General features: G+C 42.6%; 2 protein-coding genes and 1 pseudogene across 2 annotated transcripts; 2 read left to right on the forward strand and 1 right to left on the reverse strand.

The window, feature by feature from the left end:
* The first annotated feature begins 35,690 nt into the window (after positions 1-35,690).
* Arglu1 (arginine and glutamate rich 1) lies at positions 35,691-60,111 on the forward strand. The gene is made up of 4 exons (XM_046454776.2): positions 35,691-36,292; positions 43,696-43,921; positions 46,207-46,290; positions 59,268-60,111. The coding sequence occupies exons 1-4, from the start codon at positions 35,946-35,948 to the stop codon at positions 59,430-59,432; spliced, it is 822 nt and encodes a 273-aa protein (XP_046310732.1). The 5' UTR covers positions 35,691-35,945; the 3' UTR covers positions 59,433-60,111.
* Positions 60,112-67,606: 7,495 nt separating this feature from the next.
* On the forward strand, positions 67,607-110,435 carry Efnb2 (ephrin B2). The gene is made up of 5 exons (XM_046454775.2): positions 67,607-67,895; positions 88,849-89,132; positions 104,566-104,658; positions 105,370-105,483; positions 106,928-110,435. The coding sequence occupies exons 1-5, from the start codon at positions 67,774-67,776 to the stop codon at positions 107,311-107,313; spliced, it is 999 nt and encodes a 332-aa protein (XP_046310731.1). The 5' UTR covers positions 67,607-67,773; the 3' UTR covers positions 107,314-110,435.
* Positions 110,436-120,177: 9,742 nt separating this feature from the next.
* Positions 120,178-120,578, reverse strand: LOC124099745 (DNA-directed RNA polymerases I, II, and III subunit RPABC2-like; annotated as a pseudogene).
* Positions 120,579-144,179: the final 23,601 nt, after the last annotated feature.

Below are 144,179 nucleotides of genomic sequence, written 5' to 3' on the forward strand. Positions count from 1 at the left end.
AAAGGTTTAAAATCTTACTTAACATGTTTACTTCAATTGTTCTAAGGACATAGGCACTGGAAACACTTTTTTAAGATACCACCGCCCCTGAGAATCAGCCCCACATTTACTTTTTACTATGTGAAAGTTGAGTACTTTTTCAAAAATACAATAGGAAAGACTGTCTAAGAAGCACTGCAGGATATGTTCAGCTGTTGCAAACACTGGTGGTTTAAACTACCATACTGTTGCTGGTCAATGTGCGGTTAGATCTTCTACCTCTTGGTAACAGCTCCGACCATAGAGGTTTGTGTTAATACAAGATATAATCACAGATGGGAAAATAAGGGCATAAAAAAATCACTATATAAAGAGTGAGTTTGAGGTCTCTTTAATTGTTCTACTCAACTTGTTGTCTGCCTACTAAGTAAGTCTGGGTCCATCCTGGTGCTGTTCCTCCTCACCGTCTCTTTTGGTCCCCACCAAAAGCAATATGCTCTCTAGTGACTGGTAGAGCCCAAGCCTCTTAGCCTGAGTACTCCCGACTCTTGTTGCTGTGAAAATTTTATTTTTAAAACACTTTAACCACATAAAAAGAATTTCTTGAAAAAAAAATCTCCTTGTCTTTGTGTTACTGAAATTAATGAAACGGGCATCCATCAGGGGAGTAAAAATGTTCTCATCTCTAACACATACACAAATCGAGGCCACCTCGATGCCAACTCACTGGTGCAGAAGTAAGCTTAGAATTCTGAAGGATGAGATGTGATTCTGCAGCTACCTGAAGCTTCAGAGTGAGAATGTCCTCTTTCAAACCCAACTGCACTGATAGCCAACCCGTGTTGCGCACATGGCCATGGCAGATCCAAAGCAGTGCAGCATGCTCAGTTGTAGAGCTCAAGGTCCTATCCCCAGAGAAGAGGATGCTTCTGAACTTCAGCACACAGTCTTCTTGCTGGGAGAGCAACTTGGAGCATGTACAGAGGCATGGCTTACCAGAGCTCATGTTTGCAGGCCCATTTCCAGGTGGACCTACTTACTTGTTGAAGGAGTCTGGGCAAGTTGCTTAACCTGTCTGTGCCTCAGTCTGTCTGTACAGTGAATATGCTAATACAACTGCCTCCTGATGTTATTGGGAGGTCTTGAGTTAACATTTATTATGTAAAATAAAGAAGAAAAGTCTTTCAGCCCCAGATCTGTTCTACTGCTGTTCTTGCAAAGAAATTTTCCTAAGTTCTCACAAAATAGAAATTTTAAAAACTGTGCCTGAGAACAGCCAGAGCTAATACCGTGAGCTCTGCATTCACACCCTTTCCCTCCTCCTAAGACGTTCCCTCTTCTCTCTGCCCACTTGTTCTTTCACTTGCCACCGTCCTGAAAATTGACCCAGCTCTGTGTGGCACTCTTTCCACCCTCTCTTCAAGGGCTGGGAGTTAAGAGGTTTGGTGTGGGAAGGACAAAGAGCTAGTAATTGCCCTAATGGCAACTGCCTCTCAGTGTCAGCGCTGACTACACCCAAGGCCACGAGACAGGGGAGACAGGGTACAACCTTCAACCACAGAAAGGTCTTCCCTCCTCTCTTCATACCATAATGGCTGCCTTACCCTTCTTGAGACTATTTCAGTCTCAGAAAAATACAGGCATAATCCTAATACTGCACCCTTTTTTGGTGAAGCATGTTGATTTCACTCAAAAGGGCAATCAGTGTGGCTGATATCAACCTTAGAGTAGCCACTTCATTGACGATGCAATTCAGAATCAGCAAGAATCCTTTCCATTTTTCATCAATTCTATCTCTATGCATGACAAGGGGGGAAATAACCTCGAAGGCTCTACTGTACAAGTTATGAAATCCAATTTAGATAGTTGTAATTTTTCCTCTGTATGTTGCAATTGAAAGGACAAATATCTCACCATTTCTGACTGGGTTGTTGGGGTTAAAACAAACGCTGCGCCTCCTCTGAGTCTTGGTCTGGTCTTCTGGGTCCAGTTTGGACAGCAGCTGTTGACACTCTGGCGCCAACGGGTGGTTTGCGGGACCCGCCGCTAGGGGGAGCAGAGGCCAACGTCAGGGGTCCACGCCGCAGGAGACGGGCCGGACCGCGGGGATGAGCGGCGGGCGGGAGGGCTAGAGGGGGCGAGGAACTGGGAGGGGGAGGAGGAGGGCCATCACGCTGGGCGTGAGGGACACCTCCAGAGTTGGCCGACGGCTTCCTTAGGTTGATGTTTCGGGGTCTCATAGCGAGGTGAGAGATGGCAGGAACCTGCCATTGCAAAACGGCGGGAGTTTCCCTTTCCGACAGGGACTTTTCTGCTCCCTGTTTTTACTAGTGATGAGTGCATTGGGGTGTCGTCAAGGCCCTGATAAGTTTCTTCTGCGCGGCGGGGCGGGAGGACATGCTGGGAACTGCCTCACGCGTACTGAGCACCACGGAGCTGCAACCCCAGCCGAGAATGGGGATTTGCCAGGTGACCTATTGAAAGCATTTTATGTTTTGTTTTCCTTATTAATAAAATCTCCTTCCATGAGGTCACTGAGCCAGAGCTGTGGGGCAGGGGGGCTTCTGGGCTGGAAAGGGACAATGCTATGCATGGCTGCTGCTGTCAGGCCCCAGTGACGGGCCTTGGCAGAAACCAGCATTGTACCTGCACCTGCCGCAGATCTCTTCTCCTGAATGTCACCTCACATCCACATTTCCCCCAAACAGTGGCAAAAGTCACTGCCAAGATGGAGTGTTGATTGCACCAATAAGGGGAGCAAGCTGAGGCCAGCTGGGCTTTGTCACTCTGGCTGGTGATCAGCAGCAGGGAATGCCCTGAGGAGGAGGAGGGAAGGGGAGCAGAAAGAAGGTAATGGCATAAGGCCTGGCCTTCCAGGACAAGCCAGACCCCCAAGGTACTAAACCCCAGGGGCCAGAAAACTCTCGCACCTCACCCACACTCATGGCCGGGAACCTTGTCTGCCAGTCTGGCCCGTACTTTACCCTGAGAACAATGAGGATCCTCTGATAGCTGTCAGTCAGGCAAGTGGCATTATAAAATAGCCATGCCATCGCTCGTCTCATTCTTACCCTTGGTATACCGCTTACCACTATCCAATATTTATCCATGTGCTCATCCGCTTATTCATTTGGTTCTGCTTATTTTTGTCTCAGGGCTGGCGATTGAACCCAGATTCTCCCTTGTGCTAGGCAAGCACTCCACTACTGACCTTTGTCCCCAGCCCTGTTTGTTTTAATTGCCTAAGTTTTCCCACTAAAATATAAGTTCCGTAAGAGCCGGAATGTAATCTGTGTTGTTCACCTCTGTGTGCCTAGAAGACAATCCAGGGAGGACTTTGCAAATACTCCCTAAGGCTGTCTGCACGTTAAAGGTCTATGTTTTAGGAAACTTCCTTGGAATGAGGGTGGATGATGAAGTTAGGAAATGGGGAAGCATGGAAAACCATCAAAACTGGAGAGGAGGCCAAACAGCATGAAATATACTGTCATTGACCACAAGTCTGCTTCGAGACAGGTTGTGATACTAGGGCTGGGAATGAGGGGCAGGGACCTGGGTCTAAAACAGGTGAGGCCTGCAGGTTATAAGCAACGGTGGAGAGTCCAAAAAGGGTGGGAGTAAACAGAAGTACAAACCAGTATATGTGTTTGTGTGTGTGTGTGTGTGTGTGTGTTGCATGTATGCGTTGCAGGGTGGGGGTCAGAGATCATCAAATCCGAGGTCAAGGTGTAATTAAATTCCTGGAGTGAGATGCAGTTCCCTCTCTCCTGCCCCAGGAACCCAAAGAAATGTGCATTAAACAAAAAGCTGAGAATGTAAACCTGGGGATAATCAGTGCTTCATAAGATAAAAACAGGACGGGGAAGGCTATGGCTGCTATGGTGTCCTGTCAAGCCTCTGTCACCATCCCGCAGCTGCTGTGAGTGTCTTAGGCTCAGGCTGTCTGCTAAGTCCCTCTCTGGGGACTGCCCTCAGCTGAAGATAGACACACTGGCCACATTAATGGCATCTCCCTCCGGCAGCCCACATCCGTTATCTGGTGGGTGGTGAAGGTGAGGAAGAAACCTGGCCCCTTGCTTCATGGGTGGACGACTCCAGAAAGTCAGCCCGACTCAGGCTCCTGGTGAGACTGGCTACCACAAAGAGCAACTCCTCCTGTCTGGCTCTACCTCGGGCACTCCTCTGTGAGCACAGTCACCAGGCCACTCCCCAGAAACTTCCTCTTGTGAATTTTCACCTCCAGTCTGTTTCTCCAAGAACCAAGACAGGAGTGTTCAGAGGAAGTGGACTGGTGGGGCTGGAGCATCCCCTGACAGCGAGAAATGAAGACCCCTCCTACAGGCCTGTGAGCACCGATCACTCTTGCTGCTGAAGCACAACTGTCACAACTTTCCCTGGTGATGAACTCCAAGAGGATGTAAGTGGGAGAGAATGCAATATCCCAGGCTTTTGAGAGATTCAGAAAAGGTACCAATTATGAGAACAATGGCATTTGATGGCTCTTGCTGAGTCATTGATGCATTAGAGAAAGACAATGTGCAGCTCAGGGCTATGAATCATCCATTGAAAGCAAAGTGTAAAAGTTAGGAAGCCTCTCCTGAGGCATCTAAAGAGACTCTTATCTCTTACAGCAGGAGGATAGAAAAGCAGAGGATAAGGTCCAAGACTTAATTATAAGAATAGCAGCCCTCCAAAGAAATTTGAATTCCCAGCCCTGGCAAAACTGCTATGACAATATCAGGGACTAGTGTGAATGAGTGGGACTCTACCACTTGGGTGCACACAGAACATCAGGATTAATGCTCTCAAAATTTTAAGACTCCACTTGGAGACTTCTGGGTCTCCAGAAATGGCCCTGTCCTCCCAGTGAGACACTTGGCTCTTCTATTACTTGAACACATTTAAATCTCTGAATTGCAAGATAACTCAAGGCCCCCAAGGATCCATGTCACCTCCCACTCCTACAACACTGATAACTAGAGTCAGGTGAGAACAGCACATGGCAGGAAAGCACTGGGTGTGTTCTGGGAAGAAAGGGACCATGTTCTTGGGGGCTGCAGGACCAGCCATCATGTGCCAGCAGAACAGAGGTTGTTTATGTGACTGAATCCCGAGGGTGAAGGAGCAATGGGCCAAAACATAAAGTTGGATAGGGGTGAGCTTATTTATATGGGGGCAGCCTGCTGCGCTAGATGATTTGCCACATGGCGAGGACTCTGGAGGATGGTTTTATTATGCTGCTAAGATGGCTCTAGGAACTTTGAAAAAAATTATGGCCCATACTAAATAAAGTTGAAATGCCAGCACTGTGTGATAGATGATGAAAGAACTGATAAATAAATCTTATTGCCTGAGCCAGTTTTCTGACCTAGAACCCACTAATTAAAGGAGAGGTCACGTCCTCAGTAAGTGAATACAGAAACAATGTATTAACACCACAGGGATTTACAGTCATTTATTTAGACAACCATACATTGAAAAGCAGAATATTCAAACATTTTGAGAAATGTTGGACATGTATTCATACCCAAAGAACCCAAAACTCACCAGAGTCTCCCCCATTGGAGTGGGGTGTATGTGCCAAATGTAAGTGGAGCTCTGGCCAAGGCCTGGGTCCCAGTGGTCACCTGAGTCCCTGGACCCACCCAGTGATCATTTCCCAGTCTCCCAAATGTTCAGCTGGAACAGATGCACTTGGAAGTTGACAGAGTACCCACATGGGTTGGCTGGTCTCTGGGCTAAGAGCTATCATATATACTTAAGTAAAATTTCAGCAACTGCTTTCTTGGTTGACTCACTAAGTAAAAAAAAAAGTCACAACCCTGGGGAATTGACAGAGATCAGTGCCAGCCTTAAGCCCTTAGGGGATATGTGGCAGGTGGTGCCATCATAGCCCATTTAACAGACCATGATGGACACTACAAAAGGTGGAGAGATGCTGGAGGACAATAGTGGGCTAGGCCAATCTCAACCAAATAGTAACTCTAATGGTGGTCATGGAAACAGTTGTGTCATCTTCATCAGAGCTTTAGAGAGGATTCTCTTTCCTTTTTATTTTTTTAGTACTGGGGATGGAACCTAGGGACGCCCTGCTGAGTACTGAGTCACATCCCCAGTCCTTATTTTATTTTAATTTTTTTTTTTTTTTTTTGGAGACAGGGTCTCACTTAAATGGCTAAGACTGGCCTGGAACTTGCCATCCTTCTGCCTCAACCTTCTAAATAAGCTGGCATTACGGGTGCGTGTCACTGTGCCCAGCTCACTAGAGCAGATTAAGGAGGATCAGAATCATTGCACATTTACATGGTACAGAAAGCTGCTGCCTGAAGTCACAATGTGTTAAGGAGGGACCTTCACCATTTGGATGCTCTACAAAGCATCACATTGGTCCACCATATCAGTGGTATCATGTTAATCAGGCAGAGGGAACTAGAAGGGGCAAGTACATTAGAGGCTGGGCAAAGGCCAGACACTTCAGAGCATTGGCAGTAGACTCTAAACCAGAGATCTGCCTTATGAGCAAAGACTTTTGAGACTCCGTAGCCTGGATAAGCAGAAGAACTTTTTTTTTTCCCCAAAATAAAGACAAATTTGTGCTTCCTGTACTACCACTAACGAAGAAGCACTGATAGCCAGTACTTCCACACTAGGGAAGTACTGTTCCAACCCACTTCTCCAATGGCTGCTATCTCGAGTAGAGCTCAGATCAGGAAACGGCTCTAGACCAGCTCTGAGCTGTGATACCACAATAGGCTCTATGGTTCTGACCATATGACTTGGCGGGCCCTTCGCTCTTTGAAGTCTCTTTGGTGGGAAAAGCTGCAGTGTGGCATTTATGGTAAGCTTTAGTAGAACCCAAAGTATGCCCTGAGTGTTCTGGAAAAAAGACTATGCTAGCTACAATGAGAATTAGGTCCAATTTGACTCTAGCTCTTGGTGTGCTACAGGTTCTGCTAAAACTGGAGCACTTGATCATGATACCTCAAGTACCCTGAGCAGAATTGTTCCTGTGAACTGTATGACATTCACCAGGTCATAGGAACAAATAGCCCCAACCATACCCCAAAAAAGATGGAAGAGGAACATTTAAATCAGTCATGAGCAGGGCTGCAGTACACAAGCAAGCCACAGTTCCAGTGGTCCAGACCAGCATGCAGCTATTCTCATGGAACCATGAGGGGTGAGGGCCCCTAATAACCATCTGTCAGTGGTTGGAATTTTGATAGAAATTGCATTGAATCTGTTAATCAGTCTTGGCAGTATGAACGTTTAATAATATTAACTATTCTAAATCATGAACATGGGATATCTTTCCATTTATTTGTATCTTCTTCAATTGCTTTCACTTCCTTGTTTATATCTATTTTTTTCTATCTAGGGTAAATGGGATTGTTTTCTTGATTTTTCTTTCGGCTAATTCATTGTTAGTGTGTGGAAATGATACAGATTTTGGGGTATTGTTTTTTTTAAATCCCACAACTTAACAGAATTCAGGTATTCTAACAATTTTTGTGTGGAATCTTTAGAGTTTTCTATATATAAAACTCTCTCTCTCTCTCTCTCTCTCTCTCTCTCTCTCTCTCTCACACACACACACACACACACAGCAGGCCACCTTTAGTGTTAGGCTTTGAGAGGATTTCTCAGTAGAAGTAAGGGAGGCAGCAGACAGAACAACAGACACCCTGACACTGTTGACCAGTGAAACTATTTTCTAAGAACAAAGGCAAAAAGAAAATACTTTCAGACCAAGATGGACAATTTGCCACTGGCAAATTACTAGAGGAGAAGCTAAAATCATGAGAAGGTGATTAGGATCTAGAACTTCTGAAACAAGGGACAACAGGCAGTGCCACACTGAAGAAGGGAATGGGATCCAACCATGCAAGGGACAGTGCCGAGGCAGAGAAGCAAGACTTTCAGAATGACCAGTCTTCTATGTCCTTCTGTCCAGCTGCGTGACCACACTGTACATTAACTTTAGACCCTGATGACTTGAGCACATATGCTTGAACTTCTAAAATTCTGATCTTTGTACTTTAACTGGAGCATTTCCCCATTTGTATTTGATTGATACATTGAAGTAAAAGGCAGAATTTTGAAACACTGAGAGAAATATGGAAGATGTTTATGACTTTGAGGTAAGAAAGCATCTACTCAACTAAAACTAAGACCCTCTATCACAAAAGACAAGATTGATAAGTAGATTATATTAAAACTAATGACATTCATTCATCAGGAAATGTATTCATCAGGAAGGACTATTTGAGGCATAAAGTCAATGAAGCTATTTACAATAAGTACATGTAACATCATTAGTACCACAGAATATAAAGAACTTCCATTACTTGATAAGAACTTGCAACCAACCAAAAAGATATAAACTGAAATTTACAAAAAAAAAAAAGCCCAAGAATCAATAAACATATAAAGGATATTTAATCTTAATATATAAGACTATAGTGGCACAGGAAAAGCTAATTAGAATCCCAGTGAACAAGCATGTCCTACTCAATAGTTGTAAGAGTCAAACAGCTGATAATACTAGGTTTCAAATATATGGAGAATGGAAAATGTACATAGAATACTTCTAGACAGTATAAATTTGCATCTCTGCTTTCTAGCAAAAATTTGCAATATCTATTTAGGTCAAAAATGTACAATCTAATCCCAACAGACTTGCTTGTATTTAAAACATGTTCGATTTTCACAGAAGTGTTATTTATATTAAGTAAAAAAAAAAATCTAGAAACAACTAGAATATCTTTCATCTGAAAAAAGGCATAATATATATATATATATATATATTTTTTTTTTAATATATATTCAAATATGTCTTCCTGTACCTTGAACATAATTCAGCCACATACATTAATGCCATAGAATTTCAATCATATACTACTGAGCAAAAGCAAAGCTAGTCTTACAATGAATACAGAGCATGTTTTATTAAATGAACTAAAATATGTAGTTTGGGGAGATGGACAAATATGGATAAAGTATTTTAAAAAGTATGGAGATGATTTTGCAGAGTTTAGAAAAGTATCCATATCTGTGGAGGTAGGCAAAGAAAACGATTTAGAAATGCTTCCCTGAGGACTTGCAAGCTACTAAGAACACTCTATTTTTGGCATTAGTTTCTAAATACATCTTTATACATACAGTGATATATGGAAATACATATTATTACATGTTTTATATACTCTTTAAAGGCATATCTTTCACAATATATCTCACATTTTAAAAAATGAAAATTAAATAGTATGGAGAGATGGGAAACATGTTGGTAACACCCTCCAGACAATGAGAGTGAAACAGTGGAGAGAGAGTAGTTTGTCGAGAGGAGAGTACAGGTCAATAAAGGTTCCCATTCAAGTGGGGACAGCACTGCCTACGGCAGTGTCCATTGGAATGAACCAGCAAAAGAGAAATTGACAATGTAAACCAGAGAAATGGACATCTGCAGAAGTAAGCCCTGGAGCAAGTGAGAAGGAAAGTTGGTGCAGCTCATAAGGAAAGGAACTTCCTTTCAAAAGATCAGCTTTATCTCCCTCTGTACGGAGAGAGAAGGCAGAGTCAGGAGTGGTGGAGATAGGCGTGGAGATCTGGTCAACACAAGATGTGGTCTTTCCCATCTGATTGTTTCCAAGTGAAGAAGAGCCACTAGTGGAGGAGAAGCATCATAAGAATTTCAGGAAGAGTTGAAAAGTAACAAATGTCTCAGAACCACGAGGAAGGGCCACCCTGGAGAGAGAATCCTTAGGGATTAAGTGCATGACCGCCTCAGGGAGGACAAAGAGGCTTGTCAGAAGAGGTGGACCTAGGGGACTACAGATGGATCCACAGGGGAGGTGTCCAGAGCTTTGAGAATCAGGGGGAGTAGGGACTAAACAGAAGCCCTATTGGGGTCACCCCCAGGAGTGCCCAGCATGGGGAATGGAAAGAGGAGGTACAGCCAAAGGAGCAGGAGCTGAATGACCAAGGAATGAGGTACACACTCGGAGGCAAGAGATCCAGAACCTTCTTCATGAAAGCCACCGGACCTCTCATTACAAGCATTGGCCGGCATTGGGGCACAGGGTCAGTGTGAGAGCTCATTCCCACGAAGCAACCTGTACTGATTTCACGATCCTGACATGGATAAGTCAGGTTCACCTACAACGGATAATAGAGCTTCCACTCACACCCGGGCGCTAGAGAAGCATCCAACGAGAGGTCAGTGGGAATTTCTGACAAAAAGCGAACAAGTCTGCAATGACCCTGAAACCCTTCTGGATCAGGAGACTGCTCCTGACAAGTCAACAATCCAGCGCTCAGGAAAAGATCGTACTTCCATTCCAAGCCGTCAAATAAAATAAAATAATTTGCATTGGTAATTTGAAATCTAGAAGCAATTGAAGGATTGCAGCTGTCTTATATGTCTTAATTCTTTGTCACATCTAGGCAGAGATTTTAGGAGCACAGCTTCACTTCCGTTAAGCAGGGGTCAGGAGCTCTCCACAGTGCTGGTATATGGGGATGTAACTGAGCAGATGTCTCTTCTCCCACGGGGTCAGCATAGGGTTCTCGGGGCTAAGTTCAACGGCACAGGAACTTGCATGTTACTGATGTTCTTCATTGTAGGCAATATATAGATGCCTCCCTGTTACAAGATCACCCAGAATTTGGAAAATAAAAATATGAGCCTTTTCATTATAAAGTAAAGTCTTGCATGTGGGTGGGAGGAGAGAGAAAATAGAGAAAAGGCTTGAAAAGGCTGAGGCAGGAGGATGGCAAGGTCAAAGCCAGCCTCAGCAGCATGGCGAGGCTCTAGGCAACTTAGCCAGACCCTGTCTCAAAATAAAAAATAAAATAAAATTTATTTTCTAGAAGGCCATCTTAAAAAATAACCACCATTAATAGTTTGAGGAACATTTTTCCAGATATCTTTTCCTGTTTAGTCACATACATGCATATATATTTTTTAGCTAAGATGAAGCTATGCTATGGTTTGGATGCGAAGTGTTCCCCCAAAACCTTCTGTTATTGCAGGAATATTCAGAGGCAAAATGATTGGGCTCTGGAAGCTATAACTAGACTGGGTAGTAACTTCAGGCAGGTGGGCTCTGGCTAGAAAAGGTGGGTCACTGGGGGCATGTCCCAGAAGGGTGCATCTTCTCATCCTCTGTATGGCCCCTTCTGCCCTCTCTCTCTGCTTCCTGACACTGGCATGAGCCGAGCAGCTGTCGTCTGCTGGGCTCTTCCTCTATGATGTGCTGCCTTACCTTGGGCCCAGAGCAATGGAATCGGCCATCTGTGGATGGAGAACTGTGATAACATGTGCCCCAAACAAACTTTTCCTCCTCTAAGCTGTTCTTGGTTATTTTGGTCACAGCAATGAAAAAAACTAAAACACTCAGAAAAATATATATTTGTCTTATAATATAAATTGTTTTGCCACCTTCCTTTGTATCTAACCACACAGGTGGGTGTCATTTGGTTGATAAATATGTACCTATGTGATCCTTCTTAATGACTGCCAAGAAATTGCAAATGTAAGATAAATATGGGGAACAAATCCTTTCTTTAAGCTATTTGATATTTAAATATTTTTTACTATTTACAAAGGTGAAGTGAAGCTAAAATATAAATACCTACGTATGTGTCAGTTTATTGCCTTGGGGTGAATTTCTGGAAGTGAGATTATTGAGTTAAAGGCAAGGAATGTTCAAAAGCTTCTAGTGACTTAGCCAGAAGGCCCGACATTTGTGTACAGAAATGTGCATTTCCTCTGACTCTGGACCACATTGGGTATTATATTTTTTGCTATTTTCCAATTTTTTTTCTTTTTCTGTTGATCTCTATGTTTTTGATTGCTAGTGAGAATGAGCACATTATTAATGTTCGGTAGCTTACTATCATATATTAAGTAAGTAATTTTATGAGCCTTGATGAGTGACAGGATGCTGAATGTGGGAAGAAGCGCAGGAAGACTCTCTGCTGTCCGATGGCCATGAGTTGGGGTCCACCCTTACATCATAACAGCCAGCCTCACCTCAGGCCCGGAGCAATGGAGTCAGCCAACCATGGATCTCTGAAACCGTGAGCCCCAAAGAAGTTCTTCCTCCTCTAAGTTGTTCTTGAGAAGTATTTTGGTCAAAGTGACAGAAACTTGACTAACACACCCCTATGACCTTATTTGACCTTTTCTCTTTAATGGCCTTTTCTCTAAATGCAGTCACATTCTTGGTCATGGGAGACTTCAACATATGAATTTGTGGTACATGCAGTTCAGTTCCAAAACATACGCTATGGTTTCTAAGAAGAAATCTCAAAAAATGGGGACCTATGAATGCCTCAGTGTGGCCAATTGGAGAGCCTTGTTGTACCCTTTCAGTTGGAGTGACATTGCAGTGGTCAGAGCCCTGAGCCGGAAAGGAGGGCACAAATAAGAGATAAGAAGTCAGGTGTGGCGGTGCGTGCCTGTAATCCCAGCAGCTGGGAAAGGTTGAGGCAGGAGGATGGCAAGGTCAAAGCCAGCCTCAGCAGCATAGCGAGGCTCTAAGCAACTTAGCCAGACCCTGTCTCAAAATAAAAAATAGAAATTGGGCCGGGATGTGTCTCAGTGGTTGAATGTCACTGGGTTCAATCACTAGTGCAACAAAGAGAGAGAGAGAGACAGAGAGACAGACAGACAAGAGTCTCCCACAGGGAACATTCTAAGGTGAGGTCAGAAACCGGAGTAAGGTGAGAAAGAGGCAGGAGGAAGGCCACTGCTGCACTTGGTGTGAGGGAGGGAGAGGAGGTGGACAGCAGGAGCCAGCAATGCTGTGTCTGTGGGAGAGGCTTCCGGGCACCAGCTGTGGCCTTGGGGAGGGGCATGGGCAGGCACACCAGTTGCTCTCCTCCCTCAGGCCTCCCATCACGCGGCTAGTGCACAGGCAGCCATAGGATGTGCCCACACTGGTCAGCCTGTGTGGTCAGTGGGATCAGGGGCAGAATCCCAGGAGGGGGACAACAGCTGATGCTGGGCTCCTGTGACCCAGCTGTCCAGCTGTGGCGGTGCTAGGGAGGAGACTTCACGCAGGGGTGGGCCACCCCAGGCTCAGTCAGCCAGGTAGAGGGTCACTGCAGGCTGGAGGTAGGTCACCTTGGAGGGGCGCCCCTCTCGTCTTAGGCCAGAAGGTGTGAGTTAGAATTGGCAAGCTCCGCCTTCTCATAGAGAACCAAAACAAATAAACAGGACTAAAGAGGACACAAGTCCCACCATGCTTCAGGCCAGAGAAGTCCAAGCTCCCAGCCCGGGAGACAGAGTGCAAAGGTGAAAGAGGGCCCGCAGTCGGGCTGGAGCCTGGCGTGGCCTGGGGAACAAAGAAGAAAGAAGGGAAGTGCATTTCAATCCCAGGAAGAAATGGACTCGTGGATGGTGTGGTAGGCAACTAGAAGTCAGGCCAGTCGTAAGGAGAGCAGCATTCCTACAGAAGAGCCATGAGGGAGGAAGGGTGGCAAAGGTTAGGTACCGGGGCCCACCCAACGCATGACACAATACACTTGCAACAAGCAAACACAATGCACATACCTGCACAGCACACACAACAAATTCAACATGCACACATAACACACACACACACACACACACACACCATATGCAACATATACACTATACACACACCACACATACCCCCACACAGCACAACACACACACAACACACATCACAAACATCACCCATCATATGCAGAAAATGAGAGGAAGGGGCCAATGCCTTGATCCAAAGAAAAGCCATATATTGAAAAAATATTTTTGGTTGTAATACAAAACTTCACTCATTTCTATCTCAAAATAATTATTCCATCTTTCATATTTCTGCCCTGCCTCCTTCCATGGTGCCTGGCACCCTGGATCCCAGATTCTCCCCATTGAGAGGAGGGTCTGACCCCGGTGGACGTCTGGAGGAGGGGACAATGGACCGCCTGGACCTGGACTTCCAGCCCTTCTCCTCCTCTCACACCAGGCCTGTGCCCTGCCTCTCCCTGCCCTGAGGCTTTAATTGGCTCTCTTTGTGCTTCTCCTTCTAAGAATATTTGGATTCCAGATTCAACTCGCCTCCTAATTCAACTAGTTTCCATTTTGCTTCTAGCCTCCAACTTCTAAAGCTTCTCTCAACTCCTCCAACGCTGTGCCTTCTATTCTTTTTAGTTTTGTGTTTATTGTTTACACCTTTTTGTTAAAATTACTTTTCCATCTTCCTACAGGGCTTGGGGAGGGCATGGAAATTGTTAATTACATGTTTGAATCCTCTATGTTTAAACGAAGGTCTCTATAATAAGTTTTAATTGTGGAAAAGTGGGAAAGGGATCTGAATGACATAATGACTCAATCTTATTCCCTCTCATCTGAGAAAAAGCTTTGCTTTTAATCCAACCCCTCAGTTTTCAGAATGAATTCATAGAAGAGCATGCAGAACCACATTCAAATCCATACCACACCCTACATGCACACCACAGAGATTCAGAGACCAACACAGGAACACAGCATGAAATAAAACCATCTCAGGTTTTGGCAGCAGGAGTGCCAGCATGACATAAGGCCTGTTTAGACCAGTATAACACTAGCTTCCCCACAGATACACAGTGACTCTCGTAGGCATGACTTCACATCTCCATTCTGTCACCGCATGTGGACCACCCTTTAAGAAACAAACCTAAGCAATGGAAAAGTCAGTGGTTCCAAATGAGCTGTGCCTCTACTCATCTAAACAAGTAGGAAGCTCGTAGACCCACATTTCCTAGAGCACCGGGTTGTGCTTCAGATGTCACACAGGTGCAGGTTTAAAAGCAACTCCCGAACCTGGGCCAGGCTCTCAACAGACAAGAGGATGGTTAGCGCCAAAGGCTGCTGGTGCATGCTCTGTGTACATGTGCTCTGTGCCTTTGTCCCCAACCACCAGTCCCTGAACTTCTCTCCCACTGCAGAGCTACCTTCCTCCTCCAATAACAGAAAGGGGGACAAGTCCCTGCCTGCTGCTGGTGTGTTGCTGCATGGAACTACCTTAGACATTAGAAAAAATCTTGTTTTAATGTATCAGTGTTTAAGTATAAGTTGAAATTTGTTCATAGTTGTCTTGGGTTCTTAGTGAAACACCTTTTGCCTCCTCGGGTATTCACTCTCTCACTGAGTTTAAGTTCTCTTTATTCCAAATCTGACAAGGAAAAAAGCCTCTGTGAAGAAAAGCCACCAAAGGGAAACACAGGAACTCAAGGAAGTAATGGCTAGACACAGCAAAATCACACAAAAATAAAGATGAATTAGAAGGTGAACAAGGGCTAAGCAGTGCCATTGAGAAGAAAGTAAAAGCAATAAAAGACGTGAGAAGAGCAGATGCTTGAAATGGAAATCAAAGGTCTCCGAGGATTGGATAAGACGTAAAGGAAACAACGTACCCACACTCAGACCCCCATCGTAACATTAATAGTAATAACAATAATGGAATAGCACGTGCACTTATACAAGAGCACCAGCAATTCCAAAGAACTTTCCTGAAAGCTATGATTTGACTGTCCCCTGAAGTTCATGTGCTGGAGACCTAATCCTCAATGCAACAGTGTTGAGAGGTAGGACCTTCAAGAGGAGATGAGGTCATGAGGGTGGAGCCCTCAAGAATGGATTAATGCCTTATCTGAGGACTGATTTGTTGTTGAAGGGGTAGGTTTGTGATAAAAAAGGGATCTGTATGCTCTCTCTCTCTTTCTTCCTGTCTCTCTATCTCTCTATCTCCTCCTCCCTTTCCCTCCCTTTCTCTCTGCTGACTGGCTCCCATGAGCTAAGCAGCTTTTCTTGCCACATCTTCTACCATGATGTTCTGCCCCACTCAGGCCCAGAGCAATGGAATTGGCCGCCTATGCACTGAGACCTCCCAAACTATGAACCCTTCCTCCTCTAAGCTGTTCTTATCAGGTATTTTAGTCACAGCTATGAAAACTGACTAACACAGACATTGGCATGAATATAATACCTGATTTAAATGGAAAAAAATTAAAGCATCCATTATGCCAGCCCAGCTGATTCAAACCAGCATTGCTAACACACTTCGTAGTCAAGTTGTCTGAACATGAAGTAAAGAAAGACTCATCAGGTAGGTAAAAATTCAATCTGGCTTCTGTTTTCATCGCAGCCATTTAAAACCAGAAGACAGTGGGGCAGCTCCAAGATGAAAAATAATAATAATAATAAAACTGCAACAACAAAGTCCCCCCCAAATGTCCCCAAGACCCAAGGATTTTAGAGCCAACCAAACTGTCAACACAAAGTTCTCCGAGTTTGATGTTACAGGAGCTCTGTAACCAGATTCCCATGGCATATTCCTGAGCACTCTCACAGCGTGAGTCCCACCACACCACAAGTCCTGGCTCCAAGGTCAGTGCAGTGACTGGGGTCAGACTTGCTGAAGTGGAGGTGACACAGCTGACCAACTTGGGAAGAGGACAGGGAGGCAGAGCTGACCACCGCTGTGGGGAGCGGATGTTGTGTCATGGGCTGGCACATGGCAAATAGGGCAGCTGATGGCCCTGCCCAGGTGCAAATGCTGAGAAATAGAGCATTATTGATTAAAGTAAGAGGAAAGAGGGAGAGGGGATATTCTAATGTCATCATTGCCATCTACAAAATAATGGAGTGAAGTGTACAATGTTCATTTGTAAAAATAGCTAATAAAACAGAAATATATGCCTCGAATATGACATCTCTACACAAAAAGCAAAGAAAACCGGCCTATGATGACTTTTAAAAAAACACCCTGAGAACTAAAGTAAGACATAACATGACAGCATATATTTCAATCATTAAAAAAAAAGTAGGATTCAGACATCTAAATGTAAAGCAAAATCCAAGTCCAGAGTGTGAGCAAGAGACACGCCCCACAAAAGTGATTTGGTTGGTGGAAAATTAAAGACAGACAAAGTATAGAGAAGAAAGCACAAACAGAAGGAAGCTGTGGTCCTGACATTAAAATGGGACCAAGTCTGATTCTGGCCCCAAATAGTAACTGTGACAGGAAGGACACTCTAGCATAGGAGCTACCCCAGCAGCATCACTCAGAGAGACCGGAGACAGGAAGACAGACACCAGGAGGAAGAGGTTTGAGTTCACCTCTGAGCATGTGAAATCCACTAGGTGAAACCAGGGAAGAGCCAGAGTGAGAAGACACGGAGGGGGCATTAAACCAGGAAATGCCTCCACTCACAGCCGCGGCCAGGACTGATCTAGGAAGCGCTCCCAGCAAATGAGGAAAGCAAAACTCAAACAGGAAATGGGCAAAGGAGAGAGGTTGTTCAGAGAAACCAAAATGAGGATTACCCTTAAACAGAGAAAAAGCAAACAACCTCATCCTCACTCAGAATAGAAGAAATAGGTACTAACACTGCTCAGCCCTGCAGGATGGTCACTTACTAGCTGAGCAAGTCCCTGACTGGACTGCGCAGGCAGCTGCAGGGAGGAGGCATTGTCCCTCCTCTAGCTGGTGGGAGGCCAGACAGTGCTCCAAATGGAAGAGGCCAACTGACACATGCACACACTTTTCAGAGGTGTCTGGAAAGTATAATCAGCAGGTCCCAGCAGTTTGCAGGCCCCGCAGGGAAATAGGGATGTACAGATATGTGTTTGAATTTCAGATAAACAGCATTATTTTATATATATATATATATATATATATATATATATATATATATATATATGAATGTCCCGTGCACTATTTTTATCCTTCATTTTATCTGCAACCTTATAAACAAATGTCTAGAACAGCCAAGAAGTCAAGAAGCAAAAGTCATTCTTAATACTTGGAGCTGGGTTTTGAGAACCCCATCCTTGAGAAACTGCATTTAAAAAAAAAAATGTCACTGTGCAAAGTATCTAAAAAGTCCAGCAGTTTGCTGAAAACAACTCACAAACAGTGTCTCTGGGCTTTCCTTGTGCTAGCAGTGTGTCCATACACGTGCTTGCTTCTTCCTTCAGGAAACACCGTGGTCAGGGTGGCTGCCCTGTCTTGCACACAGTGCAGTGGAACCTGGAAGAGCAATGGTTGCCCTTGTGGCCGGTGAGCACCTCACTCCCAACCACATCACCCTGGGAGTGCAGAGCTGCTGGGGGCCATCGACCATGTCTCTGTGTCAAGACATGCATTTCTTCCCTCACCGTTTCCACAAAACTGGGCAGAGCTCATTGGTTTTTGTTTCGTTTCATTTTTAAATCCTGATCTGATCTGTGGTCAGCAGTGGTGGTTTCTAAAAGTTCTCCCCACATATCTATTGGGGTATAATGTGTGACAAACTCAGCCCTGACTGGCTCACTTTTGGGAGTGGCAGTGAACAGAAGCCATCTTCTCTGTGTGGTCTTTTTAAAAATGGCAGGTACTTTCTTAAGGAAAAAGTCATCCTTTTACTTGTTAAAGCACTGTAAGGCAGGAATTGCAGTGGGGTTTTGCACTGGGGGAGAGAGGTTGAGTTCCACCCACAGTAAAATGGAAATTTATAGCCAAGGATCAGGGAGGAGATCAGTAGGTAGAAAATGACTAAGCAGAGACAGAGGAGTGAGGAGGACTGTGGCTAAACCCACACAACAAGATTCTTACTAAGGCAGCCAGGGTGATCAGACATCAGCTGACCATTGGTTGAGGATAAGGAACCTGATCAGATATCCCGGGGCAATGAAGGGTGGGGGTTTGCTGGCTAAACTGGCTTATCAGGTTTCTTGCTGAAGTTGGGCAATGCAGAAAAGAACACAAAAGCCCCAAAGCCAAGGATATTTGAGATATGAGCTCAAGGAACCTCAGGGGAGCGTGTCTGGTGGAGGAACAACTCAGGTGCACATGCACCCTTTACAAAAGCAGGCTCTTTTTGTTCCCACACCAATCAAATGACTTTTTTCAGTTCCAGAATGTTAATAAATGCATCCTGTTTCTACATGAACCTCTAATTTCTCCAACATTTATCTGGGCATGTATCTAACTTCCCAGTGAAGTTTTAAAGTCTGTGAAATGTGGCATGACTGTCAAGAAAGGCTTGGAAATTTTCCTGATATCTGTTTTTTGAATACCCCTGGATCTGTTGTAGCCAACCTTCTGCCCCAATTCCCACCATCCTAGCACTATTCACTTAATATGAGTGGCCATTGCTTTGGGGACACTGACGGATATTTCCAGAAGAACACGAGGGTGCACCTCTGTGAAATGGGGCACACAAAATGGTGCCTACCCTTTTCAGGGGTACACACTGAGTCCGCCTTCTCCACTAGTATGTTCTGTGGCTTTGCGTTAATGTTGCATGTCCTTGAGGTCATGCTTTCTCCTTGGGACAGGATCAATGCCTTTAGCAAACACATGGAGAATTAGCCAGGTTAACAATGCATAGTGCTCCTCCTGTCTCAAGCTTCTTTTATGTGTTTCTCCATAAAATTTTTCCTCAAGAAGAACACTGCCCTTTTGCACAGCACTAACATCATGAAAGTATATTAATTCTTATCAGATGTGCCATCCCAAAATTTTCTTTTCTTTTTATTTATGTGACATTTCGGAAATAGAGTCATTGAGGAGAGTGGCATTGAAACTGAGAAAACCTGAATAAACCCTCCAGCCCTGCCGCAGTCTGGCTGGGCACAAATCACAAGCCACTCAAGCAGGAGCAAACTTTATTTCCGAACTCCCACAGCAGTCCACGCACACTCCCCGGGAACTCTCCCAAACGCCACCCACGCGGCTCCTCCAGGAACACCCCACACACCAACCGGAACTCCCTCCCCTGGGCTGGGCGCGCATTCACTCTCGGAACCCCAGGAGAACTCAACGGGAACTCCAAAGTAGCGGGCGATGGAGGCAGCAAGAGCCGCCCTATTACTGGTGTAAAGGTCTAATATACAATTGAATCAATCCAGCATCATCTTAATGGCTCATCTCAACCATTACTTCTGGCAAAATGCCAGGGGCCATTCCGACTGGCTGTGGCTCTCAACACAGCCCAGCTTGGATTTTGTTATTGCTTACTGTTGGCTTTAAAACTCGGGGACTGTTGGCAGTCACACAACTCTGACGTGGAGGTCATGGTGACAACCACTTCCCTAAGTTGCTCTTCAGGGACTTGAAGGCCACTTGTGTAAACCACTGCCTCTTCACCTAGGCCTGCACAAGTGCCCGTGAGAGAACTTTAGATGTTCTGAGGCTGAAAAGCTCAGCTTTCAGATCATGCTAATGCTATTTTATGACTTGTGACTGACAAGGAGTCATGAAGATTGATTACGCATGTGCAGACACTGGTTCCTCACTTCCATTCACCTTCCCTTGTGCCTGCTTCTTCATCCCATAAACACCGCTAACATCTGTCTTCAGGGAGGCAGATTTCAGACTTAGGCCTCCGGTCTCATCGTGCCAGACTGTCTTGTGAGTAGATGCCTTCTTACTGCAAAACTTGCTTCAGAGATTGTCATACCACACAGTGGACAAAACAGCCTGGTTCAGTTCCAGCAAAATGAGCCCCACATATCCATTGCTCAGAGGCCATTACTGTTAACCTTTCATAATATATGATGCTCATATTTTTATCATTTTGCCTATGATTATACATACCATGAAATTTTACTCTGAGCATTTCAAAATCCACTACTATGATCTTAAAGTATTTTCTTATACAGTGATAATTATCATGGACACATAGAAAATTAGCAAACATTCTCAACTTCATTCAACACCCAGTCTATATTCAAGTGTCCCCTTTGGTTCTCAGAGTGTCCTTTACAGTTGGTTTGTTCAAACTTTGACTCAGCAGGGATTCACACTGCATTCAACTGCTGCATCTAGTAAAGTCAGCCTCCTCCATGAAGCGTCTCACCTCCTTTTGTCCTTCACATTGATTGCTGAATGGGTCAAGTGCAGAAGATTTGGGCTGCAAGTAACCAGAGGGCCAAATCCAAATGCATCGCATGATACACACGTGTGTGAAATTTGTCATCCTACACCATGAGTGATCAGGAAATCAGGCTATTCCACAATTGGCCATAAAGTTGCTAAGTCAGTCTTTTCTGGAGTGAAGCTAACTTTCTTAGAAGCCTCCCAGCAGAACTTCCCTCACATCTCATTGGCCACAATTGTGTCTCAAACTCACCCCTAAGCCAGTCACCAACAAAGACAGTAAAGCAACAACAGTTGTCTTCAGTCCACCAAAATCTACTCCGCTGGGGCTAAGGTGAGCCGAAAACAACATGGCCTCATGTAACCTGAATGACACAGGTAACCTATGGCCAGCAGTGCGGAGGGAGGTCTTGTCCTAACAGACCTTATAAATTCTCAGTCCCACCTGATAGCTCAGGCATTCTGTTTCTCCTGGAGTTGTGCATCACTGATGCTGGAGACATTCACAGGGAAAAGCTAAAATGGGGCACGGAATGCCCATATTTCAATGGTGACAATGGCCAGGTGTTGCTCACCCATGGACTAATTGTGAAGCGTGCCTATGCTGAGGCTGTCCAACTCATGCCTCCTTTGCAGAGCAGGAGTACATCTGAACTCAGTGACATCTGAACTCAGTCCCGGGCTGGTCCATTGGATGATGCCATTGGATCGCATGTATATATACAGTAAAATAAAGCCCTAAGCCAACTGTAAATAGTTTAGGAGTCAAAAGTAGAGGAACAGAGCAGGAAAAAGAGAAATATAAAGCAGCCAATAATGGTAAATTATCAAGTCACCAACTCTGTGTCAGGCTGTTCCCTCATATTGTAGAGGATGCTGGAAATAGTAGAACCCCATCTGAAGAGCCAGGGGTTGGGGCCAAGGGAAATGAGTAAGTTAGTCAAGAGCATAGTTCTGCGTGTGATCCATAGAATGGCTGTTCACCCTGAGCAGAGGCAGGTAGTGCATGTTAAGAAACATTGGAGAGTTGTTCTGGGCAGGGTGGGTATTAAGGGTTAAATATCCCAAATTTTCATGGGAGAACAATGTCAGAATGTTTGGGAATGATGAGATTGTGGGAGCTGTGACCTAGTCAGTGGATTGATCCATTTGATGGGTTAATGATCTAAATGGAGTAATAGGTGGTAACTGTAGGCAGGTAGGGCACGGCTGCAGGAAGTAGGCCACTGGGGACATGTTTTAGGGTTTATTTGTTGTCACTGATTGGTGAAATTTTTTCTCTGCTTCCTTTCTGTCATGAACTGAACTGCTTTTCTCTGCCAAGCCCTTCCACCATGATGCTCTGCCTTACCTTGACCCCAGAGTAATGGAGTCAGCCAGCCATGGACTGAACCTCTGAAACCATGTGCCAAATAAACTTTCTCCTCTAAGTTATTATTGTTAGGTCTTTTGCTCACAGCAAACAAACAAACAAACAACAACAACAACAAAAACCTAACAGAAATAGGTATTGAGAAGCAAGGTCTTTGCTCACTAATCTGACCTTGGTGTTTGGAAGCATTTGGAAATGGTTTGTGAGAGGAGTTTGGAAAAGTTTAGAGATTCCGACTGGAGAAATCTTAGAATGTTGTAAGCAGAATTTAGTGGACAATTCTGGTGGGAACTCAGAAGACAGTTAAGACTGGACTCATAAGGTCTCAGAGGAAGTAAACTCTTGGAAATTGGATTAGAAACCATTCATGTTACATTCTGTCAAAGAGTTGTCTATAATTTTCCTATGACCATGTTCTGTGAGGCTGAATTTAAAGGTGATGTGATGGACTAATTAATCTGGCAGAAGAAATTTCAAGACAACACAGCATTCATGCAGTGCCATGGATACTGCTGGTGACTTTTAGTCAAGTTTACTGTGATAATCAGGAGAAAGATTTGACAAATTTGCAGTTCCACCAGAAAAGTGCCTATAAAACTGGAGCCAAGGAAATTCTGGTTGTTGAAGAGATTACAGCCACTAAAGGGATGCTAAGAACTTTACACAGATGCAACAGGAAAGATGGTTTGAAGTCATCTTAGGAACTGGCAAGATCACATTCATTGCAAGCTCAAGGATTTGGCTGACCATGGACTGAATCTCTGAAACTGCGAGCCAAAATAAACTCTTTTCTCCTCTAAGTTATTCTTGTCATGTCTTTGATCACAGCAATGAAAAGCTTACTAAAAAAAAATAAATAAAAATGGGGGAGTCTGGACAGTCTGGTATGGAGAGTGAGAGCTCCTCAGAGTCAGGGGGAGAAGCTTGAATTCAAAGTGATGAATGGCTGGGTGCAACTGGGGGTTTCAGAACTGAGGAAGAATCCTGGGCTTCGATGAAGACTTTTACTCAGCCTTTTTGCTGCTGTGACCAAAAGACCTGCCAAGAAAAATTATAAGAAGAAAAATTTATTTTGGAACATACAGTTTTGAGAGATCTCAGTCCATGGAAGGCCGACTCCATTCCTTGGGGCTTGAGATGAGGCAGAACATCATGGCAGAGAGTGTGGCAGAGGAAACCGCTGGGAACATGGGAGGAACATGCACCAGGAAGCCAGAACTCTGCTCAACAAGGAAAAAACATAAACCCCAATGGCATGGCCCCCGGGACCCACCTCCTCCAGCCACACCCTACCTACAGACACCACCAAGTTCATCCCTATCAGGGGATTAACATGCACTTTCTTGCATTTTTCCCACTTGAGCTTTTGGGGACTCCTCATATCAAAACCATAACAGAGACCTAGGGCATGAACAGAAAAGTCAATGAGAAGAAGTGGTTTGCAGAAAGAATGATGAGCACCAGGGCCACATGAACAGCGGTGTGAGCAGATAGTCTCAGGAATCCCTGTGTGGGCTGAACGCTCTGCTGTTCCCCTCTTGAAGTCATCATCTTTGAATGCCTTGTGAGGGAAGTTTGATGAGATAGGACATGCTACAGAACTGCAGGCTTGGGACCTCAGGTCACATGTAGCCACACCTTTACCATTTCCCTTGTCCCACATGAGCTGGCAGTACTACATCTAAGGGTGGTCACAGAATGTGTCTCCTCCAGGTACCTGGCTCAACCCACGGTGTAGACCATGCATTGGCCATGAGCCTGGTTCTGCTCTCCAAACTCAGCTAGGGGACAAGTCCTGGGGCAAGGGGACTCTAGATACCTCTGTGGGTCTGCACTTGCTTTTGAGAATCCTCCTGAAGCAGGAAGCAGATCGTTCAACAGGAAATAAATTACCATGGCAGGTCAAGAAAGAGGCCATTGAAGAAATAAAAGCTTTATATTTCAGTGTCTTTAAAAGCACTTTTTACCTTGTTTTAACACGAGACCCACCTTTCCATTTTGCACTGGACTCTACATGTTGTGTGGCTAGTCCTGGACATCAATGGCACTGAATGGAGAAGAAAACTGACAAGGCAAGACTGTGCTAAGGCTTCTGGGGCGAATGACTGGTGGGAACAGCCAACAGAAGCCAATATGTCTGTGGAGAAAAGATGGGCATGGGCTCAGAGGTCAGATGACCTGGGCTCTACAGCCTTTCTGTAACTTAGCAATTAACCTTCTCAGACCAGCCACCTAAATCTATCAGTTACATTTTATTCCTCTGTACAATGGAGGAAAACTAATGAGTCAGCATTATGTGTCTCCTATTTTCTGTGGGGAACCACAGAAAATGGTGAGCTTTGCATTTGTCATGTGGCAAATTGGTATCATTACTGGTCACTCTACATGTGCCATTTCAATGGTGACAGGTGGCTCTGCGTTCTTGGTCATTCTGGTGTCCCAATGTGCCTGGTTGGAGTTCTCTGACACGGATCCCCTATCCTCCCACACCCCTTCACCACTTTCTGTTGGGTTACCACAACAACTTTGCTTCTGATACAAAATAATCTCATATTCAAAGCTATTCTGAAGGAGTCTGAGATGGGGGTCATCCCAGTGAAGAGGTGAACTTGAACAGACCCCTTAAAACCTATCCTGAAAGCAATATCCAGGCTAGCCTTGAGTATGGAGAGTAAATGAAGTCCAGGAACGGCATCCATCACTCAGCAGTAAATGGTACCTACATCTAATATTAATAACAGTGGGGTGAACTGGAAGGATGGAGATATATGTGTGTGTCTGTTCCATTCTTCTCTGGACAGCTATATGTGGCACAAAAAACTTCCTTTCAAATAAAGCTTATTGTAAAATACAGTCTGGAATTTCTAGTGTTTCGATTGGTACAATTTCAGGGAGAAACAAAATCATAGCTCTGCAAAGGACCTGTGGATCCCGCCCAGTGCAACCCTTCATCTTGCTGTTGAGGAGATTAAGGGTTACCGAGGTGTAACATCTTACTCAAGACCAAGCAGAAACTCATCCGTATGTTCCAACTAGAAGTCAGTGCCATTTTCATTGTGTGCTATGTGAAACATGTTTTTGTAAAAAAATATTCTTATAATTTGGATCTTGACAGTCACCCAGATGCCCCTGTGTTAGAAGCTTGGTCCCCATTCTGTGGTTCTCTGCCGAGGTGTTGGAACACTTTGGTGGTGGGGCCTAGTGGAAGAAAGTTAAGTAATTGAGTTATAGCCTGGAAAGGGATGTCTGCTCCCTCTCCTTCTTATCCCAATTATGAGGTGAGCAGCTTCTTCCATAGTGATTATGCCACAAAGTACTGTCTTACCATGGACTTAAAAGAAAAAAAAAATGGACTAGTCAACCGTGGCCTGAGATCTCCAAAACTATGAGACAAAGTAAACTTTCCTCCCATTTAAAAGTTGACTATCTCAGGTATTTTGTTACAGTGACAGAGAGCTGACTTACACAGGTGTCATGAGATTTTTAAACACAACTTCACATTTTTTTTTAATTCCTCCCATTGTGAGGTGTAGTTTAAGTCACCTCACCTTAACTCTGGGTCACTGTAGTTGCATCACTGGTAAGCAATAAAACGTAGCATGGCTTCCAAAGCTCAGTGAGGAAGACTTTCCAATGTCCACCACATTCTCTCAGGTCACTCATTGGAACGCGGTGCTACTGCAAGGCCATCATGTGGTGCAGAGGCTGAAGCCTCAGGAAGAGGACACTTGTAGGTAACACCACTGACAGCTGAGGGGTCAGGCAGCAACCAGCATCGACTGCCTGACATGTGGGAAGAGTCTTCCGGAAAACATGCTCAGCTGGTCATTGAACCACATTTCCTTTTCTTTCTTCCCGTCTTCTCAGCTGAGTCCCCAAGGCACAGTAGACCAGAGACCAATCTTTCCCACATGACCTGCCCATGTCCCTGGCCCACAGTGTTCTCAGGCATCATAAAATGGAGGTTTGCTGCCACTGAGTTTCAGGGTAATTTGTTATGCAGCAGTGGGAATAGAAACAGCACCTTTCCCTTCCAGTGGAGACTTCTGCACAGAGACCAAGGAAGAAATACTCATCCTAGTCTATTTTATCTACACTTAAGCCCAATGAAAGCCAAAATACTATATTTGACTTGAAAAGAGAAGTGAAATAAAACTTGGTTTTGAATTTTAAATTTCAGCAGCACAGATTCTTTGAGGAACAAATATAGGGCAAGCCCAAGAGGGGTTTTTTAGTAAATGTTGTAAGACTTTCAGAAGATGATAAACACTTGTTTAGCAGTGCCTTTCCCAGGCAAATATACAGGCAATTAATCACACATACACAACATTCTTTTCTGTGGGGAATTTTTTGTGTATGTGAAAAAAATGCAAATATGAAAAATATTTTACTAACACAGAGGACAAATACTTTAAGAAGTATGTGAAAATGAAAGTAAACACAGTGATTCACTGCTCAGAAGTACAATACAGCTGATTTACTTTCATAGTGTAAATGCCCTAGTTTACATCTTGAGTATCCCCAGAAGGCTCATGTGCTAAAGGCTGGGTTCCCTCTTGGTGCTAGAGGGAGGTGGTGGAGGAGCTGGAACTCGTGGGAGGGTTTCAGGTCACTGGGGCATGCTGTGGAGGAGACGGAGGAACCCCAACCCCTTCCTTTCCCTCTCCTTGCTTCCTGACCATGTGGTTAGAAGTTTTTGCTCTGCCGCGTGCTCCGCACCGTCATGTACTGTCTAATTCAAAGCAATAGGGCCCACCAATCATGGACTGTAACCTCTAAAACTGCAAATCAAAATACACCTTTTCTCTTCAGAAGTTGATTATCTCAGGTATTTTGATATAGTAGCAGAAAGCTGAGAATACAGTACACATTACCATCTTTTGTCTAATCACTAATAAGCCAAATGGACAGCCAAGTGTGATGAAGGCTGGTGTTGGTCCGAAATACTCTCAGCTGCCACTGAACTTGCCTGATGACAATCTGGCAGGGCACACAGACACACTCAGAAACAGGATCACTAGAGCAATGTGTTAATTGGTTTTATTTGCTTCCTAGTGTTACTGTCACATATCACTTCAAACATGGAGGCTGAAATCACCAGAAATACATTGCTCATTAATGGAGGCTACAAATCCCCAGTTGAAATGTTGGCAGGGTCAAGCTGCCTCTGAAGGTTCCACAAGGCTCATTCCCTGCTTTGCCAGCTTCTGATGGCTCCAGACATCTTTGGGATCCTTTGGCTTGCAGCTTCCCCACTTGCGTTTCTGCCTCAGTCTCCTCCATGTGTGTCTGTGTCTCCTTTCCTCTTCTGGTAAGGATGCCTGTCATGCTGGGAAAGGGTTCCCCTACTTGGGCACGAACTCATCCTCTCTGAGTTATATGTGGAAACACCCTGTTTCCATAGAAGGTCACGTTCACAGTTCCATTTAAGTTCAACATATGTGTTTTTCAGACAAAATTGAAACTACAGCAATGTCCTATAAAAAGACCTAAATTAAAGCTTGTGGTTGTGAGGAGGAGACCATAATTATTTGCAGGGCATTCCTTCTGCCACCTCTTGTGTAGTCAGAAAAAAACTGGATTTAAATACTGACTAGCTGCGACACTGTGAAAAAGTCACTGCCATCTCCAGGCCAGAGAACAGTGGGGACTGAGTCAGACAAGAGGCCCTAGGCAGGCAGCATGAGCACTGCCTGGTGAAAACCATTGAAACTGGACCCCAGATGGACCCCTGAGCCAGAATTTGCATTTTACCATCTCTCTAGATAATTTGGTACACATTAAAGTTTGAGCAGCTCTTAGCATGATCCTAGGGGCATGATAATTTTCCAATAAATACTAATCCCCTCTACTCATAAACACTATGAAAGCACTTAGATAAAATAGCTAAGCTCACATTTAATTTAATAACTATAGGCTGAAATGAATAAGGAGGAAAGTAGGCCATTCTTAAACTAACTTCCTCCTACAAAAAGAAATTGGCTAACAAACAACAGCTGGGTGAAAGACACAAACTCTCAGTACTTACTCTTCAGGAAATCTCAGCCTTCATTTTTATTTAAGGAAAGGTCACTCAGATCTAATAGAGAAAAACAAATCCAAAGAGAAGGGATAGCTTGGATACATTTTTTTTTTTAGAAGATTGTGTTATCTGAAAGTAGCAGGTGAGTTCAGTGGTTACCAGTGTGTAATTCTTGTGGAAATGTAAATGTGCATATACAGTTTTTTAATGTGGAAAAAAAAAAAAGAACCTTGACATTGTCTCTCCTGCTCTTAAAATTACAACAAAAACAGCTGAATGTACAAAATCACTGCCTTGTCCTGTATCTATCACAGGATTAAGGTCACTGGAAAAAATATCACCCTGAAAACTGAAGAGACAGGTGAGTGTAGTAGCCCCTCCATTTGCACAAAGTATACATTCCAAGGTCCTCACAGGAGACCTGAAACCATAGGGAATAAGCAATCCTATATATATGTTTTACTTTTTCCTATTCGTGCATAAGGTTTAATTTATAAATGAGGCACAGTAGTAGGTTAACAATAATAACTAATGATGAAATACAAAACAGTTACAGCAATATATTATCACAAAATTGACAAGTATCAGTACTTTTGTGTTTTGGGGGCTTTATTAAGTAAAATTGTATTACTTGGTCACAGGCATGGCAATAGTGTTATATTAGCATATATCACAGTATATAGGACAGTCAATCTGGGACCCAAATGGCTGCTAAGCACATAAGAAGCAGGTAGCTTTACAGTGTGGATATGCTGGACAAACAGATGAGTCACATCCCAGGTCAGATGGAGCTCAATTGCAGTGTGCAACTTAAAACTGATGAATTATTCATTTTTGAAATTTTCCATTTAATATTTTTGGATTATGGTTAACCATGTGTAATGGAAACTGCAGAATGTGAAACTAAGTGGAGGACCACTGTATTGAGATTACAGATCAGCTTACCTGAGGCAGAAGCCACTGGAGCAAGTAATAGGTAAGAACACTTCAATGGTACTTTTGGCAAATTGCTGGGGGATGAAGGTAGATTAATTTGCTGGAGGCCCAGTTTAGGGGAGGCCACATTTTCATGACTTTCACTTCCAGGACCACCCATGATTCTTATGACGAAGATAAGAGAAAACTCCTCTCATGTTCGGCCTGGGAAAAGGTGACCATTTTGAAATCTATGCAGAGCGTTTTCGCTCCTTTACCCAGTAAGAGAAAAGACTACCAGTAAGCTACCTAATTTAAGAAGGAGTTCCCAGGGAAACCCGCAGTCAACAAGGAAGACAAAAACAGGGATAAAGAAGATAGAAACTCTGAGCTGTAGCTACAGCAAATAATAAACACAGCTTAACTTCAGCCTGATCAACGTGAAAATGCACACCAGGGGCCTAACTACCTCAGATCCTGTTGCTCACTACATCATTTGAACAAGAAACTGCAAGGCATGTCATAAGTCAAAAAGAAAAGAAAAAAAAATCAGAAAAAAGACACAGCAAAAATAAGAAACAGAGGTTTTAGAAACACCACATCAGGAATTTCAAATAACTATGAAATAAGTTAAGTTCATAATTATAAACATATAAATATATAATAAAATGCTGAGTGCTCTATGAAAATGGAGATTCTAAGGAAAATAAAAAGTAAAATACAAAGAAAACCCTAGAAGTAAAAAAAAAATGCTCTGTAACAGAAATTAAGAATATCTTTCATGGGCTCATCCATACACTGAAGATAGGTCAATAGAAACTTCCCAAACTGAAATGAAAAGAGGAAAAGAATTTAAAAAGAAAAAGAGAATATCCCGGCACTGTAGGATAATTAGAAAAGGAATATCATATGCTAGTAGAATTCTGGAAGAAGAAGAAAAAAAGAAAAGGACCAAAAATATTTAATAATTGCTGAGAATTTTCTAAAATCATTAATAAAAATCAAACCACAGATTAAAGACACTAGGGAACACCAAGTTGAAAAAATATCAAAACATTGCCAAGAAGCAAAGACAAAGAAAATATTTTATAAGCTTTAGAAGAACAAGGGAAAGAATCACACCTGCAAGTAAGCAACCAGCAAGCAGGAGGCGTGGAGGGAAAGTTTTGAGATGAAATAACCCTGGACCTAGAATTCTGTATCCAGCAAAATGATCCTTCATAAGTGGTGGAGAAAAAAAGACGTTCTCAGGAAAAAGCAAAACTAAGGTGGTTTGTTTCCAAGAGTCCTGGCTGGCGAGAAAGGTTGAAAGAAGTTCTTCCGAGGAAAGAAAGAGAATACAGGTCGGGTGCTCAGATCTACACAAAGAGAGAGCCAGGTAAAGAATAAATGAAGACTCTTAGGCTGTCCTTAGAAGCCCTTGCTGTTGACAGAGTGGAGTTTTACCTGAGCCAGGTACCCCTGGAAAACAGGGAAGGTTAAGAAATCTACCATTTCATTCAGAGAAATGATTCACTTTGAAGAAATTCTTTCCTCATATGACTTATATAAGGCTCACTGAAGCCCCTCTGTTACCTTGACAAGGCCAGACACAGACCCTCCAAATTTGTATTCTTTACCTCATAAGGTTACCTGAATTAGTTTGTCCCCACTGACTAATGAGAACAAATTTTTTTTTTTTTTTTTATCAGAATTTGGTCAAGTGTCTCTCCCCTTCTCTTCCCACCAGAATCCGGCCCCACCCTCCGGCCCAGCCAGTAGGACTTCAAGCCCTCCTGCCAACAGTCTTCATCCAGCTTCCCCACACCCAGTGTTTCCTGGATTTGTTCAGCCCTCTCTGAAAAATGAAGCCAGACTGCTGTAGTCTCCAACCACCTGCAGGTTTTGCAGTCAGAGCTCCTCCCTACAGCACTAGGCTCTCTCTGCACCCCACCCCCAACCAATCCTGCAATGATCCTTTGGGGGGGAAAAAAAAAGTCTCTTGCTAAGTCCTGGTCTGTTTTTACTTGATACTGTAAATGTGGCCTCCTGTTTCTTGGCTCCTGGTCAGAGCCTGCCCAGCTCATACTCCCATCTGCCTGAGATCAGCCCTGCTCACATCCCGTCCAGTCCAGTCTGAGCACATTTCTGGGAAGGACATCCTTTGTCTTTTGATGCTCAGCAACAAGAGTTTTGCAGCCTTGCTCTTCAGACATTGGAACAGAAGTAACATATCTCTGCACTCATTGCTGCTGCAACAATCTCTGGGTACCTTTTCCAGTCAGAAGATATTTTTTCTGCATCTCCAGTAGAAGATTCCTTTTTTCATTTCTTAGACAAACATTAGATATATTTTTTTTTCATAGAGGCATACACTTAAAATTAACCGTATATAGTATTGGGCCTCCTGTCATTTGTTTCAGATGGAGAATTAGATGATAATTTGTCACAGGGAAAAAGACTGAATGCTTCGTACAGAGCTGAAAATTATGAATTGATTCAAAAGATAGATTCTGGAACCTGGAATTCTCCACATTTTATTGCCAGGAGCTGTGATGAAAGTGTTTACTCTTTTGGAAATTATGTAATATTCTGTGTAAAGCTGCTCAAAAAGAATCTATGTTGTAAGATTGCTAGGGGAAGTCAGACAACATATTTCATATTTGTTTTCTCACTCAAAATGTTTTGTTGAATACTGCCCATGAGCCAGGGGCCAGGCCCGACACAGGAACACAGCAGTGAACAGATCAGAAGCTATCTGTCCCTCCCTCGTGGGGCTTGTTTTTTAGCAAGAGACAGAGGGGTTTAAAATAAGTAATCAACATTTCCTAAACTACAAATATGAAATTCTGCGGCTGCCAAGGACACCACCTGCCAAGGGACTACGAGTCAGGTAGGGTTGGAAGAAAGAGTATAAAGAGGGGCTCCAGTCGCTCAGGAACAAATAGTAAGGTGATAAAAAGAGTGATGGGCTGGTAAGGGAGCTGTGGAAGACAGGACTCCTGTGCCCAGGGACTTGATCTACTCTGTAGGTGTGGATAGAAGTCCATGAGCAATCAGCACAGTATTTTCCACAAACAAAGCACTTCATATTTATGAATTGAAGAAATGGCACTTCATGGACATGTCACAGGATATAATTTAATTCTGAAAAGTGGTCAAAGAGGGCTGAGGATTAATAATTTAAGGATTTAGAGGAGGGAGACATTCAGGCATTCCCTTGAGAGTTTTCACATTTGAATACTGCAATTTAGAATGATCTGTTATTTGCAGTTGGTTACTGAAACTGTTCAAAGATGAATAAAGGAAACTTTTATTGGGAGAAGGGAGTGGAAGAGAGAAGCCAAGTAAAAATCTAAAAAAAAAAAAAAAAAGTCTAAACACAAAATAAAATAAAGCCAAACAAATAAATCAAAGCTTGTGTTAGGCAGCTTTTTGTTGCTGTGACCAAAATACCTGATATTAGCAACCTAAAGGAGGGAAAATTTACTTTTGGCTCATGGTTCCAGTACCTGCTGCACTGGCTCTATTGCTTTGGCGGGAGGTGAGGCAGAATATCAGGGTGGAGGGTGGAAGCAAGCAGCTCACCTCAGGACAGCCAGGAAGAAGAGAGAAAGAGAGGAAGGGCTTCTAGGGCACACCCCAGTGACCTCTTTCCTCCAACTAGATCCCATCTCCTGCAGTTTCCACACCTCCCAATAATGCCATCAGCTACAGATCAACAAGCAGATCCATTCATGATCCAATCACCATGCAAGAGCTCTATCTCCAAGCTTTGTTGTATTGGGACCAAGCCCTTCAACACATAAGACTTGGGGATTCAAGTGTGGAACCATGATAAAATTCATGATCAAAAAATCATTCAAGTTGTATTTGCTCAAGGTATATTCAGTGCACATTTACTGAGGTTAGCATGTTAACCCACGGGGTTACACTGAGCACAAAACAGTCAAGATGCCTGGAATTTGGATCTGGTGGCAAAAGATATTCATTAAACAAATAACTAATGAAACAAAATAAGTTCAGGGAGTGTGAAATGCCAGAATTTTGATAATTCTAATATAAAAAGGTAGATTTGAAACATATGTGCCACTCATTCCTTCAATGAATTCTCTGAGATAATCTCTAGTTAGTTTGGGGATCTCTGATGCATTTTTTTTTTCTGATTTTCCCTACCAGGCAACAAAAGACATAGCCTGAGTGGGATACATATCATCTTCCTTTAAAAGCTCCATAAACTACCTCTTAAAGTCAACCCCAGGGAACATGCAACCTAAATAAAATGGGTAATTGGCTCACAGCATAGTCTCCCAATCGCTGCTTCACTGATGGTGACTTCTTGTTTATTTTTTTTTAATTTTTATTTTTTCAGTTGTAGATGAACAAAAAACTTCATTTTATTTATTGATTTGTATCGAACCCAGTGCCTCACAGGTGCTAGGCAAGCGCTCAACCACTGAACCACAACCCCAGCCCATTCTTGCTTGGTTTTTATGGTAGAATGGGTGAACAGGCTCCTTGGGCTCTTTTATTAGGATACCGCTGTGGTTTGAATGTATATGTCCCTTCACAATTCACCTGTGGAAACTCAATACCCAAAGATGGTGTTACAAGTGGAGGCTTTTGAGAAGTGGTTGAGTTGTAAGTGCTCTGAGTTCACCAATGGAACTGGCACTTTTTATGAGATGCATTGAAAGGAGCGAGGTAGTCACTTTCCCCTGAGGTTACATCAATAAGCCATCACCTTGGAAGCAGCAAGAGAGCCCTTAATACACAAGGAGCTGCTGCTGACTTGGATTTCCTAGCCCCTGGGGTTGTGAGAAATAATTTTCGGTTACTTATAAGCTACTTGTTTTTTTACTGCTTTGCTATAGCAGTCTGTTAGCTTTGTGTTACTGTGATAAAAGTATCTGGCATAAGTAACTTAAAAGGAGCAAAGGTTTATTTTGGCTCACAGTTTCAAAGGTTTTGGTCCACCTACACTTCTCTCTATTGGTTCTGGCCTGTGGTGAGGAAGAACATAATAGAGGGAAGCAAATGTAGAGCAAAGCTGCTCACCTCATTGTGTTTGGAGAGTAAACAAAGGAGAGAATGAGAAGAAGGGATCAGTGATCTACTTCCTCCATGAGGTCCTCCTGTAGTTTCCATCACTCCGCTGTAGCCATTACGGTGTGAATTCATAAATGGGTTAATTCAGTGATGAGTTCAGAGCCCTCGTGACTGAATCATGTCCCGAGCCCCCACCTCTGAACATTGGGGCCCTGGGGACTAAGCCTTCCACACATGGGCTTTTGGGGGACATTTAAGTTCTAAACTGTAACACAGTGCAGATGGATTAAGACATTACTCTTCTTTTTCATGTTTTCTTGAAAATTCTCAGTTATGTAATCCTTCATATAAAACTTAAAATTATTTAGTTTGTTATAACATGTGCATTCCCAAGAGAATTTGGGGCTTTCATGAAAACTGCATTAATTTTCTAATTTGACTTAGAAGGAATTGGCATGTTTTTGATACTGACTCCACAATTGAGAAAATAGCGTGTGTTTTCCATTTATTCTGTCTTTCAGCCAAGGTTCATCACAAAGACTTTGTAACTTGGTAAAGTTTATTCCCAAGTATTTTATGGATTTTGTTGCCATTGTGTAGAAAACCTTAATATTTCATTTTTAATAGGCTACTGGTTGCTCAAAGTAAAGTTTTGATTTTTCTTCCACTTACCTGGAGTGAAGTCTTTTACTGAACTAAGTTTTAACATTGAGGCACCCAGATTTCCAACATTTCCTAGCATCTGCAAATAATGACCTACAAATGATGACATTGTCTTTTTTGGTGGGGATAAGGGTGGGGTGGGTTGACAGTGACAGTGCTGTACCGCAGAATAACATGGCTTTTCTTGGCCAGGGCTCAGTTGGTCTTAGTTATGTGTAGTCTTTGCACCACCTACCTAGGAACATGTCACTGCTCTGCCATCTAATAAGTGTGTGACCTTGGGCAACTTTTTAACCTCTATAGACTTCAGGGTCCCCATCTACAAAATAGGAATAACAGTAGTACTTAATTCAGAAATTAAAGAATTAAAGAATTAAGCACTAGTTTAAAAAGCATTTGGAATGCACATTAAGTCTTACGTCAGGTATTAGCATACACTAATCAAAACCCTACTGCATAATTTATCTCCTGTAAGCTTCAGAACCAGGTCAGAAAGTGTGTCAAAGTGCATTTTGCAAACAGGGAAACAAGCAGCAAGAGTGGAGTGATCTGCCAAAGGTCACTCTATACAATGGAGTGATCTGCTCCTAGAAAATAATCCAATCAATCAACTCCTGTCACGGCGTGGCTTAGATCGTATTAAAACGTTGATCCATTCTACCTTGCGTGGCATTTTACTAGAAAAACGAAAAGTACACTGACGCAAAGGCGGCAGGCTCCGGCCTTGAGTTCGTAGGCTTCCGCCAGGAGTGGCGAAATGGGCCGAGTGCGCTCGGAAACGCTCGCCAGTCCTCGGCCACAATCGTCAGGCAGCGGGGCTCACGCTCCGGCACGTTTCGCGCAGGGCATTGTGGGAAAGGCGGCCGGTGCAGCCGCAGCTGCCATCTTAGAGACTCCTTGCGTTGCGGCCTTCTCGTTGGAGGCGGCCTTCGTGGTGACTGTAGACCTCGAGGAGAGGAAGAAAGTCGGCGAGTGGACAGCCGTCGTTCCTCCGGCCTCCACAGGACTGTCAGCCCGCGTCCGAAGGCGGAGGCGAGGGGAGCCAGGCGCGTGCGGGGCCCGAGGCCAGCGGTTAGTCAGAGCGGCGCCCGGAAGGATGGGCCGGTCCCGGAGCCGGAGCTCGTCCCGTTCCAAGCACACCAAGAGCAGCAAGCACAACAAGAAGCGCAGCCGGTCGCGGTCGCGGTCGCGGGACAAGGAGCGCGTGCGCAAGCGTTCCAAGTCCCGGGAAAGTAAACGGAACCGGCGGCGGGAGTCGCGGTCCCGCTCGCGCTCCACCAATACGGCCGTGTCCCGGCGCGAGCGGGACCGGGAGCGCGCCTCGTCCCCGCCCGACCGCATCGACATCTTCGGGCGCACGGTGAGCAAGCGCAGCAGCCTGGACGAGAAGCAGAAGCGGGAGGAGGAGGAGAAGAAAGCGGAGTTCGAGAGGCAGCGAAAAATGTGAGTGCCGCGGGGGGAAGGGCCGGAGAGTGGGGGTGCGGGCCGGGAGTGGGGGCGCTGGCCCGGAGTGGGGTCTTGCGCTGGGCAAACGGCGGGGATGGGGCTGCGGGGTGGGCGCACCGGGAAGGTGGGGGCCGCTGCGGGGTGGGCAGACTGGGAGAGTGGGGGCTGCGGGGTGGGTAGGCTAGGAGAGCCGTGGGCGCTGCGAGGTGTGAAGACCGGGAGAGAGCGGGCTGCGGGACAGGCAGACGGGGAGAGAGGGGGCTGCGGGGTGGGTAGACGAGGAGAGTGGGGGGCTGCGGGTGAGTAGGCGCAGAGAGTGGGGGCGCTGTCGGGTGGGTAAACCGGGAGACTGGGGGCTGCGGGCTTCGTGGGCGCGGGAGAGTGGGGGCGCTGCGGGGTGGGTAGGCAGGAAGAGTGGGGGCGCGGGGCTGGGAGAAATGCAGGAAGGGTGCAAGCACCCGCCTGGGGGAACACGTGGTTTGAAACCCTTAAGTGGAAAGACCCACGAGGTGGCTGGGATGTAAAATCGTGGTGCTAGAGGGGAGAAAGCGATTTTGGCGCGCGGAGTGGAGAGTCCCGGAAGTAGGGGTGGAGTTCAGAAAGAGGTCTGAGCGCTGCGCTGGCGGGTAAGGCGGGGATTCGGTTAGCCTAAAGGTGCGGATGGTCAGCTTTTGCAGGTCCGCTTGTGAAGGGTATGGAAAGGAATTAACCCGTGGGGTATAAATTGCAGCTTGCCAGAAGCATCTTTTTTTGAAGCTTAGATTGAGGACAGGGTTTAAGACACTTGAAGTGGTTCATCAAAAAACAAAGAAAACCCCCACATTTTTGGCTTAGTGTGTTTAAAGGTGTGGCCTTTGCTTTATATCCCTCTCTGGTCTTTTATCCCTCTTTTTTTTTTTTTAAACAAATAAAAATCAAAATGCATACCTTAGTCGACTTTGATATTTGATTTCACCTATGTAACCATCATTCTATACAAAGTCTATTCCTTCATATACTCCAATGAGTATGTGTAGTTCTCTTTTTCCCCCTTGTAGTATACTTGTTTAGAATACGTTTAAGTATTTGTCTTTATTTTTGCCTTGCTCACATACAGAATTTTTATGTAGGGAAAATCAGTTACAGTAAGGGTTCTTATTTGAAATTCTGTTTGGGTAAAATCATGTGGATCTGAAAAGGAATCACCTCTCAAGTGTCTTTGGATATAAGAGTAGATGAGTAAATGTGGATAAACCACACTAAGTGAATGTCTGGTTTTAAAATATAGTTTTGTGTAGGTCAGATGTTGGATACCTGTAATCCCAGCTACTAGGGCAGGGAAATCTCTTGTTTCAGGCAACAAAGGAAAGCCCTTTTTTCAAACAAAAATGTAGAGTTGTTTTTTACTTTTAAGATCATGTTACTTAGATGTTCTGGATTCCCCAAACTCACAGTAGGGAAGTAGAGTTTAACAGATATACTAACTCCCTATTTAACCAGTACTCATGAGGCAGGAATATTAGTAAATTATGATCTTCCTGCAAGGATTTTATGTATACATTATTGTCTAGGGGTTTTACAGTTTTCTGCAGTTAGGTTTGTATAATGTAGACTTTCCAGCACACCTTGTTTCTAAAAGCAAAGTTATTAGGAGGTATGGAAATATATCATAAATAATACTAGAGAGAAAGTTTACTAATTTGCTGTCTACATTTCTTTAAAGCTTATGCAGTTGTTCCACTTCTATACTTGGAGCTGTTGATGATGCATATGAAAACATGTAAAATCCAGCTTTTGGATCTGGAAAAAGATCCTTAGCCAAAAAGATAAAGCTATCAACAGGATATATAAGAAATTACCTAAGACATCATTGATAATTTTTCCATGTGAAATAACTACTTGCCTTTCACTAGGAAATTAAAACTTAAAGGAAAAATGAAAGGAAATTTGATATATAAAGAATAATTAGAAACATTTAGAAGCTACATGTGGATAGCAGAGAAGAGATCCAGGGATGAGATGATAGGAAACAGAATTGGTATATGGTTCTAGGTTGAGAGAGAGAAACTGCCATTCATGTTTACAAGGGGAAAGAGGTAGGAACAGTAGCCACTTGAACCTTAAATTCCTGTGTGCTGTATAGACTTTACTTAATGTGGTCTAATGCCTTAGAAATAATGCAAAGAAAAGTCTGGAAAGACAGGTGTTAGAGCTTTGGAAACAGGAGCAAGTAGTTGTTTACAAATCCCTGTTTGTTAGTTCATTCAGTTAGTATTTACAAAGACTTTAGTAGGTGGCAGGCACTGTGCTAGGCAATATTAATATAAAGGTGATTGGTCTCTTCTAAGATTTTGATGGCTAATTCAAGGACAGGTAATTGATACAACTGTATAAAGGAAGCATCCTGGTGGGTAAACACCTTAGTTGTCCTAAAGAATGAATTAAGGGTATAGGAGGAAAAACTGTCATGCTGGGTATAGAGTATATGTGGACCAAAGGAGAAAGCCTCCTTCACCACCCCTGTCACAATAAGGAGCTTGAAAGGCAGTGGTCTTAGAGTGGACCAGATATTTTTGGCTACAACAAGAAGTTCTTTAAGTACTACAGTGATACAGTGACTGAAGATGTAAACAGGCTGGAAATTAAGGAAGGGTTCTTATATGCCATATTAAGAAATTTGGTTTCATTCTAGAAACAGGAAAGGTTTTGAGGAGGTAAATGGCACCCCCCCCCCCCCCCATTCTAAACAGATCATGAATAGTTCTATAAGATGGAAACAAGTTATGAGGAAGGAGGATACAGTAAACTGAGGCAAGAATAGTACAGTTACTAGAAAGGAAAAGAAGGACCAATTTAAGAAACATGGGATATAAAATTGGATCTCAGACCTAAAGAAAAGAACATTATTAGTTTTTATTTATAGTGTGGCTATTGTAATTTATCCAGAAACTTGCTGAACAGTGGCTAAGGAAGAGGGAAAAGCAGGAGTTTCCACTTGGCACTCCACTGTGGGCCATAGTTTTAGGTATTCTGAACTTGCTTAAATTAATAATGGTGGACTGAAGCCTAAGGAAAGGGGGCTTTACTTGTATCATTAAAATCCTGAGAGTTTATGAAACGACCAAGGCAGAGTATAAGGAGAGAAGAGCAGTTGGTTAAAGGGACTGAATGAAAAGCTCAGGTTGAAAGCAGAGCAGATACTAGAACAATGCAGAGTATCTTGTGTGTTCAAGAATTCTCAGATTAGATGGAAACAGTAAAATAAGATCCATTTGCTGAGTTTAACCAATTAGGAATTCTGTGTAGTCCCAGAGGAGATGAGATTGCTTTGCTTCTTAATCTTTTAAGACCTTAAACAAATCATCTCTGAGATTTTTTTTTGTCTGTGAAATGGAGATACCTGTCCTATTATGAAAATTGAAGGTATATCTAAATTATCTAGATGGTGTTTGGCATATAATGGGTCTCAGTGTTATTTAACATAACTTCTATACTGTCAGAGCCTGCTGAGTTTAAAAAGTGATCTTGTGAGTTATAATCTTAATGCAGTAAAAGGTAAGCCTTTAAGTTATTTCCTCACTTTGAATAGCTAATTCACATGATTCAAAATTAGATTCAGAAAGTTATCATGTCTGTGTCTCCCATCCATTCATGAATTGCTCTTACCCCTCCAGTAGACTGGTATTACCATTTTTTAACTTTTTTTTTTTTTTTAAGAGATGCTATATATGTGTTGTATTAATTGCTAAAATAAATAGACAGTTGAAAATGTCTTGTAGCAAATCAGGAAAATGTTAATGGTGTGATGTGCCAAAGCTTGAATATTCTACTGTTGAACTAGGGTTTCTGTGATTCTCACACAGTACTTGAAGAGCTCATTGTGAAAGCAAACTTGGTATGTGGAACAGTGCATTCTTGGAGGTTGGTGCTTTGAGACAATAAGAGAGCTTAAAGACCTAGCTGGTATTTGTGGCTAGTTGTTTTGGTAGTTACTTCATATCTTTTCCTCTCACATTTATTCTGGAGAGACTGTGTAGGATAGTAAAGTACTTAAGTTCCTTAGCTTTGAAGTCTACCAAAGTTCATATTCACAGTTTAGCAGCACCCATTAAGCCTGAGTACAGAAATTTAACTTATTAGCTTCAGTCAATAATTCATACATTGTAGGAACATATCTGAGATTTAAGTGGTGACATGCTATACTGAGCTTTTAGGATAGTGATTTGGACCTTTTAACTGCAATTGGCTAATAATTTTTAACCAGTTCCTGGAAATAAGCCTCTAGGATTGAGTTCATACATTTTAAAGACATCGTAAAATAGTAGTGACATTTGCTCTGTGCCAAGTTATACTCTCATTTGACAGTTGTGAAATGTTGTGCCCTTGCTGTTTTGTTACCATTTTAAAGTTGATTGTGACTAGTGTATTTAAAATACCAGAACACATAGAAGAAGTAGGGTCCAGGTAATAATACCATTTCCATTGAAAAACTTGAAGATTTTGATTTAACCTTTCATTAGCACATATTTTTGGCAAGCAAATGGATTGATCAGAGAAGTATAAGGAATAGATTAGAGAAAATAATATGATGTTGACAACTCCTATAGCAAATGTTTTATGGACTGGCTATTAGATATCATATCTTTTTAAAAAGACCAGTAAGTAGTGTTTTGATCTTCAAGAAAGTTCCATTGCCTCTTATGGGAGTTAGCTTAACAGTGGTCTTATTGATTATGGTGATAAATTTGCCATCAATGAAGATGAATTTATGCATAATTCAATTGTATATGTGCCTGTATGTGTACAGGAGGAGAATGAAGTGGTATTGAACTCTAAACCTTAATTTTTAATACTGGTTCAAAAAATTGATTTAAATTTTTTTCCCCGAATTCTAGAATAGCATATTTAATCTTACCAAGAATACCAACAAAAGTTATATTCTTGTAATACTCCAAGAGGAACAGTTCTGCTGTGGTGCCCAGACCTTGCTGGTCTTCACTTAGAGACACATCAGTAAGGCTTACTGCACTCATGGTGGAATACTCTGTAGTTCCTCCAGGAGCAAAGGGAGATAAAGCAGCTTTGTGAGACTGCAGGAGGATGTTTCACACCCTCCACTGTTTCAGTTGAGCTTGGGACTTTCCATTTGCCCACCCCTTTGGGCTATAAAACCATTGAGCTGTGCTTAGACTTGACTTAGCAATAGAGAAACTCACCTTCTGTCCTCTGGCCCCTCTGGTTTGGTGTGATCAAGTGGGAGTAGAGACACAGGGAGCTGACACCATGCTGATTTAATTTTTGCTGTGAAGAATAACCTGAATATTTTTGGCTCATTTTGTCCTTAATGATCAAGTGTATGGAAATGTGGCCCAGTTAGCCACTGTGTTAGTGCTTAGGGATGGCATAACTTCCTGAGAAAACCCCTGAATATGTAAGTATAAGGTCTTTTCCAATTTTATCTATATTCCTAAATTGGGAACTTTTCTACTCTTGAGCTAATTTAAAGCCTTATACTGTTTTCCTTCCTTTCCACTTTGTATAGAAAGTTTAATTGAAACTCTTACGATATCCTTTTGAATAGTCAGTACTGAGTTCTACTTAACATTGATAATTAAGAATTGCATTGTATTGAAATTTTAAATATCAAGTTTCTTTTTAGGCCTCTACATTTAATAATTACATAATAATCAATTAGCAAATGTGTGTGTGCATTTATAAAACTAATGAAAAGTTGGCATATATAAAAGTAGAATATTGTTATCCTTATAAACCCATACCCAGATTCAGCAGTTGTCAGCCTTACTTGTTTTATTTTTTGTTATTTCTTTCCTTCCCTTTGGATGAAATAGAGACGACATTTTATATTAAAATTGTCATTTAATTTCCATTGAATTGAAATTACTAATTCTTTTAATGGTCTTGGCAGTTCCTATTAGGTAGTGTCACAGAAAGTACATGCTCTTATTGAACTGCTGTATATAAAAAGGCTTATTGTAATTACCACTATCTTGTATTTGATGGGAAGTTAAGGAAAAGGAGAGAAGCATAGTTATTCCTACGCTTTCATATCTTTTTTTAAAATTTAGGAGATGTTTATGAAATGGAGTCCTCAGTATGGGTTCTGCAAATATCTAGGACCTTAAAGGAAAAGAAACTTTCTCTAGTACCTCCTATTTTTTTGATGGAGAAGAGAAATGACGAAACTGAAATGAAGCAAAATGTTGAAGACAGTTTTAGTATTAGTGTGGTGTCACTAAATAAGTGACAGAAGTTGAGAATGAAAACCTATTGGGTGGGAATTGAATCACTCCCAAGAATAGAATTAAGTTGGAGTGGATTGAGGTATTTAAAGGTCACATTGAAACTAGAGTCTTTACTAAATTTATGAATTGAATGACTGTTTCATACATAGGTATGTCAAATGAGTCACCAAAAGATATAAAAGTTGCAGGTTTTATTTAATTTGGATTGTGAGAAAGTTGAAGTGTTAATAAATTGTTCTCTTAGGATGTAGATACTTAGAGTACTCCAAGAGCCTCTGAATTCATTAGTTAAGCACAAATATTGCCTCAGTATGCTATTCACTAGTAATATATGAGCAAAATAGGCAATTTATAGTGTTCTAGTAGCCATGTTAAAAAGAAACCATAATTAATTTTAATATATTCTTAGTCTGTCAAATTTTTATTAGATCTTTTATGTTTTTCTTAATACTAATCTTCAATTTAGACTAGATGCATGTGACTAGAGGCAAGCATTGGTATAAATTTTGTAAGATTTCCATGATAATACCTTGATAAATGTTAGTATTTTCAGCACAGATTTTATTTTGAATAAACAAGCTGGTTTATAATAGAATGGAATTTAAATAAAACAAAAATATCATTCTTCATTGAACTTTATATTTTCATCTTTCTACTTTTCCTATTACTGGAGGAGCTTTTCCTTGAAGATCAGTGAAATTTTTGGAAGAAAAGGCACAGTAGAAAAAAGTTGAGAAATTCAGTGATCTATATTTTCAGTGGAAGGTTCACAGTTCTGTTAACTTCAGTCAAATCTCTTTAAGTCTGTTTGTTCTGTCTTTGCTTAAGGAGAAGGGGCAAATGAATTGAGCCAGTCTAAATTCCCCGCTGCGTAATAGATTCTCTTGCTTTTCTGTAGCTCAGCTGTTCTGTTGAGTTGGTTGGCAAATGAGCAAATACATATATTTTTAACAGCTTATCCTCTTATTATAAATTTAATAACAGAAATATATTTCTTAACACCTTAATATATTTAATTAATATATTTAACATTTCCCCATATGTGACATGAAATGAATTGTAAAGTCATTAAATATGTAAAATCAAGCTGATGTGATTGAGACTTAAAATTAGTGTTTTTAAAATATCAAAATAATTTTTTTCCACTTTGTTTCATAGTCGACAACAGGAAATAGAAGAAAAACTCATCGAGGAAGAAACAGCACGAAGAGTGGAAGAATTGGTGGCAAAAAGGGTAGAAGAAGAATTAGAGAAAAGGAAGGATGAAATTGAGCGAGAAGTACTCCGAAGGGTGGAGGAAGCCAAGCGCATCATGGAAAAGCAGTTGCTCGAAGAACTCGAGCGACAGAGACAAGCTGAGCTTGCAGCACAAAAAGCTAGAGAGGTAACGCTCGGTCGTTTGGAAAGTAGAGACAGTCCATGGCAAAACTTTCAGTGTCCGGTTGTGCCTCCTGCTCAGTTCAGAAAGAGATGGAATACAGACTATCTAATTCCTTTCTCATCTAAACTTACATTGCTGCGAAAGTTAATTTTTTAGCCTATTCAGAAGTGCTGACTGATACTTAAAAGTTACTTTCATAAAACTTATTCAAGGATACTTTTTGATTTAATGGAACTGGCTTATATATTTGAGAAGTGTTTGAAACTTTTGCCATGGCTGCAGGACTTACATTCTTTTGGGCGGGTGGGGGGAGACAGGAAGTGGTAAAGGGAAAAGGTTAAAAAGCCACCTGTGGTTGTATATTCTTTTCTGTTTATCACTCTACTACCTAGACTGTGAGAGGCTTTTTGCCTTCAGTCAGATTAAAAAGAGCAGGGCCTAACATTGAGTGACAGCACCTGCTTTTGATAAATAGGTTTTCTCACTCTTCTTTTTCCCTTCTTTTATTCCTCCCCCTCCCCCAAATCCTGCTTCAGCACAATGGACTAATTCTAGCATTCTGATCATAAGGCCCTCCATTTTCCTAATGTGTTTCAAGGAATCTTTTTAGGAAAAATGTCCAGAATATTCATCCACTTTTTTAGTATCTACTAACAACTCCTTTTTTTCTCTAGAGAGTTATGAAGGAACAGGTTGTCCTTGTCTGGAGTCAAGCTAAACACATGATTTGTTTTATCAGCAGCTGGAGCAGAAGTTGAAAATGTCTTTCTGTGAGACAGTAATTTGCTACTGAAGCTTTATGGCTTGTTTGCACTGATTACTCCAGGATCCTAAACTTGGTGAAAGACACTGGGACACTCAGGGTTAATTACTTCACAGCACTGAGTGTCACCCATCAAAATAGTTTGTGTTAACAAACATGAATCCCATTGGTGTGATGTAGGAAATCCTGTAGTCATATTTTCTTGAACTGAAATATTTGACTTAAAATATGGCTCATTGTTATTTTTCATGTGGGCATGGTTGTGGACAAGTTGATGCAGTATCAAATCTCTTTGCTTTCCAGTAAGCTTAGCTTATAACATGCGTTTTTCTCTTGTCCTGTCTTTAGATATACATGTCTATATTTATACTGGATTTCACAGACTATAAAATTGAACGTATGAAATTTGCAATGATACCAGTGCTTTTAATAATGATATTTTTGGAGTAATTGTGCTATCTTGTAGCGAGTTATTAATCATAGTAAAGATTTTTTTCTCTTCATTTGCTTTTTGTTTCATATTAACAATTTTTTTTTTACACGGACACAACCCTGACAGTCTTTTCAAATATTAAAATCATTTGAATATGTATGCTGTGATCTGAACACTGCCCAAATCATCAAGCAGTCTTCATATAGTTTGCATTATAAAATTTCATTAAATTCTCCAAGCAAAAATAAATTGCAGAATTTTATTTCCTAACCATGCATCCCCTGGATTCCTGAATTTCAGTTCAGACTGTAGATGACAATATAAGCTGCCTTTAGAAATTGTCAACATCTGAATGTTAAGTCCATTTTCCCCATGGAAGAAGCCCTTAGTTCCATGAAGTATGGATTACCATTTGTATTTTTCACTAACAGTAAATGTATTTTTCTTATTAATTGTTTGCCTTAGGAATGATGAATTACATTTTTTTGTTCCTTCTTACCATAAACATCTGCATTCCTCAGCTCAGCCTTCCTTGTATGTTGTTTCTTTATAAATGGTTGAGCTGCTGATGCAGGTATTGCCAAGCTAACAGTACAAATCATTTTAAAGAGGAAGCTGGCGCGTATGGCAGCCGAGGAGCACACTCTGCAGGACACTGGACAAGACAGTAAATATTCAACTTTTAATGCTGATTAAAGGAGTATAGGTAAAGAATACGTAGGTATACATAATTGGTGAGACAAATATTCACTTTATTTATATTTTATATATTATTTTTTAATTTGGTAAATACTATCCAGTTTGTAGTTGTCCTTGTTGATTTGTGTGATATTAAAATATTAGTAATAATTGCCAGGAAACTATCATTAGGGAGGGTTTAGTCGGTTGCTGTTTGGACTGGGAGGGATGATTTAAATTTAGTGCTAGAAACCAATTTTAGTGGCTGCACAGTTTATCATTTGTCAGACAGAAGGTAGCTATAAAGCTACCCAGTAAGTCAGATCAAAAAAGTTCAGAGGAAGATTAGTAAATATTTATCAATAAAAATAAACATTTTATTTTTCTAATATCTTAACATGTCCTCCCCTTTAGGAGGAAGAACGTGCAAAACGTGAGGAGCTAGAGCGAATACTAGAAGAGAATAACCGAAAAATTGCAGAAGCACAAGCCAAACTGGTAAGTTTAAATAAAGCATTTGTGAGAAGTATTTTGCATTTGCCTTTTCTTTTTAACAAATTTTGTGGAATGATTTTATGCTTTATAATTTCACTTATTTGCTGGGGACGCTCAGAGCTACTCTAATGCTTTAAAGCAGGAGTGTGAATAGTTGACTAGATTCTTAGTCTGGAGAAGACTCCAAAATTTTCAGGGGTTTAAAACAGGTTTCATGGAGAAGTTCTACTTTCACCCCTCCCCAGTTTTTATCCATCCTAAGCCCATTCACATTTCTTTTATGCCTAAAAACACTAACACCAAAATCTTGGAGTTGTTTAAACCAACTGATGTTTAGCATTTTGTTTTGGGCTACGAGGCAGAATAGAGTATATATTTGAGCCAAGTATATGAAGATAATAAAATTCTTTTTTTTTTCTTTTTCCTATTCCTAGTTTATAATCTAACCACAGAGACTTAAGTAATTATGATAATGAGAGCTATAAAAGTAGTAAAGAGCAATTTTAAATTGCAGTAAAGAAACCAATGTAAAAAACATTAAGCAAATTTTTAAAATCAAATTATTTATTCTAATTTGTTATACATGATGGCAGAATACAATTCATTCCGTATTACACTTATAGAGCACAATTTTTCAAGTTACTGATTGTACACAAAGTATTTTCACACCATTCGGGTCTTCATACATGTATTTAGGGTAATAATGTCTAACTTATTTCACCATCATTCCTATCCCCTAGCCCCCTCATTTTTCTTTCTTCCCCTTTGCCCTATCTAAAATTCCTCCATTCCTCCCATGCCTCTGCCCCGCATAACCATTATGAGTCAGCATCCCATTGAGTAAATGTTTTAAAAGGAAGAAACTATATCACTTCTATTTTCCTTCCAAGGTTTTTTTTTTTTTTAATGTTTACCAACATTTTTGAAGTTGAATAAAGATTTTGAAGTAGCCTCAGTCTGAGGAAGAAGAAAGCTAGAATTCAAGGACTATGGATATGAGTATTCCAAAACACACAAAGGGAAATAGGTACTTTGAGGAAAGACTTTTATCCACCATGAAGGTGGTATATACAGGAAGACTACTTCAAAGTAAGAATATAAGAAGAGATTGAAGGACATTTACCTAAGATGGTAGAGGGAGGTGATTAGTGGTGGTGATTTAATGCCCAGGAGTAAAGACAGGACCCAGGAGGAACTCTTGGCTTTGGGGAGAAATATAGAAAAGATTGTTAAGTTAGAAATGTATTGAGAATAAAAGGGCCCAAACAATGATATTTGTTGCTGAGTCATATTGTTGACTGGAGGTGGGGAGGCATGGCTAGTCTGTAAGCTTCAGTTCCCCTTTTTTGTGTGTGAAGTATGAGCCCAGGGGCACTCAGACACTGAGTTACACCCCATACTTTTTTAAAGTTATGCGATAGGGTCCTACTAAGTTGCTCAGGCTGGCCTTAAACTTGCATTTCTCCTGAGTAGCTGGGATTGTAGGAATGTGCCACTGTTCCTGGCTTATTTTTATTAAAAAAATAATCTTTGTGTTGACGAGTTCACAATAAAAGATCTCAAGAAGAGTCTAATTGATAATGGAGCCTACTTAGGGTGAAAGAGAACTTTATTATCCTATAGTTCACAAGGGTCTGAAACGTTAATATGGGATAGTTGGTTCAAAAGCATAACTTTAAAAAAAAAATAGAGTGCCCCAGATAAAGATGATACTGGAAATAAGCTAGGTGACTTAGCATCTTGACAATTATCACTGTCTTGCTTATTTTGAAGGCCATAATGAAATCTGTATTAGAAAGCCTTAATCCTACTTTCCCAGTGAAATACTTTGAAATCTGCTTAGGTAGAAGAAAAGGATATGAATATGAGATGTATGATAAATCATAGAATTTATCATTTTTACAAATATGTGATAATGCTTCTTTACTGATTCCATTTAAGGAGAGAATCTCTGTACACATGCGGAAGTAAGAGGGAGTTTTGAGTTTTATTTTATTTTTTTTGTATCAGGGATTGAACTCACGACAACTCAATCACTGAGACACATTCTACCCCTTTTTATTTCTTCAGATTTTGAGTTGCTTACTGAGTTGCTTAGTGCCTCGCTAAGTTGCTGAGGCTGTCTTTGAACTCAAATTCCTCCTGCCTCAGCCTCCTGAGCAGCTAGGATTACAAGTGGGCCATGTGGAGCCTGGCAGACCTTGAGTTTTAAAGTGTCAGCTTTAAAGAGTAAACACAGTCTGCTTTGGGAGGCATGGACATTCTAAAAGAGAAGAAAAATATGATTGATTTTTAGAAAATTGAAACAAAGTAACCAAGCAGTTGAAACTAGAATTCCTCGTAAGATATGCTGAAGAGATAGGATAGCTGTGGTAGGTTTGATTTGTGGATGGCATGGAAATTCCTCACCTAAGTCTGACATGCCAAGATCTTGATCCCTCCTGACCCTGGGGTGGTTAGGGACAGCTTAGCCTCTTTTGTCTCTTCAGCAACTCTTCTTGTTTACTCATATGAACCATAAAAATACGAACTTTTGTTTATTATTACTGGGAACAGATTGGTAACTGTATTGTAGAGGAGTACTTTTCAAGTGGTAATAGATGGCTAGTTCTGTGTTTTTAATCCCATTTCATTTAAGACTTCTACTTTTAAAAAATACAGTTCGGAGAATTGCTAGAAAGATGAAAGTCCTCTAAAATACTTACTGTTGGTTTCTATTTGTGATCTGATTAATTTGCAGACTATTGGGCTGCGGGCCACTTAGCACCAGGACTGTTCTAGAGGGCATAGATTTATGTTTGAGCTGGTCAACTGTAGGGAGTGTTATTATTCTGATGACATTTTTTTTCACTAAAATGCTGTGGAAAGATACCATGGGGGAAAGAGGTTTGAATTTTAGAAAAGTTGATAAGAATTCAGATATACTTAACACATGCTTGCTGTGGTAAGTTAGAAGCATAGGAAGCTGTTGATGTTGTAGCAGTTTTTTAAAAAATTTCTATTGGTAGTCATATTGGCAGGGAAAGTAGGATGTACTTTGTATAAAATTATTGCTGTATAGATGGTGGCATAGAACACATGGAGATTTCTTTCGTTTTTATTGGACTTTTCCGTAAGGGAAAAAGCACTGTGCTTTAATTTTATACTTTTTTTTTTTTAGGAAATATAATGCAAAATTCATTGAGAATCCCATTGAAATAACCTGGTTTTTGTGAAAGGAAGGAGATGTAATAGCATGTTATAGATACCATAGGGGAATTTCCTCAGTATATTAGCAGTGGCAGTTCATCTGATCAAACCAGCATTTGCGATTGTTTTGTGACTTCATGAGTACACAAAAAGTGTGGGCAGTTTGTTGTTCTGTGTGCTATGTAAAGCAAAAAGATAGGAAGCATTCTGGTCATAAGAAAATGAGGGGCAAGCAGTTGTGGCCTCAGGAGCTATTTACTAAAATTGTTTTTGAGAAGCATTTTGGTTTTAAAGTTGACAAGGAATTCATTTCCTCTAAGTAATTTAATGTATTTATTGCAGAGACAAGGCCAACTCCAAGAAAAGTTAACTAAATTAATATGGAAATATTTGGTAGGTGGTGTCAGTGATGTGAGATGATTGATCGACTTGTCATGGTGGGAGGCTTGAAAAACCTTTCTAGAAAAGGTACCCCTTGTGCTCAGCCTGGATAGATAAAATTGGAAGTAGGAGGCAGTGAGGAAATGAAGCAGGGCAAAGGCCTTTTGAGCAGAAATAATAGGACAAACACAAGAGCAGGTGAAATGGAATCTCCTGGGATCCTGGGGGGAAAGGTAAGTATGTTAAAGCAATGTTAAGTACGATTTTGAAAGCAGATTAAAGAAAATACTCTGGGAGGGGGGAGGAGTTTTTTTTTAAAACATCGTAACAGTGAAGACATAAAAGCAGTGATATTTTACAAATGGGAAGAGAAGGCCAACTTTCTAATTACAGCTCACAATAATTGACAAACATTAAAGAGATTATTTATACAAGTACAATAAAAAAAAGGCTATAAAAATTTCAGAAAATAGGGAAGCAAAGGATTGCCCCTCTCTTTTTTGTTTTTCTGTAATAGCAAGTCCCAAATTGGAAAAGCTTTTGGAAAAGCTGTGGCAGTATCCTGTGTTGGTAAGGATATAGTGTAAGGAGTGTCCTTTATGTGATTATTTTGGGAATTTAAATGGAAATACAATTTCCCAAAATACTTAACAGTAAATTAGTAAATATCAAATTCTTCTAAGAACGTGAAAATGGATCCTAAAAATAAACTGACATATAAAATCAATTATAATTTATAAAATAAAGTTACACAAAAATAAAATTTTCCCCAGATTATTTAAAATAGTAAAACATTCCAGGTTATTAGCAAAATTATAATCAGTGAATTATTCTGTAATCAAAAAATATTTGATGCAGGGGAAATAGGAAATAGCCAAATAGGAAACTTACATCTATAATATACTATTATTTTGAAAAAAGTATATTTGTACATTTTAAGACACAGAAATATATATGCTAGAGTGCTTCCCAATAGTTTTCAGTTTCTGCATATTCTACAAGTAATCTATATCACTTTCATGATCACACAAAATTAGGAAAACAGTTAACAAGCCACACTTTTGACCAGCTTTTCAATAGACCCTTCTGATAAAAAAACTGGGCCCAGGGATGACAGTAATGTGTTACGCTTATCAACGTATATATGAAGATCAATATTAAGTGCTCTAGTCAAGGGTAGTTTTTTAAATTCATTTTAGTTTCAAATTCTCTATCAAGATATTTGCTTTGTCTATCCATAAAAAATAAAATTTCAACTGATACACATAACTTGTTTCATTAAATCAAATAATTCATCTAAATGTGACTTGGTTTTACTTTGGCAATGCACAGCTTTCTTCAAATATTGCAAGAGTTATTGCTAATACAGTACAGGTTTATTATTATTATTTTAAGTAGCACTTAAAATTTTTTGAAGTCTCCAGAGGTTTTGTTTTTTTGACATGCCTGAGAATAACCCCAAGTATTCAGAAATGTATATCAATTTTTCTCTCTTGGAAAGAGAAGCAGCAGACTTTTTAAAAGGTGTTAGATATTGCTGTGGAATAATGTTCTTGCAGGAGATTGTGTTAGTAAGAAAAACAACCCTCAACTTGTTCCCCTGGTGGAGGTGGTAGTAAAATAGGAATGTGTGGGACCTAGGGTTTAATTAATCTACATGTGAATACCTAAACTAAGAATCAGACTGGCAGATTTGATTAAATTATAAATAACTTGCTGATTAGAAGAAGGACAGGTTAATTTTGACCAGATGGGTATTCTTTGAAATTTTATAATATGTGAAAATTATAAGTTCTTGATTTATAGGTATCTTTAATATTGAGTTAGTTTTCTCCTTCACCCTTCCTTGTGCTATATCACTTTGAATACCCATTTGAGAGATGTTTGAAAGTGTATATATCCATGTTTTTAAGTGTAAAATAAACAGTTCACTTTATGATTAAGAGAGAGCTCTGTAAGGAGTTCTAAGAAAAAAATGTGAGCAAAAACTTTTTAATATGTTTGTGTAGTATGCTGAAAAAGGTCCTCTTCTCCAAAGAAAGACACTTATATTCTAATTCCTGAAATCTATGAACTATTACCTTGTTTGGCTGAGAAAAGTGTATGTGTAGGAGAAACTCTTTGCAGATGTGAGAGATTATCTTGAGGTGGGGAGTTTATGCTGGATTATTTGGTGAACCTCAACTGCCAACACGTGACCTTTTCAAGAGAGAAGAGGGTATTTTTACCATACAAAACAGCAGAAGTTGAAGTAAAGACAAAGCAGAGAGAAATTTGAAGTTTAGTGTACTGTGGCCAGAAGCCAAGGAGTCCTGGGAGCCGCTGGAAGAGTTAGGCAAGGGGCTCAGCCTCCAAAAGGAATGCTGATACTTTGATTTCAGACTAGTGATACTAGTTCCATATTCTGGCCTCTAGCATATATTTCTGTTTTTTGGAACTAAAAATGTGTATGTGGTTTTGGAATTGGGTAGAAGCTGGAAAGATTTTAAGGCGTGTGATGGAAAATGGATACATTGCTTTAAAAAAACTGTTAGTTTTGAAACTATGGACTTTAAAGGTGCTTTGGCTAAAAGCTGGTCAAGAACATGTTATTGGAAACTAAGGGAAAAGAAGGCTTTTTTTGTGATAGAAAACCTAGCTGAATTATATCTTGCAATTATATAGAAGGCAGAATTTATAAGGAGAATACTAAGTGTTGAAAGTGTAGCCTGGCTTCTTACTGTTCATAATAAAATAAAAAGAGGAGATCAAAGAATGGACTAAGTTTGAAAAGAATCAGCACTCAGTTTTGGGGGGAATATCTCAGTCTGTCCAGATACAAAAGATGTTCACTGGTAGAACTTGCTCTAGAAAGAAAGCCATAGGTTTGGCAAGAAATAGTTTTGCTGTTGCTGAAGAGACCATGCATGTGATTTATTAGGTCCCTCTGCCATCTCAGTAAAAGCCAGTAATGGATGAGATTATCTAGGAAAGACCTGTGTAGGTCCCTCTTGTCTACTGTGTGATCTGGGTTGAAGACTGTTGTGGTTTGAACATCTCCAGAATGCATATTGACATTTAATTGCCATTATATTGGGAGGTGAGAACTTAAGAGAAGTTATTTGGTCACGAGGACTCCACTGTCACAAATGGATTAATGCTGATTATAAAATGATCTCTTGGTCTTTCCTTTTTGGTGGGAATGCTCTCTGGTCACATGATAACTTCACTGTGTTATGATGGAGCAAGAAGGCCTTCATCAGATGCTTCATTGGACTCCCTGGCCTCTGGAGCTGCAACATATAAATTCCATTTCTTTATAATTATTCAGTCTGTGGTATTGTATTATAGCAGCCGTAAATGAACTAAGACCAACAAGGTTTCTGAAAATGTTATTAGTAGAAACACTGCCAACTCTGGACTGAAAGGGGTAGAAAGAAAGGACATGGTGAAGGGAGGCTGTCAGACTCCCAAGAAAGTCCTCACATATAGGGAAGGTTGATGAGAGGACCAACAAAGAGATTTGAGGACATTGGCCTTGATGATTGGAATTCAGGAAATCCTGGTCTCCATTAGAAGCTGGAAGGAGCGGGGGTGATTCTCCACTAGAGCCTTTGAAAGAAAAGTATTCCTGTCAACAGCTTGATTTTGCTGTGGGGATACTGATTTTAGACTTACCATCTCCACAGTACATTTCCTTTGCAAACTATCCAGTTTGTGCTGATTTTTTTTTTTTTTTTTTTTTTTTTTTTTTTAATGTAACAGCCATATACCATTTGGAGGAGAACAGGGCATTTTATAGTAGAATAAACATTTAAGTGGAAATGGCACAATTTGGAGGAGAGCTAATAATATACACATTTTAAGAGATAGAAAAATATGGCACTGAATGTGTCAGATATTTTAATTTAGTTTGAAATGAAAGTTTTCAGTCAGAATGATTTTTTTTTTTTTTAAAGCTCATTTGATATCTTAATGTAGCTGGATGCAGTGGCCCATGCCTATAATCCCAACAGTTTGGGGGGGCTGAGGCAATTTGGCAAGGCCTTGATCAATTTAGTGAGACCCTGTCTCAAAATAAAATAAAAAGGGCTGGGGATATATGGCTCAGTGGTTAATCATTCCTGTATTCAATCCTTGGTACCCAAAGAAAAAGATTAATGTATTTGGGGACAGCAATTTAAAATATAACTAGATGTTATTGTGAAGAATGACTTGAAAGACAGACTAGAAACAAGAAGTCATTGAAAGCTAGTGAGAAGATGGGGTCTTGTATTCATAAAGTAGCAGTTCTTAGAAACATAAATGGGCAAGTAATGGGATATGTACAGGAAGCAAAAGGGGTAAGAAAGTTAGCTTGTCAGTACCATGGAAGACCCTCTGATGTAATCATTCCTAAGAACTACAGGGATTACCAGGCATTTAAGGAAAACTGAAGTATACAAAATGGAATAAATGACAAAGACAAAATTTTCTAACCCCAAAGAAAAGAGATCTTAGGGTGCAGAAGATTCAAGGAGCCATATCTAGAAGATACAGGTTTTGTTTGAAACTTTGGAACATAAAGGATAAAAGAAATTCTGTAGTTAACATACTTCTGTTGGCAGTATCATAGAGCATTGTCTTTGGAGGTCTACGACAGTGGATTTCATCCCTGATATTTCATACCTAACTCAATTATCAGTCTTTTTTACCTTTTGAAGCAGTTATCTTTAGTTAATATGGCATCTCAGATAACAAGGTTGATGTTTCAAAAGTGGTTTAAAGGGTTGGGGATATAGCTCAGTTGGTAGAGGGCCTGCTTTTCATGCACAAGGCCCTGGGTTTAATCCTCAGAACCACAAAAAAGGGGGAGGGGTGGTTCAGATTAGAAAGGTAACAAGAATTAAAATAGATTGAGAAGGGAGTATGTGATGGCATGAATTCTCTTTGTAGGGAAGCTAATGATATCACATAAGGATAGATGGGGAATATTGTATACCATAAGGAGAGAACCTCATCGTTACTAAGAAGGGAGAGGATCTTGTGTCTTACCCTTCTATGATAATTTTTTAGCCTTAGAAATGAAAAAACTTTAAAAAATTTTTATTAATACAGTTTTGTGAAGGTCAGAATTAATCAACTGTAATTTCTTTTAAAATTTTTTTTATTCATTTGTTATTTAAAGTGAGATACATTAATGTATAGAGGAGATGATGTATCAAGTAATTAAATTTACAAATAGCAGAGTGGATCAGGATTTGCATTCTTGAAGGTTTAAAACATCCAAAGTTCACATTTCTTAGTAGTGGCATGGTTCCTAATTGTGCTGTTTTTTACTTTTTAATTTTTAAATCTTTTTGGTGTTATTTTTGTAATTACTCTTCATAACAAATATCTCTGTCTTTGGGGTGTTTTTTTTTTAACATTCTATAAGATTTCATGTCTGTGTATATATCAAATAGTGAGTGGTTTTCAGTATCCTTACTTAAAGGGACTGTTCGGCAACACTTTGAATAAATTACCAATGTAATTGAAGTGTGAAAGTAATTTTTATAATATCATTAGATTTTCTGAGTAAAGATAAGGTATAGGATACTGGGAGGGTAAAAGGGCTCCTTACCCATAACATAACAGTACATTTTGTTTCTGTATGTTCCTTCTTACCAGTCACTTTTGGGGTGGGTTGCAGAGTCCTGGGTCTAATGGCCAGGAAGACCTGTCCAAATGTAATAGCTCTGTTGTTGTAGGCCTTAAGTTTCTCCTTGACTTCCAAGATGTTCACCACTTTATCCTTGTAACTTTGTATTGTTCCTTACCCCCATGCATACACTCCTTTTTTCTGCATAAATGTGAAACAAAAGAAGAGGTGAGAAGAACAATGGATGTTTTCTGCTAGATTGAGTCAGTCAGGAAGGAAGAAGTTAATTGGAGGGAGGTTAGGGTTTATAAAAAGACCTAGCAAGGGTACTAAATTTACCAAAGGATGGACAGAAAAACACTTTTTTTGGGGGGATACTAGGGATCAAACCCAGGGGCACTTAACCACTTACCACATCCCCAGTCCTTTTTTATTTTGTCATTTTGAGATAGGGTCTCACTAATTTGCTGAGACTGACTTGGATCTTGTGATCCTCCTGCCTCAGCCTCCTGAGCCACTGGGATTATAGGCATGTGCCACAACACCCAGCCAGAAAAACTTTATTACATTACTAAGTACTTCTAATTGGTGCTATATTATTAGCACTGGGAATTAACTTCTATTGAGATACATGGTCCCAGAGAAATTATAGCTCTACTGTACAATCGTACTTATATCTTTTATGTTTGTAGACTTAAACAAAAATGAGACTTGATTATTTGTGGTGTAAAGGTAACTTCAGTGCACTATGATTTTTCTATGAAATTGCTTTACTTTATAATTTTTGTTTCAATTTTTTGATTATATAGTCACATGGTTCGCATGACTTTTAAAGAAAAATATACAGTAAAGTTCCTGTATCTTTCCCTTGGTCTGTCCACTTCCTATTCCCATCTCCTAAAACATTCAATTATGTTTTTTGTTTAGAATTTTTAAAATGCATGTCAGAGGTAAATATTATATGTTTATTTATTGCATGAAGGTAGCATACACTGTATGCATGCATTTTGCTTTTATCCTGTAATAGCATATTCTTGTTCTGTTTCAGAATGTGGAGGCTTTTTTTAGTTTTTTTTTTTTTTAAGTACATATGCAGTATTCTGTTTTGTAGGTCTTTTATATCTTATTTAATGTCAGTGCTTAATTGCTAAATATTTGAATTTTTTTCCTAGTCTTTTCCTTTTATGAAATATGTTACAATATATAACCTTATCAAATTATTAGTTTTGCATGTGTGCAAGCATACTTATAAATTCCAGAAAATGAAATCATTGGGTTAAAGTATTGCAAAGGGTACAATTTTGATGGGGATCAAAGTGCACTTTGTTAAGATAGAAAATGCTTTCATGCTTTTGGATTTCTGTCAGTTTGGTAGGGTAAAAGATGGTATCTCTGTAATTCTAATTCTAATCTCAGGTTGAGGTTATAATGTTCTTTCTTTTTGCCCTTTCACCCTCACTCCCCAGGGTTCCAATATGCTTTTCTAGGGCAGAATTGGATTTTTAGGGAAAAATGAGCTTGGGTGTTTTATATTGACAGTGATTTCCTAAAACACATGTAACACACTTTTATTCAATAGTACACACTTAAGTTTTTATCCTAAATGTGTGATGATTTATTAAAACTGAATAAAGCAATTGGCATATGAGTTAGCTAAAGAATAGAAATATAATTTTTTGTTGTAATTGTCATGGAAAATCTAAGGAAGATTAGTGATTTGAAATGGATTCTAATGTACAAGTAGAATTTTAGTGTAAGGTTTTGTTGGTGTGTGTGTGTGTGTGTGTGTGTGTGTGTTGGGAGGGATTGAACCCAGCATCTTGTGCTTTCAAGGCAAGCACTCTACCAACTGAGCTATATCCCCACTCCTAGTGTAAGTTTTAAGGCTTATAGAAATGTGATTTAGAAACACTAGCTATGTTCTGTAGACAGTGGAAAAATCATTGGAAATTTAAGAGCAAGAGAGGAATGGTAAAGAAAAGCAAGTCTAGTCACATTATCTGTAGGATGGATTAAAAGACACCCTGAAAACAGGCATATTGTTTTAGGTGTGCAAGAGATGTGCGACCCTGAACTTGTATGTTGGCAATGGAAACAAGAATAAACTCTCAGACCAGAGAGAATGTAAAAGAAGCATTAAGGAGACTTAATGACTAGTTGTTTTCAGGAAGAGAAGGAGGCAAAAGAAATCTGTAGAATTAGAACAGTAGATAGAAAAATTTAAATGTTTGAGCATGTTGAATTTTGAAAGGACCATTGGGACTCTGTGTCCTGTAATTGTAGCTTAGAAAAAAGATCTGAGAGAGAAAAGATTATGTTATATCTCTCTTGGATTTTCCACCTGACCCAGCTACCAGGGCCTTGCTCATTTCATCCCGATCTTTGCTTATTTCTCTCTAACCTGACTTAACTATAGTAGATCTGTTCCACCATCTATCTTCTGCCTTTTAGTCTTCCCTGCATTGTCTTAAACCTTTTTGTATTAACATATTTAGGAGATGCTTTTTTTTTTTTTCTGTTTTGCCTATCCATAAGATAAAATTCTAGCATTTTTGCATCCCAGAAGCTATTATTACATATTCTCTGCCAACAGTCCTTCAGTCTAGTCACTTTATGTTTTACTTTTTAAAAGAAAGTAGAGACAAAATGCATGATGCAGTGGAGAACCTAGTGTTTTGTATTAGAGAATATGTAGGAGAGAGCATTTTTAAAATAATTAAATAATTTATTCAAATAAAGAGAAACATCACTGGATATATTGTTATTGACCATCTTGAAAATAGTTTCAATAGAATAATGGAAATAGAAGTAAAGACTTAAAATGATTGAATGAAAATTGAAGGGAGCTCACAGGATACAGTGAATGTTTTTAAAAAATCAAGATCAGAGGGAAAAAAGGACACATTGGTGATGGATCGAAAATTCAGGGGTTAAAAACAGGCTCTCATGGTGGCACTGTTAACCCTTGGTATTGATTGTGGGATTCTATCTTTTGCATTATAGGATGTCTAGCATTGTTCATGATTTCTACCCCCCAGGTGCAAGTAATCATCTCCATTTGTGACATCCCAAATTATCCCCTAATCATTGCATAGTGTCTTAGGGGAAGAGGAGTAATAGTATGCCTGGTTGAGAATTGAGGAATTGGATGTGGAAGGTAGGAAGGAAAGATTTAATAAGAAGTTTATGACAATGGCCGGAATTTTCTTGGTAAAGAGAGGAAACCTGTAGGAGAATACAGTAAATTCTTTGCTTGAGATTGAAGGGGTTGAAGGCACTGCAAGAGTTACTTAAATCACTGCATTTGAAATTAGATAGCATTTTTAGTCCACTAAGTTTACTAATTTTTTTCTCTCTAGGAAATTATGTCTATAGTATTTCTTAGTTGCATATCAACAATACAGTGTAGCCCCAAGGGGGATTTTTCATATCATTTATTGTATACTTTTCTAATTATGAATATAGTAACCAGTTATAGGTAACAAAAATCTGCCTTGATTTATAATTGATAGTTTTGGTTAATAATTCATAGAAGATAGGTAAAAGAAAATCTACACTAAAGATGATTTGTAGAAATTTCTTTCCATTTTCAAAATGTGTTTTCCTACAGTTTTGTTGTTGTTCATAAAATGTGAAATACAGAAAATGCAGGAATAATGAAGATTCTATTTCATCACTTTTTCTTTTATCATCTACTGTGTGATATTAGGTATACTTTGAGAAATATACTCTTGTATGTTGTATTGATCATCAGTTGTCACTTGATAGACAAAATATTAATAAAAGGTCTAATTTTTCTTTTAATTTACAGGCTGAAGAACAGTTGAGAATTGTTGAAGAGCAAAGAAAGATTCATGAGGAAAGGATGAAACTAGAACAAGAACGACAACGTCAACAAAAAGAAGAACAAAAAATTATCCTGGGCAAGGGGAAGTCCAGGCCAAAACTGTCCTTCTCATTAAAAACCCAGGATTAAATTGCAAACTCTGAACTTTTTACAAAGAAACATGGAAAAACTTTGTATGGTAGCTTCATGTTGAAGTGTTTTTTTTTTTTTTAATTTTGTTTTTTTTTTAATTTGGAAAATCTGGAAAGTTAGCTTGTTCTAATAGGGGCTATGCTCTGCAATCCCTTTTATTTTTATTTTTTCCCCCTTAACTTCCATTAAGTCAAATCCTTATCAGATCATTGCTATCTTCTAAAAAGTGATATTTTTTCACCTGTTTGGATTCTGTATTGTGGTCTGAAGAAGAGCAGATCACTTTGTAACTAGATGGTCTGATAAGGTTTTTACTGACCCACTGACTTCAGGGTTATACTCTGTTTATTACATCATAATGCTGGTTTTGCTGACTTTTTGTTTTTTTATATCTTTATAAAAAAAGAAAAAGTTGGTAATTGCATTGGAAAATTCCCAGGGTATTACTGGACCTGTGTGGTGTATTGTTAAACCAGTGTCCTTGTGATACTGTTGCTCTTGATGTTCCCGATACAGGTAAGGAAACAGTTGGTCAACTCTGATACAAAATATATATATATATACAGTTCAGTATTGTCTCTGTTCAGTTTGTTTTTATTTCATTGACAAAATCAAACCAGCATTCCCCATTGTGTAAATAAATGATTTTGCTGAATAAAGTAAAGTCTTAAATTCATATGTTTAAGCAATTTTTTTTAAAGTTTTGTTAAGTCTTAAAAAGAGGGTGGTTTACTTTTTGATGGTCAACAATATAAGTCTTAGAACTATGCTATACTTCCTCATTTATATTTTTAGCATAGGGTTTATATGTCCATTAAATATACTTGTGAAATAGTTTAATGGCTATTTTTACAAATGCCTACTTTATGCTGATAGAGCACTTATGACATCAAATATTACCTTTAAGAAGACTTAACAACACCTAGAAGGAGATTTAACTCCTTAAACCTGTGCCTCTGTTTTAGGAAACAAGTATTGTCACCACAAATTGTACTTAATAAAGACAAGAAAAATGCATCTAAAAATTTATGGAATATTAGATCATTTTCAAAAGGGGGCCATCAGAAAGGACTTAGCTTTGAACATTCAAAAAGGCTAAAGTAGTCAAATCATCCTTGCATGTTTATTTTTTGGACGAACACCTTTAAACTTTTATATAAGGTTTGTGTTTGATGGGTTTTCTGATTGTTGTTTTGATTTTTCGTTTTTCCTTTTTGACTTTCGGCTTTGTGTTTTGCACGTGGAATCTTATGGATGACTTCCATCTTATACACTAGAATCTGCCTCATCCTTATATATGTTTAAGTCTACTGGTGTTAAAATGTTTATTCAAGAAAAGGATATGGATATAAAAATGCTACTTGCGATGCATAAACATGTCACACTAGAGAAAATGTTCCCCAGTATTTTCAAGAAAGTTTGATCATTCTTTAAATTTTGAAAACAAGTTATTATGAGATGACTAAATGGTAGATTATTTTATAGTGTGTGCATGCTAAGAAAAATGCTATTGCTTTCATTTTGAGTTCTTCAATGAGTCTAATTGTGGTAAGGAATAATAAAATCAGCTTAAATCTCTAAAGATAGAATTTTAAGTAGGCATGAACTGTAGTGAGAACTTTTAGTAAACATGATACCTGTTATTCTAAAATCAAACATTCACTTTATTTCCCTAACAAATAGGTTACCTACAAGTTTTTCTTATCTCTAATATAAATTAGCTGTGATTATTTCATGATTCTTACACTTTTTTTTTATTGTAACTTTTTTTTTGATGCAGATTCACTGTTCCTAAGTTGTGTATTCAAGTTTTTGGAAATGTTTATATTAAAATTGTTTTTGCTATACTAGTGTTTTAAATATTGTATCTGAAGAGAGTAGCCTGAACTTAAAATATTTGAAATCAGCGTATGCGTGCCTTTTAATCCTTTTTTAAGTTTCTTACTGCCACATATTGTGTGAAATAACAGTAAGTCACTTAATGAAATTGCCGTATCTACTTGCTGTTGGAGACTCACATGAGAGATGAAATTGTCCCTGTGCTTGGTAACTTGACTTCTGTTCTTTGCCGGGCTACAGGAAAGAGATTGTAATTGTTAATAATATACACCCAATCTTTTCTGTGCTGCAATAATGTAGTAATTTGTTTTCTTCATTTGTTTCCCTTGCCTTTGTGTACATACTATAAAAGTTAAATTTTCCCCCTAATCCATTAGTTCAGATGTTCCCTAATTTATTAAATATGCCTTTATTCACAATTTGTTTTCTTAGGTTATTAATTCTTATTGCATTACAGAATAACCAATGACTGTTTATTTTTTATTACAGTATTTAAAACATGTAGTTATTGCCATTTATATTGTGGAGTTTGCAGAATTATCAATTGTATAAACTAAACCTTTAAATTAGCTTGGTGTGAGTACTCTTTAATGCTTTAGTAGGGTAAGGGGCTTGTAGTTTGACTTATGACCTCAGGTTCTCTGTAAGAGTTAGCATATTAAACTGATTCTGGCCTCTCCTTATTTATTTAATTGGGTTAGTATGTCCATAGCTTGCTTGATTTTTTTTTTTTTAATTATTTTTTATTGCCACAATTCCTAGATAAAGCCTTGCTTTAGGAATTTTAAATGACTATATTTCTTTATAATATTCTGAAATAAAATAAACAGAATCCTGTAGTTAATTTTGCTTATCATTTTTAATACCTCATATTGAGGATTCTCAGTTTGTCATTTAACTACATTTTCTCAAACTATCAACTCTTAGAACTTGTGTTTCAGGTGTCTCATTTTTCACTCCATTATACCCATTACCATCTATGTGTTTTGCATTTCTGGCTATGAGAAATGCTGAAGACAGACCGTCCAATTTTGGGAAATAACCCATCCCCTGTAGGAGAGTCTTGTCAACTCTCTATAATAAACACTAGATCTGTTACTGGTTAATGAAAGGACCTAGGAGTATGGAAGGTAAAAGAAGGACCTCAGATTAGAAATATAGAGTCAGTTATGGCCCAAGCAGTACGTCTTTATCTTCCATCAACCATTGATTAAACTGCCTTTTAACAATGGTCTTGAATCCTTTGCTATTTTTTTAAGTGCTCATTTTGAATTCAGTTGTCCATGAAGAGGGAGAATCCAGTGGTGTAGTAATGTAGATTTGCATTTCTTACAGACTGCACTATACATTTTGTAGCTGATTTACCATTACTTGTGGTAATCAGATTTCATTGCCTTATATATTCTAGATTTACAGTTATTAGAGTAAATGATTTGAAGAACAACAAGGGAAGGTGAAGTGCAGAGAACTCTAGGGTGTGTGTGAATCATCCTCCTACACTACAAAGTATTTCTTTGGGACTTTACTCTGATCCTAGAAAGTAATGGAAATCTGAATGTCTGTTTTTACATCTAGTAGAGTGCCCCCTAAGTCAGTGATATGTTGTTTCATACCTTATTGAATTTATAATTTTAACACTTCGTTGGAAGTCATACTTGAAGACAATTGCTCCCTTACCCAGTGGTTGATCAGAGGATGTGGGAGCACTTCTCTGAGCCAGTAGAAAGTAATATCTGCAATGTTCCAACAATTTCACTATAAAGCATCCAAAGTTATGCATGTATGTGTTATAGTGGTAGTATATTTTCTAAGATTATTAAAACTTGATACTGAACTTGAGTTATTAGGGTTTAAATAAAATGAGCTTAATAACTATACATTTGAATGTTTCTTTCCCTCATTTTCTAGGCTTTAAATAGGTATAATAAGGAATATGTAACTTGAATTAGTTCTAAAGGTTGTCAAACCCCCTGCAAAGGAGGACAAGGGTTGAGAAGGGGGTTTGGGCCTAAAATAAAAGATCCATCATTACCTCATCACTGTCCTCAGTAATTCCCCTTATATATTTACAATAGTAGCATTTAACTTGGAATTTTCATGTAGAATGTCTGTATCAGTCCATAAAGAATAAGATACCAAAGTAATCAATACACTGGAAACCCTGCAGAGCGAGCTGTTAAGTGAAGTGCTCCGTTGTCTCCACCACTACCTAATGCAGCCTGGAGTGGTGAGTGGAGCTTGGCTGGTTCTCCAAACCTCTCATTTTGCAAATAAGGAAATGAGGTTTTATGCTAGGTGCCCAAGGTAGTTGGAGCCATTTCTGTATTCTTTGAAGTATCTATTTTTCAAATAGAAATGCTGTAAAAGAAAAGATAGGTTGTGCTGGAGACAAGATGACCACTAACAGAGAAGCTAAGAGACATGTCACCAAACTTGCCAGAGGGAATAATTCTGATGAAGACTAATGTAGGGTTTCTTGCCAGCTGTAAAGAAGCAGGCTATAATTTTAAGATGCTTTAGTAATCTGAATTTCAGAAGCAGATAAATGGGATAGGTTTGTGTGGCAAAGTTGAGTTTTGATTCCCCCCCTCCCCCCTTTGATACCAGGGATTGAACTCCAGCATTTGACCACTGAGCTACATCTCCACCTGTTTTGTATTTAGAGACAGGGTCTCACTGAATTGCTTAGCACTTCACTTTTGCTGAGGCTGGCTCAGCTTCCTGAGCCACTGGGATTAACTGGTGTGTGCCACCGGGCTGGCCAAAGTTGATTTTTAAGAAAGGATTTCATTTTTTTTTGAGAGTAGAACTGAGCAAAATGTGATTTACCATAGTTCTGAAAAATTAAGTGACTTGTATGAAACAACATACAATGCCAGGAAACAGGGTGCAATTTCAGGAGAGGTCTATGTAAATAAAAAATTTATGGCTTAGGCCACCACATTTAATATCTCAGTGATTTTTCTGCAATATTGTTTAGATAAGGTTTTGTTTTTATAGAAGTTATATGTATTTGGAAGTACAAGGAATATGTAAGAAACAATCATGTTCTTTAAAGGTTAAATTCCAAAGGTGAGAATATGGTTAATTAGTAAATTACATTTTCTTTAACTGGAACTACCAATGTTTGTATTTCTGCTTTGTAATACACATTGATTTACATTAACTTAAAAATTGACCATATCTTTGAAATCCCCAAGCCTTTATTAGTTTGACTTTTGAAACTTCATAACTCCAGGAAACAGAAGTGACTTCATCTGTGGAAATAAAGTCTCATCTTTTAACAAGGGTTTAAGTACATCCTGGCAAAATTACAGATTTTCAAAAACAACCAAGAATGTAGTTGTAAAATGAAGTCAAAATGCAAAGAGATTAAACTGATGTGGGTTCTTGATTTGGCATCCTTTAGAATTTATCTTTGGTATTTTGTACATTTTGCCTGGGATGATGTATGTATGATGGAAGTGGTTTGTGGTTATGTTTTTAGTTAACAAAGTTAGTATCTAATCAAAGTGGACTTTTTACATCACAGAGTTGTTTGTAGTTGTTGATGTTTTACACTTATTCTCTAAAATCTATATTTACTGAAATTTGAAAGTAAGTTTTTTAAAGTTCACATACTTTTAAAGTTACACAATACCAATCTTTGGGGTTGTGTACTATGCACTGATTTTTTTTTTTTTAAAGAATCAATAATTACATTTTCCTCCAGTAAAATGGTTTGGATGTGAGAATAGCTGATTTACTCCAGATGGTATTTTTGGAAACTTAGTTATTTTTAGACAATACAAATTTCCTTTATTTCCTAGCTTACTTGGAGAAAGGATATGAAGGAGTTAGGAGGTCACAGCTTAAATTTCACAGTGTAAGTTTGCTAAATGTGAAAGGTACTCAGTTCTTTCAAAAATTAATTCACCTAGTTACATAGATTTAAGTGAATTCCTTATTTCTTAAAGCATATTAAACATGAGTTCATTTTTACTATCTTCATGAAGTTTGAGTAATTGTGCCTGCCTTTTCCTGTCTTTTTAGTCTTTCCTGGTAATGGGCCAGAAAGTTCAAATTGTACTATCGTTGAGTTTTTTTTTTTTTTAATTCCTTTATTTTGCTTGTTTATTTTTATGTGGTGCTGAGGATCAAACCCAGTGCCTCACACATAGGAGGCAAGCGCTCTGTATTGCTTAGCCACAACCCTAGCCCCTGTTGAGACTTTAAAAAAAAAATGTATTTTCTTAAATTGAAGTCTTATTTAAAACGAAACGTTTTCTCTTCAAAGATTTTTTTGCACACCTTGGCGTGTTTTATCCTAACAAATTAGTCTTCAGAAATTTAACACACTCCAGGTGAAGTATGCATTAACTTATGTTAATGTTTCAAAAACCATGGCACTCTGAAAATCCCCAGATTGTTATATGGAGTGTATTTAAAAACTAATAAGCAACTAAATAAGGTGTCTTAACATACATATCTTCTCTTAATGTAGCTTAGTGGGAATTTTGGGAATATGTCTGGTTTCTTCCTTGGAAAAAATTCTGGCAGGGACAGCATTTAAAAACAAAAATTTGGTTACACAGCATATTTTATTGTTTAATTTTTGTTAAACTATGAACTGTACATTTGATATATGCCTTATTTTTGGATTGTTCTCCATGCTGCTAGGCATTTTAAAAGATCCTATTTTGGGCTTTCTGACTGGTTCTGGGTAGGTCGACGTGTGCTTCAAAGATGCACAGAAGTAAAACTGGGCGCTAGTGGGCGCTGTGGTTCCGTGGAAGTCATTGATGTGGAGCCCTGCAAAGCCGTTCTTTGGGCTAGCAGTTAACCGATCATCAATGTAATGTAGAATTCCTTTCGCTTCTCCATTTTGCTGTTTTAGACTCTGAATAAGAGATACTGGCGTTGACTTGTACATCACACGCGGAAATCTGCACGCGTCACCTGCTGACTTCCTGGTAACCTTGGGCAGCAGGAGCCTCTCCCTGAAGCTAGTAGGCGAAAGTCCTGTAGTAGTGACATTTGCAGGCAGAGCCTAGGAGGTGCTGTTTTCCCGGGAAGTGAGGAACGGAAGGGAGACGTCCCTGAGGAAAGTGCAGGGGAGAGTGGGAGGTACAGACATCTCGCCCTAATTATACGCTGCAAATTCCGGCCCCGCGTCCCCCGGAATCATTTCGCATTTCTCGACGCTGTTGACTTAGGTCGGACCCGAGTTGACTGTTTAGTAACAAAATCAAGTGAAGCAACGGAGGGAGCCAGGGAACTGTATGCGCGCGTGTGCCGTGTGTTAGCACTACACAGAAGGAAACGTTTCGTTTTAAGTAAAACCCAAAAGGAAAGCCAGCGCCTTCAGCCCCGCCTAAGTGAAAGCTTTGCCTTTCAGTAGAAGTTAGGACACTTGCCAGGCAATGGAGGCGTGCTGTTGGGCGCGGCGACAAAGGCCAGAGGGCAGCCGGGCGCGGGGACAGGTGGCCCGTCACGATCGCCCACTCCCCCTCGGTCGGGTCCATTTCGACGTTCCCAGCACGCCTGGGCCCTCCCACCGCTCTGGGGGCGCCCCGTGCACACACCGGGCCACTTCTCCTAGGTCCTGGTCGGCCTCGCGGCTCTCAGCTCTGGGGCCGGGGGCGGGGCTCACCTGTCAGCTGGCGCCCCGCCTCGCGGCGCCCAATGTCGGGCGGGGGTGGCGAACAGACGGGCCGACTACCCAATCATCGCACCGCTGCTGCAAAGCGGGCCAATGGGTTGCGCGTCGCGGGGCGGGGCCCGGTGTTTATAGCTCTCTGACAGCGCGCGGGCCGCGCTGACTCTCCTCGGCGGGGACCGCGGCGCCGGCCGGAGCGAGGATCTGCGCGCGGAGTCGGTCCCGGCGCCCTCCCCGTACACAAAGGCCCGCGCGCGTACGGCGCCCGCGGCAGAGACCGAGATCCCTTCTACTTGCTCCGCGGGCCGGGAGCTGCGAGGACTGAGGAGGCTCCTGCGCGCCGGGAGGCGCCCTTCTCCACTCCGCGCTCCGGGACATGGAACCGCGCCGACGCGGCGCCCGCGCGCTCGGGCTGCTGCCCGCTCCCCTGGATCTATAGTCAGAGGCGGCCCTGCTCGGGACGCTGTGCCCGCCGGCCCGCACCGTCTCTCCGCTTCTGGCCTTTGTCCCGGCCCAGCGCTCTCCTTTCCTCCCTCCGCCCGCCTGCCCGCCCGCCGCGGCTGGCCTGGCACCCTGGAGCCGCACGGGAGCCGGCCGTCGGAGCTGCGTCCGGCGCGGCGCCCCGGAGCCCCGAGCCCGCCGCGCCGCCGCGCCCCGCGCCAGCGATCCCAGCCCGCGCCCTGAGGGCCTCGGAGGGCAAACGCATCTGGCCTCGGCGACTGTTGGAGCTGCTCGGCGCGCCCCGGAGCTGCCTCCAGGCGCTTGTGGTCTTCCTTCTCGTCTACCCCGGAAAATTGGGGATCCCGCCCCGAATCCAGTCTCTTCGCGTCAGGAGTGCGCGGAGCTGGGAGCGGCTTGGCCATGGCCGTGAGAAGGGACTCCTTGTGGAAGTACTGCTGGGGAGTTTTGATGGTTTTATGCAGAACTGCAATTTCCAGATCGATAGTTTTAGAGCCTATCTATTGGAATTCCTCGAACTCCAAGTAAGTGGCGTCCGCGATCCCCCTCGATTCCCTTCCCGGGGTCCGCTGCGCCCTCCCTGCGGGAGGAGGGGTGGGCCCACTGAGCCTCGGAGCTTGTATCTGGAACCCGGGTCTCCTGTTCCCCACACCCACCCTGCCACATTTCACTAGGTGGAGACTAGCTGTGCTTTTCAGCCCGAGCGCTGTCTCCAAAAGGCGCATTCTTCCTCTTTTCCTCTCCTAAACGCTTCAGGGTGCTAAAAGCCCCTGGCGGCTCAGGTGGCACGTCCGGGAAGGTGTCGGATGGCGATACCTGACTCACTTCTTTTCGAGGACGAAGGAAGTGTCCACAAACAGGGCAGACCAACGCGCTGCGACTGGCGGGCTCCGGAGACCGGCGGAGATGCTGCGCTTGCAAGGAGCGCTGGCGCTGCGGGCCCGGGCGCCGCGGGCTGGCGGGCAAAGGGGCCTGTGAGTCTGGGGCAGAGGAGTACAGGCTTGGAGAGGGAACACGGGGTTGCTGAGCTTCCCGCAGCGTCCAGGAGCCCGCGTGCCTCGGCTCCCCACTAGCAGCCCGAGGGTGCGGCGGGGAGTTCTCTGGCTCGGCAGGAGAACTCAGGCAGCGAGCCCTCTCTTTTCCGCCTGAGGAGAGGGGCCTTAGATTTGTCCCAGAGGGCCCTCCGCACGTCAGCTTCTCCCTTCGTTTATATATGCCGATGGCCCAGAACTCTGCGAGGTCCCAGTAGCCGGCTTAATTTCGCATTTTCTGCAAAAGCTTAGGGCCCTGCCCAGTCGACACTTCTCCAGAAGCCTTCGCCTTTAGAGGCCCTGGGTCGAAATAGGATTCTTTGGATCAGAGTTGGCTTTTATCAAACACAGCCTAGAGAAAATCAGGCCTGTGGAGTGTAACTTTCAGTTTGAGCTATCAGGGTATATTCAGAATTTAGAAAATGCATTCCCTCCATATATGTATGTGACTACACTCGCAGTCATCTGTGCATTCGGTGCTGCATATCACCTCATTCTCAGGATATATTTCGAATCAAAGCCAAAAAGTGTTTTATAGAATCTTGGAATTTTAGCCCTGGGAAACTTGGGGAAAGTATGGAGGCATTGCCGAGTTTCTGGAGAAAATATTTGAAATCAGAAGCACAATCAATGGCGTATTTGAAGTTGTGCAAGTGGTGCATGGAATTAGGAGTAAAGAGAAAGGAGATTGATTTATAAATTACGTCTTTATTAAAGAAATGTATCCTCTCTCTTTGAAAAGATGAATTTCGAATTGCCAACATGTTAGCTACAAATGCTCCCACTAAATGGGCAAAACATTACATTTATAACTAGCTTTAAACAGAAACTTCTTGCCCGCTGTTCAATGGATGGTACTTTCAAACACTGCTCATATTTAAAAGTTGCTTAATGCAGCCTCCTTCCATGTAGTCTGACCTTGTATAGTTTTGGTTTTAATTTTTTAAAGTAAGATATGACATTTGCTCTACTGGCGGTGGCATCTTTACCAGGAGAACGAATCCTGAGGCACCAGGTGGTGCCGGAAGGCGCCTGGCTGGGACCTGCGTGCAGTAGCGGCCCGAGTCCGGGCGCGGCCCGGCCCTGCTCGCTCTGCGCCTACAGAGGTCACTCTTCCATGCCGAATGCTCGCCGGTCGGCCGCGCCCCTCCCCCCGGCCGCCTGCTCCGCTCCACTTTCCACTTTCACTCAGGGCTCTGTTTGGGGCTGATTCTTTTTCTTTCTGTCTTTCTATCCGCATTTAATATATTTAAGTCGAGTTGAAAAAATTACACTTAACTCCTTCAGCGGTCAGCTCTCAGTATCTTTGTGTTATTATTAACCAATAGTTTGTGTGTCTCTGGGAGAAGGATTAGAAATGCCTACTGAGCTGGGGACAAGGATTATTCCCACCCAAGGTTGAAATGGTAATATTTTCTCAATATGTTGGGGGAGGAAGGTGACTGATATTCATTCAGTCCCCGGCCTGAGCTTTAAGTCTATTTTTCCGAGCTGTGGCCACAGACTGGGAGACCTGCTAGGGGCCTGCGTTTTGGAGAAGCCACCTCCCTGAGCTGCTGCTGCTGCTGCTGCTGCGTGGGTGTGATTGCGCCCAGTCCTCCGAAGTGAGATTTCTTTCTAAATCCCTGGATAATGGCTTGCCTGGAGGACTGGATAAGGTTTCTCTGAAAAAGATCTACTTTTGGAAAGTATGCAACTGAATGCTAGCTTGAAAGACCAGAAAGATATCTTCCTGGGGGACAATATGAAAGAGCCATTCTTGAGTTTGAGGCTGTATAAACTCACCATGGTGCCAGGGACTTGCTTCACTTGGAGAAGTTGCATTTTTATTTCCAGGGAAAAGTTTCAAGCAGTAAATATAATGTAGCACAAGGTAATCAAAGGCATCCAAGTTTCACATCACTGTATCTGAACTGTGAAACAATTCATTTGTAACGAAGCAACCATCAGCAATTAGATTTGTTTCATTTGGAGGTCAGTTTTTTAGCAGGTGGTACACTCAGGGAGCAGACAACAGCCGTTTGCATACAGGTCCAGAAAACCCTTTGCAAATTCAGCCTCTCCATAACTACTTTAATAACATTGTCTCTGCTTCCATCCTGAGAGTTTCTGAAATAATCAAAAGAAGTTCTGTGTACTGAAACATTAGTGGCTGCCTGTTAGATTATTCACATGGCATCAATAGGTTCTGGTAACATTTAGAGCCTTTCAACTTTTTTTTTAAATACGGAGAACAGCAAAACCTAGCTTCCATTTCTAATTAATATTTCAGTGGGACTTTTTTTTTCTTTTTGCTAAAATAAAATAATTGGTTTTTAAAAAAATCAATTTCACTTTATGGTGAGCAAATCTATACTGATATGGTATTCTAGAATGAATTACATTGTTGCAAATTTCAGTAGAAGATTAATTTATTATGTCTAGAGTTGCTATTCCCTATGCATCACAAACTAGTTACTTAATAAAGCATTTGCTTTTCTCATTAATTTTCCTTTTACATAATGCTGAATTCCTGATATTGATTGACTTGATACAAAAGAATGGCTGGATAATATCCAGATAACCTATAATACACGGGCCTCACCCCAATCAGGCTCCGAATAAATACAGAGCTGCCAGATTGATAAAATAAACTACAATGGATTGTGCTGTTTAAACAGCCCATTCAATAACATATATACGCCAGCCTGCCTTCCATTGTGTCTGAAATTCTTATTTTTGTAGGTAAACAAATGCACATTCAGCACTGATTGAATAGCTCCTTGAACTATGCTCCACAGTTTGCGTGTGGGTTAATCTTGTCGGGTTTTAATATAGAGAGAAAAAAGCACAAAGCACCAGGGGTGGAATTGTGAGTGCTTTCACATCCACATTCCTCACGTTTTGTCAGGATGATAAACTGTAGGTAATGGACTGTCGTTGTTTCACAGGACAACTGAGCCAGGCCGAGCACAAAGACAGAGCTAAAGCGATATCTTACAACATGGTTGGTAGCCTTCTATTCAGATGAGAATTTATTTGGGAATCATGTGTCTCGGGACTGCACTTTTTAACCTCAACAATTACAGCTTCCAGCCTCTGAAACAGAAGCTGGAGGTTAAGATGGTTTGTTAAGCACTTGGTTCTAAACCTTTCACAAAAGCATAGCTGTTGACACTTGTCCTACTGATGCAAAGAAATGCAAATGACGCCAACATTCCTTAACGTTTCTGACCCTTGAGCTAAATAAAGTGTGAGTTCAGGTGAATTAGCCATCACCTGGAGACATCCAAAAACTACATGTTGGAATGCTTGGTTTGCCGGTAGAGTCAGCAGCGGAAGAGCAATTGTATATTTATATTAACTACCCCAAAGCTCCTGTGTGTGCATTTACTGAGCTAACCCCCCTGCCTGGTGGATCAGCAGCATAACTGCCTTCAGAGGGACATTGTCAATGGTGCAACTAAACCTTGCCATCTTGTCTTGCACTGAATATTTCAGGTCGCTTCCAGAACTTCATATGACACCTAACTGGGAGCTACATTTCACAGTGAGCCCACCTAATGTGACTGTGGTGGTGCGTCACAGCAATGGGAGTGGCAGAGAGAAGGAAATACAGATGGTAGACCCCAATGAAAACATTTCTTAGGAAAGATTTTCTTTAACATTTTATAGAATTTTTTTTCTCTTAAAACATTTAATTGCAAATTGGACAAAAAGAAGGGCTCTTGTAGGAAAGATGATTAAAATGGCCCTCATGTCTTGCCTAATCTCTGCCTTCTTTTGCTGCTGACATAAAGAACCTGTTTTTCAGGTCACTTATTATACATCTACATAGATTTGCTTATGAGCTCACCCTTTGTGTGGTGGAGGAGAGCCTTAAAGAGGAGTGTTCAACTGTTTAAAATATTTTGATTAAAATATGCAGGACCCATAGAACTATAAGCTTCTAGTCAGGAATTAGCTCTTTCAGGGAAGAGCTGCCCCCCTTCCCTTCAAGGGGGGAATTAGAATGGAGCTGGAGGAGAAATAAGAACAGCAAAGAAGGAAGGATAGCAAATGGGACATGTTCCGAACAGCTTGGAAAAACTCCTGTGGCTTCATTGTCTCTATAAAGCCAAAGAATACAAAGACATCAGCAATTCAGCCCTTCTCCCATGATGGAAAATGGAAGCCGTTGACATGGCTCCCCTGTTTAACTTGTTTAATTCTCATTTTAAATTCAGCACTGTCCCAGCCGTGTGAACTCTGAAGATTTCTTTAGTAATCCATTTTGTAGTTCCGAATCAAAAACAAAGTGAAAGGGTCTGACACAATTTGCTTTTATTTTTAGGCAAATCAACCCTGGTCATAGTTAATAAGGGGATTACAACCCAGACTAGGTCTTTACAGATGTAATGTAAATCAAGGGCAGAGCATAAAGAAACTGATCCCTTTTGATTGAAGTATGGTAAAAAGGCCTAGAGAAACTAGCAGCAGTAATCTGATTGTATGGCAATAAAACCACCATTTTCTGTCTTTCAGATAAAAATAATGTGGTAAATCCATGCAGTTCATGAGATGTAAAGGCAGATAAAGGGAAAGCCATGGCAACATATAGATGAGCTTGATGTTAGAAATGACACGTCTCTGAAAGGGTGCAGAGCGCAGGCCCTTGCTCGGGCTGTTGGGTATTATGTGAGAGCCACACAGACTTGGAAACTGGGATTACAAACTATGAAAGCTCCGCTTGTGGTCTGGGGTGGCTGGAGCCGCAAAGAAAAGCTGCTCAGTTCTTGCTCATTGGTGGAGGATAATATGGCCAAGGTAGGTTTCATTGACTGCCTTTTTTAATAGATTGAGATTGGGGCTGATTAAAACTTCAGATCACTGCAGTCGTTAGGGCCTGGAAGATTTTCCTTCTTAACTCCTGGCCTGGCAGCCCAGCCATCCTGAAGGATTAGCCGCACTTCGCAGTTGGTCCTCGCCTTCATCTATTGGGGCTTCAGGCAGGGCCCTGCTGGGCAGCAGTGGAGACCAGGAAGGATAGGTAGGGCTGGGTTATCTGAAAAGAAAACAGAGGCCTTTTGATGCTGCCATCTCTCAGAGAGGCACACGTCAACACGGCCCTTGGCCCCTCTTTCTCAGCAGCGCGTCTGGGAGTTTGTCTCTCTGCACCCTGGTAAAGAAACGGCTGAGCCATCTTTTAAAGTAGGGATTTAGTTTAAATTCAAATTAATACATCTCAGATGTCAAAAACTGTGAACTCTATCTAGAAAATGTGTATTGTCACTTTTGAGCTGGATGGGATATGGTCCTTGGTGTAAGTTACACTATTATAAAAAGGACAGTGTTGCCCAGCTTTTAAGTTAAAAACAAAACTCTCTGCACTCTTGACTCTTTTCCCCCTCTGTCCTGAGCAGCTTGGCAAGTGGGCTGGGCTTTTTGTCTTTGCTGCCACACTGCCACTTTAGTCTTTAAACAAGACAAACCATGGGTTCCATGATTGTGTTACATGCAGAGTGACATCCACGGTTGGGTCAAGCCAGAAAGGAAATATTGGCTTTATTGCCTCCCATTTGGCATTAGAGAAAAGTGTCAGCATCTCTTCAGGAACTCTAAGACTTTGGAAGTACTGCAGACTGCCACCCCCAGGTCTGACTGTCTTGGTGGAGTGGATCTGGGGTGTGTTTTTACAAAGGGCTGTTTATTTACAGCAGCCTGAGGCCTTCTAGACTTTTGCTTCTGTGGGTGTCTGATAAAGACTGTCTCTAAATCCTAAATATTCTATTTAGACCCATTTAGTCAACTTTGTTCCTAGTTCTCAGACTGCTGACTTGACTTTATATGTGCGGACACAGAGACGGTGCATTTGCTGCTGTCTTCTCATCACTATGAGAATTACTAGAGTTATTACTAAGTAGCTTTCATAGACTAAAAACATTTTTAAATGCTTGCGCACAGATCTCCTATACCCAGTACCTACTTTACCTTCCTTTCTAACTTAATTCAGTAATCTATATCAAAAAGTCCATCTCATTTGTCTAGATTCATCAAAGAGAAGGGACACCCCCTAATTTACAAGCTGGTCACATCCTAGCACCTTGCATTCTCCATTTGACAATGATTGCTAATGGCCCATTCAACTAAAGTATTTGCTTGTTAGCAGGGAACAGAGCATGATAAATGTCCAGCAAGCTTGCAGCCGCCTTCAGCTTTTCAGATGCAGGCTGGTGCATATTTATGGCAGGCAAATGACAAAAGGAGAGGCTGAATTGCCCTGGCCTCCAGCTTTCTATTACACAGAGGGTTAAAGTGATTAAAGAAACGATGCAGGAAAGCGCTGCCATTTGTTTACTAACTGCCGTCCACAGTCAGCTCTGTGCTGTGCCTTGTGAACATATTTCTCAAGTATGATGTGTGAGGGTGCTGGGTCTAGCCCATGAGAGAAAGTGGGTGAGCAGGTGCGCCTGTTTCCCTGCAGGCCGATGGCCAGGGGAGCCTGGCTGTGTGGCTCCAGCAGAGACTCAGCAGTGACTCTAAGCTATTCAGATATTTTCCTTTCCACGTATAAGTTCAGATACGTAATTCTAGGCCAGAGCTTTCTGCGGTGAGTGCATACGTGCTGAGTTCAAATAATAATTTCAAGAAATACAAGGAAAAAGCTCTGTTACAAACAAAAGCCAAGTTGTTTCTTCCTTGAGTAATTCTCTGAACAAAATACGAAGAGCGAATGGGTAGTAGCGAAGTACGGATAGTTCTCACTTTCCCCTCTGTAAGGCACGCGTGCACAAGTGTTCAAACCACTCCACAGGGGCACGTGCAGAATTCTGAGAATGAGCCACTGGTGTTCCGCCACAGTTGGAAAACATCCTTTGCTTTGGGACTAAAAGTAGACTCTATATAGAGCCATTAAACAATCGACTTTGTTTTCTCCTTTTAAATTCAGTTGCATACAATTTTAATTACATTATTTGTATGACTCTTCCAATACTGTCTACTGAAGTCCCTGTTTGCCACTAAGGTATTGATCTGTGCTTTTCATGCAGACCACTCCTGTATCACCCCAGAATAAGTATGAGAACTACATAGATTTTTGAGGCTCTAGGGTCAGTGTTTTGTGGGGCAGTGAGGGATTATAGGTGGGTCTGAGGCCTCACCTTGCTTGGCGGGTGTATGTGTTGGGGGCGGCTTGCTATTGCCTGTCTACTGGCCTGTTCTTCCCTGCAGGGCACCTCTCTATGAGCATATCACAGAATTTCTGACTTTCAAAGTCTATGTCTTTCAAATGACCTCTTCCAGCTGCTCCTCATAGCTGAGGAACCTGAGCCAGTGTACTTGTACCACCTGAAAAAGATGCTTCTGCATTTCAGTCCTTACTCACGGTCACCACTTAAGCTTGTTTAAGCTGAATCACAATCACCTAATGAGTGATTGCAGCTGGGCAGGCCATGTTCTTGACCACCTCAGAATGTCTCTGACTACAGAAGAAGTGGGAAAACATCCCTTTTTACTTAATTTTCAGAGCTATATTCTGGGTACACTTTAGACTAAAACAAACTCTTAGGTTTTGAACCTCCCCCCTGGGAAAACAGATCATCATTAGGACTACGCAGCAAAATTCAAGGTTTCTCCTAGATGTGTTCTCTCCCTTCCTTCATGGTGTAAATCAAAAGTGATTTCTTTTAAGTACCTCTGGTACAGGAAGAACAGTATACACCGCAGGTCCCCGTTCCTAATGCAGACTCTCTTCCACCCTTCCTGGGTGAAAAGTCAGGGACGGACATGGCTTCATTTCAACAGTCCCCTACTCAGCCAGCATTTCCATCCAGGAAGCATTCATGGGCTGGACAGACACAGCCCAGTCTTGTATGGATGGCTGCTCAGCTTGTCTAGCTACTACTAGAGATCTACCTTCCAGACCCCGCCTGGGCTTCAGGGCCCTAGAATCACCTGCACAGGTGATGCCCCCGGAGGTCTTCATCCCTGAGGTCCAAGGTGGGACTGGGAAATTGATATTTCTAGCAAGCTCCCAGGGATGCAGTGGCTGCTGCTCTAGACTGTACTTGGAGAAGCATCGCCCTCCGTCAGTCCTTCAGGGAAAAAGACTCGACGTTGAGTTATCCTAACTTGAAAGCCTTTTTGAGGATCTCTGAGGGAATCTGTGTTCTCTGACTTGCTGCTCTGTGGTCCCTTTCTTGCATTAGGAAGCATGAAAGATCTAGACCATTGATGGAGGAGAGTTCATTGATTCTCAGGTGGAGAACCTGAGAGAAATCCAGGTAGACACAGGCACATTCCACATTAGGGTGCCATGACCTCATTGTGTTCAGGGAGTGCACAGGAAGAAGAGAAGGTGGCCACCCTGGAGTAGGGGACAAGGCAGCAGCCCAGGGGAGGAGACACTTGAGTCTTGAAAGACAGGGCAACTCCAAGTAAAGTTGCAGTAGCCTGCTGAAATGGAGGACGGTAAGCAAGCCTCAGAGAGGTAGCACTGCTTCAGCACAGGGCAGTGCGTATCTGTCAAGTGTCCACCTGAAAACATGCCCCGTTATCTCATTCGTCTGGCCATAGCACAAAAGGCAAATCCCACAGATAGAACAAATAGTCCCTGTGGGATGGCTAGCCCACTGATTTCAGCTACCTCTGGAATGTGAGGACTTCGGTGTACACTGCTTTTCAGAACAAGGTGATCCTGGCCAGGTTAAGCACTTCATTTTAGCAAGGACAGAGGGGTGTGTTAGCCTGGTGAAGAGCATCTGTTGGGAATTCATCTCTGTGAACCAGACAGTCCCAGGTGAGCAGCCCAGGAGCTGTGTAACTTGATAGAAGGACCCCCATGTTGCTCAGTTGCCCCATCCCCCAAATAGGAACAATAATGTAATAGAACTGAATAAAGAGTACTAAGATTGTGGTAAAATGAAATGTGTTTAAAGAGTCTAGTGCTGTGCTTGGAACAATGAACCAGTAGTAAATGTCAGCTATTATTAAAAATTAATTGAAAATCTACTGTGTGCCTATCTATAGTTCAGTTTGCCTTTCTCACACCAAAGAAAAAATAGGACTTCCACCTTGCAAACTGTCTGATGTCATATGGTATTTTGTTTACTCTCCCCCTTCTACTTGAAGGTGTCCTGCTCCTTTTATTTCCTGTCTCCTACTAAGTTGAGCACTCCTGCTTCCATGACCTCTGTGCTTTTTAGAACATTTAGGACTCTGGACATTTGTTCCGCTGTTCAGCTATGCACTCACAATGGCGGCTTTGTCCCGATCTGTTTTGTATCCTCTCGGAAAGGGTGCAGTAGGAGATTGGGTCGTTGAGTGAGGCTGCGAAGGGCATGGGTAGCATTTTTTGCATTAATACTATGATATTTCTCATGACGACGTGGTTGTCCATCTCAGTGGTACACAGCGCTCATAGGGGCCAGCTCTATTCCAGCTGGTGGACACACACTCGTTAACCCTTCAGAGCACACCACCTGAGGGAAGTGTTCTTATCCCTTTTATACCAGAGTGGAAACTGAGGCCAAAGTCATGTGTAGCTGAGAAGTGGCTTGGAACCAGGTCCTCTGGTGCCCGGATCCCTCCTCTCAATCCCCTGCCTCACCTCGTTAGTTTGGGCAACTGAACATGCATTTGCTCAAAGCAGTGTATGTGCAGGTTGGCGAAGAGGAAGTGTTGGATGTGACTCTTCGTTGTCCCTGTTGACTTGGAGTCCCTTTCTCATGCTGGACATGTAACTCTGAATGGCTCCTTTGAATCTTTGATATAACGAGTCACACCACTGGAAGCAGAATAATCATCAGCTCCTTTAAAGGGTGACGAGGCAGTTTTTACAGAGTATGATACCAATGCATTTATTCAGTATTATTCCTTTGACTTTTAACATTTTCCTCTTAAAAATTTAAATAATTGATCAATTCTTGCTGGGAGAAAAAGAGGTCAGATTTTTGAGGAGAGTTGTGTTGGGTTAGATGCTGAGTGTGTGTTATCAAGCTAAGGAGATAGTATGACATCTTTTTTAGAGTCTAGTCACAATTAAATGCCATTTTATTTTGGATTTTGGGATCTGTGCCAGCTTCCAGCTTGTCAGAGCTGAGAAGACTCGAATCAAGTCGAGGCCTATTTCTACAGCAAACTGGGAATCTGGCTTCTTGCCTGTGGATTCATTCAGTGCAGCCCATCTGGCTTTTGATGTTCTGCAAGTTTGGAGCAGTTTGTTTAAGGAAGCCAGGCGGTGAATACCGGTGGGCCTGGGGTTCTCTTGACTTCAGAGTGGCGCCTCTGGGTTTGCACTTTCGCCCCGCTCCTCATCTGCTTGCCTGCAAGACCCCGCAGTGACCAGAGGTCTCTGGGGACCACAGCGTCACTTCCTTTAGAACTTAGGGCCTGCTGGATCCTCTTACCTTCTCCTTGTCCAATTTACTTCTGTTTAGTTCAGTTTGTAGCAGACTCTTTAAATAACTCACAGTATTTAACTCTGAAGTGCATTTATATTTTGGTTAAAGTAACTCCAGGCTGTTTGTGGTGACTGAGCAGGAACATAAACTATGGTGCCCAGAGCTGCAGTGGACACAGAGGAGCGCCCTTGGTTTCTAAGGTGCCTAGTTTTGGTGACCAGTCCAGCTTCACTCCTGCCTGAGGTGAACAGTTCTGCACCCGCTTTCTCTTTGCTTCCTTCTTCCCCTGCCCCACGGGCTGTGACAAAGAACGAGAGATGCACGAAGGTGTCTCCTGTCGCACACCCACAACCAACCTGTACCTGACCCATCCTGGAGCCCGGGAAGGAGGAAGTGTCTGGGAGGTGGCCGTTTAGTGGCTGTAAAGCAGTTGCCCACAACCTTACAAACTGTGTTGCTGGGCTTATTGTGATTGCAAGGAGAGTCCCTCCTCACCATGAAAGAGACCTGGGAGCACTTGACCTGCACTTTATCTGAGTCATTCATTCATTGTTTAACTGCACAGGCACCTCCTGAGCACCCAGTCTTTTTTGGGGGTGAGGGGCTTCTGTCAATGGGAGGCAGCAGGAACCCTTCTTCCCAAAGGGAGAGGTCTCATCTTAGTAAGGCATGAGTGAATTTTTTTCTACCTAACAAAATTATTAGAATTTCAAGAACAAAAAAATCAAGGTGGTGGGATGTTGGGACAGGGCTGGGAGAAAAGGTGCAGCAGCCCAGGCTGCGTGTGATGCCGCTCACCTTCACCCCGCACCCCACCATTGCCCATCTGATTCACGTGTGGCTTTCACCTTTGACTTTCTCCCACCCAGGTACATGAGCAGACAGACCTGAGCACTTGTGTCTGAAACAACAGCCAGCCAGCTGGAAGTGCCCTTTGAGTTTCTTTCGTGATGAGAGCCATTTTCCTCTCTGGCGCCTCACCTATAAATAACACAGGTTCCACCTTCCTTTATGGCCTCTTGCTAAAAGCCGGGCTGGGAACAAGACCATACAGGTGCAAACAAATTATGGCTGGGAAAGAAGCCTGAAGTGTCTCTTGAGTTATGAAATCTTAGTTTCAATCATGTAGCCACGTGGTGGAGAAGCCAGCAGGACAGGGTTGCTTCGGAGGTCACTCCACTCCCACTTCCCCACCTCATCTCCCAGTGTCCCAGCGTCACTCTGAAACCCCCACATTTTGCCTGCTCTAGCTATAGAGCTCTTAAGTGATTTTTTTTTTTTTTTAAGTTGGGTGTAGTTTTTAGTTAACTACACAAATAAAACTTGGTTTTGATTTGAGATCAGTTGTTGATTTTTATTTTTAACTTCAGGGCAGAAATTTGACTAGCCTCTGAACTTGTGAAGAGACATCTATCTATGCATCACACACTTGAAATATGACTTGCAGGTGATTAATGCATATATTCTCAGGTTCAGCTTGCAATAGGCGTTCCCCTCTGTGGATTGGAGGTTTTTATGACAGTGAAAATCACAGCAAGGATAAAAATGCAGTAAATGCTTGTGTTACTTTCCTGAAAAATGGTTTAAACCATAAGAATATTGTCTTCGAGCATTTTAAAACAAAATTTACTTTAGCCACCAGTGTTTTGAGCATTATGTCATAAATAAAAAACAAGATTAACATCTAAAGGAGTCAGTTTTCATTCAATTGTGCAGCACTGTGAGCTGTGAAATTTAATATTATTTGGAGTCATTGGTAACTGTAGACTGACAGAGGAAATGGATAAGTTTAAATAAAAGTGCCCACCACGGCACACGCAGACCCTGTCAGATGCAAGTTGAGGTCACTGGGCCAAGAAGTGGGCCCTCCAGCTCTGTCACTGCAAATTAGATTCTGATAAGTAAAACTTACCTTTGGACTCTAGTTTAATTCCTTTTTCCCAAGTGCGTGGTGGATGAGGAGGCCGGGTGTGCCTCACCTGGGAGAGTGGCTGAACTGGTTGTGTGCCTGTGGGCTCACCAGGCAATGGAATTTCTGAGCTTCTCATCTTTCTTTTCTTGAAAAGGTTTTGCTTGTGGTTGGTGTGAAGTCTGAAATGTACACCCCACTCCTGCTCTCCCCTTTATAACACTTTAATGTCCCCAATTGTATAGGCTGCTCTGGGGCCCCTTCCCTTGTCCTTGACTAAATCAGGTTCATGTTGCAGATGATATTTGTTTTAGAAAACTGTGAAAGAAGGGGCACCTGTGAAAACAGGCAATTGTTCCAACACATACCCACTTGAATTAAAGCAGAGAGTGTTGACTAAAGCCTCCATTACTGCCTTACTTCCTGGAGGTCAAAGCCACTGAGAAGACAGTGGTGTGCTCGCCTGAAGTTTCAAGGTAATTACTTGTTACTCTGAGCAGTGGTGTCTGGTAACCCGGGTCTGTGTGAACCTGACACCCAGTAGCTACACCCCATGGCTGCTCTGGTTTCAGGAGAAGTCTGTGTGGAAATTTGTTCTGAAGTTAAAGTGCAAAAGGGGGCAGTAAAGTGCTTTCCACAAAAGAAGGGAAATGTTTCCCCGGGATTTCCTACGGAAGATGCTACCTAGGTCTTCCTTGGGCCCCACTTTCACTGATTCATCTTATAACAGAACTCTGTTTGGGGCATTTCTAGAAAATCTTAATAAGCTGTGACAGCACTCTAGTAGTAAATGAAAGAAACACAACACCGAAGATTCCACCTGTTTATGACGTGCCATCAAATTCACGTGCAACGCCATTCCTTGAGAGTATTTGTGTTCCCTGGTGCACAGAGCAATCAGGAAAGGAACCCGGGTCTTTTGTTTTAAGCTATTCTAGCCCCAGATAGATGCAGAAGTCCAGAAGCGCTGGGCACAGTTGAGCATCAGGGGCAGGGCATCTCTTGAGCATCATGCCACCCGAGTGGGACTGACTAGAAGGACCCACCAACCACAGCTAGATTGAAGGACATGTCCTTGTTCAGATTTCAGACGAACCAATTCACACTCTGGTTTTCCTTCTTCCTGGTAGTCTTTGACATTTATTTAAAGCAAAAAATGAAAGCATTTGTAAGGAAAAAGTACATTTTTCCAAAATGTGGTAAATTCACAGCATACTTAATGCAGAACACGGGCTTGGGAATAAAGCTAGGATATGGTTTCAGGTTTGCTAACTGCTAGGGTGAACCTGTTTGTAAAATTAGGAAGGATTCGGGCTCCTTGAAATAGAAGCCAATATCCAGATTTGTGGCGCTCAGTGATTAAGCATAAATTGCTTCTATCCCTTATTCTTCATTTGTTGGAAAAAACAGGTTTGTTATTCCAGCTTTTGTGGACTTGTAAACTAATTGCTTAGGCCAAGGTTGAGACTATGATAACTTCATTTATTTTCTTTATAAGAAACTGCATCAAAAAGTTAAAATGTCTCCAAGCCTTCAATATTTTAGACAATATTTTAGTCTTTTAAAAATCAGTTATGAAAGCTAGTTCAAGAAGATAGTACTGTTTGGTGTTTGAAGTTATACCTTAAAAAGTAATGTTCCAATCTGCATACAAAAGCTTGGAGAGTTTATTGCAGAGAACTTTGAAAAACACAGAAACCTAAGAGTCTCTTTAGCTCTGCATCCCGCAGCCAACAGCAGCCCAGGTGGAGGCCCCACATGTGACCATCGGCATATGTTAGTCTCTGTGTAGTCAGCAAAATAATCTGGAGAGCATGCCACACATTTTACACATGTGTAAAATGTTTTCCACTGAGATCGTCCATTTACTTAAAGTGATCACGTGCAGCCCTGCATTGCCTCTTAGAATCACTAGGCGGTTCTGTCACGTGAGCATTGTTGCATGTTTACACACAAGGTGCTGCAGTGTCACTAGGTGACAGAAATCTGATGGGACCACTGTCATATCTGGTCCCGTTATTGACTAAAATGTCATTACAAGATGCTTGACCACACTCTAATGGTATAATTTTGAAATGAAAATAAAATCAACTCTCCGCAGTACAGAATGTATATTCATGTGCAAGTCTTGGTGATTTGCAGGTAGAGAAACTTCCTGTGGGGTCTCCTCCCGCCTCCCCACTTACTCATTTCCACCTGTAGCAGCAAGTAGAGCAGGATTTGCATTGTCGTGTTACATGAGTAGCCTGGCCTTATTCCTGGTGTGCTTGATACCTGCCCTAATTATGTGGAAATATGAAGTATCTTATTTAAATAGATTTTTCTGTGTGTGGTATTAGCTGTGGCTCTGGGCCTGAGCTGACCCTGTGTGAACAGAAGCCCTCCCCCAGCACTTGCAAGAAACACTGCTGTTTCTGCACCAGTGCTTTACCTGACCTAGTTCTTTGTTTGGATGCAGAAACTGGTCATTCCTGTCTGTGTCTTTTTTATTTTGATCTCAACGTCTGTCAGCTTGAGAGTTCTGCATTGAGTACCAACAAGAACTCACCCTTGTTTGTGTGGTAACTCTGGCACATTCTGACAGTTACTTGCATCCACTTATCCACCATTTCTCGAAGGAGACCCACCAGGCCATCTCCCAACTCAACTTCATGAGTATTTACTGAATTACATCAGCATCGGTGGCCACTAGTGGGTTTTCTTCCAGGTTAGCCTGGGTGATCAGGCCAAATAAGTCATGGGCTGTCTCTACCAAGGTGCGCACTGGATGGTCGATGGAAGTGTGGGAGGGGGCAAAGTGAAGGGGAGCAGTGACAGCACAGTGTCCTCTGGCGGGAGAAGGGCAGGGTGTGACATTAGGGTCCCTGAACAGCTGTCCCTTGGTGTCTCATCTACTGGCTTCTCCTGGATCCTCCTGTTGCAGTGAGTGGGTTCAGAAAGAGATCTGGTGACTGCTGCCTCCATCTGACTCCAGGCCCCCTTCACACCTGGGGGTGCAGTAGAGATCAACAGAAGGACCCTGACCCTACATCACAAAGCAAGATCATCTACCCTGTCCCCGAACTCATACATGGTGGCCTCTGAACCCAAGTGGCTCATTGATAGGGCCTTTAGTACCTTGTGCCCTGTGTTAAACCAGCCTGGGTTCAACCCAGTTAAAACACCCTGCTCTTGCCTTATTATTAATTCTGTTCTGTTCTCATCTATAACATTGAAGAATATTATGTCACATAATGGCAGTGAGAATTTTTACAATTAGTACTCTGAAGTTGAAATGTCTAATAATTATTAGAGATCTAATTTAGATTACTAAATATTAATGTCTAATTTAGATTATTAGATTTATCATCCAAAGTATTCCATGTGGGAGTATTAGAGTCTAGTTTGGCGAATAACTTTTAAAAACTTGAATTAAATTCAATAGGTAATCCAAAGGTAAAAATAGACGCTAAAATCAAGTCATTTTACTTTAAGGCATGTTAGCTTTGGAAACCCCACTTTAGAGACTCCATTTTTTCCCACATTCTATTGTCTGTATATCTGATTCAAAGTCATGACATCTATTGTCTTGCTTGGAAATGATTCATGGGAAGACCATAGGAGTTGCCTATTTGAGCTCTGTGCTCCCCACTGGCTCCCTGCAGAGAAAGCTGGATGCCCAGGAAGCAGCTCTGAGGTTCCCAGGACAAGAGGATGCACACCACAGGGTGCCCATGCTGACCTCAGGCTCAGAGAGGGACCCACCTGGCTCCCCCCTCTCTCCAGTCGAGGATGTGAAACACCGTGGAACAGACATTAATGAACAGACATTATTAAATGGCACCTCTCTGTGACCACTGTTTGGGGCAAGATTTAACCAGAGCTACATTCCTTCTGTGGTGTGAGCTGTAACTATGGGGGTTTCACTGAGCTGGCTTGGGTTCAAGATGAAACTTAGCTCACCAAAAGAAATCTATATTTAACATCCACCATGGAATAATCATGTAGTAATTTCAAGGTAACTAGTTGTCATCACCATATAATTTTTTAACACTTTCCAAGTCAACACATTATAACTGACAGAATCCAAATATAAAACCCTTAGCTTAAAAAACATTATGTTTACTGACCTGATTATAACATATAGGAATCATTGTGTTCCATTTTTAAAAATGGTATTATTATTAAGAAACACCCCCTTTGGTTTTCATCTCCCATCTGCTGTTTACATGAATTGTCTGGAATGCATCTGTAACACTGCATGTAAAACACAAATTCCATGTGGTCGGCCTATTTCTTCTTCTCCTTTTGGCTCTTGGCCTCCTGGGGCAAAGCAGGATACCAGGTGGCCGCCTGCAGGAGCCAGGGCCTCAGATGAGTGCCACGAAGCGGCTCAGGCACCGCGGTGTGTGCCGCGCATGCCCCCAGGTCCCCTGGAGCTCTCCGTGGGGAGCTGCAGGCCTGCGCTGCGTCTTGGATTTCTCTTGATTTTCCTTAGCTTCATGGCTTTCTATAAAAAGCTTAATTTAGAAAAACAAGTATCTCACAAAACCAGATTTGGACTTCAGTTCAAAATGCACTGAGAACTGTATGGTGGAGGGTAAGGCTTTCCCTGTCCGGGTTCATGGGCACCAGTGTTGCCCCTTGCTCTGCAGGTCGGGGTGTGTGGGGTGAGCTCTGTGGACCCTGCTGACCCACCAGAAAGTGCCCAACAGCTGCCGTGTTGTCGTGATGAGTGACTTTGGAAGTGGCTAATTCCTGTATTTTAAATGGGGAGGAATTTTAGAAGGCTGCATAGGATTCATACAAATCCTTCTACAGAGAAAGGGTCAGAAGTCTGCCCTCGGTGACATGGCTTGGAAACCGCACCTGGTGCTCAGCGCACCCTGCCCCAACTCTCCGTGGCTCGGTCTTAGAATTCCTACCAGGCCTGTGATCTGCAGTCTGCGGCACTTGATTTGACTTGCATGAGTGTATGGTGGCCCCCGTTGGTTCACTTCCCTTTTTCTTCAACTAACTAATGCCTCCGCATTCAGCGTCTCCCCCACTTGGGCCGCTGCTCTTTAGTATTGAGCCACACTTCTGCCCTCAGGAGCTGCATTGTGAGGTTTTGATGGCGGCACCTCTTCTCTCTGAGAGCCTCTGACAAGGAGTAGGTTGCTGTGCCCTTCGCTGAGACCCTGTTGCTTTAGGAAATAGGGCTTCGGGGAGGGCCCAGTTTCTGGGAGGACCCGCCCCCTTTTTGCCACAATATACTCAAAAGGTAAAAACTTTTTTTTTTTTTTTTTTTTTTTTTTTTTTACCTTTAGGGACAGTGGGTTTTGTCAGGGTTTGATATGAGCGTGTCAGATATGCTTGTTTGAACTCAACCCCCCTGCTCCCCTGCGCTGTCATGTTGATTGGACGTCCCATGGGTCACCGCCTCCTGTCACTGGCTGGGACACAGCCCTTGACAAAGCTGGACTGCATACACTGGATTAAAACTTCTGTGTCAAGAAAGTGTAGCTTGTTTGTAAAATGAGTTAAGACCCAATTAAATATTTATGTGATTTGTGCCTTCTGAAAAATATGGCCTAAGATGCCCAGGTCCGGGAAGCCGCACCAGCGCCGTGGGCCCCTGACCTGCCTCTAGCTCAGCAAGAGCTGCCCTGGGCCCTGGTGAGCGGCAGGAGAGTCCAGAGCAGGCGCCTTCCTGGGCGGGCAGGGTGCCTCCGGGGGTCTTCACTGCAGCAGGAGCGCATCCTCAGGAAGGAGGGGTCCTGGCAGGTTCTGAACTAAGGGCTTGTCAAGCTGGACAGCTGGCCAGGCTGTGATGGGCTCCAGAGCTGCGCAGGCGCACAGCTGGGGAAGGAGGCTGACCTAGAACAGGGCTGCTCCTGCCTGGGAAGGGGCTGCCCTCTAGGCCCGGGAAGCCCTCCGGGCAGTTGATAGAAGGTTAAGGTGGGCCGACCTGGCAGAGTAGAGCAGGCCTGGGCTTCCTCTAGTTACTTAGGAATGCAGGTGCCGAAGCTCGCTCACTCCCACGCGGTGTCCCTCGGTGCCAGCAGGGTGGGAACCCCAGGCAGGACATGGGCCCTGGTTTTTGTAACGGTGGAGATGTCCTGCAAAGGTGGAGGAGTAAGCATAAAGACAAAGCGGCGTCAGAAGGAGAGCAGTTTGATCCCGTGGAATTTCCTGCACCTGCTGCCAGGCACGGGCCCTGTTCTTTAACCACAGGACGCGTCAGAATCACTGAGTGGCCTGTGGGGAGGGCAGTTAAAAAACGAAAAATCCTCTTCCACAAACGCTCAGATGCAGCCCTTCACAGGGAAGGGGACGGCAGGAGGGGAAGCGCCTGGGGACACCCAGCTTCCCCCAACCCCTCCCCAGGTTAGAGTTGGAAATGTGTCTCCGGAGAGCTGTGGCATGGCCTAGAAGGCACAGAGAGGCCTCTCTGAGAGGTGAGCACCCCTGGTCAGAAGTTCCAGAGAGTTCTTCAGCAGTGCACACGTGATGTTTTGAGTCTGTCATTGTTCTCAGATGTACTCATTTTGAATTCTGCTTTGTAGGAAGGTTTTTGTCTTAGATGATTCCTGTTCACCACTTTTTTTTTTTTTTTTTTTTTTAATGGATGAATGAGGGCTGGGATTGTGGCTCAGCGGTAGAGCCCTCGCCTAGCACGGGTGGGACCCCGGTTTGATCCTCAGCCCCACATAAAAATAAATAAATAAACAAACAAATAAATAAAGGCTTTGTGTTGTGTCCATCTACACCTAAAAAATAAATATGTTTTTTTAAAAAAATGGATGAATGAATGTTATATGTTCTTGCTATAGGTGCCACATTAAGGGGGGACAGCCCTCTCTTTGGAGTTGTACATTCCCCAGAGAGTCACAAGCCACCATGTGCAACTTGCATTTTTCCTACCATAAAAGTATTGGTTTCTAAATACAAAGCTATAATATAATTATATTACATGGCTGCTTCATAGCCACTCTGATGTACTCTTCAGAAAATGAATACTTCATTAGCATAAATCATACACGGTTACTTCAGTGTGGATTAGAAATTTGGGGTGCCTGTACCCCTTGCTTTATCTCTGTGGGTGCATCCTGACCCATCAACATCGTGGCTGGTGGGCTTCTCTGGTTAAATAAAACCTTGCATTGGAAGGATTCCGAGGCAATGATTTTTTCCCAGGCTTTAATATCTTAATGAGCCCACAGGCCTGGCTGCTTATAAGTGCCCGGGACTTCTGAGTGTGTTGTTAATGTTAGTACTCGAACCAGGGTGTTCATTAGGAAGCTCTTGTTTCAGTATCTCAGAGAAACTCCCCATTAGGAAAGATCTTTCAGCAGCATGACTAGCGAGGGAAGGAAGGAGGGAGACTTTTAGGTGTGTGCAACCAGGGATATTGTATCAATAGCCTTAGCTCTAAAGGTTTGCCCCTAAGAATTAATTGGAGCAAATACATCTCGGGAGGGGAGAAGCTATGCAGAGCAAGGACTGAAGTTGTTATCCTTGCAAGTAAGGACTCTTCATTTTGCAGGTGAATCAATAGTACGACTAATTATTTCTGGTTATCTTTTATGGGTTTGTAAGACATTTCTTTTGTTCAGTGTAATAAAAAACCCATTGTTTGATCTGACTAATTATGATAAGTAATTTGAAACATTCCTGATGAAACTTGTCTGTTAATTAACATCCACAGCAAATGGAAACCAACAGGACAACAAAGTCTTAGTGTGCCCACTGTTCCCTGGAATGGATGAGATCTCTGTGGCATGCCCAATAAACCCAAATTGCCAATGGTTAAAAAATAACAAACAGGTGGGAAGGCCTGACTCACCCTGGAGGAAAAGTTATTGTAAAGCTACACAAAGGAGTACTGAAATATTCTGAGGGAGGAGGTGGCCACGAAATGTCAGCAGGCTGCCTGACCCTGCGGCTTAGAAGGAGTCTGCTTTCTTGTTTGGTTTTTGAAGCTTAGTTCCTAAATGCATTTGTCCCACATGCATGGAGCCCTGGTCCCAGCCCCAGCCCTGCAAACAAAACAAAAAGTCTCAATGATGATCTGATGAACAAAGAGACTTTCAGTAAGTAGAAGTGTGGATCCAAGAAGTTGCAATTTGGGATTATTGGCAGTGTCTGGCTTGATGTTAACATATCATTAATACTGTTTAAGTTTTATCAACTCAGTGGCTTTTCTTTTATATTTTAGATTTCTACCTGGACAAGGACTGGTACTATACCCACAGATAGGAGACAAATTGGATATTATTTGCCCCAAAGTGGACTCTAAAACTGTTGGCCAGTATGAATATTATAAAGTTTATATGGTTGATAAAGACCAAGCAGACAGATGCACTATTAAGAAGGAAAATACCCCTCTGCTCAACTGTGCCAGACCAGACCAAGACGTGAAATTTACTATCAAGTTTCAAGAATTCAGCCCTAATCTCTGGGGTCTAGAATTTCAGAAGAACAAAGATTACTACATTATATGTAAGTATAATTGTGTTCCCTTATTTTGTAGAAATTAGGATAAGCTAAATAGGTTTGTATCAATTTTTGTTTCCTTAAAATTATTGTGGCAAATAGTTGGGTGAGAATCTTTGCTGAAGAGTTGTCCACTTTTTCAAGGAAATTTTAATTGAATTTGGGACCCTGTAGTAACAGTATTAATTAAATATAAATACCCAAAGGGGGAAAAACATCTTGGGATTCCTACAGTATTGACATAAATGAATTAAATGAATATACTCAGCAGCTCTACTGACAAAACCATTTTTAAGGACCACTAATGAGATTTTGATGGGTAAATCTATGCGATGCCTTTTCTCTCCATCCATCCATCCATCCACCCATCCATTCGTCCCTTCATCCATCCATTCAGTGTTTGTTCTGGTGACAGTGCTTCAGTGTTAGGGATTCAGCATTGGACATGGTGGCATAATGATACACTTCCTGCATGAAGGTGTCAGCCTGGAGAAGATGGATCTCATAGGTTGGAAGGTTTAGGGTTGCAAGACTAAGCACCATTATACATGGACTTCTTAAAACCAGATTTTGAAGGGTAAAGCAAAACCTAGTTTTCTCACTGAATTACTTCCCTTCCCCATAAATATAACAGTAGCTTGACACATTGTTTCAGGAATAGATGGTACAGAGTTCTTGGATTATATCTGATGGAAACTCATGAGGCTGTGAGTTCCAAAGCCACGAGGACACCCTGAACATGTGCCTACTGTGCGCACCCTGAGCTATCACCAAGCCCAGATTGCTCCCAGGGCCCTGGATTCTGTCAGAGGGGAGTCTGGGAGGCTCAGACAGCTGTGTGCATGATTCAAACAATGAAATATTTTTCCCTAAATTTTCAGTTTAAAATTATACTCTTAACTGAGTGGAATTCTCCATTTGTTTCCGTAGACTTTAGCTCATTAGGGAACTGCCTCTGCTGGCTGGGCTCCCCTACTGCTTGGTGATCAGATTAAAGGTCTGGCTTTCTCCATCTACAAGCTGCTTCTTTAGAGCTCAGAACCAATAATTCACTGAATATTTATCCAGTGCTCCATAAAATGTGTGTTTTACTACATTAGGAATTTTAAAAAAGGTGGTCATGGATGCCTAATTATCTTGTCTGTTGCTTCGAAATGCTACAAAGACTAAAAACCTGTTTTTGAAGCCAACTTGATACATAGAGAGCAGCTTTCCAAGAATAAGTAACAAAGAAAAGGAGAAAGTGGTAAATTATGTATTTAATGGAATAATTATCATAAAATGAAAATAAAAGCATTCCAAGATGAAACAAAGCAGATGGGGTGGTAAAGTGTACAAAATAATAGGGAAATCTTTGACAATACACAATAGTTACAAGGTAAAATAGATGAAAACCAAACTTTCGGAAGCTGAACAGTGTTTTTTTTTGTTTGTTTTTTTTAAGACCATGTAAAGACTTTTTCAGTGGATCCTAATGCCTAGCATAACATTGATAGTGAAAATGACCTGCAGTGAATTCAGGAAGAGGTTTCTGCCCCTGTGGGGTAGAGAGGGGAAGTGGCAGCCTCTGATCAGTGGGTACACTAGATTGATGTTCCGTGGTGGTGAAGGCCTGTCCCTACGCCTGAGGCTGCCTGTTGACCCAGCCATGGAGGATAGCCAACAGACCCTCACCCATTCTCCCTCTTATTTTAGTTCATGGATTCATAAAGATGGCTTTGTGAATTCTAAGATCCCACTGAGTGCAAGTGGGATTTCAGTAAACATTAAAGGCTTAACCTTTAGTCTGAAATACTACACAAGAAATGCAAATAAATAAATGGTTTACCAACATCTCTTTGCTTAATGTAGTGCATTTAATAACTAGCTTTTATCAATGCATGAGAGATTTGTATTTAGAAGCATAGTTTAATTTATAATTATAATAATCTACACAATAATGGCATCCCTTATTTTTCTTTTTTTGGAAACTCATTATGCCACATTAGCAGGTTCATTGCAGGTAGCTGAGCTACTCTGGCCTCCAAAACTCTGCTTAGAATTGTGATTTACAGTGCAGAAGCATGGGGTGGACTGAGATAAAAGAATCTTAAACAGAATTGAGGGTTGCAGATTTGCAAAAAGGAGGAGATGTTTGAATGCTGGCTGTTGAGAGACTGCCCCAGGGCTGGTAAGTGCCCAGGCTCAGAAATTGGCCTGGAAGTCCAGTGACACCTTAGCAGAGTTGAAAGGTTTCTACTACATTGCAGGCAGAGGAGGGCATGTCAGATTCTTAGGAAAAAGCAGAAGCCAGTTTCTTACCCTCCCTATAGCAAAGCTCATCAATACACAAATCTCTCTTGAAAGGAAATGGGAAATTAAAAAAAAAAAAACAAATGTTAAAATAGTCTTAAAAAATAATGTTGACTTTGAATTGTTTTTTTCAAGACTTCCAAGGCACCAAAATTAAGGGATTTGTAAAAGTTACTAATTTCGATATCAAACAAATGCCCGCCCATGTGTGTGCACACACAGGGTCACAGTCAGACTCTTCAGAAGAAGGAAAGTAAATGTTTGAAGATATTGATTTTTATAATGGTACACTCATAAAATAGTGCTGGTAGCATGATGGAAAATATCCAGATTTACAAGTGTATTTTTAACTCCTGAAAGCACTGGTTCTCTTTGAGACAGTAATATTGGTATTTGAATTGCTAGGAAATACAATACTCTGTTTAACTCCAGACCTTTGTGTCTGGTTGGTGGCATCTTCATCACTGGGGGTGGGATGGACCCCCCGGGGACAGTCCACATGGACTACACTGGGGTCTGGTGATTCCACAGGGGAACAGAGATTTGGAATAATTGGACCAGGAGCCCGGAGTCCTGCATCCTAGTTCTGCTGCCTGAGTATAATGAGAAAGTCACTTTATTTCTATGAACTTTAATTTCCTTCTCTAGAAAATACATTTATTATTGGTGTCATTGTTCAGATGAACAATAGCAATCTCCTCTAGGTCCAGGCTGTTTATGGCTGGACAGGATCCTAAACCTAACCTTGTTAAGGTGGCTCTTCTCCGCTGACATGGGCAGGATCTTCTCTGAATTCTTTAAAGACTCTTCATTCAATTTGTAGAATTACCCAATTTAAAATAGTCATCACACTTTGAGTTTTAAAAATAAATATTAATGTTTAATGAGAACTATGAAAATTTTAATCCTACCAAATATCCACTAAATTCTCTTAAGAAATGACATAATAAAATGATATGTATCCTCATTAATACTTCTCATAGATGATTATTTGCTTTGACATGTGGCAAAATGATATATATGGATTTTCTTCATGTTTACAATTGACTTTTTCAAGTGACCTGTTTCATTAATTAGCCTTGGGCTTAATTTGCATAATAAAAATCTAATTATTAAATGATTCAAAGATGGTCTGATAAGCCCCTGTTCTCCACTCCAGTTATTTTTATCATGTCTTTAAAATTGTGTAAATGTTTGTGAAATAACTATATGTTCTTGCTGATTCCCATTTTCAAGGGAAGCTCTGTGTTGGACATAAGGAAACATTCCAACTAATATTAAAAGTGTTCCTGCCTCCCTGTCCTTCATCCGCACAGTGTCCCTTAGGCCCTCTCTGCTTGGTTCACCATCTTTTTAAAGGTGATGATCCCAAGCTGTGTGGAGTGGCCATTGGGTGTGTGGGCCTGGTTGCTTATGACCTTAGCATAAAACCTTCAAGATACTCACAGAGATTTCCATCACACTACCAGAACTGTGTGAATCAGAGACGAGCGAGAAACGGATGCCTTTGTGATCGTGCATTTTAAGTGAACAGTGACCACAACAGAGCTGTGGATAAAATAATATTCATAGAGTGCCTCCCCATTTAGTTTAATGTGGCTTTTGCATTATTTGACTGTAAACCTGTAGCCAGGACGTGGTCTTGTGGCATAGCCTGTAGGTCATCATTTCTAAAGGCTGTTTGGTTAATGGTTGTTCTATTACATGTACACACATGCTCAGCCTGAGGTGTTCACAGTGGTCTTTCTGGGAGTAAGCCCTCACTTTCCAGCCTTCCTTGATAAACACAGAAGGATTCTGGAGGAACTACCATTTCTTAGGCCCCTCATTGGTTTGGTTGTCCGTTTTTTTTTTTTGTTTGTTTGTTTTTGTTTTTTTTTTTTTGTATAAGAGCATGCAAAATTGGAAGGCTCCACTCCACAGGTACCTTTTGCAGTTTTTTTGGACATGCATTCCACTTTTGAGCAAAATCACAAAATCAAGTAAATGCTTAGACAAATAGAATGAAACAACACTTGTAAAAACCCAAGCAGAACAGTAGATCCTACTCCTTATTTTGATTGAGCATATGTATGTATGTTTGTTCTGCTGTTTTTTCATTTATGGATCTAGGTTTGGGGAATAGGAATGATAGGGGACACTAACATATACTAAATGTGCTGTCATCTCTTTCCTAGCAAAATAAGTTACGGGAGCTTTCAAATGTCTTTTAGTATTTAGATATCTTTTGAAATATATAAGAATACGTGACTTCTATAAAGTGATAATGCACTTTATTTGGTGGATTATTTACATATAAATGTGGCAAAAGCAACACTTCCATCATAACATAGATCAGGCTAAGTGATACAGCAAAATCATCCTGTCCGTTACATCCTGACTTAGGGTTGGAGATTCATGTTTGCTAACTTGCACATAATTACTAAGTGTAAGCATTTAAACCCATTTCTGTTCTTCCCTACAGCAGTTCTTTTTGTAATGTAATTGTCAAAATCTTGCCAGATACTGTAGAGTATGGTGCTTAGAAGATAAACATACATACCACTAACACAGATTAGCCGAGGAGCTCTGAAGGTCTGGGGTCTGGCAGTCCTGGGCTCTTGAGTGCCCTTCTTCAAGTAATCTAACCTGTTATTCTGCCTTGATCTCTCCATCTGCGAATGGGGATGATGGTAGCACCTGCTCAGAGGGTAATGTGGGTTGTGTCAGGTAGATGTCAGGAGCCTGCTTCCAAGCTTGGCACAAAAAGCACAAGTAAGAATTCACCTTGGAGCAGGGAGGAAGCAGGGGGCTGAAGACTGGAGCACCCAGCGGGATGACACAGAATGCCTCACTGACTTGAAGTTCACCCATAAAATGAAGCTGCAGAGAGTTTACAAGTTTCAGTAATGCTGGGTGACTTAATTACAAGATCTCTTTTTGTCTTCTTTGAGTCTTATTAAAGTTATTTTGTCCTTGGGCTTCCTTTACCAGGAAGCATGCATTTATGTATGGTTTGTTCCTGGAATTGCCCAAGCTTGTTAACAGGCCCTTTGTCAGACCCAAAAGAGACAGACAGGGGAGGAGTCTTCAGATACATGTAATCATGTTTCCCACTTTCCATTTCACCCGTTTCTCAGTACTCTTCTCAGTTCCCTAGAACACAGGGGGAAAAAAAAAAAACCTGCATTTTTATTGATATATTAAGCAGCACTTTAATACAGGACAAGTATTTGTTCAGGGAACAAACGTGTCAAGTTGCCTTGTCATGAGACTAGCTGGGAAAGGACACCGTCCACGGGTCTGATAACAGAAGCGTGGTTTTTGCTGTTTATTAAAAATGTGAGCTCCTCTTTGGGCTGTGGGGAGGCCTCCCTTAGAGTCTACCAGGAAGGCTCCTCATGGAATTCAGAATGAAGACCTACACTTAAGGAGTAGCAGCTCGACCTCTGCTTTGCTAGAGAGTGGCTGAGAATCTGCCAGCTCCGGGGTCTGAGGGAGTCATGACGGTTGGGATATCTGTCCCAGGTGGCTCAGGGGTTGGAAGAGGGTAAGGCTGTCTTGCCTGGAGACATGATTTGCCTTCTGTGGCGTCGCCCAGGCAGTGGTGACAGCTTATCTCCATTCCGCACCATTCCTCATTCCCAAAGGAACCAGTGAAAAGATGACTGTGCTTCCCAAAGTGACAAGGAATGGGTGAGGAAGGGAGAGAGACTAAAAGCTATGGATGCCAAAGAGATTTCAGAGCAGATGAAGAATGAAGGACAGCCCGAGAAAGAGTTACTTAGGAACTGCTCAGAATAAAACTGCCTTTATTGTTTCATAGAATCATCTTAATATCTCCAGCCCTGTATTTATAGCTTTTCAAAGGTTCACTTAGATTTATAAATAATCGAACAATCCTGGAGACCTAGTGCGAACATAAAAGAGGACAAGGTTTTTTCTTAACAGACTTAAAATATTCATCATGAAGATAAAATTTAAAGCAAAATAAAACTTTAAAAAATAGCCAACAGGCATAGACAGACGTTAGCAAAGATTACTTTGAGAAAACTGATTTATATAGTTGCTATGAGTCACACATTTGATCCTAAAATTCTAACTCTCAGCCTGGGTGTTGATCACTCAGGGACGTGTGGTGGCCTTCACACACTCTTATCTCACTTTCAAGTCTAGAAGCACAGGTGATGAAGCAGTTTTTGCTGCTGTGAGAAAACCAAAACTTGATGGTGTGTGTCGCTTAGTGCAGAAATGTCAGGGCAAAACACAGTCCTGGACTGTCACACCCTTAGACCACAGTTGTTAGTGTGTAAAGGTGCTCCTGGCTCAGGTGCACAGCATGCAAACACATGTGGCACACAGAGAGTGTGCGTGCACACACATTACATCCACAGCAGTGATAAAAATGGTGCACAAACACCCCTAGCACACATTTATAGAAAGTAAAGCACACACACACACACACACACACATTGCATACATGGTAGCACAATGTATTCATATCGTAGACACAATGACAGTGAAGAGTGCATATTTATTGTATTGCATACATAGCAACAATAAAGAAGCTCATGCAAAGCAAATGATGAATTCTGCTGGCATCAGGCATGTTGGCCCTGATACCCTGACATACATTGTGCAACACACAACTAACTTTAATCCTGTGTCCCCAAAGGTGAACACACACATCCTATAGGGTAAGTGGACCAGGTAGAGTAGTTCGTGGCTGTAGTCAGCTACAAGGGAAACTGGAGCACTTGAGCCCAGGAGTTGAAGGCCAGCCTGGAGAACAGAGCAAGACCCTGTCTCAAAAATAGATAAACAAACAAACAAACAAAGACATAATTAAAACCTACAGGTTGGTAAGAAAGCAGTAAGGGCCATTAGGAAAGGTCCTAATAGCAATTTGTTAGCTATCCTGAATTTTCTTCTTTCTTTTAGGTCTATTAATTCCATTTCTTCAATAAGAGTATGCTATTTTGTACTTTTTATTACATTAGCAAGTAGAAATTTGCTAATGTAATAAAATAGTACTAAATAGTAAGTTTATTAAAAAATAAAAATCTGTCAAATATAAAAACAGAGATAACAGAGATTTCAAATTTCCTTAGCCAAGTTCAAATGAATGGATGGATGGATGGATGGATGGATGGATGGATGGACAGATGCACGGTTGGATGGATTGGCCCAAACTCAGGCAGGAGTGTAATTGATCCTATTACAGAGGAGCCAGTCTGTGTGTTACTAAAAGACACTTCTGCTTCAAAAGTGGCTTTTTGCATTAGTGAAGTAGCCCAGCTTTGTTGTCCCCATGTTAAACCAGGAGATGAAGGTATTCTTTTATTGAAGCAAACATGTGGAAAATTGCCCTGGATTCTTAGAGTGTAGAACACGTCCCCTGAATGGAATAAGGTTCACACGCAGGGCAGATTTAGACGGGGGGCACTTTATTGGGGTTACTGCTGGTCTCTACATGGTCACAGCAAATAACATCATGTCCATCTAAAGTCTTATGCCATGAGAGTGACACATTTTCTCATGTGCAGTGTTATATTCTAAACTGTCAGCAGGCATTAATTCAGTCACTGGTGAAGTCCTACCACCTAGAGATGAACCCAGCCTCAGAGGGATGTTTTCCACTTCAGCGCTGCTCGGCTGGCAATTACTGGGTCATTAATATCATTGCATGCGATTAGTGACAGGAGAATGAATTAGAGGTTTGTGGGAGGTGTGCCCTTCCCCCGCCCATGAACTTTTTACTCTGACCCTGTCCTAGCTGGACACTTCCATATCTCTGCAAAGGTATTTTAATGATGAAAATCATTAAAAACTAGAGAGTGGACAATGGATTATGTGCTAGATATAATTCACTCAAACACATGCTGCTTCATGGTTCAGAATATTTTCATTAGATGTTATCACGCTCTCTTAACCAGGAAGTTTGGCTTTTAAAAATCTTGATGCTTAAGCTAATATAGAAAATAGAGAATTATGTTTTATCTTGAGAACTATTACATCATTCATTTCTTTAAAAAAAATGTGAGTTTAGTCATTACTATCGAATTGGTCATCTGGACACCTATTTTTAAAACACAATTCCTTTCTTAGTAGGTTTTTGCCCATGTAGAGGTTGACTCTTGTGTGGAAAGGTAATTATTATTTTACTGTTGACTAAAATGTCTTCAGTATATTAACTGTCTGAATCACTGTGGCAATAAGAAAACTCCTTGAAGTGCATGGGATGAAAAGCCTTTTTTATGAAATCATGTTGAATTTTTTTAACCTAATGAGAAATTCTACCTGCATAAATCATCATAACTTTAGCAATAAAATTTGAGTCCTGGATAGCAATATTTCTCCTCAGCCAGATTCATCAAAAACCAAGTCACCAAGTTGTTGCAAGCAATGTTTTGAGGGGAAATAAAGTAAACCACTTCATAAATAATCATGTGTGTTTAAGCACTGCTCAGATAAAAGAAAAAAAAATTGGGGGGGGGGGGGGCAGAAGCAGTTTATTGCCAGCACTGTTTGATCTTTTCCCAGAAAGGTGTCAACGTACTGGGCTGATCCTGGAGATGCAGGTTGAACTTCCCTGATATGAAATCTGAAATCCAAAATGCTTTGCAATCTGAAACATTGAGTGCTGACATGACAAGTCTATACAAATGTTCCAAAGTCCAAAATCCTCAAACCCCAAAGGATTCCCAAACCTGAAACCTCTGATGCCAAGCATTTTAGATAGGGATACTGAGCTTCTGCTTCTCTTCCCAATCACTGCTCCTGGGTGCACACAAGTATATACACTGCTTCTTCTTCCACTGTAGGTAGCTAGTTACTTTCCAGTATATGCCGTCAAAGACAGCTAAGGCTCTTGTCATCTTTAATAATTGTAATTTGCTTACTTTTTGCACAGTTTTTATGGTTGAAAGGTTTTATGATTAAGCTATGATAAATCATGTTTCATTTTAGGTGTGAAATTTTTGGCTGTGTATTGTGACTGTCCTTCCAATGGACTGGCCTCCTAGTGTCCAGGCCTTCTCCACTTTGTTAGCATCTGCACACTCCTTCCACGTACATCTCAGGTCCTGTCTGTTCCCAAGTGAAAGTGGCTAGGGAATCGAGGTCATTAAACTCTTAAGTGCACATACAAACAAAAGCAGCTTAGTAAACATTTTTCAAAGTTACAATATTTTTTTAAAACCTCTGTTTCTGAGTTGTCATTGTTCTACCATATCATTGTTCACCATGAACCTTTGAAATCGAGGAAATAAAATCAAACAATTTTATTCAAGAACTTGTACATGATTCGTGGTGTTGTCAGTCATTCTCCAGTGCTAGAAAACAGGAGGGAAGGTCTAAATTGTGAATCCATTTTAGAATTCACTTTTTCCACATCATTCTGCTTAGTAGAAAAACTAATTAATTGTGTTGTATAGAAGTCACTGAAGCTCAGCCAGTTATTACTTCTCTATGCATGACTTGCTGCTTTAAAATTTCAAAACACAACCATAACAATGTGGCCTAATTCAAGTGATTCTTCTTATCGAACTAGAACAATGTTCAGTTGGTGAGAAATTCACACCTCCTACATCACTGATAGTTTATACGGTGCTTTAGCTATGAACAGTTTCCCAATTTCAAAGTAAGGGTTCATCCAGAGTCAGTGAGTTATCTCATCCAGGAGAGGGGTTTTTATTTTTTAAAAAAAGATTTGGTGAATGTTCCATCTTGAAAGTATTACCCTTTGTGTTTTTTCTTTCTTCAAATAAAGCTATTGAAGAAGTATACCACATATACATTTGCTCTAAGAAAAGGCAAATTTGACTTTGTTGGATGACATGCTATGTGATTTAAAAGTAATGCTGAACTTTTTTTTTTTATATTAAGCCAAACATTAACAATAATGTTTTGACTGCCCTTGGAAAGTCAGAATGATATGGTCCTCATTTCTTTTACTCTAAAGCCACAGTAAAAGAAAAAAAAAAAGACTTTTGAGTGATTTGGGGGGCACATTATACAGATGTAGGTTTCAGATACTTTGTTAATTAACTTTTAAAAAGCAGTCATTCATTTTTGACACATTATTTTTATGTTTAGGATTTTCCCCCCTTCTGAGTTAGTATCTTAGAGGACAACTGTGCTATTCAAGGCATGACATCTCATGAATTGTGTTCTAGAAATGGAATCCCTGTTTCTGTAACAGAGTTCGCATCACATATTTTGATTTGAATCTATGCCAAGATAAGTAAATAGATCTTGACTTCCTGGGTTGTGCATTGGCTTTAAATAATCACATTCTGTCAGCTTCCTTGTATTTCAAATGCGTGTACCCCCTTGTTTTTACTTTCTCCTTTTTTGTTTGTTTTGTTTTTTCTCGATCACCATGATACATGAAAACAGTGATCTAGTTTTGTGTGTCATGTCTATTTTAAAGTCGTGGCTTTGCTTTCCATGTTTCTCACTGGGTTATGTTTTTTTCTTTTTTAGTCCCATGGTTTGCCAGATAACAGGATTCTGGTTCTTTAGAAGTCTGTGTTGAGCCTTAGGAGAACCATGTGTGGCAATCTGGCCTAAGAAACCCTCCTTCACAGGGCATGAGATGGCATGGTGGGAACGAATAGTACAGAGGGTGATATTGACAGAAGATTTTCATAAAATGCTGTTTGTTTCATGATCAAATGAGCGTGAATTATGTCTAGCTCAGCTTTAAGGACAAGCTTTAAGGTTTTTTATTCTTACTACTCTGTGGTTTTCCTGACTCTGTATGCTTATTATCTGTTGCTCTTTGGTGGACTTGTTTGAAGTTGATATAAATATTTGCTTTCAAATGTCCATCAATCTGCAGCCCTTTCAAGGACCCCCACCAATAAGCTACATAGTAAAATAGTTTGACATATCTCCTACAGTATTAACCTATCTTGAGGCTTCATTCTTCCCTTAAGAACCTAAAAAGCGTTCTTCATAGATATGCTCCTATTCTTTAGGATTTTTTGGTTGCCCTCATTTCTACTCTCCTGGCGAATGAGACCCACATAGGGGCCCAAATGCAGCAGTTTGATTCTCCATCTGATTAGCATGGTTTGGCCAGCCTGATGGACTCCAGCAGGCAAGACCTACCCAGAGCTGCAGCTAAGCCTCCTGGTGAGCAGAGATGTAACAAGCAAACCAAGACAGGCGAAAATGCAATAGTCTTCCTTTCTTTGGGGGTGGTCTAAAACACAGCCAGGAATAGTCTCCTCCTCTGAGCCCTTTACCACCTGCTGATTCTCATATTCTCATTCTCTCTCTCTCTCTCTCTCTCTCTCTCTCTCTCTCTCTCTTTCTAGTCAGATAAGCCTTGTCACTCTGCCTGGTGAGTGAGAACCACAGATAAGCAGGTGCAGTTGCTGCCCCTGCTCTCAGATGTGCCACACAACTCTCAGGGCCTGTGAACTGGGGGGCTTCTCTTTGCTGAGCAGTGATCTCTGCCCACTGGAAGTCAGACCCTGGAGGAACCATATAATGATTTCTGTATACTCCCTGCATGCAATTAGACCCCTGGAGCAAAAGCTCTTAAAAGCAGACTGTAAAATGCCCATGTATCTTTATTAATCCTATTTTCCAACTGGAGGGAGCAACTTCTTGTGATTTTTAATTGTATAAAGTCTATTTTTTTTTTTTCCTCTGGGCCAAGGGGGAAAAATGCTTGGGCACTAAAAGCTTAGGTATAAAGATGTTCTTTTTTTCCTGTCTCTCAATGATTAAATGCAATTTTATCCATTTAGTAATAATTTGAGTGTGGCTACATTAGATAATACTGATGGAGAGATACAAGGAAAACTCAATGTAATGAGATAACGATTTATTTTTACTCTTTGTCTTACATTGAAAATTCTGAGGACATTCAAATGAACAATAAAAATAATTGCAAAATTGTCTCCCCAAATGGAAATAGATTTTATTCCCAAGCATTATCAATTTTCTTATGATTTTTTTCAGAATCAACCACTAAGCCTTTTAAAGCTTCTGGGGACCTGGCTGTTGCAGGAGAAATCAGAAAATTAATCTTGTGGTTGTATTTCAGAGTTTAATGCTGGGAAAGAGGTACACTCGGGATAGGACCTTTGGTCATGTCAGTGTTCAGGTGGAGATGAAGACCTCTAGAATTAGAGCTGCATTCTCTGATGAGCACTCCAAAAGGAAGAGGGAAGTTAGTTTTCACTATGGAAAATTATATTTGTATCAAATAAGAAAGTGAAGTCATTCCAAATTAGCTTAATTTTAAAGATTGCCTTCTGCGTGTCGGTTAGTAGTAAATGTCTGAAACAGGATTATCTGTAATAACATAGACTGTCCCTAACTTATGGTCAAAATCTTTCATGGTGGAACATGAAATGGTAATTTCAACTTCAGCCCATTTTTAAGCAGGCAGTCATCCCAGATGCTATTGTAACATTAGTAATGAAGTTTTTCAATACCTTCCCTTGACTTCTGCAAGTTATAAGCTAACTTAATGGGAAAAGGAGCAGAATTTGGAATGTGGGAGGAAAATTGTCCTCATACAGAATGTTGTCTCCCTTGCATGTCCCCGCACTGCCCTTACCCAGCCCCCCCTGCACAGCAGCAGCTTCCTGAGAAGAGCTATGCAAAGGCTCCACCTCTCCTTGTTTTCTTTTTTGACTGCCTGTTTCTTTTCCTTTCTTTCTTTTCTCCCCTTCTGTTAACTAAGGAGGAAAAAGTTTCAACTCTTCAGGGTGCAAAGCAACTTCATTCTTATATAACAGTTTTCTTCCTACTAACCTAACAGTCCATGGATGTCAAATTATGGATTGCAATTTAATTTGAATGCCTTTAGAGTTGTTTATGGTTTGGGGATTGTTTGGACATCATTTTGAGTAAACCTGGGAGCTTGGCACAAAGGCACTGACCTACAAATTAAAGGGAAAAAAGTCACTCCGACAATGCCCACCTCTCCTGCTCTCCAGCTGGCAGAGCAGTCTTCAGAGGCTCCTCCCTCTGCAGATGCAGTGTTAATTATGCTGGGAAGCACCAGGCTCTCCAGTGCCTGCCTTCCCCTTTCTGGGATCCATTTAACTTTTTTTTCTTTTCATTCTGAATCTTTACTTGTCCCCCCCACCCACCTCAAGATTAAAGTAAACAAATCTCTGTTTCTCTTTATCTTTTCCTGTGCCCTAGACATCATTTTGTCATTTATCAATTTAGCATTGAAACTTTTAGCAAGAAAAAGTCATTTAGCTTTGAAGCTCATGCACTTTTTGCAGGGAGGTGCATTTACGTGTATGTGAATTTAAAAAACATTGGGATTTGACTTGAATTAAGTCCACTGAACATGCAAAACCATCAGCCAAATAGATCAGTTTTCCACTTTTCTATATGAAGACATACCTTAATTTTCTAAAAATAAAGTAAGAAAACTAAACTATTAACCAGAGATTATACTGCTGCTCTGAAACTGTCCAGAACCAGAGTCTGCTCCTGGGAATTCACACTGAGGCCTTGGGAGGAGTAGACACTTTGAAATTTAGCTACTTAGTTGGAGAAGGGGAAGCCGGGAAAGAAGACTGAAGAATGGGGAGGAGGTTGTTTAGATTCCCAGAAGCATACGAAGGTTTCAGGTGTTTATTTTTACTTATCTGCTAAACATTCTCTCCATAATCTAAGAACGGTTTATGTCTACTTCTTACCCTTCCTGCCAAAACAACACCCATTATTATGGCAACGATTGCCTGTTTTCCCAGGAAAAACTTGGTGTCAGCAATAGCAGAAAAATGAGATGCAGTGGTGAGACCCAAGTTAGAGCTCTCTGATAGCCAGATATTTACATGCAGAAGAGGCTGCCTTTGTTTTTAAGGAAAATGGTGATGGTAGAAGTTGATAACTCAAGAACACAAAGAGAAATAAATAAGTGCCTTATTTTTTCAGTTATATACTTATGCATGGAGTGCATGTTTCTACTGTAAATGAACTTGTTTGCTGACCTACTATCTGGCAAACAAAGCAACCTGATTTAAAGGATATCTTCAGGTTTATTATTTACCAGAACACCTGTCCCTTTTTCAGTCCCTTTCAGAGTGCAATGTTCGTAGACCAGACTTCAGCAATCAAAGTGGAAGATGATTTAAGTTGCAGAAGTGTATATGAAACACTTCTGTTCCTTGGCCCTTGAACTTTAGGGGTGTGCAGTGTCCAGCACCCTCCACCTCTGCCCTCCTGGAACTGGTTCTGTAATTGAAAGCCTGCTCCTCATTAGAGTGCCTGGCAGCCTAGCTCTGCAGCTTTAGTTACAAAGCTATTCAGAGAACTCCCCGACCTAAAGAGACAGACAGTAATGTGTTTAAAGAGAGCACAGTCTGCATTTGAAAAAAGAAAAGGGGGAAAATCCCCACTGAAAATGGCAGAAGGGCTCTGTCCCCCCTCTGCCCTCAGTGCTGATGGGGGAAGGGAATCCCGCTGTTGAACTGGGGGCTGGTGGTTGTTAGGAGTTCTCACCTTACTTCTAGGGCCGCTACAGGACCCAGAGACAGAGGTTCCTGTGTTAACCCAACAGGGAGCTTGGTCGAGGAGGTTGGCCACAGTCACACATGCGTTCTTTCTGATTTCTACCTTAATGGAGGAAGAAAATCAGACTTTGAAAATTTGAATTCTGGTGGACTTCTGAAGTATATTTAAGGCTGGAGAAGGAAGAAAAAGGGTGTGGGAAAGCTCCCCTTCTAGTGTTTATAGAACTTGGATGTTTGACAAAGGGAGCATCAAGCTAATTGTTCTTGAAGCAGGAAATCTGTAGTGGAGGAAGCAGGTGTCCTGGGGTGATTACCATGTTTCAGAATTGCCATACTCACTCTTTTGCTCTTTGGAGCTTGGCCCCAAAGAAGGAAGATGCTGTCCCTTTCCCCATAGGCCAGCCCTGTCAGCCGTGTGTGAAGGAAGGAGAAGGAGCTGGTAGTTGACATGCAGCCGTGTTTCCAATGTCCATTTTCCTTTGTTTCTTTTTCTTTTTCTTTTTCTTTTTTTCGGCTTTCGGCATCCCATACTTTTAGAAAACTTGTGACTAAGAGTAAATTCTTATTTTTCGAATTGTTTTCAGACATTTCATGTTCATGTAAACTTGGCTTATTGATTTCCTGATTTTTCTTTATTTTTTTGTTTTGTCCATTTTATTTTTAATCAGCTACATCAAATGGGTCTTTGGAGGGCCTGGATAACCAGGAGGGAGGGGTGTGCCAGACAAGAGCCATGAAGATCCTCATGAAGGTTGGACAAGGTAAAGACCACCTGCTACTTCCCGAAGCCACTGTGCCCTGGTCAGGCCCCGCTAGTGTGGCTCCAGTGTTGACACTCGCCTTCATCCCTCTTCTCCTTAGTTTGGAAAGCAGACACTTCTCTGCACCTCCAGCCACTGAAATTTCCTCAAGCCAATGTAATAAGCTTCTCTTACTGGAGATCTCTCTAAAAGTTAAGGTCAGCCAGGCAGAATGTCTATTGCCATATATGTATACTCTTTTTAAAAAAGCAAAACACCTCTTTGATTCCATTCAAAATCTCCACAATGTAAACTATGTTTCTGCAGTTTTACTCGTTTCCGAATGTTGACTACTGAAGAGCTGTGTTCGTTGTGCCTTTTCACATAGAGATAACCTATTGTGCAGAAAGAAAGAATTATTCTTCTAATTAGAAATTGGTATAGTAGTCAATCAACTTGCTCAGTTAAATTGAAATGTCATCTGCAGTGCTTTGCCTGCCAAATGCAAGAATCCCTATAGTTTCCACAGATGGCCTCACAATCTAAACCTCAGAAATAACTAGTATAACCGTTGTGTTTTAAAAGGAAAATTATATTCTTGTATTTCACAGTGCTTTGCATAAGGAGTCTTATGTTCATTGCTATTCATGCCTCTTGAGATATATGTGCATCTCTTAAAGCTAGATGCTATCAGATGTTAGTGCTGTAATTAATCATTTGTTTTTCATGTAGATGCAAGTTCTGCTGGATCAACCAGGAATAATGATCCAACGAGACGTCCAGAACTGGAAGCTGGTACAAATGGAAGAAGTTCCACAACAAGCCCCTTTGTAAAACGAAACCCAGGTACAGCAGTGTGGTCTGTGTTTGTGGGTTTGTGTGTGCCATGTTCTTAGTATCCTAAGAGGTAGAAGAGAGTCAAAGTGCTTCTGTGCCAGATGAATTAACTAGTAGTTACAGTCATCAGTAATCTTTGCTCTCAGTGTGTTGTTATTAAACTCAGTTAGACAAAATAATTCATTGCCATGAAAGTCTTACATTCAGAAGAGCAGAATTCATCAGATGTAAGAGCCAGTTATTAGTACTACTCCCTCAAATCACAGTTTTCATTGGCTGACACTTTATGGAGCTCATTATCAACACCAGCTTAAAGCTGATGTTAATGTATATGTAATTAATGTTCTAATCCTCCATCTAATTATATCTAATCCACAAAGAGTCTCACTGATCCTCTTCTGAATTTTAGATGGTAACATTTTTAATACTGCATAATGCTATGCTTTTCAGGTGGCTGTTGTTAATTTTTTCACATCTTCTAACTAAAATAAAATATTAAATGGATTCCTGACTAAGGTTCAGAATACCCGATAAAATTGGCTGCCCTTGAACTTGATTTTCTTAATAGTCTTGGAACTGTGTATATTGGTTACTATGCTAATGAATGTTTCATACATAGCTGGTGAGCAGACGTCAGCGTTTTGTATTAGGGATATGTGTGCTTGGTTGGTAGTTGTGCAAATTTAGCATCTGCAGCAATATTCTGTCTCTTTCCAAGAGTCAAGGAGGGAAGTTGTTATTTCTGATTTTCAATGACAAGATGTGTCAAATTCTTGTGACAAACTGATAAATGGATAATATAATGATGCCAGGCAATTTTTTAGTGCTTAACATTTGGGTTGGCAGTCTGTTCAGTGCGAGAGTGTCTGCTGCCTTCCAAATATATTTTAAGTGTAAATCAAATAATACAAACGAGTTTCGAGTTGAACCTTTTCCCAGGCCCCGCCACTCTGTTCAGGTTCTGGCGCTGTTCTGCCCTAGGCAGGGTTCTGCCGCGGAAGAAAGGCTGTTTGAAGATCCACATGAAACGGGTTTCTGAAGGGAAGGGGACGAGCCCGGCCACAGGAAGGCTAAACGCTGCCCACAGTGGTGGCCCCTCTTTTTCTTCCTCCCCGCGGTTGCCCCAGGCTGGCGTTCGGGTTAAAGAGGCAGGGAGATCAAGGGCTCGCTGTCACGCCAGTTCGCGCTCCTGAGGGATGGGGACACATGAAAGGAAACGATGTGGTTGGGGACGGCTTGGAAGTCCGACCTGGGCATCCGTCCCCTTTGCCACTGACGGCTGACGTCTGCCTTTAGCATTTAGCTATTAAACGAGGTACCTGGCTCGTGGAAGTCTGGCTGCCCTTTAAGTCACTGGTTTTGCTGGCTTTGGGGGGCGTTTTTAACGCCGCTGATTAGCCCTGGCGACAGCAGTAACTATTTCTGTCCTTCTCTCCTGGCTCCGTGTCCCTAGATTCCAGCACAGACGGCAACAGCGCCGGACATTCGGGGAACAACATCCTCGGTTCCGAAGTGGCCTTATTCGCAGGGATTGCTTCAGGATGCATCATCTTCATCGTCATCATCATCACGCTCGTGGTGCTGCTGCTGAAGTACCGCCGGAGGCACCGCAAGCACTCGCCGCAGCACACCAACACGCTGTCGCTCAGCACGCTGGCCACGCCCAAGCGCAGCAACAACAACGGCTCCGAGCCCAGTGACATTATCATCCCGCTAAGGACTGCGGACAGCGTCTTCTGCCCGCACTACGAGAAGGTGAGCGGCGATTACGGGCACCCGGTGTACATAGTCCAGGAGATGCCCCCGCAGAGCCCCGCCAACATTTACTACAAGGTCTGAGGCTCCGGCTTCCTTCGCCCCAGAGGGACCTCAGCGCCCCTCCCGCTGAGGGCGGCCGCCGCCTTGTCGCCGCCCCGGTCAGCACCGGCCCCTGACTGAGCCAGGGCGGGAGCGGGATCACGCCTCGGGGAAGAGCCCCAGCTGGACAGCTTTCTAGTCTGTAGCATTTCGGCCTTGGTGACCGCGAACCCTCCCTGCCAGCCGGAAGACTGTGGCGGGAGACGCCCGATCGTGGGGACTGCTGCGCGCCCCGCGCGTCCTCGAAGCCATGTGCGGCAGTCACTCAGGCCTCTGCGGAAGCCCAGGGAGGGCGCGAGGTGTGCACGAGAGGGCGGAGCGTCCCAAGGCGCTGCTGCCCAGGAGTCCTGCCCGGGCGGGCCTCTCCCGCGGTGCACACTGGACTTGTCCCTCGGACCTCGGGCTAAGTAAGGTCCTCCGCGGTCTCTAGCGTTTAGTCCTCACTGTCTCACTCCTGTGGTCCGGGGCTCGGCAGCACCTCACCTGAGCTCCTCACCTGAGCTCCGCACCTCCACATTCTGCATCACTCACGGGACACTCGTGGCCGGAGCCCCGCTCCTGCCCCCTGCAACAACAGCTGGGGTCACGTGGGCAATCCCCCCAAACCCCGCTCGCTGTAGGTGCCCCTCCAGGCGCCAGGCGGTCAGCCAGCCGGGAGGACTGGGAGTTGGTGGAAGGGCCACAGGGAAAGGGCTGGCTGCGACTGCAGGTCCACGCTGCTGCCCCTGAAGTGGAAAGTGGGGAAGGAGAGAGAAGCGAGTAGGTCACGGCACTTTGGCTTTGCTAAGACTGACGGAGCCAGGAGACACCACACACGCAGGGGATGGCAGTCCTGGGAGGCCGTCACGGTTACCAAACAGCAATGTGCAGGGAAACCAGGTCCCTCTTCCTTCAGTGGGACAAAGCGGGGCACTGTTGGAGTGGAAGAGCCTGGCGGGGAGGGAGAAAGTAGGCCGCTGGCGACGCACTCGGGCAGGACTGTCGTGGTACTGGCAATAAGACATACAGCGCTGGAGCTGTAGGAGAGTCGGTCTGCTTTGGGTGATGTTTTAAGCAGACTCAGCTGCTATACTTGTCACATTTTATTAAACACAGGGAAAGCATTTAGGAGAAGAGCAGAGAGCCAAATCTGACCTAAAAGTTGAAAAGCCAAAGGTCAAACAGGCTGTAATTCCATCACCATTGACATTATTAAAGAATTCTCATATGTAAAAGGTAGGTCAGATTCCCCAGCCCCCCCTAAATGCCCCCGTCCCCACCCCCTCCCCCAATTGAGCCTTACGACACTTTGGTTTATGGCGGTGCTGTCCGGGCTGCTAGGCCACAGGGAGGTACTGCCGAGTCCAGTGCCCGGTGCTCGGTGTCAAAGTGAAGCACACAAGGCAAACCTCTTAGAGTCCTTAAGACGGAAGTGAATTATGATGTCGAGGGGGAGAAGGAAGATAGGACATATTTATAATAGGTGTATAGAACACAAGGGATATAAAATGAAAGATTTTTACTAATATATATTTTAAGATTGCACACAGTACACACCAGAAGATGTGAAATTCATTCGTGGCAATTAAGTGATCCCAACGCTCAGTGCTTTAAGAGATGAAATGTAACAATTGGATAGCGACTTCTGGGAAAAACAATACCACTCCAAAAATAACAATAATGAGAGCAAATACAAAAATAACAGTCCTCGGAAAGCATCTCACAGACTGTAGACTAGGAAATACAAGCCCCAAACACCAGGAAGTCGATGTGACTGCGTCATCTATTTAACAATGACAAGATGTTCCGGCATTTATTTTCTGTGTTGGGTTTTCCCTTGCCTTATGGGCTGAAGTGTTCTCTAGAATCCAGCAGTCACACTGAGGGAGTTTCGGTTGAAAGTCTGGCTGGGCTCCCTCCTCCTCTCCTTCCCCCCACCCCACCCTTCCAGAAACACGAAGAGTAAACAGGAAACCTACTTTTTTATGTGCTATGCAAAATAGACATCTTTAGCAGAGTCCTGTTACTATGGTAACACTTTGCTTTCTGAATTGGGAGGGAAAAAAATGTAGCGACAGCATTTGAAGGTTCTCAAACCTCCAGTGAGTACCTGCAAAAATGAGTTGTCACAGAAATTATTATTCCCTATTTCCTGAACCTGAAAATGATGTTGGTCCAAAGTGCGTGTCTGTGTGTATGACTGGGTGTGTGGTATACATGTGTACATATATGTATAATATATATCTCCAATATATATTATATATATCTATATCATATTTCTGTGGAGGGTTGCCATGGTGACCAGTCACAGTACATATGTAATTCTTTCCATCACCCCAACCTCTCCTTTCTGTGCATTCATACAAGATTTTCTTGTAAGCCATCAGAAGTGACTTGTAGGATGGGGGAGAGGGTCGAGGAGGGGAAAAATGGGAAACAGTCTGATTTTAATGAAATCCAATGTATGTATCATCAGTTGGCTACATTTGGGTTATATGCTAAACTGTGAAAAATCAAATGAGTTGATGAAGAGTTACCTGCAACCAATTGAAAAGTGTTCTGCGAGTCTGTTTTGTGTCTGGTGCAGAAGATGACAATCTACCAACTGTCCCCTTATTTGGAGTTGGTTCAGCTTTGGAAAGTTACTGTAAATGCCTTGCTTGTATTATCGTCCCTAGTCACCTGACTTCGGAATTTGCACCATCGTGTTTAAGTGAAGATGCTGTAAATAGGTTCAGATTTTACTGTCTATGGATTCGGGGTGTTACAGTAGCCTTATTCACCTTTTTAATAAAAATACACGTGAAAACAAGACAGAAATGGTTTTTCTTACCCAGATTGTGTACATAGAGCAATGTTGGTTTTTTATAAAGTCTAAGCAAGATGTTTTGTATAAAATCTGAATTTTGCAATGTATTTAGCTACAGCTTGTTTAACGGCAGTGTCATTCCCCTTTGTGCTGTAATGAGGAAAAAAAATGGTATAAAAGGTTGCCAAATTGCTGCATATTTGTGCCGTAATTATGTACCATGAATATTTATTTAAAATTTCGTTGTCCAATTTGTAAGTAACACAGTATTATGCTTGAGTTATAAATATTTTTTTCTTTCTTTGTTTTATTTTAATAGCCTGTCATAGGTTTTAAATCTGCTTTAGTTCCACATTGCAGTTACCCCCCCCCCCAGAAAATGAGACCCGTGAAGTCACATTCCACGTCTGTTTCAAACTGAATTTGTTCTTAAAAAAATAAAATATTTTTTTCCTATGGAAAAAAGTGCCTTCAAAGTATTTTCCTTTTCTTCCTTTTTTTTTTTTTTTTCAATTTTTTCTTTCTTTTTGTTTCTTATTTTGATTTGCCTCTTTCAACTCTGTTACTCCAAAATTACAATTATCCAGACCCTTCTGCCCATGAATATTTTGGGCCTGGCTCCTCAAATCAGGTCATGCACATCATGTGAATAATAATGGTTTATGACATCCTAATCATCCTGAACAGGACGTGTCTCTTGCCACACCTGCATTGCGCTGTAGGAATGGTCACCTGCACAGGTAGCTATGGAGGACAAAGAAGGGAATGTACTCTTACCTCGCACTTACTTGCAGATTTATCTTGTTCCCATTTAAGCACAGTGGTTCACAATGGATCGATTTATTTTTCTTCACACAATAATCCCAGGGGAAAGAAAAAAGTCAAGTGTTCTTTGTAAAGTGTTACATTGAGGAAAATCATTTTGTGCTACTGGATTATGATGAACCAGAGGCCAGCAGGGAGACTGACCACGTTTTCAGTGATCTCCTTTCCGGGGAGGGTGACTGTGTGCCCTGAAGGCTGGTAGTAGTTTCCAGGCCTCTTGTGGTCTTAAGGTCTTGTATCATCAGCTCCCTGAGGAGCCGTGAGCAGAGTCCTCCCCCAGGGAAAGCCTCCTCACCTGGGACCTGAGTGTTAAAATCTCTGTGCACATTATCTCAGTTAATCCGTCCCAGAAGGAGTGAGGCATTTTAGGTAGGAAGGATCAGAAAGGCCCTGAAGTCCGGAAGCCAGCCCGACAGCCCTGCCCAAGACCCCAGCCTGGGCAAGTGGAAGGAGCAAGAGACACCCAGGAAGGCTGCTCTGGGAGCCATGGCTCTCTGCAGCTTCAGTCTAGCACAGTACTTGTATTAAAGAAACGTTATTTGAGTAAATGTCTCTGTTAAAAATAAATAAATCCCAGGAGGCCCACTGCCTTGGTTGACATTAAATGGTAGTTTTCACCTGGCAGCATTTATTCTGCTACACCTAACTGCCTCTCATTGGCAGATCCAAGTTTAGGGGCACAATTTACAGGCAAGTCACGAAGCTGGATGCTCAGTCCTATGTACCATGATGCCTAATGTTTAATCTGAGAAAAAGAAAAGAAAAACAATGAAGTATTGTACTTCTGTTACTCTGTGGCCTGCGTTACAATCCTGTAAATTTCAAAACATGTCATAGTTCATGCCTTGCTCTTGAGGCTGCATTTCCCATATGGAATCAGCTGGGCTCATGCTCAGACGTGTCTGGGTGTTATCTTTTCAACTGGGAGAAGGAATGGCACCTCCTGAAACTTCCTGCAGAGGCGGTATGGCCAGATGCTCTTCGTCCTTTCTGAGAGTCGGAACCTCTGTGGGACCATCACCACGTGCCAACAATGCAGCTCTTCCAGTTGCCAATGCTACCCCAGTGAAGGTTCTCAAAGGAAAGGGGGAAAGTTATCAGTCAGATAGCCCTCGCTCAGTAACTGCTGTCTAGCTTGCTGTCAGTCTTCGGACCCAGCCCAGAGAGAATTAATGCATAAAAAACCCACAAAATCCAGAGTAGCAAAAATTACTTTTCTAATTTATTTATGTAAAAAAGAAAAGAAAAAGTTTTGAAAAAAAGAAAGGACAATTGTCCTACTGGATAGCAAATAGGTCTTGGGAGAACAATTTGGGGGACATAATTGGTACTGAAGTACCAATGACACTCAAGTGGATGGTGTGCTTTTGTTTGGTTTGTTTTTATTGGACTTGGAATTGTGTTTGTGATATGTCCACTGTAGATGTACTGGAAGGAAAGTTTTCAGTGTTGTAATGAAAAAGAGCATTTCCTACTCTACTCACTATTCTAGCTGGACAAGCACTCATTAGTGACGGGGGTGGGGTATTAAAATACTATATTTGCAATTAAATGTAGCAAATGAGGTAAATGAATCAAAATTTTAGTGATTAACCTGTGCTCCAATGCTAAAGATATATTCAGCATAAGATTTTTGTGCATCAATAAATTGCTTGATGGAATCTCTTAAAAACAATTCTTTATATGAAGTCAATTTTATTTTAAGAAAGCAACTACCCATCTCATTAAAAAAAATCCTCAGGTATGTAAATATATGGCATAAGAGAAATACTATTACCAACACAGTTTAAGGTCCACTTTACATAGTTAAGTAAGTATATTTCATGAATAAACACAGGATAGCTGGCTTCCAGCTCTGCTTTGGTTCACACTGAGGCACTCAGCACAGCCATCTGTGTCCTGGGCCTCAGTTGTCCCATCTGCAAAGTGAAAGGATGGAATCAAAGATATTGAAGGTTGCCCTTAGTTTTCTAAGAATTCAAAACAAAGTCACCAGGAATTTCCCCTCTAAGAAAGTATCTGAATCAAGCTTCTGTGTGCCCTGCTCTGCTGCTCCTGACCATCCACTTGCCTTCTCCATCTGAGGCTCAGAGTTCTGCTGCTCTCTACCCTCCCCAGAATCAGAATCCAAAAAGTCCCTGAGCTAACCATTGACACACCCCAAAAGGGGAGCCACAGGGAGTCAGTGCTTCTGATCCTTCAGCCTAATTGTCCAGTAAGATCTTTTTTCTTTATTTAAAAACATTTCCAAGCCCAGCATATCCAACACATTCTTGTTCTCATATCAACTCGTTAGGGCCCGTGTGGTGTGGGCCAGGCAGAATGGGAGGTGGCAGTGAGTCCCTGGCCACCAACTAACCTGACCCATCTTCACTTCCTCTTCCTTGTAGTCTTGCAAGGAATTTGCTTAGTATGTCACTCTTGTCAGACTTGCATCTGAACAGGTCCTTATGCTTCCTTTATTATTTATACCTCGGATCTGCAGTCTGCCATGGAAAACCGTGCAGCTGAAAAACACCTTGGAGTTGATAATAAGGCCATTATTTTCTAACTAAATGCCGTTCATGCTTAATTAAGAGAGTGTTTTTTTGGTGTGTGTGTGTGTGTGAGTGTGTGTGTGTTTTGTGGTGTGTGTTGTTAAAGGCACAAGAACACTTTAAGTCCAAGGACAGTAGGGGAGATAAATGCATCAAAGAAAATTGCTTAAGATCAACTAGAATCTTCAACTAAATTTTGCAAAATTCTTCTTCAGGTATGTCATTTTTGTGCAGAGACTCCATTAATGCAACATATTAAAAAAAAAAAAGTAGTAGAAATGAATGTGTTGTTCTAGGATTCACCAAGTGGGGAAAGGAAAAAAAAAAAGCAAAAAAGGAAGAATTCCCAGCTTGATCCATCTCCATCTGGGTCCCTTCGTTCTTTATCAACAAAGTATTGTGCATAATATTCAAGATGCTGGGGAAAATGTGAGACAGGTTTCCACGAGCATCGCTCCAAGATTTTTGCATGAGTGTTAGTGTAACTGGGCTTCCTTCAGTGAAGTTGAGTGGACTCAGAGGAGGCACAGGCCCTGCTGTCTGCAAGGCTGGGCTTCTTGTGTGACCCCAGGTAAACCATGCTCCTCCATGTACACCAACCGTCTTTGTTTTTATTTATTTATTTATATATTTTGACCAAGGTCTCTTTGCCACTGAGATGCATCTCCAGTACTTCCCATTTTTATTGTTTCTTTTTGAGCAGAGTCTAAATTGCCAGGGCTGGCCTTGAACTTGAGATCCTCCTGAGATGTCAGGTGTGCACCACTGCACAGCTCAACATCTTTAATGTGGATTCTCATGGGTGCTCTCTGGAGCTTCCTAAGGTTTAACTCAATTTCATGTATTCAAACTACATTTTGAAATGTAGTTTATAATATACAACAAATCAAAAGCATTGTTTCTGGCTTACCAGCGGAAAGCACTCTCCGGTTAGTAAGAGCAATGACAGACAGGCAGAAACAGCACTGTGTCAGCCATCCTCAGCTGAACATTTACTAAACTGGCGAACACACAGAATTGAGCCCACCCCAATCACTTCTTGCTCATGGAGAGGTCTAGAAGCGTCTGTACAGTGAACACACACACACACATACACACACACACACACACATCAATTTGTTCAATTATGCAACCTGCGTCCATTTAGCCCTTACTGTATGCCAGGCAGTGTGCACTGTGTTGGCAGTTACAACAAGAAAGAGCAGATTCCTCCTATTAGGGAATTCAAAACTTTCATGAATAGCAATTGGGCATCTCAGATACTTGTATGAAAGGAGGTGATAAGGCTGATAACCCCCATGTTGTATTCCTTGAGCATCTTTTTAAAAAAATGTCTTTGTCTATTTGTAGCTTTCTTTTCATCCATCTATGTCTGCTGTTTCTGTGGTTGAATTTTTTTCCTTTTAAATCTTTCATTACATATGTGCCAACTGGCTGGTTAGCATGCTAAATTTAGTATAACTGCTCCGTTCTTCAAAACATCTTAGGAGTTCGCCTTACGTGCCTGCCTCTGGCCTTAAAGGGCAAATCAAAAGGTTTCCAATTGGTTTCCAGCCCACAGTGCAATGTGTATGTGTACTTGAAAGACTGTTTCTTGGCTATAATTGGTAGTTTTCTCGTAGCTAGTGCTGAGGAAAGAACTGCAGAGAGCTTTATGTCTGCTAACAGTAGTTAGCACTGGGCTCGAAAACAGCAGGAAATAAAATGAAGTCTGAGCATCTGGGATGTTTGCCAAAGTGACCTCCCAGCTCCGGGCAGCACAAGCGCTCCAGACGGGCAGACACAGGGCTCCTCCCGCAGAAGCCCAGGCCTGCCGTGAGCAGCCCTCCTCGCAAAGGGGCAGGAGCAGATAAGGCTCTCCTACCAGCTCTTTAAATATTTCAGATAAAAGTAATGACAGCGTTAATCACACGTCACCTTCCGTGGGTTTATTCCTCCACAAGCTAGCTGGCCGAGGATCAGGGAGGGACGAGAAAATGGCTGCACCATTTTCCATGGCACCTGCTACGCTGGTGGCATGCGTAGCAGGCACACGAGGGTTTATGAAAACATCTGCTGGACGTGGCAGTAGCACTGTTTGCCAATTCCAAAGGGGCAGCCCTGGGCTGACCAATGGGAAGTCTACCTTGAGAACTTGCTCGCCCAAGCTCCCGCCCCACACTGCAGGGAACCACTGGCAAAGTGGGGGACTCCACCAGCTATGGATGGCACCGGTGCCAGCTTCACCAGCCTGGTGTGCAATGTCACTGACCACGCGGTGACCAGCAGCTGTCCACTGGAAGGGATGTGCCCACCTCGCCTCTGAGGAGGACCAGCAGGAGGGTGCTTTTTGCCTTCAGACACCTCCTCCAGGACATGAGAGGCAATCCCGTGTGTTCTCATCCCCACGTGCAGTATTTTGTTCAAGAGTCTCATTCACACCAACTTGCAGAACAGATTCCAGAAAGACATTTGAAATATGGCAGTAGAATTTTTAAGCAGCACCTCTAGGCAAACAGGTCCAGGATAATGACGGGAGGACATACTGGGAGGAGTCTGGGTGTGCTTCATAAGGCCACCCAGCTGTCAGGACAGGGCTGAGCGGGACCCTTGCTGAACTCTTTCTCCACAGACCTGCCACTGTGGTGTTCCTTGATTAGAGAGGTCAGTGCCTGAGTTCTGCCATTAGAACATGGCTGGTCCTAAATTCTTCACCAACATCAAGATGCAAAGACTGGGGAGCTGTGGAGCTTACTGTTCTTGGGTTCTGTGCTACTTTTCCTTTTGCTATGTTTTATTTTCTTAGCATTTTACTTGGAAAACATTCAGATATATGGAACAGTTGAAAGACAGATCAAGGAGCCTCAAAACATCTTCCATCAGCAGCCGTGTTCTGCACATGTGTGCACACTTCCTGTGTTTCTGTGTGTGTAGGCAGGTGTTTATATATGTGTGTGGATGGGTGCATGTTTTATACCACAGCATCTGCAGAGTTCATGATGCTTCCCTCTCACATCTCAGCATCCAAGAAAGAGAAGAAATCCTCCCCTACCAGCACAATGTCACTATCAATCTTGAGAGCATTAACAAACATTTATCTAGTCTGTTAAATTTATCCTTTTAGCTTAATTTTTTCTTGTTAAAAATAGTAATGTACTTGTATCTGACAAAAAAAAAACATATTTACCTTTCCATCCCTTTTTCCATCCTTCAAACTAACCATCAACAGCAGTTTTATCTATCCTTTCAGGAAAATATAGTATGCCCACATTTGCATATAATGCATGTACTCTTAAAAAAACGAATGCTACAATTATACCCATGGTTTTACTCCTTTTCTTTGGAAATAATACATTTGGAGATCTACTTTTAAAAACTCACATAATATGCCATGGTTTCTTTAAATCATCACCTACTAGCAAAACTTGGCTTTTAAGCTCCCACACGGAGACCTCATGCACCTCTTGATTTGTGGTTGAGATGGTGGACTCACCAAGTGACAGAGTTCCCCGTGTTCATTCACCTGCAGTGAGGTTGAGAGCAAGGCACTCCAATTGGAAAGATGTGGGGAAGCTTAAAAGAGCAGATATGTTTTCTCACGGTCCCTGCCTCTCCTGCTGTGGTGAATGAGGCCGTCCCAAGTTTCAGATGCTGCGGCTGAAGGGTGGTAGAGGCTTGGTTCCTGAGTCACTAAGTGGAATGGAACCTCCTGTTCATTTCTCTGCATGAGAAATAAAATGAATGAGCTACACTTGAAGACATGGAGGCTTATTCCACAGCACAAGCTGACCTCCCCTGTGCACACCACACAGCTCCAGGTACTTTCCTGAGGGACGACTTGTGTGAGTACCTAGGGTTACTGTGTGATAGGGGATGACTTTTTGAACTTTTGATGAGCCCTGCTGGACCGTCTTCCAATTTCCTTCCTCTTCTTTATGGGTTTAAATATACACTCTCTGTTCTACTCCATTGCTTCCCTTTTCAAATTTGTTTACACTTTTTACTGTGGGATGTTCTTTGAAACCTATAAGGGACAAGTAATATGAAAAAGATGAATACTTAAAGGAAGTTTTTGTTTGTGTGTTGCTGTACTTGAACTACTACCTCTGTTTAAGCCACAATAGTTGAGACACTATATACCACTTTGGTGCCAGTTCTCAGAATCAGAAAAAAGTCACATACTTAAAAACATCAAAAGTCCTGACCCCAACTTGTCATGGTTTTGTCCTCTGTTGCGTAGCTCTGGATGCACAACAGGTCAGTCATTGTGTATTTGCTACTAAAACAGGAATTGACATCTGCTGGTGAGTTCAGAACCTGGGATCCTGAGCTGTGGGTCTGAGACCATAATGCAGAGGTTTATGTTTCTAATAGAGAAGATGCCTAAGTATACATTGCTTAATTGCAATTGGTAATCTTTGTAATGAAAACAAAATTAAATTTCCCTAAATTTAGGCAGTAACTTTGTGGTTTCATATACTTCATTACTTCTTCGTCTCTGTGGGCTCCAAAAACACAGACCGAGACCAGGAGCCCATGGGAGGATGAGCTGATGCTAGTCCTGTGCAAAGGCAAGAGACGTGCACTCTGTTCATTTCACCACACATTCACTACTCCCTCCCCACACCTCTCCACTTGCCTAAAATTATGCTGGGAGCCTGGCAGGAGAGGCAGCAGGCACATATGATGGAGCTGCTGTGAAGCAGCCATCACAGCACACTACGGTGACCTTAGTTTCCTAAGAAGAACACTCCTTTTAGGGGAAAAAAAAATTCTATTAAAAAAACTAGAATTTTAAGGAGTGAATCATTGTTTTGAGAATTATGGAGGTCTACTGAAGTAGTTCTGTAAATTTCCATACCCCATTTTAAAATAGAGGTCCCTGTGTCTGAAGCCAGAGGCTCAGACTCCGTGGGGCTGGTGTGACCAAAAAAGACAAAGAGTCTTTTTCCCAGCAGTCGCTCAAGATGCCGGGCATGGAAATACCCCTTCATAGCATGTCATTGTTTCTCTCATGGGCTCAGCTTCTTCAATTAAAGAATCTAGGCTCTCTAGCATAATTCCAGTTATCAGCTATGAAGGAAGAATGGGGAGAAGAATATGTTGCTTACACATACCTTTATATATATAAATATAATTACTCAGACATAGGACTGAAACTCAGATCTCCAACTCTTCAGATCATACTGCGCTTGCGGTTGCCCACTTTGTCTAGGTTAGGACCCGACTCATCTTGCAGGACTCCCAGTAGAGACATACACCTACTCTGCCTGGCCTCTTCGGTGCCCCTCTGACTCTCACGGGTCGGTGTGCAGCACAGATGCATAGACATCAAGCCAGCAGATCAGAGGTTTGAAAGAGGGAGGCTGGCAAAGGGTCGGGCCTTAGAGATTGTTCGATGCCTGTTTCCTCCTTCCTCTGAGTCTCCAGGCGGATGTCTGGGGTCTGAGCTCTGGAGCTAGTGCCCCTCCCTGATGGCCCCTGATCCCACTGGGCTGCCAAGTTTACTTTGCCCTGAACCACGCCCCCTGAAGCCCCTGTTTAATATCTGGGTTCCTCCACCCCCGATTTTCACTGTTTAATCTGATAAAGTTTTCTAAAGCTTAAAAGGCCTGGCTTGAGAAACACATGGTTTATTTAACTGGGGCCTTTGAAGACAGTGCCCCCTGTTTTTCTTGTTTTTCCCAGTAAAATATCAGCTCATAGAAAGTCCATACAGAAATATTTTTTGGCAACAAACACTCCTCGGTAGCATCCAAAGGCCGAATTCCCCCTCCAGATGCCCAACTGGCTTCAGCGGCACTTTCCTAGAACAGGAAGGATGAGCATAATTTGCTTTGCTTCTTCCTCTTTTTTTCACACCACGAACAGTCTCGATTTTTTTCTTATAGAAATTGAGAAACTGGGAGAGGCTTTTCATTATTTCAGCAAACACACGCAGTCAATAGCTAGTGGTGATAACCAAGAGGAGAGACAATGGAGTGGGTTTGGGTTGTTGTTGTTTTTAGGTTCTCTCCCTTTCTTTCTTGCCAATTTCCACACACAGGGCAATAGCTCACAGGGCTTGTGCTGTGTGGATCTGAGCTGCAGGAGGCCTCTGCAGAGCGTTAGGAAAACACATTAGGAGAAGATCCTGTTGCAAGGAAGAGCAGTCTTGGCCAGCAGTGATGTCTCCTCCTGCGTTAGGAATCCAGGGCTGTGCAGCTGTCAGCCATGGCTGCAGCAGTGGCCTCCTATTCACTCCAGGTCCTCTATTGGATATGGGAAGGGGCCCTTGTCCACACTGCAATGTCATCCTAGTGGCCTTTGTGGAGGATACTCAAAGATCTTTTCCACTGGAGGTGGATTCTGGGGGTGCCCTGTCCTGCCACTCACTAGCTATGAGTTCTTGAGAAAGCTACTTAACCTCTTGGCACCTCAGTTTCTTCATCAAGGATTTGAGGTCTATGAACACCCACCTTGAAGAACTGCTGTGAAGACCAGTAGAAACAATGTGCATACAGGGTTCTGGGAGATAGTAGGTACTCAGCGATGAACTTTGACTGGTGTGTTCATATTTCAAATAGCTGATCTCAGGCCTGGTTTTTTGAAGGATCTTACTGTTGATCACAAATAATTACGTGGCTGTTTTTTTTTTTTTTTAAGGGGAACAGTTTATTATTTACACGTATAAAATGGGAACACAAACTGGGTGTGGCCAGGTCAGGAGGTTCCAGCTCAGTCGGTGATGATGAGTTCCTCCACCCCCCCCTCCCGTCTTCATAGCTGCCATTGGGCAGGTAGCCGCGAATGATGATGGGGATCTTTCGGGCCTTGAGCTCCTTCATGGCGATGAGCAAGGGGTCTGTCTCCCCTTCCAGCTCCACCATCACGGGGGCACACATCGCAATCTGAAGAGCTCGGGTGCCCAGCACACGGGCTCGCTCATACTTGGTCATGTAGGGGGTGGTGATTCGCTTCTGGTTGGCCTGCGGTCGCTCCCCAGAAGGAAGGATCTCCACGTTCTCCTGGCCCTCCTCCTCAGCATTCTCCAAGTCATCTAACCCTTCATCCTCCTCCACGTCATCAAAGTCTTCACCATCGAAATTGTCTTCGTTGTCTGACATGATGCCCTTTGCTTCAGTGATCCGGTCCCACTGCCCTGACCCGCACGCAGAGCCACAGGTAGCAACCCTTCGCCCAGCACCTTACCCACGTATCCTGCCTGTGCCTGCGCCTCTGTGGCTGTTTTTTTTTAAAAATATATATCTGAGTCTCTTTCAATGGAGTTGCATACATTAATGTTAACAACATTACATTTTCTACAAGCATCTTACAATGTCTCTAAATAAAGGGGAAAACTATTCTTAATTTTTTTTCCAGAGTAAGGAAAGAACAATCTTTGTGCCCTTCTGCTCTGCCCATGTCAGTGCCAACACCTGCTACACACCAAAGGGCCACTGACTCAGATCCAAGTGAGATCTTAGGTTTTTTCCTGGTTTCTGCAATAAACTAAAAATGCAATAATATAAAAGTGCACACTGAATGTGTCACTACAGAATACTGTCCCTATATCAGGATTCTGCATTTGGTAGCTGCAGTCAGGGAACAGGACTGTCCAAACACAGGTAAGGGAGGAGGTGAGGTGTCCACAAGCAGAGTAAACCATTAGCTATATGGTCATACACAACCACGACGGTGTGAGGCAGGGAACAGTCAGCTCTCAATGTGGTGGGCGGTGTCTGCACTTGGTTGTTGGGTCTCCCTGCAACTTGGGCAGCCAGAGTAGCATAGAGGTTAAGAGGGAAGCGTGGGACTAAGTGTAACTTCCAGATCTCAGGGTCTCGACACTCATTTCATGCTACAAACAGCTCTCGATTTTGCACTGTGTGCAACCTTGGCTGTACCCCCTAAATGCCGCAGTCTTAAACGTTTTCCATTGAACTGGGGATGGTCTTGAGAAGTATGTAGAAATCAAAGGAGACAATGGGTATAAAGATGTGTCACAGGGGCCCCATCCTAAGATCAGGATAAACAACATGCTGGCTAAATAAATATGAGCAGTTTTTATTGTGAAGGCAAGAGTGACGACTCAGAGAGGATGTGTGATACAGCAGAGGGAAAATGTCGCCCTGTCCCCAATCTCATGTGGATGTCAGCATTGCATGTTCAAAGAGAACATGGCAGTGAGTGGTACCACAGCTGAGGACGACTCTTTTACATCTCCCTGCCTGAGAAGAGCAGGCAATTTTCTTGGACGTTGTCTGCCAATGAGTCATACCTCCAAATTTTATGATAAATGGGTAACTAAAGCGCACAGTGGTGAAGCTATTTGCACAGAGTGCTGCGGTTGGAGACCAGCTACACCTGCTGAGTCCAGCGCAGCCTGAGAAGTTTCCGTGTCCAGAAAAGCTATCAGCATCAGATTGCAGCATAAGGCTGAAGCAAAAAGGTACCAGGCCAGCTCTTCCCTTCTCCGGAGCGATGCTTTCTATTTCAAGTGCATCTGTGCTGATCACCAGCGTGCCAAGTCCCACAAGCACATACAGCACAGGTACTCGTGTCTTCTGCGGATCAGCTTCTCATTACTGGCATAAGTACCTCATGTGGACAGTTGGAAGGAGGGAGGCTTTATTTTGGCCCGTGGTTTCAGAGGTTTCAATCCATGGTTCCGAGGCAGAAACATCACCAAGATAAGTTGGGGTGGAGGAAAGCTGAAGCTAATGGTAGCCAGGTGAAAAGCAGGGATTTGGGGGTGGGTGTCAGCAAGAAAAAAAGGGGCTGTGGACATGAAATACCCTTCTGGGGCACCCCCAGTGGCCTGCTTTCTCCTACCATGACCCCCGCCTACAGTTTCTGTTCAGCTCTGGATTAACCCACTGATGGCGGCCAGAACCCTCACCATCCTGTCACCTCCCCAGAGCCCACCTCTGAATGGAGCCTTGAGGACCCAGCCTTCTTCACACATGAGCCCTTGGGGGGATGCTTCATATTCAAATTATAACATATCTTACATATTTGTGTGCGATATTGTTTTTTTTTGTTTATTTTTTTGAGACAAAAAAAAAAAAGATGAGGCTGGTGTGAAGCTCCTGATCTTCCTGCCTCAGCCTCCTGAGTAACTGGGATTCAAGGCATGCACCGTCACCCGGGCCATTTCATGCTAATCTTACACAGTGTACACCTGTATCTAAACATCGCATGGTGCCCATAAATATGCACGATTTTTAATGCACCAGTTCAAGTCTAAAGGGGGCCTAACTAATTTGAATCTGGAACTGTCTGTACACACCAGAAGGAAAGCCCCTCAGATGGAACAAGTACTGAGTGATCTGCAGCTGTGCCTGACACCGAGCCGGCGCATGAGGGACACACAGGTGAAGATGGCTGAGTCAATCACCAAGAGGCCTTTGCTTCTTGGAGAGAGTGGGTAAGAGGCTGTAATTGTAACCCAAGGCACAGGTGAGGAAGGGCCTCTGGTGGGCTGCTACCTCGGGACAGCATCCGTCAGCCTCCATCTGGGCAGCAGGGAGGGAGGGCAGCGGTTCCTGGAGAAGGGCCCTAGCGGCCTGGGGGGTGGGCACTGCAGGTAAGGAGGGAAGCCTTGTGGCGGGCTCCTTCACCCTCACTGTCCCAGGCACATCCTGCCGCCTGTGGGGCTCCATTTCTCGGGGTCTGTATTTAACTCTTGCCATGAGGATAATGTGCTCTCATTGCTCTCACCGTGAGAGGACTGGCACATACTGTCATTGTGCTCCAGAGGGGACATGATAGGATGTCTTTGCTCAGATAAGGATAAGGGCCAGGTACAAATTTGCAGTCAGGGTCTAGTTAACACAGTAGGAGCCCAAATTTGCACAGCCTTGCCCCTGGACCAAGTACGGGCCAGGGACAGTGCTGATTATTATTTTTTTTTTTTCCCTAGAAGCCAGTTACAGGTCACAGTGAGCGAGCTAGGCGGCGGCGGCAGCACACATGCGCACACCATGCAACTGAAACAAAAAATTCAGAAACATTGACTATTCCTCACAAACTTTCTTTCATGTGATATTTTGTATACTGTTTTGTTCTCTTCAGTTTTTGTTTTTGAGGCAGTCGGACTCATTCCATTTATTTCACAAGTTTCCCTAACTTCTAGGGGCCAAAACCCACCACCTGAAACACTGGATGGAGTTAACAATTCTCCGACCAGATCAGGGGCGCGCTGGGGTGACCCACGGACACGGCGGGAGCCCTTAACAGTGAGAGGTATTCTTGCAGCCTCGGGTTTATGTTTCTCAAAATCTTGCCTCAGTGACTGGCATGGTGTTAGACGGGAATAAAAGCACAGCACTGTCTTGGTGAGACTGCGAGCTTGCGTGGCTATTATTTTTGTTGCCTTTACCCACAGATTTAGTGACTAGATAAATCCGCAGCTTTTTCGTGATTATTTAATTTTTAAAACCGCAACTGCAGATGGACCTAGTTGCTTCCTTTCACTTCCCCTTTCAAGGCAGCCATTGAAAACTGAGATGAGAACACCCAAGGGTGAATGAGCAGCCCCCACAATGATCTCTTCACGTTTCAGCGACAACCTTTCCGGGTCATTTATTACCTGTACAGTATAGTATTGGCAGTGCTTGGGCTGGGCTCAGGCTGCAGCCTCAGTGGCCACTGCTGAGAGTCTTGGGTAGGGACTTGGTGGACCTTGGCTCCTCTGGCAGAGGAGAAACGCAGTGATTCCTGCCTTGTAGTCAAGAGGAGTTTGTTAAATACAGTAGGGCTCCCTTGGAGGAAGGAAGCTGGACCTGCTAGAGATAGAGGAGTCCTGTGTAATCAGAAGCCCACTTGACCCTTGACTAGTTGATCCAGTCAACAGGACTTCACTTTACCATCGTCTGCTGCTGGGTGGTGGTTTTTTTTTTGTTTTTTTTTTTAACCTGTGACCCACAGACAGTTTGTAATTATTTTTCTGGGATCTATAAGCTCAGACAGGGAAAACAAAACAAAAACTACATCTTTATTTTCACCAACCTCTGAGTTGGAGCAACTCCCTTTGGATAGAAGCGTATTTGCTTTCAGCCTCTCAGTCAGTGCTGAGTCCACCTCAGATCTCCCTTCGCAGGAATGACTGTTTCCTGACCCCTTCTGCCACCCCAGGACACTGGAAGGGCTGACCCGAGGGCTTGTTCTTGAGAGGTCAGCCTGGCCCAGAAGCTGGCAGGCAGGAGCCTGGGGTCAGCCGTGGGCCAGGAGGCTGAGTCCAGGCAGGAGGACGAGGTCCAGGGTGAGGGAGTCTGACCAAGGCTGGGACACCAGCAGTCAGCACTAGGTAAGCAGAAACTCCAGGGAGGCTGGGCTGGAGGAGGCTGGGGTTTGTAAAAGGGAGTCTGCATCCCTCCCCTCCTAGTTTCCTGCCACCCACCTGGGCACAGCTGACTCGGGGATGGGAGGGGTGACCTCCCAGGAGAGAGGCAGCCCTGGCCAGCTCCGGTGAGGTCCACCCCTCCCAGACCCAAACACACACCTCATCTCCTTGAAGACTGCTCTTTGTGAAGGGTCAGTCAGTTGCTCACTTTTAGGAAAATTGCTTCCTAGTAGAGGAGGAAAGATTTTTGTGTGCAGCAGGGAGGAAAAGAGGCGCTCCTAGCCCTGTGTGCACCAAGCACCCTGTGTAGCCTGATGAAGCCAAGGTCCCTTCTGAGGTTAATATTTTAAAATCATAGCATGAGATACATGGGACATCATGAAACCCTCTGTATTGAAGCTAAGTGTCAAAGGAAACCAATCATCTTGAAAGCAGATAACACTGAAGGTCTTTGTGAGAGAGCCATGTGCTTCCTTGCTCACTCAGCAAGGAACAGTGATGCTTTTAATTTAGTAGTCCTGAGTGCAGTGACTGGGTTTTGGTCATTCTTTCCTGGTTCTGGGTAAGCAGTGCTCTACCACTGAGCTACACCCCAACCCACAATGATTCTTTACGATGTGGTGAAAAATGCAGTGTGTTGTGAAAACGTGCATTTTCTGTTGGTGACTAAGTGACATGTTATACACAAATATATATACACATCTGTCTTTCTATCTATCTATTATCTATCTATCTATATAACTTTTCTCTTTTCCTTTGCTGGGGATTGAACCCAGCCTATGTTATAGTTCATTTAGCCACATTATATATCTTTTAAGAGAGATAATGGTGCACAACCCAAGTAATAGTATGGTGCTTACAAGGCGATTTCACTAAAAAGAAGAATTTTGAATGTTGCTAATGCCTTTCTAGGGTAAAACATTTTATTGCTCAGATTGAAAACTATGCCAAGGAATAATATTGTGTAGCAATATTAAGAATGGCTTGATTTCATTCTTCTTTAAGGCTGAGTAATATTTCATTGTGTTTATGTACCATATTTTCTTATTTTTTCACATTTTCTTTATCCATTTATCTTTTGAAGGACACGTAGTTTGGTTTCATAATTTGGCTATTGGGAATTGATCTGCTATAAACATTGATGTGGCTGCGTCACTATAGTATGCTGATTTTAAGTCCTTTGGGTATAAACAAAGGAGTGGGATAGCTGGGTCAAATGGTGGTTCCATTCCAAGTTTTCTGGGGAATCTCCACACTGCTTTCCTTAATGGTTTGCACTAATTTGCAGTCCCACCAGCAATGTATGAGTGTAGCTTTTCCCCCACATCCTCCTCAACATTTATTGTTGTTTGTACTCTTGATAACTGCCATTCTGACTGGAGCAGGATGAAATCTTAGAGTAGTTTTGATTCACATTTCTTTAATTGCTAGAGATGTTGAACATTGTTTCAAATATTTGTTGACAAATTTTATTTCTTCTGTGAAGTATCTGTTCAGCTTCTTAGCCAATTTATTGATTGGGTTATTTTGTTGTTGTTGTTAAGTTTTTTCAGTTCTTTGTATATCCTGGAGATTGATGCTCTGCTTTATCTGAGGCATGTGTGGTAAAGATTTTCTCCCATTCTGTAGGCTCTCTCTTCATGTTATTGATTGTTTCTTTTGCTGAGAAGAAGCTTTTTAGTTTGAATCCATCAGTAAATAGATGGAGCTGGAGAATGTCATGCTAAGCGAAATAAGCCAATCCCCAAAAAGCAAAGGCTGAATGTTTTCTCTGATATGCGTGTGCTAATTCACAATGGGGGGGGATGGCTAGTGAAGAAGAGAGGTACCTTGGATTAGTCAGGGGAGTGAAGGGAGGGGATATGGGGGCAGGAAGGATAGTAGAATAAATTGGATATTAATACACTATGTGCATATGAGTACATGACCAGTGTGACCCTACATCATGTACATGCAGAAGAATGAGAAGTTATACTATTTATGCTCTACTGTCATGTATAACTAATTAGAGCAACAACAACAAGAATGGCTTGAACACTGTCTCCTCCCTGCGTGACCAGAGCTAAGTTCCTTCCTTCCACCAGTCTCAACTTCCTGTCTGTCACTTCCATAGCAATAGAGCACAAGCCACGCCCCAAGACTCGCGGCTGAGCGCAGGCCTCATGTGCAAAATGCCTCGGGTGTTTCCTTGTTTATGATTCGGATGCTAAGTGCACAGGGATAGGTGGGCAAGAAGAGGGTAAGGAGGTGATAGTCTGCTTCTCAACCTTTGTGTGGTCTTATGCATCAGTGGGCATGGCCACACGGTGCAGCCACATCCACGTGGACAGGAAAGACACGTCAAGAGAAGGAACAGGGAAGACCAAGGAGGACCCTCAGGAAATGCTGGGGACAAGAGTCCCAGGGGAGTGGTGCTGCGTGCTGGGCCACGCAGCACAGGAGAGCAAAGCAGAGGAGGACTGCACTGGTATTTTCGTTCCTGGAAGCCAGAGAAACTGACTTTTCCAGTGAAAACATTTTCCTGGGAAATAGGAAAGGGGATGTTTTTAGCATAATGCACCAGCCCCTTCTCCTCACTAGCTGATCCGAAGCAGAAGTGCTTTCCAGTTCCTTCAGCATGATTCATAAAATCAGAAATAGTGTGTAGGAGCAGCAGGGACAAGCAGAAAGCCCCCCTTGTGCTTGCATCTCAGAGCTTTCCTTTCGAGGCTGCTAAGCATCTAAGACATAAACAGCGCTCACTCGGGTGAGCATGGGGCAGGTGTGTTAGCTTGTTTTCATTTTTATTTTGGTGATGGGAAAGATTCTTTTTGGACATGATTAGGAGTAATTCTCAAGGTATGACTTAAAACACACTTTTCAAAGTAGAACTTACCTTTCTTTCAGAACATTCCTCCCTGTTTTGCGTAAGAACTGGCTCTGATCCCGTCATTGTTCCCTATATAGGAGTAAAAACAAAGTCTTATCAACCCATTAAGCAAATGAAAACTTTTTTTTTTTTTTTGATACCAGGGATTGAAACCAGGGGCACTCAACCACTGAGCCACATCCCCAGCCCTCTGCTCCTGCTTTTCAAAAAAATTTTTATTTTGAAATAGGGTCTCACTAAGTTGCTCACTAATTTGCTAAATCTGGCCTAAACTTGTGATCCTCCTGCCTCAGCCTCCCCAGCTGATAGCATTACCACTACACCCAACTAGAAACTTATTTTCTATGTGTTCAGTTTCCAGAGTGAAAGGAAATCTGTATTTGTGCATAGGATCCGGGGCTCTCATCTTCACTGAGGGCAATCAGCTTGAGAGCTCACTTCAGCCTTCAAACAGGATGTTGCTCTCAGAGTTGTTGTCTTTCAACTTTGAATTCTTCAGTGCGTTGGCCAATCGGGGTGCCAGGCCATAACTGTGGTCAGCATCAGAGCCCCTCAGATGAACCCCTCCCCTGACTAGCAGCAGCTCCTTATCACTCCCAGGTGCGAATCCAGGTACCAATCTGTGGCCTCTCTCTGCCACTGACACCATGCATCCCGGGGAGCAGTCATGAGAGGTGACGGAGGGTTTTGAGAGCTCTGGTCATGCCACAAAGGAGGCACATCTCTGTGAGTTCTCTCCGGGGAGGGACGCACTTCTGCAGTGAAGATCAGAAACCGTCATCCAGGTGACTTCTGGGCAAAGAATCCGTGCTCAGCCCAACCCACGGCCACTGTCCTGCCTGGGCTTCAGTCTTTCTTTCGGGCAGATTCCAATGAAGGAGTTGACGCCTTTCCAGCCCTGGCAAGGACAGACCTCTGTGCCCAGATTAGACTTCCCAGGCACCTGTGAATTCTGCCCCGTGGAACAGTCGGGAAGCCATTTCTGTCGAAGAAATCTTCAGGAGAACCTGCATCCTCCATTGCAGGCTCATAAAATGTGGCCAGGTGGCTTCCTGGTTGGCTGTGGTTCTTCTCGGAAGTGTCAGGTGGTGTCTCCAGGCAATGAAGAAAAGGAAAAATCAAGAAAAATTAGGTAAAAGTTGTTACGATAATGTTTTAAAAACAATTCGCCGGCACATTTTAGTGAAAAATATACCTCAAACAGCAAAGGTGTCAAGGTGACTGTCAGAAAGAAACAGGGAAGGCGCAGGAAACCCTATCTGTGATTGCAACACAGCATGAGGAGCTTCCAGCTTCTGTGGAAGTCAGGTCTGAACTTCTCCTGGGACGTTCCTGCCACATTCCACCTGTCCCCTGAGGCAGGAGTTGCGGGGACGGCTGGCCCAGGCTGAGCTCCCACCCCACCTGTCTCCCAGGCGCTTCTCTGCTTTGTTGTGTTCCTCGCCCGTGTTAACTGCGGTCTCTTTTTCACATATCTGGCTGTGTCGCCCTGTCTGAGGCAGCTGATGGCAGCTCCCGGGCCAACTGGCAGGCTGGCCAGCTCGGCAGAGCAACCTGGTAATTGAAAGGCGCCCCGTCACCCAAGGCCCTCCGCTGCCTCCTCGGAATGGTTGGTGCTTCTGACAATGTTATCAGCCAAGGCTGCAGGCCCAGATTGGCAAACTGGGGACACGCAGACTCCCGTCTTCACTTTGGCAAGGGAGGCCTGGCGTTTGTGGCAGTGCCGGCAGGTTGGCATGTGCCTGAGGCTACTGAAAATCTGGCATCCTCAACAATCCGACTCTGATAGCTTCCCTGGTCAAGGAGAGCACTTTGATTGCAAGCTCGCTGTCCCCGCTGGATCGTGGACTGAAGCTTGCGAGCTTTCTACTTAGATAACTTAGGGAAAAGTTAAAAGAAGTTCTCCCGGCATTATTTGTCAGCTTCAACTCCTCTTTGACTTCTGAAAGAGCAGCTTTCAGGGGCCCCTCAAAGGCAAGGAGGGAGGCAGCCTCCCCCACGGAGGGGAGATGCCAGCCCAGCACAGGGCAGGTCAGAGGGGCGACTGCAGATAATGGAATTTCAAAGCACGGTCAAGGAGCTGTCAGGCCCGGACACGCTGAGAGGGGAAGGAGCCGTGCTCCCAACAATTTGATGTCCAGGAGTAATGAAATGATGAGTCTGTTTCACACAATGGGCCTGTCAAGTACAATAGTGTGGCCGCTTTAGAGGGACCTTGGAAAGCTCTCCTTGGTGGCCTTCAAGGTATCAATTTTCAGGTGCTAAGTGGTAATTAAGGTGAGCGAGTTATAGTAGCATTCATGAAATTAGATCATGTCAAGGACGGCACAAGGGGTCAGGATCAGTGTTCATTCCCATGTAGGGAGCACTCCAGCCTGCCCGTGGTCACCGCGCAGAGAATACTGTTAGGCCGAGAGGGGACACATTCTTTATTTAATCAAAATTCTCCATTGAGAGAAAGGTCTGGTTCATTTATCTTTAATACTTAGAGAAATAGTTCATTGTTATAACAAATTTTCCTCATTAATCTTTTTTAGTGTTTAATAGCAGAAGTTTTTTTCCCCCCTCCAAATGGACCAGTGTGCTTCTTTTATTTAAGAACTAGGTCATATAACTTGGCAATAGTGCCACCCTCTTCCTGTGGTTTTTTTTGTTTGTTTGTTTGTTTGTTTTTTTTTTTTTTTGCTATGAAGTACAGAGCTCTCAGAAGTCCAGTTGAAATGACAGTGGCCACAACATTACTTTTCTTTTTTGGGGGTACAATTATTTCTATCTCCCTCATTAGTTGATTCTTCTTTGTTTCAATCACTTTATGTAACTGTATGTTTTCTGAAGATTTGTTTCAGAAAATAATTGGAAATAGATACACTAAACCAATAAATTCAGTAACCAAATAGTAATCAACTGCTAGAAATGAGACTTTGGCCACATGGTGAGCTGTGCCAGGTTTTGCTTGTGATGCCCTTGCTGTGAGGCTGTACTCACGAGGGCAGGTCCCAGGGGCCAAGGGACAAGGATGGGTGCTCATGGGAAGGTCATTTGTTTTATCGAAGAGCTGGAGAAGGGTGATGACAGCCAGGGGCCTGCAGGGACCTGAGGTCGCTGTCGGAGGGAAGGTGGCCCATGCATCAAACTGGAGTGACAAGGAAAAGTATAAACAGAGATTAGACCAGGAGAGCAGTCGCAAAGGGGGCTGAAGAAATGCAGTGAGCGTCCAGGGGCAGGGTGGGTGACATCTGACAGTGGGGAATACATCTCCCATGTTAGGCCTCCAGTGGATGTTTCTTTTATGGGGACCATAGTTTGTGTCTTGCGGCTGGTGGGGGTCGGGGGAGAGTTTGTTTAAAGGACCTAAACCTAAGCAGCTAACACCTGCATAGTGTCCTCATGACGACTCATCAGAGGACAGGCCCCTGGTGCTGACTAGGGGATCTATGACTAGGGGCAGGAGTGGCCGCTCGCACATTTGCCATGTGAGTAGGGCTGCGTGGACCCGGCAACGTGCTCTCTATCCACTAGGTCTATTGCTTAACCCAGCCCACGGCGCCCTGTGGGAAGGGGATGCTAAGAAGTGTGCATTTTCACATGAATGTTCCAACTCACTACATGTGGCCTCCAATCTATGAAAATGTGCAGACCAAAAAAAACCCAAAACACATATATATATATGTATAAAAATAAAAACACGTCTGTGGACTATATATGGGCTCCGAGCCACACATTTGTGAATTCTAAATGACAGAAACATGTTTTAGAGTGGAAACGACTCAAGCTCCCCGTCTGTTCTCTGCCACTTTCTGATGGCCGGATCTTGGACAGGGCAACAGGAGCCCCAGTCGCCCAGACCATGTCCCTCGGTCCAGTGCTGCTGACCTGCCTCTCGTGGTCCTTAGCTGGAGCACTAGCGCTTTCCACACGCCTGTATCCAGTGTCCCCAAGTGTGTTTTAAGGTCTGGGAAGACAGGTGCTATGCGTTACATCTTCTTGAGTCTCGCTTTCATACAGCACCATAACCAGCAATTATGAAAGCCTCCAAAGTATTTATTGCTTCATGGATACCTGATTAAATTTCCAGAGCGCTGAGCTATTCATTCGCATATTCTTTGTCGTTTATCTTCTCCCACTTCCAGTACCAGACTCATAATTCCGAACAAATGGTCTATGTAATTTTTCCATGTTTCCTATTTCTCATGTTCTAATTAGGTTATTTTCTTAAATAACTCCAAGATGTACATTCTGATCCTTTTTATTTATCTATTTATTTTATTTTTAAAGGACTTCCAGTTCTTTATTTTGCCAAGTACCGCACTAAAGGAAGTAACCAAAAAATACCTTCATGATTACCACTTGCTGTTTCTGTTATTTTATAAATAAAAGATCTTTTAAAACTGAAAATTAAAAATAAGAATGACTTAGTGTTAGGAAAGGAATTCTGTTTTTAAAACCATACAATTGAAATTTTATACCTACAGATACCAACCTTCAGGAGCATCTGTACCCTCCCACACATTAAAACACAGGTATGTGGAGTTTCCAGAATTAATACCTAGAGCAATATTGACTCAAGATTGGGGACCCACATGTTTAAAAAGTTCCTCAGGTATTCTGATCCTTTCTTAAGTGAAAAAAAAAAATGAAATGCTAGGTGACAAAATCCTGTCCTAATTTTTATTAAAATGTTGGACACAATAAGGTATGTTGTGACACGTAAAGATTAAAGAACTCTGAAATGTCTCCCCAGAACTGAAATCTCAGATTTTAACATGAAGAATTTTAAGAAGGAAAGTTTTTCAGGTATGAAGCTTATTTCTTAGTTTTCTCCTAACTTGGAAGGTTAGATTTTTTTTCTTGCTTTCATCTGTTATGACAGATCATGAGGAATCATGAGGAATCGTAGGCATTCTGCATTTTTTTATAAAAAAGCAAAGCATTGATAAAATATGATGTCTCAGCCTTGCCCTCAAACACAACCTGCAGAGCCCCCAGCTGTTTATTTGCTCACCCATTGCTCTCACTCAGTTTTATTATGGTCATTGCTCATACTGCATCTCTTCTTCCTGAAAGTGTCTGTGTCAGTCAGCATGAGCAGAGTCATGCTGCAACAACAAATGGCCAGGCTATTGAGGTGCATTCCAGTGCCAGAAGCTCTCACTCCATTCATGCTTTCTGTCCCTTCTGTTTTGACTGAATTTCTGCTCCCTGTTGCCTTCAGGGAGACCTGCACTGAAATGTGCTTTTTCTGGAAAATTGCAGCACAGAGGTAATCAACACACATAGTGAGCCCAGAATGGCTCTTAAAACATTTGTTTAGAAGTGACACATCACCCCAGATGTGGTGGTCCATGCCTGTAATTCCAGCAACTCAGGAGGCTGAGGCTGGAGGATCACAAGTTCAAGGACAGCCTGGGCAACTTTGCAAGACCCTGCCTCATAATAAATAAAATAATAAAATAAAAAGGTCTGGGGATATGGCCCAATCGTAGAGCACTACTGGGTTCAACCTCCAATAGTACTAAAGAAAAAGCAAAGAAATGACACATCACATTCTATTCCTATCTCATTGGCAAAAGTACACAGGACAGAGGACTCAGTTCTTCCTCCATGACTGTTACTGCAAGAGGCCCCTTGGAGAGGGTCATCAGAATATTTGACCAATAGAAATGGAATCAATGACAACTCCTGTGCTTTGTGAGCCTCTTCCTCATTCTGATCTGTCATTCATAAAATTGCTGACCCAAATTGTCAGGCAACCAAAAAGGTTTGGTGAACTGAATGGCCAATTCTTTTTGTTAGGAATCTCTAAAAAAATGGGTTTTGCAGGAATTATAGATTGGTTCAATATATTTAGGAAGCAAATTGCCTCCTGTTGTTACATTCCAGATATATAGTTCTACTTAGAGGCATAGATCCTGGTCAAATGTGTGTTGGTCTGCAGCAGGAAGAAGCAGAGGCCTTCATGGCAGCAGGATATCATGGAGTAAAATGTATGTTCCGCAATTTTAAGTGAGGGAACTAGAGGCACATTCACACTATGAAGCTGAAATAAGATCAATGTGTGTCACCAGGAACAGATATCAAAACAATATCAAAACCCAAATAGAAAGATGCAAAGCTATACAGTGCACTACAACACAATTTATAGGAACAACTTTAAAAGCAGCAGTGTGTGTGTGTGTGTGTGTGTGTGTGTGTGTGCATGTGCCTGCATGGGTGTGTAATGTGGTCCAGCCATATTACATTAAATTCCCTAATGATTGTCTCTGAGCTCTAGAAAATTTCACTGGAGACAGAAAAGGAAAGGGACAGCTCGTTTTATCAAAAATGCTTCATATGGTTTCTTAAAAAAATTAAAACCAACCGGATATTGGCATATGTTCATTCTAGGTAGTAGTTTTACAGTTGTTACTTTGTTACTTTCTGGATTTCTCCATAGTTTTTCCAACACAAAGCATTATATTTGCAGATAATCCACATGTTCTTATAAGAGAGTTTCTCCTATGTGTTGCCTCTTCCAGCTCAGATTTTCTCATAGTAGACAGCCGTGTTCATCTGTGTCAGCGAGGTCACTATGTCAGTTCATCTATGTTCAGCGAGGTCACTGCTAGTCCCTGTCCAGGAGACGCCTCCTGCTTCCTTCCCACTGCCTGAAACTTGGGCTTCCACCTGGTCAGGCCTGCTGAGCACTCAGTGACCTCCTCTGCTCAGTACCTGCCAGTGGTACTTCCATCTCCAGTGGCATAAAGTTTATCCCTGAATCCAAGGCTACCTCTGGGGACTGAGGTGACATATACCAAGAGTTGTCAGATGTATTTATCTGTGGCCTGAGTGAAGAAATGGTTTCATGCCCCTTTAACCCACCGCACTTCCCAATGTGTAAGCTATACCACTTTTCCCACCTTCCTGCCAAGGGCATGGTCCAGGAGGATTCTGGGACACAGGCTCAGAAAGCAGCCCCTGGACAAATGAGTCTTCCTCACTGCTTTTGAAGGTAGGTTAAGGGATATAGGAGTATAAAAACTGAGGCTTATATGCCACTCACTACTTTAATAGAAATCAACGTTCTCCGTGTGTTGGGATTGGTTAATAACGCTCCGTCTTTGATAAATCTCCCTGCTCCTAGCTCTGCACCTCCAGGTGAATGTGTCCCATGATGCTCCCCTCTCCTTAGCCTAATAAATGCCTCTTAGCAGCACATCAACCCATTAAAGTCAGCTTCTCAAACTTTTGGCTTTGTCATTACTATTGAAACCCCGCAGGTAGTAACTTAAGCCTCACAGCAAGAATCCAGAGGGGGGAAAATACCAAAAAGACGCTTCCTCCACATGTTGTCTAGCTATGGGGAGAAACAGGGTTAGAAATGTGAGCTCTTGGCAAATTCCAGATCATTTTTCCCTGTCTTCCCCTTTCCAATCAACCACAAAACCTGTCTGCAGCAGCCAAACTTTCACTCCACACAGGCTGCACCTTAGACAATCAGAAAACACCCCATGATTTTTGAAACCCTGAAGTCACCAGGACTGTGCTCTCCCTGAATGGCACTTTGGGATCATGCATGCCATCGAGCCCCCAGCACCAAGTACCACAGAGAGCTCATGACTCCAGCCAGGTCTCTCGAGGACTTCAGCCTTCTCTAACTTCCCAAAGCAGGTCCAGGGATCTCTCCACCTCCAATTCAAGAAGGCAAAATGTCACCTTACCAGTTTTACACCATCAGCAACAAAAAGCCAAGTGAGACAAGCACACCATGGCTTCATTTTGTGTTCTCTCTCTGTAGCCAGCCTCCCAACTGGTGGTTCTCTCTCCCTGGCTCCCACATTCCTCACAACACATGACAGTTCTACTTCCTGAAGATGAATCCACCCCTCACCTCAGGCACCCTCACCTCTTATGAAACTGACTCTTGAACTGCCCCTCCACCCCGCTGGTAACCATGGTGATTCAGTGAAACTCAAACCTGTCCGCAGCGCACGTTCTCCATAGGGTCCCCACTGATCAGAGCTGGAGCTTGCGGTTGGAATGCCATGAAAATCCCCACAGCTTTCCTCTGTGTTAAGGCCTCACCTTTTCTAGGGTCTCCACAAACCTTCTGCACTAGGCCTAGTTACCTGGGTTTTTGTTTGTTTGTTTTTTCTTTTGGCTTCCTATAAGTATACTCTAGCTCTCTGCTCTTCAGACTAAATCTCCCCATTTCTCTCCTCCATGTTGAAGTCTGGCGGTTGGCACCACTTCTCCCCTGTCTTCAATTCTCGGCACCTCCTCGTAGGGCTGCTGCCGGCTCCTTGAAACAGCTGCTCCCCCAGGTTTCAAGAAATCCTACTTTCCTGGTTTCCGTTCTACTTCAATCTTTTTTTTCTCTCTCTTTTTTCTTTCCCAGTGCTGGGAATGGAACCCAGAGCCTCAGGCCCTTGAAGGGAGGGCTCTGACACTGAGCCCAGCACCCGCCCACACTGCCATCTCCATTACTTCCCAGTCTCGTCTGCTGGCTCATGATTCTTGGCTCAACCACTGAATGATGGGAGTGTCCCATGAGTTGATCATAAATTTTCTCCTATTTTATACTCCTCATTTCCTCCCTGATTTAGAGAGAGAGAGAGAGAGAGAGAGACAGAGAGAGAGACCATGTGTCTGAGCCAATCTCTCCCTGAGCTAGCCCCTCACTGCTGCACCCGCCTGTGCTAGTGAGCTTTGCATCACTGTGACCAAAGTGCCTGATAAGAACAACGTAGAGGAGGAAAAGTTTATTTGGGCTCATGGTTTGTGAGGTTCAGCCCATGGTCAGCCAACGCCATGGCTCTAGGTCTGAGGTGAGGCGAGCGTCATGCTGGAAAGGCCTGGGGGAGGAAAGTGGCTCAGGTCATGGCAGGAAGCTTAGCCAGGAAGCAGAGAAAGCTCCCTGGGATGTGTCAGCGACACAGTGAAACCTCAAAGGCAAAACCTCAGGGATCTACTTTCTTCAGTCACATCCTGCCTTTTGCCTACAGCTACCACCCAGTTCAGTAGTTCTTGCAAATGATCAATCCGTCAAATGGATTAATCCACGGATGGGGTCACAGCTATCATAGTGGAATCATTTCTCCTCCCAGCATTCCTGTGCCGTCTCGCCCATGAGCTTTCTGTGGACACTCGTATCCAAACCATAACGTCACCTATTTGGCTTCTTTATGGGCGTGATGGTTTGTCTTCTCTGTCTGTGTGGCTGGGCTCCAGTGCCTCGTTATCTAAGGAAATGAACTGCAGCCTCTATTTTATCAGCAAGTTCTAGACTCTACCCCCATAAATTAAACCCAAGCCCATCCATTTCTCTTTCCCTCCACTATTCCTCTGGTCCATGAGAACCACATCTGCCAGGCTCTCGAGAGGGACTCTCCTACAGTCCTGCACCCCAACAACTTATCCTGACTCAGTGGCTCAATGGGACAGAGAAGATACTTTCACTCCTTCATTGAGATCTTCTAATAGCCTCTCATATATTTAGAAAAGATGAACCCCAAATTCTTACCTCCAAAGCCTTCACTGCTGTCTGTCTGACCAGCTTGAGGTCTTCACCTCCTTTCTCTCTCCCCTCCTTCTGCTCCAGCCACGGCCCTTGACTGGGGCCCAGCGTATTCCCAGCACAGGGCTGTGTCTGGCTTTGGCCTCAGCCTAGAGCACTCTTTCTCAAAATCTTGAATTGGCTGCTTCCCTCTTGCCATTCAAGCCCATTCCAGGTACCACATGTTATGGTTTGGATCTTAACCCAAATATTGCTGTGGTCACTGAAGGCTGGGTCCCCAGCTGGTGGTGCTGTTGAGAGGTGGGCCTAGTTGAAGGACGTAGGTCACTAGGGCTTGTCTGTGGAGGGTGTATATCACCACAACCTCACCCCATCTCTGTTTTCTAGCTGCCATAAGCTGACAGCTCTCTTCACCCCCCAAATCCTCCATGAGGCTCTGCCTTACCTCAGGCCCACAGTGATGGAGCCAGATGCCCATGGACAGATCCTCTGAAACCATGAGCCAAAATAAGTCTTTCTTCCTTTAGATTGTTTTTCTCAGGCATTTTTTCCACAGGGATGAAAAGCTAGCAGGATCTCTGTGGACAGGCCTCTGTCCCTGGCCCTGCTGGCCAATTCCTCCAGTACCCACCCCCTGCCTATGCTGGGATGGCTGTGAGATGTGCCTGTGGTCATGGGATGCTGTGGAGGTCTGGGGGAGCCCAGGGTGGTGGACACATGCTACTCTTCCCACCCCTCCCCTCTGCCTCGAGCTTTGGCAGAGTGTCCTCTAGCAGTCACCCCCCTCTGACCAATGAACGAGTTAAACTTGGGGAGGACCATGGTACCATTGTTCTTTCACATACGGTTCAGCCTGCTCTCTCCCTTAGCCATGAAAACATAAAAACAGAACAAAGTTTAAAAAACCTACTGCTATTTATGGTTAGTTCCTCCAGAGGCAATAAGCTATTTCAATTTTGAGAGAGCTACCTGCTGCTGACCCCCGGCCCTGCCTAGCCTGACCACACCTGGCACACATGCATCCTGTGTGCATGGATCTGATACATGCCTTCAGCCAGCACAGGGTTCTTGACATCCATTTGCCAACCAAGCACCCCGAGCAGCACAGAAGTCCAGAACGTGGGAACCTGGCCTGATCAGCATTCCTCACCCATGCCAACTCGATCCGAGCACACAAGCAGCCAGCGAGAGTCCTCCCCTAGGCCGTGATCAGGCTCCCACTAGGATGTACTCAGTCTTTTATTTTCTCAAACCTCCTTAAAATCCTGCAAAGTTTTGTTTGTATTTTTTTAAAGGGACAGAGGACATTTTCTTCCTTAGATGAGCTCCTAGACTCCATGGGCCCCTCCTCCTATCTGTTTCTCTACTCCTGGGTAATATGCATCTAACGCCATGAGCCAGGGACAGGTTTAGAAGGGAAGGCTGTCAAGAGCAACCTCCACTGCAAGAGGTGGGTGGCCAACCATGTGGCATGGCCTTCAGAAGCTCAGGTTCCACCCCAAAGCCCTCTCCTGCTTCCTGCTGCAGAAATTGTCATTCTGCCACAGGGTTTCACACCATTGGGCTACACTCCTCATTTTCCAAAATTCTAATATGAATGAATTTCGGGTTGTTTCCTTTACAAGATGTGGACAAAGTTAGGGAATTGAAAGTGCACACAGGAAATACAATTTATGGACTTTAATAAAGTTAGGAGGTAGAGATTAGTTACCTCTTCTCATGATTTGTAGCAAACTTGTTCAGAACCAGCACTTCTGGAGTAGATCCCTCATCAGGGAGTTTATCTGCTTGTCTTCGTTGTATTTGTTGCTACTGCTGCCACCATCCAGGTTGTTGTCACTGTTGTTCAGGAATTGTTCTAAACAGGAATTCTTTTGAAGGACAGGCACTTCCAATGAGGGAAGCCAGTGTGAGGGCTGCAGCTGTGTCCTCCTGTAAGACAGGCCCACAGTTGGCCTCTGGTTCAGCGCAGGCAGCTGTATTTGAAAGGAGAGTCTTTGTAGCCGTCACCATGTCAAGGTGGGGTTTTTAAGGACAGTGTGAATCTAAAGTGACTGGTGTCCCTTGTTCAAAGAGCAAAACGCCAGGTGAAGGCAGGGTCACAGGGAGGATACCAGGTGACAGCAGAGGTGGCAATTGAAGAGACACACCCAGAAGTCCAGGAATACCTTGGAGGGGTTGAGGAGACACCCTGCTCACGTTTGCTTTCTTCATAGACGTGAAATAATAGCTAGGCAGTTGAGGCGGAATGGGAATAATGAGGTAAGAAATTACCTTGGTTTCCATTCATTCATTCAACAAATGCACTGTCAGGGGCCAAACTTATGCCAGACACTCTGGACATCATTCTCCCTCTCTGCTTGATTCTCTTCTGGGAGCGCAGGCAGCTGGGGATAGAGCTAGTGTGAAAGGTAAAGGAAGGAACTTGGGCATGTGAGGTGTGGATGGCTGAAATCCTTCCACAGGGAGAGACAGCAAGATAAGCCCACCACCAAGGACGTGTGGTCAGCAGGAACAGCAGGACACAGAAAATCCAGTATTTCAAGACATACAGCTTTAAGAAAGAACTTTCTTGAAACATTCAGAGAAAAAAGACAGGAGGAAAAACAAACTTCCAGCTGTTCCAAGTCAGACAGTTATTTGTATTAATATCCTTTAAAAAAACAGAAAGATGGGTTAAAATGTTTTCACCCACAGGTTTTAAGTTATATAATGGACATAATATGTTAAAAACTTTTGGAAATCTTTATTGTTTAGGGTAGTTTAGGCTCACTGTCAAGCTAATGGGGAGGCACAGAGATTGGCTGTCCTTTCTGCCCCACCTGTGCACAGCCTCTGCAGAGTCAACTGGCCCCACCGAGGGGCTCTGTCACTGCAGTGTATGACCTGTAGGACACAGGAATGTGCCCAGGAGCATGGTGCACATTCAGCTTCCCCGTGTGGTGTGGAGCGGGTTTTGACAATGTGTAAAGATGTATGTGCATCATTACAGTAACGCAGAGGGGTTTCACTGCCCAAAGAACCTGCTGCCTCTGAGGATCCCCCAGCCCTGGCACCACTGATCTTTTCACTGCATCTATGGTTTTGCCTTCTGAAACATATATTTGACTTTACATAAGGTACCAGGGGAAGCAGCGCCAATCCCCAAAGCAAAGAGGAATTTTTCAACATTTGGTGTAATACTGGATAGTGATATTTCTCTGCTCTATTCAAAATAAGTCTTTTTTTTTTTCAATAAAAGACAACAACTTCAAAACAGCACTGAGAAATGGAGTGTAACTAATTTATAAATGTGCATGTGTGTTTATGGGGCCAATAAGTTTGTTTTCTTTCTAATTATTTAGTGCAAACTCATTTAGAAAGATCACGTCTTGGACAAAGCAATGTTAAGCTTTCTACAACATCTGAATATCTAGCTTCAAACTCTTGGGAGTTGATTCAAGATATCTGTACATGTGGTTCCTTTAGATTCCTCATGTAAATATTACTTAACCTGATTGTTTCCTGGGTTTCTGCTCCATATTTATTTTCAGATACCTACACAGATATTCTTGCTTCTGTAAATGCATTATGGAAATTAAATTTAAAATTTGCATACCATAGTAGTTTTATCTACCAAAATAAGTGAAAGAAATGTAAATTCGTGAAAGAAATGCTGATGTTAATGAAGTCAAAATAAAATCTTTCTTGTTAATGGTGGCTAAGCATGACCACCTTCATAGTAATATTTTTTAAATGGATAAATACCACTAGAAAATAATTATTTTGAATTTCTTTTCCTTATTTAAGTGTTTAAAAAATGATACCTTAAGTTCTAACATTTGCATTCCCTTTCTTGGGAGAAAGTTTACTGTATCACATAGACTTAATAAAATGCAGTTGTGTTACTAGCTATATCCTAAAAATTAGCTATGAAATGGCATGCAAATGAGTGTTATTTGTAGATGAAATGTGCTTAAAACCTAAGCTGTCACTGAACACTTGTTTTGAAGATTTATGCACTTTTTGCAGTTCTAAGCACTTCATGACCCTGATCTCCAAACTCTGGGCATGAATTCTATGATGCCTTTTTTGGAGAAGTGAAGCAGGTTAAGGGTTTTGCAGATTGTGTTAAGTGTTGGGATCAGGCTACGAGGCTTTATTTTTGCACTGTTGCTTCAAAACATTATCCACATGGTGTTTCTTCGAGTTTCTGCTCAAAATGTGTACACAGTATACCTACAACTTCTGAATACGAGCCATTTGTCACAGACATACTGTAGCTCCAAAAAGCTAAATATCATGTTTTTATGCTAAAGGACTCATCTTACTAAAAACTGCTCCTACATTCCTTAATTGTTATATTTTCCCATCTCTTATTAATGTGTTTAATGGAACATTATCAAATTAGAATGTTATCATAGGGTTTGGCTAAAAAAATAAGTAAAATAATAAACATCCAAGCATTTAGTCATAAGGATTTTTTCCAGCTTTTCAGCTGATAAAACAAGTAAACCTGGAAAGTAGATTAAGAAAATAATCAAAAGGGTAAAAATAACAATACGCAGATGAGAAGAGTTAAACATTCCTGGGCCATTACAGACTTTGATTTTAACAACTACCCAGCTTGAAAGAAAAATTGTAAGCTGATGAAGGATGTGAATTGCTATTTCATCGTGGCCAAGTTCAGCTCTGTAGTCTGTTGCAACAAAATTATTACACCTTGAAAAACAAGCCTGTCATTTTCCAGGGTAAACTAGCACTTCAGTGTAGCCTCGCTCAGTGTGTCTAACAGGGAGGCCCAGGTACCTGGGGCGAGACGGTTTAATTATTCTTTAATTATCCCGAGTTCAGAACTTTGGTAAACCACCACTTCCTAAGCGACTCTGAAAAAATACTAATGACCATTGAAATGATTATACTCTACAAAATGCTTTTACACTTGGAAGGAATTTTATAGCCTTCTATTATTTCCCAGCAGCCCTACGGTGTTGAGAGAAACTTCCACTTATGTGGCAATTTTGAGAACTTCAAGTGCAAAGAATTCACTCTGGGCTCTGATCCTGAGTTGGGAGCTTCATGGTTGAAGAGCTGGAGACACGGGGCCTGAATCCCAGGGAGAGATACAGGGTGGGTCCAGAGGGTGCTGCCGGGCTCCTGGGAAGGATCTCTCACATCCCAGCGGGTTGAGAGGCCCAGAGGCCCCTGGGGCCTCCTACCCCACAGGGCACCCAGATTTCCCCACCATCCTGAAGGCAGCCTAGGTGCAGTGGCTGACAGTCTGCATGGAGGTGACAAAGCCAACAGTGCATCACACACCCATAGGAACAGGGCAGGGCGCAGCAGCATTGTTGGACAAGACCCTTCCTGTCAGTTCCAATTTTTATGCTGACTCGTTCCTCCAAAATCATCACTGTAAGTAGCTTCAGAGACTCTTATACTGACACCCAGGAATGCAGAGGAGCCTCAGCTTCCCTTCTGGCTTTGGCAAATAGAACCTCAAACCCTGGAGGATTTGGGGAGGAGAAATTTGCTTTTCTTCAAGCTTTCTGTGTAGCTGCTATAGTCTGCATGTTTGGGTCCCCCCAATTCATATGCAATTCTCACCCTCAGTGTGATGGCTTTTCCAAGGCGATTTCCATGGGCAGAGTCCTCAAGCAGGGGAAGAGTGCTCCTGTGAAAGTGGCCAGGCAGAACCCCTGGCCTCCACGACAGGACAGTTGCCCATGAGCAGAACCTGTCTGTGCCTAGTCTTGGACATCCATCCTCCAGAACTGTGAGAAATAAATGTCTGCTCTTTGTAATCCACCCAGACTCTGTGTTCTGTTCTATCAGACAGGACACTATGTCTGGGTTGGAGAAAGGTTCACCAGTCCATGCCAGCACCCCAGACAGGTGGGCCACTGTAACCCCATCTGGCCACTCCCTGGAGAGAGCGTCTTCGCTTCCTTTGGTGTCCTGCCCACGTGGGTGTGAATACACGAGTAACCCAGCGCTTGAACGCTTCCCTCTGCAGAATTACAAACCGGCTTGAAAACAACTACCTGCTGTCTCCCTCCAGGATGTCTGGCCAACTTAACTGACACTCCTCCAACCTGCTAACCCACCTTCACTGAGAGCTGATTATGTAAAGCATTTTTCTAGGTCATGTAGGGACTGAGTGGATTAAAAGGAAAGATCCTGCCCTTAAGAAATTTCTATATTGATCAGGAGAAGTGGGTGTCCATAAAATCCACAAGAAGCAAAAAAAGATGAATACGAAGTGTTGATCAGAAGGTCGTGACCCACGCAGAAATGGACCAGGGACTGTGTAACTGGGCCCTTCCCAGGTCCACGGAGTTCGTCACGTGCTTCTTGGCAGCTCCTTGCTCCAGCAGTGGGCAATAGTCTTATTTGTAGAAATCTCATAAAGAAAATTTTTACAAAGACAAAGAAGGCTAACATGGGCTTTGGTTCAAGGGAAAGGCACGAAAAGGTGTAATTTCCCTTCCTAACTCTTTCCTCATTTGGTCTTCCAAAGCCAAAGGGAAGACCTGCTCATCAGCATTCCCGGATGGTGGTAGGAAAGACACTCACATTCTCCCTGGCTGTCTTGAGGACCCTCGTGCTCAGTGCATCCCAAACAATCCACACTCGCAGTGCATGAGACGAGTGAACGGTGAGGTGTTCCTCCCACGACCCAGAAACCACAGCTGCCCTGCCCGTCTCCCTGGGCTTCCCCATGTGCAGCTCTTCTCCAATTCCTATTGAGCTCAGCTTCTGGAAAACTTGCCCGTATTTCCTTCTCTCCCCCCATGGCCACTGCTGTGGTCCATGCTGTCATCCTCTCTTGCCTGGGCCACCCTGATAGACCTCCAGCTCACCTTGCCGTAGGCCATTTCCTCTGCTTCTGCATGTCGTGGGCACAGAGCTGTCCGCTCACTCTCGTGCTCACCCACTCCATGGTCTCCCGTCACTCCTCAGAATGCCCCGCCAGGCTCTCGGTCTCCTGCCTGCTTCCCGGGCCTCATCTTCCTCCCTTACCTTTGCTCGTCAGGCCGGGGCATTCTCCA

The sequence above is a fragment of the Marmota monax genome, unplaced genomic scaffold (assembly GCF_021218885.2).
Source record: "Marmota monax isolate L192 unplaced genomic scaffold, Marmota_monax_Labrador192_F-V1.1 WCK01_AAM20220418_F8-fsc00026, whole genome shotgun sequence".
NCBI lineage: Eukaryota > Metazoa > Chordata > Mammalia > Rodentia > Sciuridae > Marmota > Marmota monax.

Excerpts from the sequence above, each read along its gene's own strand:
- Efnb2 (XM_046454775.2), top strand. The coding sequence starts at position 67,774 with ATGGCCGTGAGAAGGGACTCCTTGTGGAAGTACTGCTGGGGAGTTTTG. Across the intron at positions 67,896-88,848 it reads TGGAATTCCTCGAACTCCAA|ATTTCTACCTGGACAAGGAC; the intron begins GTAAGTGGCGTC and ends TTTATATTTTAG. Across the intron at positions 105,484-106,927 it reads CTTTGTAAAACGAAACCCAG|ATTCCAGCACAGACGGCAAC; the intron begins GTACAGCAGTGT and ends CCGTGTCCCTAG.
- Arglu1 (XM_046454776.2), top strand. The coding sequence starts at position 35,946 with ATGGGCCGGTCCCGGAGCCGGAGCTCGTCCCGTTCCAAGCACACCAAG. Across the intron at positions 43,922-46,206 it reads CAGCACAAAAAGCTAGAGAG|GAGGAAGAACGTGCAAAACG; the intron begins GTAACGCTCGGT and ends CCTCCCCTTTAG. Across the intron at positions 46,291-59,267 it reads CAGAAGCACAAGCCAAACTG|GCTGAAGAACAGTTGAGAAT; the intron begins GTAAGTTTAAAT and ends TTTAATTTACAG.